Source organism: Carassius gibelio, chromosome B5, assembly GCF_023724105.1.
Source record: "Carassius gibelio isolate Cgi1373 ecotype wild population from Czech Republic chromosome B5, carGib1.2-hapl.c, whole genome shotgun sequence".
Lineage (NCBI taxonomy): Eukaryota > Metazoa > Chordata > Actinopteri > Cypriniformes > Cyprinidae > Carassius > Carassius gibelio.
The window spans coordinates 33869705-34013447 of NC_068400.1; the positions used below are offsets into that span (position 1 = coordinate 33869705).

General features: G+C 36.4%; 9 protein-coding genes, 2 long non-coding RNA genes and 2 other non-coding genes across 21 annotated transcripts; 4 read left to right on the top strand and 9 right to left on the bottom strand.

The window, feature by feature from the left end:
• Positions 1 to 1895: 1895 nt before the first annotated feature.
• On the bottom strand, positions 1896 to 15261 carry lmo4a (LIM domain only 4a). Of its 2 annotated transcripts, XM_052556875.1 has the most exons (5): positions 14869 to 15261; positions 8218 to 8463; positions 4897 to 4993; positions 3088 to 3246; positions 1896 to 2881 (listed from the first exon to the last, which is right to left on the bottom strand). In XM_052556875.1, exons 2-5 carry the CDS (start codon positions 8454 to 8456, stop codon positions 2873 to 2875), a joined length of 504 nt encoding a protein of 167 aa, XP_052412835.1. In that variant the 5' UTR covers positions 8457 to 8463; positions 14869 to 15261; the 3' UTR covers positions 1896 to 2872. The 2 variants fall into 2 exon arrangements, with proteins under 2 accessions (XP_052412835.1, XP_052412836.1); XM_052556876.1 differs by lacking the exon at positions 1896 to 2881 and having other exon boundaries at positions 3082 to 3246; positions 14869 to 15244.
• Positions 15262 to 17874: 2613 nt separating this feature from the next.
• On the bottom strand, positions 17875 to 22115 carry ccn1l1 (cellular communication network factor 1, like 1). Its single transcript, XM_052556871.1, has 5 exons — positions 21831 to 22115; positions 20838 to 21051; positions 19869 to 20210; positions 19455 to 19657; positions 17875 to 18691 (listed from the first exon to the last, which is right to left on the bottom strand). The coding sequence occupies exons 1-5, from the start codon at positions 21903 to 21905 to the stop codon at positions 18374 to 18376; spliced, it is 1152 nt and encodes a 383-aa protein (XP_052412831.1). The 5' UTR covers positions 21906 to 22115; the 3' UTR covers positions 17875 to 18373.
• Positions 22116 to 36371: 14256 nt separating this feature from the next.
• Positions 36372 to 37763, bottom strand: LOC127958089 (uncharacterized). Of its 2 annotated transcripts, none has more exons than XR_008153957.1 (3): positions 37718 to 37763; positions 37071 to 37103; positions 36372 to 36977 (listed from the first exon to the last, which is right to left on the bottom strand). It is a non-coding gene; the product is annotated as an uncharacterized LOC127958089 (long non-coding RNA). The 2 variants fall into 2 exon arrangements; XR_008153956.1 differs by lacking the exon at positions 37718 to 37763 and having other exon boundaries at positions 36372 to 36609; positions 36695 to 36977; positions 37071 to 37711.
• Positions 37764 to 39530: 1767 nt separating this feature from the next.
• On the top strand, positions 39531 to 41283 carry pole3 (polymerase (DNA directed), epsilon 3 (p17 subunit)). Its single transcript, XM_052556879.1, has 5 exons — positions 39531 to 39698; positions 39901 to 39981; positions 40159 to 40244; positions 40330 to 40448; positions 40551 to 41283. Exons 2-5 carry the CDS (start codon positions 39916 to 39918, stop codon positions 40721 to 40723), a joined length of 444 nt encoding a protein of 147 aa, XP_052412839.1. The 5' UTR covers positions 39531 to 39698; positions 39901 to 39915; the 3' UTR covers positions 40724 to 41283.
• Positions 41284 to 42468: 1185 nt separating this feature from the next.
• rpl12 (ribosomal protein L12) lies at positions 42469 to 45124 on the bottom strand. 2 transcript variants are annotated; one of them, XM_052556877.1, is made up of 7 exons: positions 44957 to 45124; positions 44143 to 44216; positions 43812 to 43910; positions 43641 to 43722; positions 42954 to 43040; positions 42606 to 42718; positions 42469 to 42513 (listed from the first exon to the last, which is right to left on the bottom strand). In XM_052556877.1, exons 1-7 carry the CDS (start codon positions 44991 to 44993, stop codon positions 42508 to 42510), a joined length of 498 nt encoding a protein of 165 aa, XP_052412837.1. In that variant the 5' UTR covers positions 44994 to 45124; the 3' UTR covers positions 42469 to 42507. The 2 variants fall into 2 exon arrangements, with proteins under 2 accessions (XP_052412837.1, XP_052412838.1); XM_052556878.1 differs by having other exon boundaries at positions 42474 to 42513; positions 44853 to 45111.
• Positions 42788 to 42914, bottom strand: LOC127958932 (small nucleolar RNA SNORA65). The gene has a single exon (XR_008154185.1). It is a non-coding gene; the product is annotated as a small nucleolar RNA SNORA65 (small nucleolar RNA).
• LOC127958931 (small nucleolar RNA SNORA65) lies at positions 43460 to 43586 on the bottom strand. Its single transcript, XR_008154184.1, has one exon. It is a non-coding gene; the product is annotated as a small nucleolar RNA SNORA65 (small nucleolar RNA).
• A 61-nt stretch (positions 45125 to 45185) lies between the features above and the next one.
• On the top strand, positions 45186 to 56135 carry lrsam1 (leucine rich repeat and sterile alpha motif containing 1). 2 transcript variants are annotated; one of them, XM_052556861.1, is made up of 25 exons: positions 45186 to 45254; positions 45585 to 45743; positions 45851 to 45907; positions 46030 to 46074; positions 46157 to 46234; positions 46327 to 46395; positions 46913 to 46997; positions 47083 to 47204; positions 47670 to 47760; positions 47948 to 48057; positions 48156 to 48185; positions 48272 to 48394; positions 48865 to 49004; positions 49146 to 49190; positions 49874 to 49944; positions 50245 to 50344; positions 50632 to 50719; positions 50909 to 50983; positions 51701 to 51781; positions 52059 to 52154; positions 53417 to 53515; positions 53603 to 53734; positions 53850 to 53919; positions 54024 to 54193; positions 54320 to 56135. In XM_052556861.1, exons 2-25 carry the CDS (start codon positions 45672 to 45674, stop codon positions 54440 to 54442), a joined length of 2172 nt encoding a protein of 723 aa, XP_052412821.1. In that variant the 5' UTR covers positions 45186 to 45254; positions 45585 to 45671; the 3' UTR covers positions 54443 to 56135. The 2 variants fall into 2 exon arrangements, with proteins under 2 accessions (XP_052412821.1, XP_052412820.1); XM_052556860.1 differs by having other exon boundaries at positions 45195 to 45363.
• Positions 54798 to 63780, bottom strand: fkbp15a (FKBP prolyl isomerase family member 15a). 2 transcript variants are annotated; one of them, XM_052556862.1, is made up of 22 exons: positions 63608 to 63780; positions 62226 to 62332; positions 62029 to 62107; positions 61866 to 61935; positions 61367 to 61441; positions 61182 to 61280; positions 60868 to 61017; positions 60379 to 60447; positions 60136 to 60279; positions 59924 to 60036; positions 59596 to 59638; positions 59383 to 59502; positions 59212 to 59296; positions 59038 to 59117; positions 58508 to 58595; positions 58240 to 58346; positions 58045 to 58143; positions 57861 to 57949; positions 57679 to 57733; positions 57344 to 57520; positions 57063 to 57170; positions 54798 to 56990 (listed from the first exon to the last, which is right to left on the bottom strand). In XM_052556862.1, the coding sequence occupies exons 1-22, from the start codon at positions 63670 to 63672 to the stop codon at positions 56940 to 56942; spliced, it is 2073 nt and encodes a 690-aa protein (XP_052412822.1). In that variant the 5' UTR covers positions 63673 to 63780; the 3' UTR covers positions 54798 to 56939. The 2 variants fall into 2 exon arrangements, with proteins under 2 accessions (XP_052412822.1, XP_052412823.1); XM_052556863.1 differs by lacking the exon at positions 63608 to 63780 and adding an exon at positions 62706 to 62812.
• Positions 63781 to 64351: 571 nt separating this feature from the next.
• On the bottom strand, positions 64352 to 70702 carry crata (carnitine O-acetyltransferase a). The gene is made up of 14 exons (XM_052557477.1): positions 70533 to 70702; positions 69717 to 69995; positions 69514 to 69632; positions 68359 to 68412; positions 68063 to 68228; positions 67662 to 67836; positions 67190 to 67368; positions 66992 to 67092; positions 66772 to 66891; positions 66537 to 66659; positions 66284 to 66419; positions 65564 to 65626; positions 65311 to 65448; positions 64352 to 65074 (listed from the first exon to the last, which is right to left on the bottom strand). Exons 1-14 carry the CDS (start codon positions 70557 to 70559, stop codon positions 64859 to 64861), a joined length of 1896 nt encoding a protein of 631 aa, XP_052413437.1. The 5' UTR covers positions 70560 to 70702; the 3' UTR covers positions 64352 to 64858.
• Positions 70703 to 71567: 865 nt separating this feature from the next.
• Positions 71568 to 83948, top strand: ptpa (protein phosphatase 2 phosphatase activator). 2 transcript variants are annotated; one of them, XM_052556940.1, is made up of 10 exons: positions 71568 to 71629; positions 72460 to 72569; positions 73524 to 73610; positions 73746 to 73871; positions 74164 to 74281; positions 78659 to 78758; positions 78915 to 79039; positions 79938 to 80038; positions 81445 to 81552; positions 83349 to 83948. In XM_052556940.1, exons 1-10 carry the CDS (start codon positions 71605 to 71607, stop codon positions 83421 to 83423), a joined length of 975 nt encoding a protein of 324 aa, XP_052412900.1. In that variant the 5' UTR covers positions 71568 to 71604; the 3' UTR covers positions 83424 to 83948. The 2 variants fall into 2 exon arrangements, with proteins under 2 accessions (XP_052412900.1, XP_052412901.1); XM_052556941.1 differs by lacking the exon at positions 73746 to 73871.
• A 3389-nt stretch (positions 83949 to 87337) lies between these two features.
• Positions 87338 to 89628, bottom strand: ier5l (immediate early response 5-like). The gene has a single exon (XM_052556942.1). It carries the CDS (start codon positions 89461 to 89463, stop codon positions 88555 to 88557), a length of 909 nt encoding a protein of 302 aa, XP_052412902.1. The 5' UTR covers positions 89464 to 89628; the 3' UTR covers positions 87338 to 88554.
• A 2747-nt stretch (positions 89629 to 92375) lies between these two features.
• Positions 92376 to 100992, top strand: LOC127957044 (uncharacterized). 3 transcript variants are annotated; one of them, XR_008153691.1, is made up of 4 exons: positions 92376 to 92593; positions 96367 to 98796; positions 99715 to 99803; positions 100500 to 100992. It is a non-coding gene; the product is annotated as an uncharacterized LOC127957044 (long non-coding RNA). The 3 variants fall into 3 exon arrangements; XR_008153689.1 differs by having other exon boundaries at positions 96367 to 99803; XR_008153690.1 differs by having other exon boundaries at positions 96367 to 99803; positions 100584 to 100992.
• Positions 100993 to 143743: the final 42751 nt, after the last annotated feature.

Genomic DNA, 143743 nt, shown 5'->3' on the forward strand with positions numbered 1-143743 from the left:
ATATTTTTAGAACAACATCACATAAACTTCACACAGAACAATACATAATCTATAATAGCGTTTGTTTAGGTTGTAGGTTATCACAGAGTGGTTGACCACTGACTTCTAGAAGCCATGCTGGCCTATTGCTGTGATTTGATACCTGATGTTCTTAAAGAGTAATCTAGAACTCTATGCTCTGTGCCTCCCTCAATGTCTGATAAAAAAATATCCCTTCTTCATCTGTTCTGCGTTTTCCCCATCTTCACACAACATGAGGTGAGGAAACAATGTAATTACACCAATTTGCATGTGTTAATTGGATTAATTAGTGAATTGAAGAAAGAAGGGGGGAAATCTATATGCCTCTGTCCTCACAGACAAGGGCTTCTGGAAATCAGTGCACTTAAAAATAAAGTTTCTCCTTTTACAAGTTGGCAAAACCTTGTGGTAAAGCTCTGATTTGAGAAACTGTTAATTGGCTTTTGAATATGTCAGACTAATTAGAAATGCACAGTTGAAGTATGATCCATTTGAATGCAAAGAGCTACTCGAATGGCCAAGGGAGTTTTTATTTTATTTTTGAGATTCGCTATCCCCTCCTCTCACTTATCAAGATTTGGAGATAATTGCAATTAGGATAATTTGCATAAGTTAATGAATTTCTTTTCTACTTTCTTTAATGATCTCAGGCCACAGAATATTTATGGAGCACCGAATACATGGACTCAAGATGTCAGGATGCATGGGACGCCAGATTGGCTTTATGAGAACCTCCAAATGATTTGAGTTGGTTAAATGGTAGATTTGACAATCTGAATGCAAATGCATAATACTGTAAATATTCACCATAATGTGACTGTGACACAGGAGTTTTCATTGCAAGCTTTTTTCCTGATTTATGTTTGCACTGACAGTGATACCTGAGATTTTTATTTATTTATTTCTTTATTGTTATTTTTTACCTTTTTGATGCCAAAACTTCCAAAATGTGATCCCTGGGAGAAGAAATTTTAATTATTTTAAGATAACATTTAACATTAAAAACAGATTTTAGCATAATTATTTTATTCTGTCAACAAAATGGGATAAAATAAAGTTTTGCACTGATGACTTAAAAAAAGCCATTTTCATAATATACAGGGAAACGTCATTTTTTTTTTTTAATTTAGGTTTTTTTTTTTTTCTCAGTGTGATTTAACTCCGCACGGTTAAGATTCCACAAACACACATGTAATTCTTCAATGTGAAAAGTCACAGCTGGCTTTTACACCTCCTTCCCAACACACACACACACACACCAACAGCCATAATGAGGGAAGTTTGGCTTCCATTTTTCTCATAAGAAACGCAAAGAAAAGGAACATTTTTTATTAATCGTAAAAGTAAATTGGAAAGGAACACCTTGTGATTGCAGGCCAAAGGTAGTTGAAAAAAAGAGAGATGGGTTTAATTAGCTAATTAAATAAACAAGATATGGGGGAGTTTAATGCCAAAAAGCAATTACCAGAAATGCCATAATGAGAAATCTTCTCGAACCTCAGCAAATCAGATCAGAAAAAGGCAGATTTTGAAGTAGTAAATGAAATCTTGAGAGGATAGCCGGAAGAAAGAAAAGGGCAGAAATATATCATTCCTTTCTGTAGCAACGTTCACAAAGACGCACAAGAACTCCCTTTAGCAAGACCCGCAGACTGAAGTCACTGCAAGAGGAATAAAAAGTGCCAGCTCAAATGCCTTTCATTACTCTCTATAACGATGTGGATGCAAGAGTGTGTGTTGAAATCTGGAGGTAATGAACCATGCTTTTGGCCAAGGACTATTGGAGAGCCATCTCGACTTCCAATGAGTGTCCAACACACCGAGCCAAAACCATTAAATGTTGATGTACACAGAGCAGAGATGTCAAGACTGTATTTGTAATGATTATAGTTTTTTAATTAAGTACTTTTTTCATTTACAGACATCTTATTTTGTTTTAACGCTCCTCCGTTTAAACAGAGGACACAAGGAAACAGGTCAACCATTGAACACGATACAACAGCACATGGGATATGTACAATTTTACTCTCCATCTCCCTCACGCTCCCAAAAGTCTTGGCAGACACTGAATAGCAGTCTCTATTAGAGAATATGCATACAGACATAATTTATTCTACCAAACCATGGAAAAAAAACATGCTGTTTCCTCTGGAGACTCTGACTCTTTCAAAAAGAGCACTTCATACATCATAAACGCGAGTAGACAAAACAATACATCTTCACGTGTCTGTACTGTGTATGTGTATAATTACTTGCTAAGAAGAAGTAAATGACAAAGGAGAAAAAACTGGACATGAAATTTTTTTTTTTTTTTTAGAAACCAAAGATGACAATGTTTTCAAAAAATATCAAATTACACTTAAAGTGAAAAGGGCTTGTAAGCTAAAGGCAGCCACCACTGAAACGAAACTGTGAGTTTTAACAGTCTTTTGATCTTTGAATGTCATTTTGTGGGCAAGAAGTGATAGCTTTCATAATCCATAGACCCATGCAGTCCAAAAAGTCAGGTAACGTCCACAACATTGCTTGAGAAACTTCTCAAAAGGGAACAAAATCACCCCAGCTTTAATTAGCTGCTCTTTAATAGAGTAAGGCTTCAGCCATCCCAGCCATAACCAGATGGACCACATATGAGGGATCATTCTCAGATTTCTCCAATTTGATTGTGTTTCCCTCATTAGGGGTGATTGTCTTGCAAGTGACCCACAGTACTTGCCTAGTTCTGGCTGGATGCACGAAAGAAAAGTGGACATCTTGGGTGTGGGTGGACATTCACAATGATGGATTGAAGGGAAGATGTGAGGAAAAATACGAAGAGAAGGCACGCTGCAAATTATACATCCTTGTTTTCTCAGCACACCTGAGTAAAAAGATCAAATAGCCAATCAGTTTAATTTTTTTAAATAATGCAGTATAGCAATCTCTATTCGTTTTTGTCATGTTTTTCTACCAACTGATACAAATTTACATTTGCAACCTTTGTTAAATTTACAGCTTTAAATGCAAGTTGAGGGATATCATTGACACTAAAAGGTTTCTTATCAATTCGGCGTGTTTTTATCATACCTTTTGGTCGGGTAGGAGGGTGTTGTTCTGCAGGGGGGTCAGGTGACTACTGAGCAAAGCTCCACCGGGTCGGTCATGTTCACAAAAGATGGTGCCGTTGATGTAGTGAAATCGGTCACCAGGCACCAAGCGATTTCGACATGTGGCACAGGTGAAACACTGGGAAGAGAAGAAAAACAAAGCAAAAGGTTATTTTACTGGACGTCTGGTGTGCCATTTAATGAATGTCTTCAACTAAACTAAAAAACAATTCAATTTGAGAGCAAATGGAAGTAGTGACATCTTGTGTATTTTTAGATATGAGAAAGAAAGTCCTATAGATATATAAAGTGTCCCATATGGAAAGTCATATAGATAAACAGTTTTTCCACTACTAGAAGAAATAGGTGAGGGATAAAAAGAGACCAGAAGAATAACACATATGGTACATTTGCATTGTTTGAAAAAATCTGTTACACTCCATGCTCACATTTCTTCAGATCCTCACAAATTAGAAATATTGTCAGGATGTAGTTACCCAATTTTGCAAACTTATGCAAACATGGACCACTGGGAAACCAAACTGATCCACTCAGCTTAATCATGGAATGGTTTCCTTTTCCAATCAAATATTATTAAGACAGGTAGACACCTAAACCACTATAATTAAGAAGGAATGTGTGGCGCAGTTGGGAAAACGGTTAGTTGATGAGTTTCGGTCGATATCTCTTGAGACTATCCTGCTATCAGTGTTCACTGAATGCAAGACTTCAGCTGACAATTCAAAGAGAAATGTATTTCCTCAAAAAAAGGCTACTTCAAGTCTTTGCAGATGTTTCCATTCCAACCAAATAATGTGAAGTATAAACACATATGTTAATATGAAAATCCTTTTATTCTCATTCTGGAGATATGAGATGATGGTCCAAGTCATTGTTTTGCAAGAATTATAAATCTCAGTCTTTCAACTTTTCCAGTCTTAAGGGAGTTGCAATACAATACTCAAAAATAATAAAATTTCATAAATCTAAATATGAATCATCAACTTATGTTGAGCAATTCCTGCTGGCTTACATGCCAGTGTCAAAGGGAATTAGGTAATTGCAATGTATAAATACAAATGCCTTCATGTTTTGGACTGGTTCATAAATTGCAACGGTACGATATTCGATGTTGAGTAATTCGATCTATAACCTGTCCTGTGACAGATAGGTTTGGCTCATCTTTTCTCAGATTCAACAGTGAAAATCCACATCAAATCATTTTTTTCAAGCTAGTCACATGCTACTGTGTTCTGCAAATGTAGGGCAGTACAACAATTTTGTGTCTATGCAGTCTGATCACAAAAGATTCATAAAGAGAATTTAGTCAACTGTAAATAATTGAGTCTATGACAAATTACTATCCATCTATACTGTACGTTATATGTAGTACAATAAAAAGTGTATCCCTGCTGTGTATAATGAAAAGTAATGACAGCTACATCTTTTCTATATTCTGGTCTTTATCCTGTTTGTTTCTACTAATTTGTTGTCAAAGTAGTAACATATATTTTCTTCTGACGTACATCTGTTTGAAAAAAAGAAAAAAAGCGTTGATAAGGGACTTGGTTCTATTCATCAGTACATGTGAGCTTGCAATCATTGTAAGAAAGAAGTAGGGTTTAGGTAGAGAAAATTATTGGATAAGTCTAGAATGAGTCTCCAGAGAAAAGTCTATAGTTCCACTGACTGAGCTCAAAATAAAAGGAACCTATGGACAGGTGTATCGTTCATTAATATTTTTTAAAACTGACAATGCATGAGTGTTTTCTAACAGGCTATGGCTCACCTTTAGATGGTAGACATTACCCTGGGCCCTCATCACCATCTCACTGGCAGGGATAGACTGTCCACATGCACTGCAGGCTCCACTGTGACCAAACAACCTGCACAGCCAGGGGAAAAACAATTATGAATTAAATATATAATAATATTTAAACAGTGACAAAATATCAGTTGAAAGTCAACACATTTAAACATCCAAAATACGTTTCCTTGAGTGATTTCTCATTTGAGGGATACAAAAAATATGTTTCCCATATTGCAGAATCACCCTGAAAATAAAAGACTTAAACTGATCCACTTCTTTTCCTTCCACAATTGGGGAAATTGATTTTTGCATCCGTAGCTTGAGTGCTTTTGCAATGTGTGTGTTTGTGAGTGTGTGGCTTGGATGGCAGGGCACCAAAGCCCCTCTAGTCCTAGACTGCAGCCTATCAGCTAATCTGGAGTGGCAGTGTAATTGGTGGCAATGGGTGGGGGGTGGCTGTAGGAGCCTCTGATCCATCCTTGGCTCCTAATTAGGGTGCACTTGATTACTCAGCTGCCTGAGCTTGAGGTTGTTATGGGCAATTTTAGGAGAACACTCAAATGAGTTCAAGTCGCGCTCTTGATGAGCTGAAAGAAAAAAAATGCATCTACACACACTCAGCCATATAGAGATAAAATCCAGATGCACACAAACAACACGCAACACACATGCATTCCACTCACACACATGCACACAAACAACTTGTTTTCATTCAGAACACCTGGAGCCACCACGACACAGTCATGTTTCAATAGGAAACATTTCTTCCCTCTCAGGGGTCTTTATAGTGACAGTAACCAGACCAGTTTGGCAGCTAATTCTCACCGCCTCACTTTCTCCTCTTCCCCCTGCCCTTTCTCTACCCCTCCTCCGCTATCACTGTCCCAGCTCTGACTGCTCGCAGTAATGAATTTTTGATCTTAATCCAAACAGTAATTTAATAATAAGCCCTGTTCTCCCTAATTAATGCACCCTACTTTTATCAGACCTCAGGCTCCACGCTGTGTCATTTTGTAATGAAGCTCTGCCCTTTTGATTAGCTGTATTATACATATTTAATACACTGCAGATTGAGTACACCTTACATGCACTCTTAAAGGAAATATCCATAAGAACACCCTTGACATGTAGGCCTATAACATGTTTGCTAAATTACAGTGTTGTAAGAGATATGTTCTTTACCAATGAGATTTTCTTTCTCAGTTGAGTTGTTATAGAACCCAATGTTGTCTTAAAACAACAACTTATCATAAGATGTCTGAACAGGTAAAAAGGGATAGATACAGTATATAATATTCAGAGAACAAATCTTGACCAGGGGTGCATCAGGTACTCGCAGACAAAACTATGGGTGCTTCAGAGAGGGAAAAAATTTCAAAAAAGAAAAATGGATCCTATTGCTAAATACAAAAAAATCCACATATAGGCACTCGCAATATGATCCACTTTTCTTTTTTTGACAGTATAATATAATGCATTACAAAAGTACCAACAAAAACAACAACAACAACAGTAATTTTATTTTAAAGTATTTTTTGGCAGGTGAGCCAGCCTTACATGCTAAACTATTTTTAAGATTATGTAGGTGTAATAATAAGAAGAGCATCTTTAATAAATAATGTAATAATAATAATAATTTTAAACAATTTTTAAATCATTTGTTTATTACAAATTGTATATACTTTTATATAAAGTAAATAATATTTCAATGTTTAATTTTATTCTAAAATATTTTAACAATGTATAGTTATATTAATATGAATAATAATATGAATAAACATATATTAATAAATAATTATTTAATAATTTAATTGACATTTAAATAGATTAATATAAATAAACAGATATAATAATTCTAATAATATATACAGTGTATAATCTTATATTTTATATTTATTTATATATATATTTATTTATATATATATATATATATATATATATATATATATATATATATATATTATACATTTGTATAATAACATGGGAATGATTGAAAACTGTACACTGTCTTACAATTAACGATAACAACTCTTCTGCGTCTTTCATTTTTATTTTAAATATGGCAGGGCTGCACAATTTCTTTTCAATTTGGGATCTATGAGATTGTTTGACTTTTCAGCAGGCATCTCTGGCACTTCTACAGCAATCACAGACAAAAAAAATATCTGTGTGGCAATGCCAAATAGTCAGACATCCCTGGTTGAGGTCCAAAACAGACCAGTGTGGGTCTAACAGGCAACAATGCCGTGCCGTCATGGCCCAATGCATCACTGCACACATCCAAACACACAGAGGTCAATTTCAAAGCCTCAGCAATTCTAAACAAATCTAATCTCCGCACCTCTGGAGCCTTCAGCTCAAAATATACAAGGGAATAGAGGCCAAATTCAATCAAAGGGCTATGTAATCATCATACAGACATACAAGCAATCATAGACCCCAGCGAAAACCACCAGAAAAATAAACGAATGATTTTTAGGATTTGCAAAACAAGGTTATGGTTGTTTTGTAGACTGGTCAAACTTTATAACAAAATTACAATTCTGAGTTGACTTCTAATTTGATCACCGAGCATGTGGTTAAACAGGACGGCTTGAGTCTAAAGTGGTGTATGGCACATGAAAAGCATGTGGGGAGTCTTTGAGGAATATGGCTGCTCCAGATGCCATGTTAAATGCACCCACACACTTCCTGTCATGATCGGTGAACTTCTCATGTCCTTTTCTTGTACAGTTTATGCAGTAACATGAGTTCTTAAGTGAGGCCTCAAAAAAGATTTTCAATATCAGTATGACAGACAAAGCTCTATAGTCATCCCAACAAAATCTGCTAATTTCAGATAAAGTTATTTTTCACAAATGGACAAATTAACATTTGGTTTATTCATTTAAATTTAAACTTAAAATGATAGTTTTGTTCAAAATAAATATGAAATAATAAATAGAAAAACCTTGCACAACTAAAAGTCATACAAGACAACATAATAAAAACGTAAGATCTGGTAGTGTGTGGGGTTTTATCTATTTTCTTCAGTTTAGGCCAAAATAAATATCAACACATTTCTAAATATCCTCTGTCTGGTAAATCAGAAAAGGAGATTTGCCAAATGATATGAAAGAACGATCAAGTTTACAAATTGAAGACATTTTATTGATTTGTCCCAGTAAAATCCGCAGATTTCCTATCCTTCTTGAGTAACATTACGACTCATGCTGTGACCAGAAACATTATTTATTTGCTCTTATTCAGCATTTCTACAGCAGTCCAACCAAATCCCCAACTGGCCGTTTCTTTTAGTACCTGATGTAATCGTTCTTGCAGAGGATCATTCCTCCTTTGCTGAAGCAGGTGCTGCCGATCTCTCCCAGCTGAGCCTGGCAGCAGGAGCACTTGAGGCAGCGCGTGTGCCAGTACCGATCCATGGAGAAGAGCAGGAAGCGATCCGAGATCCGACCTCCGCAGCCTGCACAGGAGCGCACTGCCCCGCCGCTGCCTCCTGTTACTGCAACGGCTGCGGTTTCCACACGGCTGTTCACCATCGCCTGCCTGCACACAAAAAAAGAGCGGAGAAACTCGTAAATCAGCAGATGTGGCCTGTGTTATCCAGAGGCATCGTTCTACCACTATCAGAAGATCAGCCATTAGAGATGTTCCTCCAAACCTCTTCAAACAAATCACCATAATACATTCTTATCATCCTGAGGAAATGTCATAGCAGAATGATGGGACAGATGTACTTCTCGCCCTGTTGTTGATTGCATTTTCAATGTCTCCATCCAGACAAGAGAAAAAAGGATCAAATTGACTGACCAATTGGGATTGGGGGGGGGGGGTGTAACAGTGACCAAGACTAGGAAAATTACTGTGGTACATAAATAACTGTAATAGGGATAAGTTTACAGTACTACCCTGAATTCACAGCAACTTGAACACATTATGTGGTTACATAATGTTGTTGTTTTCTCTTTGCCATTTTACTTCTTTCTATTGTGGCTGTGGTCACCTTTAGGTTCTTGTTCCGTAATGTTCAATGTTTTATTACAGCTAAAATTATGTCTGTTGTTTACCACCATTTATAGTATTACAAAAATTTATTTGTTGAATGTGGAATATTCAAGTTTTCAATTACACATAAAAGTCAGTTATAACATTTAACTTATTTTCTCAATGTAACATGGTGCAACCAATTGTACTCTATAACATTTTTATACTGGCTAAAAGGAAAAAAATGAAACTAAGGTTCCCACTCACAGGAAACAAAAATCAGCATAACAAAATATTTTTTATCCCACAATAGGTGCAGCAAGAAAAGAAAGCATTTGTGGTTTATATCATAAACGGTTAATGAAACTGAGAGCAAACTTCCCTGTATGTCATTGTCATCACCAGTGCAGAGGTACACAAGACCTGTCCAGAAAACCACCCTCTCTTAGCACGAGAACCTGTGGAGCTACTGAAATGAATGAATAACAGATAAAGTCATTTCTCGGTATGAAAATGTCTTATCACGATTATAGAGACCAAAATTATCATGGTTAAAATTTGTTGGAAATGTTAAAAAAATATTACTGACCTAAATCACTTCACCAAGTTTTGCATTTAAAAAAAATAAAATAAAATAAAAATAAAATTACTTTTTGTTTGCATTGTCACCAAAACAGTAACATCATCAATCATGTCTGGATTTTAAAAGACAACATGACTGACAACAACTTATCTAATAGCATGTTCAAATATTCAATGTAAATGTTAAAATAAAGCTTTGAAAACGTTTCATAAAAAATATAAAAACTTCACATTTAAGTCTCTAAATAAAGCAAAAGGTTGAGTAAGTCAAAATGATAATTGATTAATAAATGATTATATGTATTTTATCTGCTCCATAAATAATTCTAGGTAACTTATATGAATTATTTTAAATGTGTAGAATCCACATAAGCTTGTTTTTCATCAACCAGTCAAAATTTACAGCACGACATACAAATTTGGTCTTTTTTTTTTAGCCAGACAAAACCCACTGCACACAAGCTGAATATAAATATATCGAATAAGTCTCTGTGTATCCACTCTATGACAGTAGGTGGCGCTTATGGAAAAGCTGAATTACAGCTGTTTCCCCTTGACCTCTGTGGGCAAGACAGCACTGCGATTAAGGACACTTCTTTAGGTATTACAAAGAGCGAAGATGTTTTTTCTAATGACAGTAAGAACCCTTCAGAGGTACATTCATATAATTAATTCATTCATATACTTTTTTGTATTGTCTCTTTAAAAACCTCAAAGCTTTTCCACCATGTTCTCACTCAAAATGAAAGTATTCTGCGTGCAGTGCACACGTGAGACTGTTACTCAAAACTATACATTTTATACTGGATAGTATTTATTTATCCATTCTCGGTTGTTCAAATCGCGGTAATCGAATACGGTTATAATGATAATTAAATTATTTTAGTGGTAATACTAACCGTGAGGAATTTTATCATGATTTATTATCAAACTGGTTATCGTTACATCTCTAAATCTGTATTAATAACAAATGCATTTAAAATATGTTTGTACAAACATACTGGTGTTGAAGTACCTCTTGGAAAAAAAAAAGTCACATTTTAAAAGTTAAAAGAAAAAAACAAATCTTAAAGTGCAATGTTATTGCCACGGAACCACAATAAAACTCATGCTGCAGGCAATTCTATGGAAATGATGTAGTCCACAGATTTTTATATCTGCCTTAACATTATCAGTTTATATCTACAGCTCATTTCCAGAACTTTCATTGCAAATATGAGTGGAGATCAAGCCCAGCTGGAGGCAGTGCAGCTCTCAAATGGCAGTAACTGGAACCATAAGGACAAACTTAAGTCTGTTCCCTTTCAGAGTACGCAATCTCAGAGTCTGAATGCTGATCCAAGAACAAGGGTCATATCTATATGTTGTTTCTAAATAAGAATGCTAATCTAAATCAGAATTTTCACTTTTCCCTTTTTTCATGGTATGTCCAAGTTGTAGTAAGTATGCCTAGTGGTAAACAGCCTTCAACCAATATGAGAACTCAAACTATTCCCGCTTTCAATAAACAGCCTTATACAGTTCCAGAAGGATGAATTCAGACTAACCACCAACCATCTTCACCACACACACATACTAGTACAGTGTTAGTACCTCTAGCTTCAGACCAACATATTACCTTTTCTAACTTTATTTAAATAAGCACGAAGACTGTGGTTTGGAGACGGTTAGACTGTCTAAGCAAAAGACATTTAGGCTCAATACACCTAACACTTATAATACACTTGCTTGAACACATTTGGAAATGCTTGCACATTTTATTTCTAAAAATAACTTTGTATCTCTGCATTGTTTTCTGAACAGACACAAAGCGAGCTTCCCTGCTGCATTTGGAGAACTTCTGCGAAATCCAGTGAGGAACAGACGGTGCAGTCTGCTCTTTTTGGAAGGCAGCAGCAATGTGAGGAAGAGGTTTTGGACATCTGGCAGAGGCTATATCACTTGTTATTTCCTCCCTCTGTTGTTCTGAAGGAGAGGTCAGTCGGCAGCAGACTGGAGATAGAGGCCAGGTTAGAGGTCACAACTGAGCCCTGTTGATTGGTAGGGTTGACCAGGGGTCAAAAGAGGACAGGAAAGAAACAGGAAAGCTCTTTGTGCTTCACTCTAAAGGATTGGGAATGCTTTCCTCTGCTCCTATCTGTTTTCCTATCCTTGTGTCGGACATAAGATTTTGGCCGCCACGTGTTTTCCCAAAAAACAGAAGCATGAACATCAGGTATGGTAGAGTCAGCCCAAAAATGAAAATTCTGTCATCGTTTACTCACCCTCACGACACAAAAAATTTATATTTTGAATAGATTTTTTTGACTGTACTTTTAAAATATATTTTTTTGTGTTACACTGAAGAAAGTAAAGGCTGGATTACACTACACAGCTTTTGCCCAGATTTGTGCCCTAATTTATAGTCTGGATGAGCTGACGCCGGTTGCATAAAGTCAAAGAGTTGACAGATTTCACAGAAAATCAAATAGAGTATGATGGGCATGAGTCTTTTAGCATCAGACTATGATTCTGTCTATTCTGAGGATGTCAAAGTTGTTTGAGATTTTGAGCCGATTTGTCATGTGTCTCCTACTAATGAAGTGAGTGTTCTGTATAAATTAGTTTTGTTTGGAAAAACTTGAAAGTCTAGTAGTGTTTTAGTGATTTAATTTATTATCTCTAGTTTTTCCTCAGTAACCCTTTATGCAGCTGACAAGTTCATAATGCCTTGTGTTTTAAAATCATTTCAGATTTTAAAAGTCAGTGTATGACAGTGTAGGCAAAATGACAGAATATTGATTTTGAGGGGAACTATCCATTTAAATTTTTAATGATTCAGGGGTTTATAACACAGTTTATATAGTAAAAAAAATGGTGGAAATCCTAAAAGCCAAGCATTAGCAGTCTGCAGAAAAATAACCAGGAAAGAGAGACCTTGTGTGCACGTGGTGAACATTCCCTCACCTAACCTAGTAAAACTGACCGAGCAGGTCTAATACAAAGCTCAGAGAGCTGCGTAAGCATTTCCTCCACAAACACAAGTATCCTGAAACTGACATGAACCTACATGCCTGAATTCATATTGGAGAATTTGCCAAGCAATGGTTTAAACCAATTCCTGACACCCTCAGCTCTAATCTTTTCATTGTCATGTCAGAGTTGGGGATATTTGTAAGTCATACACGAACTATGAGCCTGATATCTTATTAAATGCATTGGGACCCGCTGTACAAGATTACAAACCTGAACCAAAAGTACATTTATTCAGCGCTTCTACACAAACAGATTTTGCCTCGGGACCTTTTCTCCATAACTGACACTGGTAACAAGCAAAATACATTGTCATTCCCACACACCTGCAGAAGTGCAAAGCAGGTTGCCAAATAACTTTGCAACAGCTAATTTCATGAAAATGCAAATCCCCCGTTTTTAATCATGCCTTTCCTGCAGACCTGAGAGCGAGAGAGACAATGCTGCCGAATGGGACCCTGGGGGAATATCACACGCTTTGAGGCTTGGCTGTTTCAATACAGAACAATTACATTATCCCTCTAATAACTTAGGTAAGTTAATCCTTCACTGGAAACGCTCGACGACAAGCTTTTTTAAGCTATGAGGCTTAATGTAGTGTGTTATCACAGAGTAGCAGGAGTTTGTGATGCTATAGGCCTACATCTTTGGCATTCTGCATTATGTTATGACCAATTCTTGACTTAAAAGGCAAGCCAAAATATGGCATACAGTACATACTGCTTAAGCAGAGTGCAAAGTTTGTTTAAAGGTCACTGCTAACTTAAAACAGGCAAATCTAGGCAAATAGGTAATATATGAGCACAGTTGTACATCAATGGGCAGATTTATAAAAGAGTTTGATATATGCCAACATTTTTGGCAAGAGTGGAGAATGTCATAAAAGCTCTACAGACTCACTTTAACTATTTTTTATACCTATTTTAAGAGTTTTTTAGTAATTTATATCCTATGTGAGTTTAATATACCAAATGTTTAAAGCATAAATATCAATTAAAAACGTAAATATCAAAAAACTGGCGTGTATGTCGAGAATGCATCCTGTTTTCCCAAACGTAACTGAAACGGTCAACCAAGTTCTGCTAGTTTCGAAGTGAGGAGCTAACGTTACTCTGGAAATAGACCAAACTCTTTCTTTCTCTCGTTATTTAAACGCTGTCATCAGAAAGGTCAGAGAGGGGGAGGCTCGTTCAGTTCCACTTGACTAACGGGCTGATTGATGAAATGAGAGGCAAAAACAGAAGCTAATGAAGAGAAACACAATACCGTCGCTGTCCGAGCGCAGACTGATGGATTGGTGTCGGCTTGACGGAGCAAATGATGGGTCTCCGCCACGAGACAAATCACATATCATCAATTACTAGCCTAATGGTGTAGTAGGAGACTTAAGAACACACTATTATGTTTTTATGGTTAAGCTTCAACTTTTCCTTTTGTTGGGCGGAACGTCTGTTGAGAACTAACCGCACGGTCACCATAGAAACTCGGCAACGCGAGAGAACGACCGTATAATCAAGTGACTTGTTTAATGCTGTATCTGTGAATGTTTAGTGTCATAACACGTCGCTTAAGACAGCATATAACTGCGCAAAAACCTAGTGTGAGTCCCTGATAATTAAAATAAATGAGCATAACACCACGGTTCGCAGCCTCTAAAAATAGTAAGTTAGCGAGTCCAACGAGCAAATGACCAAACCCTGGTTGGCACCGCCGCAGATTAGCAGTATATCCTTCTATTTTAATAATGCGCTCTGGGGCCATATAACTACACGCTTCGCCGTTTCATTAAAACAGGTCTCTTTTTAATTAACACTCCGCGCACAACTCCCCATTGTGCACAATTCTCCGCTTCAGTGACAGCATACATCAAGGCGCTGTCTCAAAAAATAGTGTGCTTCCTACCTAGACTGCACTTTAACCTAGACCCCAACTGAGCCCAGCCGTCTAGGTTGGCAGCTCACTACGATTTGAGATACAGCCTGCCAGTTACGGTACAGTGAAGTTGCAGCCAATGCGTAGCAATGTAAAGTTTGGTTAAACAAGGTTGGGGAATAAAATAAATTATAATCATAAAACTTACATTTTTGGTCCATAGTTCAAGTGTGGAACTTGCAGCCCAAAATGTATTGTCACCAATGGTCTCTATGATCTATTTGCGCAATTAGGACGTTTTTGAGAAACGAAACTCTGGTAAATGTGGTGCAAACAGCATTAGATGAAAGGTTCTAAATGACAAATAACTATGTTGAGGTGCGTGTTTGAGTGGAACCTGTTAAAACAGAAAGCCATCGAAACATCGGGACAGTAACGTTACTCCAACGATATTGGAATTATCTTTACCAGTTCACAATCTTTATTAATGTTTTTACTCACCGCTATTTGTAAGTTACGGAGTCTGGAAAGAAGCCAAAAGTTGGTGGGATCAATCTCAAAGTTATTGTGAGTTGATAAACAGTGAGAGAAAGTCTGTTTTTTGTATATGTATTTTGTTTTCGTCCAGCAAAAGAAAATCGTTGAAGAAAATGCGCTGTTGATAATCCGAGTGTCGCGTGTTCCAACAAACTTCAGAATCGTCCCCCTCTCAGAAGCGCTCTGCTGCCACCGTCAAACTCATATTAATGTAGAGCCTTTGCCTTTGCACGTGATCTTTCTGTCGCTTTCTTAAAACTAAAATGTATAACTTGCTTTCTTATGACTTCATGTCTAAAACCTCCTATGAGCTGCGAAATCAGTTTACACTGAAATTACACACGAACGAACAGGGAGAAATTTTTAAAGTCACTCCTCTGATGACGTGCCATAGGTGCAACCCCAACAGCCAATGAGCGGCAAGGGGGCGTGGCACTTGACAGGATGATGGATGGCTGTTTGGGCAACTTTAAACTATTTGAAAGTGAACTAATTTTAAATTGTCTATAATCACCACGGCTGAGTTATGCTGAAATGACTTAAAAGCCGTCTTTATCCACAACATTTAAGCCTGCTGACGACTGGCGCGGCCACGTTTATTAATTATTCACCTACGCGCTGACACAAACGGAGTTTTCTATAGCATCAATCTATAAATAAACCGACAATAGATGCAAAAACAGACAGTCCAAATAACAGATGTGCTCACGCAAGAGGAAAACAGGCAGCTGTTAAATTGAACACTACCACGTGTCTCAACTTATATTTGCTGCGTCTCTCGGCACGATCGAAGCTGCGAACATCTGTCCAAGATGGAAAGCCAATTACCTCTGGCGCCGTAAATCTTTATTTAACCAATGCAAAACCGTCCAATCTGCTTTGATTTACCATCACAGGCTAAAATGAACTAGCCTTGGCCTCTCATTTACAGACAGTGCTACTACAAAGAAATATTGTGGCTTATTATGTCAACTAAACACACCTGCGAGGCCAAATCACTACTTAACTGTTAATGCTCTTCTTTGTTCTAAGTGCTATGTTCATAGTGTAAGTTGCATGATAAGTTTATTTTTAACCTGTCCTATATGATGCAAAGGCATTGTATAATACTTAATGTACTACATTTTTATTTTCATGAAGGAGGGACAATATCACATTTAGCAGATTTGAAAAATAAATACATAAAATTCTAGTTGTATAAAACAACACTTGTTAGACTCCCTGTCTAAAACTAACAAGGAATCAAATTTCAGTAAGCTATACAACTATTATTCAGACAATAGTTTAAAAGTATGTATCAAGGTCCTTGTGTAAGGTTCACAAACATTATTTTTTTATCATAAATGAGGCACAGCCGCCATAACTTTGTCAAGATTTTCACACAGGAGATGTACATGTGCTTGGCCCCTATATACAGACACTGGGCCCATTGCATTTAAAAGTGTTATTATTCTTGCTCAGGAATTAAGGGGACTAGCGACATCTAGTGGAGGGTTCTATGATCTATTTCGTGTGCACTTGAGGCCAGAACTAGAGGCATAATTAAATAAAAACATAAATATTATTAGTGAAAAAAGTATAGAAAATTAGAGTGAAAATATATAATGGAATTATTTTGTCTACTTTTGAATTTGCTCATTTGCCAACAAAATTAGCAATCTAGTATCATTATCCTGTTAGTATCATGAGAACACAAATAAGTGAATATATAAGGGGTCAAAGATGGGTCATAGAAGGATCTACCAGTTCTATTCTGATGCAAGGCAATGACATTTGTTTATAAAAGGGGGGAATAGTGTGATTCTATTCAAATCCAGGCTCTGCATACAAAGACTTTAAAGCAAGCAGCTCTTAGATACACACACACTCTCTGCCTTGGGGATCACCTGAGCAGACTGGTCTTTGATGAGACACTGTGGAGTCCCCTGCCACTCTTACAAAGGTAAATGTATCCACCCCTCCTTTCCCCCAACCCCCTGGTACCAATCTCCCTGGTGGCCCCATTGTTTCATAGAAACTCTACCCTTTGCATGAGATAGAGAAAGGAAGTAGATGGAAAGAAGACCATGAGACATGAACAGGGCACATCAGTATGGGTGAGAAAATATCTAAGCCAGGGAGGGAAAGAGATAAAGAGGCTGACAGAAAGAAAGGGAAAAAAACGGAATACTTGAAAATCAGAGGACACTTAGATAAATTTTTATTGTGGAAATTGCTTTAATGCTTCTTATTAAGAATCTATTTTTAATATAAATGGATAACCTCTCTCTCTCTTATGAATGCTACAAACAAAAATTTGGGTTTTTTCGACATCTCAAAAGGGATTTTATGTTTTAATGTCGAAATTAGACATGAAGGGTAAATCGTTATGTCCTGCTCAGTTATGCTCATCCATAATTATTTCTAAATTCCATTGGAATGGTGAAGAATAAACTACACAGAACATTCCAATGAAAGACTGTGGCTGTGTGTCATAGTGACTGTGTTTTCATTGCCACAGTATATTTAATAAATTCTGTCATAAGCAGTGGTTGTGTTACCCGAGTCCTGACATACAGACAAAACATGTGCTGACTCATCAAAGAGTGACAAATGTTCACAGCATGTGTGGCTCGAATGTTCTGTGAAAGTATCTGTGGGATTGTACAGCCATCGTCACTTATTTACACCTGCCATCCTGCACATTCTCAACAATTTCAGGCATTTTCTGTTCCCCTTTCATGTCAGGGCTGAAAGTCTCAGATGTCTGTGAGAAAGTGAGAGACGGAGATAAAGCAGAGAGAAATATAACATTGGCAACACCAAAGTCATTTAGAAAAATTGACCTGGCCATGTTTGTGTGTTCTGATGGAGATATCAGTGAATGTGTTTTGTAACTCAAAAGAGTCTTTTTTATGATTAATGGCAATTCTATTCTGTTCTGATCACTTATTTGTCAATATCAGACACAAAGAACCCAAAGACAAAAGGTAAATTGTAATAAATTTAATTTACAAAATGAATCTATTGTAATTATACATATGCATGTATTTGCTCCATATTTGTTATTTGCCATTCACCTCAAAAAAAGTGAGGTTTGAATATGACACTTCACAAGAGTTGAAGTCTATTAAATATTATAATATAGAAATAAAACATCATATTTGTACAGTGGCATTAAAACATATTTATACTATATACAGTAAATCTGTTTTTATGAATACAACAAAAGGGCCTAAATATTGAATTATTAGTGTGTGTGTACGCTATATAATGGTATGGATTATACTATTGTATGTTTTTCCTCAAACAACTGCTTTACAGTCATTATTTTTCCCTTGTGTCACTACAGCATACTTGATAAAACAGCAATGATAAACCTGTTTCTAAGCTTTGTACATTTTGTTGAATTCTGGGCTAAAACATTTCCACAGAAAATCTGGTACAGTAGATAGGAAAGTGAGAAAATGCTTTTGAATGTGCTCCTGAGCTAACTCCAGTGTGTGTGTATGTGTATATCATTTGGCAGATTGAAGAACTCTGCTTGTGATGACAGGCCCTGTCTGCTGTCTCTTTGACTGCAGCTGCAGCGCTGTATCCACATGACGTTGCGGGTAAAGTCGTCTCGTTCTTGCTCAGGACAGTGAAAGTGTAGAGGGACTGTACGGGTCACAGAGGGAACACAGAAGCGACCATCTGAGCAGGATCCACAGGAACGAGGCCGGTAGCGGCGAGCAGTGAAGCATCCTGCAAATACGATCTGCACAGGTTTCGGTGATCGTGTGGTTCTCTGACACTTCTTTCCTTTCTAAGTGAATGAGAACAAGAGAGAGAAATCTACTTCAATACAGAACAAAAGCAATTGATCAAACATTAAAATGAAAATATCAAAATTATTAATACTTTTAAAATTATAAAAATCTAAGCAGATATTTGTTTTGATCATTTTATATTGTTCAAAAATTATACAGTTTAAATTTTATATTTATATTCTTTATGGTATTCACAGATAAAGTTTCGATTTTACACGTATATATAAATTTACAAGTTTACAAAGACAAATACTACATCTGTGTTATTTTATTGTATTTGTGTTATATTATTTATTAATAATTAGAATTCATTTTACAGTTTTAATTTTATTTTAGTTTTAATATTTAATATTAAGTTTTAATAAATGGGTAACAAGCAGTTTTAGACATTTTAGTTCATATTTAATTCAGTTTTTCATCTAATATAATGTCTATTTTTTCTGCTTTATTTAGCTTAAATAAATATTAAAAGTTTTAGTTTTTTTAATAAATAAAATTTATATATATTGTCATTTTATATTGTTTAAATATTATATTTAAATATTATATTTTATGATGCTTAAATATTATAGCCTATTACAAAGCTGAAAATATTTAGAAAATTACTACTACTAAATATATCTTTTTATTATTTTATAATGTTAAATAAATGAAAAAATCTTATCATATATATATATATATGTATATGTATGTAGTATATATATGTATATGTATGTATATATATATATATATATATATATGTCTACAGACAACACTTACCTTCAATGATGGTGCAGGGTTGACACCACATTCTCGTATCTGACAGAGCCTAGTTTCGCTGACGAGCCGACACTCAGGATTACTATTGGTTACACGGCTGGACACGCCCATTCCACAGGTGGCTGAGCACGGGGACCAATCAGTGACTTGCAGTAAGCAGGTGGTTGGAAGGATGGGGTGGGACTTAGAGGATGAAATCCACTCTTAAGAAAAAAAGAATATGATGAATACCTTGTAATTCCTAAACTATGATGAACATAGCAAATCCATATATATTCAGTATTTATTTAACCATGATACATTTTTTTCTGTGCGCAAAAGTTAGAAAACACTGCTGTAGATCAGTTTCAGTATCAGTATCAGTATCAGTTTTTTCTATACTTTATATATTTTAATGCGATGTTATGCATCTACCTTGATTAGGGGCTGTTGCACTGCTGTCCCAAGAAGAAGATACAAGTAAGTCATTGCCTGTTAGGTCTGTGTGTTCTTGTAGATGTGCATCAGGCAACGGCTCCACTTCAGCAATGCGGTTGTCATCATCGCACACCCACTCCTGGCAGCAGCTGCCGGGCAGTTTGGCGAGGCGGGGGCGGGAACAGCGCCAGTCGGGTAGAGAGATGTGGTGTGGGCACAGTGGGACGCAGCCGACTACTCCATCAACACACGTGCACTGATGCTCACAAGTTGGCTGAAAGTCCTCGCCATGCTGATAGACCCGTCCATCCAGCTCACATGGGCGACCCTGAGCCTCAGCTGGACCGAATTAAAAGTAATATTGCTTGATTAGCATTTAGACCAGATTAAGCAGGCTAAGTCCAGTAAATCACTTCAGACCTTTTTTAAATGTTTTTATCTAGTATTTATATATTTCAGTGAGCGAAAATTATTTTTAATAGTTTAGTTTTAACAGTGACAGCACTGTTTAATGTGACACTGGACCACAAAACCAGTCATAAGGGTCAATTGTTTAAAATTAAGATCATCTGAATAAACAAGCTTTCCACTGATGTAGTTTGTTAGGATAGGACAGTATTTGGCTGAGGTATCTCATTTTTCGAGGAAAATCTGGAATCTGCAAAAAAAAAAAAAAAAAAAAAGGGTGCAAAAAAAATCTAAAAAAATTTTATTGAGAAAATCACCTTTAAAGTTGTCCAAATGAAATTCTTAGCAATGCATATTAGTTACTAATCAAACATGAAGTGTTGATGTGTAGGAAATGTACAAAATATCTTCATGGAACATGATCTTTACTTAACATCCTAATGATTTATGAAAAAATCGATCATTTTGACCCATACATGTATTTTTGGCTTGAAATATACCCATGCTACTTATAACTGGTTTTGTGGTCCGAGGTCACGGTGTCTTTATTGCTCTTACCTCTACACAAGCCTCTGTTAGGGTCTCCACCGGCCTTTAGGTGGCAGCGCAGTCCTTTGATGTGGTCGCAGGGCTCGGCGGGGCTGCAGTCTTGGTTAAACTGCCTGGCACAGACCCGACAGCACCCACATGAATCCAGAACCGAACTGATACCAGGAGGACACGAGGGGGGCGAGGAAGGACAAGAGCATTTCACTGGACAGCCTCTCTGCGCCTGAGAAAGCACAGAAGGAAACGAGTAAGGACTGATGTTGAAATACACTAGCCTATGTGAGACATTTTTCTTTCTTCCATCCCATAAATCAAGAGATAATAAGTTGCTTTCACTTAAAAATGTAAAAAAAAAAAAAAAAAAAAAAAGTTTAAAATGCCACAGTTTTGCAATAAAGGAGATGATTTATTGTAGTAACCTCCTTAACCTCCTTATAAGGTCATTATACACAGTAAATTCATTCTGCCTCTATATTAGACCGCATTCAAGAATAGTACTTGCTCTGTGAGCCAAAAACCTGACACAAATAAGGTGGATTCAGTGCCCTATCACTCCCTGTACTAAAATGTTGCAATAAGGTGCTAAATATAAAGATTTTATCTGCAATCGAAAACTGACATTGTGATTAGAACATTTTTTTATGTGGAAAAAATATTTCCTTAAACACTATATGTTTATTAGGGTAATAAACAAACAGTGCTTAAGGAAGTGTGCAGTTTTTTATTATTTTTTTCTTTATTTAATCTACTCCTTTAACTTGCTCCTCAAAAGGTGTGCATTTGTTTTACTACTTTATTATACCTGTGCGTATTATAACACTATGACCTTATTCAAATTATTGATCAATAAAAGTCTCAGATCATCGTTTACAGAAGAGCAGTAAAACTATTTAATGTTTGCTTAATTGTTATGGTAGTTTGCTACATTTATTTTCAATTAAATTAGAGTCTACCTGAATGTACATTCAAGTTCAAACCATCAAACGGAGCACAAAAACTCACCTCCACAGCGGCCCATGACAGCAGCACTAGTGTGATCAAATGTCCTTGCTTCAGTAGGCTCCTCAGATGGGACATAGTTTCATTCAAGATGTTTCAGTTGGTGCTGTTTGGATGAGTTACAAGTAGTCTTTCAGATGTTCATAAAGTGCCTTCTGATTTAGTTGTCAGTTCAAAAAGAAATTGACCGGTTGGCAATCCACACTCGCCCCTTTCTCTTGAAGCCTGTTTGGGAATTGCTTAATGCATAAAACTGTAAAGCTCTGCTCACACTGGATTTCCTTAGAAACTGCCACTTTTATAGACAGCTGTGCACAACCCCCCTCTGACATCACACACTCGCACACACACACACACACACACACACACACACACACACACACACACAGATTTGACAGGTTACTTTAGACATAGAAAGAAAAAGGTAAACGTTTATTTTCCTTTTTCCTTGTCTCTTTTATTATGAATTAATGGTAAGATCAAAATCTTTAGATATATACTTCTAATACTAGTAGTGCATTAACCTTCTCTAACTATCATATTAGATAGACAGCAAATGAAAACTAGAGCTGGAGAAACTGCTAGAAATATTGAAAGGTGTTTGTATCTGATTTCACGAGATAGTGTGGGTTGTTGTGAAATACAGGAAAGGTAGTCTAGTCCATTTTGCTCAGAGTTAAGTCCAGGGACACACTGAGCAATCCCTCTCACCTCCCCTGCAGACAGCACAGACGGTTCATGAGCGACACTCGCTCTCACCGCAGCAGTGACGAGACATATCACACACATGGCACATAGCTGCCAGCCTGTTCAGTGGCGTACTGCATCCACTCACAAAATCTGAGTAAGAGAGAAGGAAAGAAAGAGAGGAAAATCATATGTATGACAGAGTAGGTGGTGTGGAAATGTCACTGTGTGGAGCTTTTCGTGCATTCCTGTGACCAACGTGTCAGAAGAGCAGCTGGAATGACGTTCCCCTGATGAAGCACTGATGTTACATCTACAGGGTCAGGGCTGAAGTCTGATGGAGATGAGTCAAAGCATATGCAGAAAATGGCTGTAATGACTGATGATAGAGTCATACAGCAGGAATTTGAACGAGTTCAAGGAGACACCAAACAAGTGAATCTTAGTTAGGACACACACTGTAAGGATGTATTTGTGGCACCATGACACAAATGCTTGTAATTCATCTGCAGTTCATAATGAGACCATCAATGGTTAGAAAGCCTTTAAGGAAGTTAGTGATTTCTGTGTGGATATTGAAATTTCTCTATAATAACAATAGTGGTATTAGTGTGTGTGTGTGTGTGTGTGTGTGTGTGTGTGTGTGTGCGTGTGTGTGTGTGTGTGTGTGTTAAAATCCAGGTCACTGCTCTTCTCTTAAAGAATTCATTCAGAAAACAAATTCTTGGCATCATTTACACACCTTCATGATACCCAAAAGAAGATATTCTCAAATAGTTTTGTCCATACAATGAAAGTCAGTTGTGGATTTCATTAGACATTAATGGTTCAAAATTCTTCAGAATAACTTCTTCTGTGTTCAACAGAAGAAGAAAAAAGGTCAGACAAGTTGGGAATAGCATGAGGATGAGTCAAAAAATGTTGCACTTTGATTTGTTTATTTAACTTTAATCTGTGCATAACATCACAAAAGTATTATTTCTCTGAACGTCATGAAAATTTCCACCACAGTGTCATCTTGTTTTGTGGTTAATAATTTTTCTCTGGGTCCAACGCAAGTCATAATAAAGCACTGGTCACACTTAATTTTAAGGTTCTTGCTGTTAACAAACCATTAACTACACATTTTGCCACAATAACCTATTAATTTGCTGCTTATAAATTAGTATGGTAGTTGTTATAAGTTTAGGTATTAGGTAAGATTAGGGATGTAGAATATGGTCATGCACATTATGTGCTTTATAAGTACTAATAAACATCCAATATGTTAATATAGGCATGCAAAGCAACTAGTTATATTTCTATATAAGACTGTTTCCAAAGTGCTTTACCAAGAGAATAAATAATATTCACATTCTACCATAAAATTATCAAATTATAGAGAAAAAATAATAGTAAATGCAATTTACTGTTTTTAAATTGTCAGTACGATACTTCAGACCAACGAATGAGACCACAATGACATGACAAAACAATTAGGAGCTAGAAATGTATTCATCAAATCTTGGGTGTCCAATATTACTCAATATCTTAGGTTACCTTAACTGACCCTTGTTCCTACACGTACTTCTAATTTTAAGTATGAGTTTGAGTATTTGTCAGACAAAACAGATGGCCATCCTGAATGCTAAAAGAAGGTAGAATAAAGATAAAAACATCTTTGTTGAATTCTGGAACATCTACAGTGCATTGCTATGAAAACAGTCAAGTGAGGGATCAGCAGCTTTGCATATTAGCAAGAGAAGCATGTCAAAACTGCACAGTGGGAAATCAGTGTGTATATATTCGTCTGTCTGCCTGGGGACAGAATAATAAAAGTCTTGCCTAAAAATAGAAGTAAAAAAGCAATAGAGATTGAACCACCTAATAAACTAATACCATGGCAACACTTAGACTTGCCGCACAGATTCTGCAAAGCAATGGAAACTACATCTGCTGAAACTAAAACAATCCCAAAACAGTATGAATCAAAATCACTGAAACATTTTTTTATCTAAAGACAAGCATTTATACTTGAGGAATACTGACCTAATTCCTTTTAATGTGGAAAAAGAACTAGGATCTCAAGAAATATCCAGGTCACATTTGACACAGAACCAAAAGAAAAACATACTGTACTCATATTTTACATGAAGCAAACAATAAACAGATTACAACCTTAGATTGGTTTTGCATTGTGCTGTCGGCTGCAATTGGCATTTTATTAAATTGATTCTATTTTTTACTCAGTTCTCATTTTTTCTAATGGATTTTTCATAAACATGACTGTACAAATACTGTAAATAATTGTTTTGCCATTTGTATTAATTCAACTCAATTCATTCATAAACAAAGACACATCAAATGTTACCATAATATATAAATACAATAAAATGTATAAGGTAATCAATAATTAAGAGAATTTGGAAGGGGGTAAATGAGTTAAACTGTTCTAAATATTTACAACACAAACTTTCAAAGTGTTCTAATAATAGACGTTTTCTTTTAAATATAAAATGTGACCTTGAGACCCTTTCGTGAGATTGTTGTTAGATCAAATATGAAACTTCCACTCAGAATATGACTAAGAGTTGCAGCTGGTAAGTGTGTGAGAGGGAAACTGCTGGGAACCGATTTGTACCCCTGGAGCTGTTTAGCTTTGCTGTTTAATGCAACAACATCTTTAAATGTTCCTGGAAATAATCCGCTAAACACACCAGCGATGGAAAAAATTAAGCCACATGTGCCAATATTAACTCCCCAAATATGTATCTTTCTCCTCTATACATCCGTTTTTCAACACAAACTCACCTTGTATCAACAACACCTCTTTTATGATATTGTTCAGAGGGCAGCTGAAGTATGCCACTTTCAGGCCAACATAATCAAACAGACAGTTCTCCCGTTGATGAGTCAAAAAAAACTGAAAGGGTTCAAAATGCTGGCATGAAATACCAGGCATGGTGTGAAACACATCTAGCAGATACCAAGGATACTTTAGTGTTTGCAGGATTTGACGATTCGCTTAAGAATGCTCAATGCTCGTAAATCACACAGATGTTGGGGGGGGGGGGCCTTAGAGAGTTGGATATAAATTATTTTTGCAGTTGAGTATTTTGCAAAGGTTACAGTAGCTATGTTAGGTCTAAGAAGAATAGACTCATCAGGAAGTCAAACAACCCTTTGTGTTTGCATACGTGTATATGTTTGTGTGTGCACGCAGATTAGACTTTTAGTTATTGAAATATGTTCTCAGGGCATTCTTGTCTGGATATACTTCAGTTTCCAGAGAGTGAAGTTCAGCTTATCGGGTGAATGTGCATACATGAGATTGAATGTGTATATGAGGGAAGCAGCTTGTGATGGAAAGAGAATTTCAGGTTCCATCGGACCCTACACTGCTGGTCTGTATTCAGTGCTGGGTGCTCTCTGACAGGCTCATGCATCATCACAGAGCCGCCTCTGTTTGTTTGCTTCTGATGAGCCCTGTGCCCAATGTGTACCGAGCATCTCAACTTTTTCCACTGCCAGTGCTGTGCAAAAAGACATTCCTCAAATGACGTCTGTTCAGAATGCTTCATTTCATTTCAAAACTGCCACATTGATCGGAATCATTTTTGAGCCAAGGTACACTTCTGGAGTCAAGCTGCTTTGACTAGTCTAAAGAAGTTGGATTTTGTCAATTGTTAATTTTCTCAAAATATTACAGTAGAATATATATATATATATATATATATATATATATATATATATATATATACATACATAGACATTTGGTTTGAAACTTACAATCCAAACATAAAAAAGAGGTTTTTGTAATGATATGTATGACATTCATATTGCATTTGTGCAATGTTGTAACTGTCACAGTTGTGTCACTTCAACTGCCATTCACAGTTTTTCACCTAGTAGTGTCTATTGAATTCTCCAGAATCTTGGTGGACTTTTTACTTTTTTGCCAGCTATTTTCAGACATTCTACTCTTTCAGAGTATTGTACTTCCATAATATAGTATGGAAGTAGGCATATTTAAATGCAGCATGTGACAAAAATGGCACCAGCTGCATTTGTATGAAATGTGAGAAAGCGAGTCTGAGGTGTGATATGAGAGACATGAAAGTAGCACCGCATGGTGGGGTATGATGGTGCTTTCAAGGAGTTGGAAGTTTTCATACACATGTATGACCAAGCAAAGTCGAATGGGAATTTGAATTTTAGATACAAGTTGCTGAGCTGTGCCGTTGGAAAGGGTGTCAATTTGAAACATTACAGAAACACTGATCTATATGACATATCAATATTTATAACAGTAAACAGCAAAAATTGCAATATCAAGCTGGAGAACAAGCTATTTTGTACAGCTAAAAGTGATGACACCAGAAGCCAGACACATTTAATATAAAAAATAAGATGGATGGAGTGATTAGTGAGAAGAAACCACATCTTTAGTAAATGGTAAAGAGTTCATAATTTTCAAGGTCTTCTTTAACAAAAATATTTAGATTTAAATTTTGTAAAAAAAAATACCACATACCATACCATAGACTCCGTAAGTGAGAGAAATGATTAATTGTCATAGTTTTAAATTCAGAGTTGTAGTTGTTTGGATGAAATGTTGAAAAAATGTTGGAAGCAGTTAATGCAACATTTGTGGTGATTTTAATGTCATAAATGTGTGTATCTGTGTGTGTGTGTGTGTTTAATTTACAATAACACTAGGCTAAGATATATGAAGTCTGTACAAATGTTGCCTGGGAAAAAAATCTACTGTAAAGTATATTTTTATCTGAACCTTCACTCCCCACTTTTTTTTTTTTTTTTTTTTGCAGACCATGTCAAAGTTTGCAGACAGAGACTGAACACTTCACCTCTTCCTTCAGATCTTTAGCTTTCTTTTGCTTTGGAATGCCAGTCACAACTCCTTACCTATGGTCTGTGTATAGTAAGTGTCCACTGGGTATGAACATCAGAATCTTGTTTGTTGAAAGATCTTTCCTCCATATTCATAAGTGCATAATGTGAATCAGCTGTCTTCGCTGGCTTGAGTAGGAGTTTTCAATGCACATTCCCTTGCATTGCAGTATGTGCCCCCTTAACCTCATAAATGGGTCAGAAGTTCAAACAGGTGAAGGTGGTGTTCTCCACAGGTGTGTTTCAATGAGGTTCATTCAGACATTCGCTTCTCATCACTCACGTGAGCCTGTTATTTATTCAGTTTGAGTTCCTTTACTCTTTCAAAATGGAGGTGTTGACAGCCGTAGGGAGAGCATGAACCACCCTCCTCCACTCCTCCACTGCCCAAACCTTCAACAAAATAACTGTCCTCTGTGAAAGACAAGATCTCCAGGTGTTCAGCAGATATGAGGTGTAATAGAGGCATGGGTGAAGATGAGGATTAGAGCCAAGGCAGAGGTAACTGTTGATGGTAACTTGCAGCCAATGTTTTGGTTCTGCACTTGGAAGCTAAAATATGTTATGACCGGGAGAAATTCAGACGGCATAAGTTTTATCTTGCAAAAACCTGGGTCAATCAATGTAATAATAATAAAAAAATGTAATCAGTCCTTCATAGAACACTCAGTAATTTTTTGTTAATTGTGTGCCGGCCACTATGGTAATCATTTTGGATTGACACATGCAGAGAAGATAGATTTGGTTATGCTGATCATACTGTATACTTTGATTTTAGCAGTCCCCTATAAGTGTTTTTATTTTTCATTTTTCAACTTTCATAAAGCAGTTGTCTCTTTTATGCTATTTCCAGTTTGTAGAAAAGTATAAAAAAAGGTCACATTAGATTCACAAAAAGACTGTTTTCACTTATGAAAATGCTTTTTCCCACATGGAAACAGTGACTCAGGATGCATAAAAGAAAGCAGATTTTCGTAATATAAAGAAAACACAAATGATATGTTTATGATCTTTTAAAAAGGCTCCATGGATAGAGTTGTCATGTATTTTGATTGATTGCAGACTCAATGAAAGCAATTGTGGTGATCAAGTTGAATGTTTTATGTAGTGTTCTTTGTCAACTAAAGAACTGAAAAAATAAAACGGAAACCACTGCAAGAGAAAAAAAAAGTACAAGCAAGTGGTATGTCAAGTATCTAAGTTATGTAATGCAATACAAATATTTAATACAAATTATTTTTTATTAATTATTTTTTCATTCAGTATTAGAGGTAAAAAGATTCATGATCTATGAGACGTTTGAATCCATTATAATGATTGTACCCTGTAAAGATGCAAAGTAAAGATAAAAGTAAAATGTTCAGCGTTGAAACCTTATAATCCTCAGCCAATTTACATAACATAAGACCACTGCAATCTCTTCACTTAGATAATTATTGTAAATCTAAGATATATTCCAATGCAAATTTCCATCAACATACAGTAAGCCTTTGGGTAACTTCTTGAGAGGGAGGCCTGTCTGTCTTGAAGCAGAAGCAGACAAATGTCCAGACAATGACGGCAGTATTTATGTATTCTTTTGGTTGTGCCCTTTCCTGAGAACATCTATTGTAGAGGGCTGGTCGTTGGACTTGTTTCCTGTTTCTGTTAAGACTTTCTTGGTTGAACCTTAAAGGAAATGAATGAGACTGGGGAACTCTGACTTCCTATCCTTCCTTAGGAACTGTGGCCTGTGGAAGCACGTGACTAGGAGTAATAGACGTAATAAGTGATGGCCTTTATTGTGGAAGGTGAAAATTCTTACAAATATTGGTTGTTACATTGATTGGACTGTGACAAACACATTCTCTGAACTCATGGAAATGCACTTTTTAAGAAAATGTTTGAGGAGTGTGATTGGCCAATAAATATTATTGATCTTTTAGTTCAGCTCAACTAAAAATTTTGGAAATTTCCATTTAATTAACACTAGAGTTTTGCTGTCTGGAATCTTGATAAAAAATCTGACCAAGCCTACACATGTCCCTATTTTTGCCACTTGTATTAGTCATCTGAATTTGTGGAACAATGGATTTTATTGTGGAATCCAGATACTAAACTGGATTTAATTTAGTATTTAATTTCAGGAAACTCCTAAAGACTCTTAAATGAAGTCATGATTAACTGGTTAAAAGCAACAGCAACAATTACACATCACCTTTTATAAAAACAATGATTTAGTCTCTGTTCCATTTAACTTTACCTCACTACAAAAATAATAATAATAATAAATCAATAAAAAAAAAACACTCTACATTTAAGTTACTGCTGAATGGGTGAAAAGCATAAATAAATTAATTTTACTAATTAATTAAAAATTATTTCTACAATAGAGATGGTCTTAATTAAACAAGAGAGAAATATTATCGGTATTATTAGTGACACCTGGTGTTAAGATTGTTAAATGTGATGTCCTTCCTTAGATTGAATTAGATCCCTGTTATTAAATCTGATTTAGCCTAATTAGGCTAATCCAAACTCCAAACCTACTCTTAGTTCACAAGCTAATGTAAACTGCAGCCATACTAAGTCATACATTCAGATCTAAAGATGTCATTTAAAACGTGACCATTTGAATGACATCATTTGCCAGAGGGTGAAAAAGAATGAAACATTACCAGTCTCTTTAAAAAGACAACATGGTGTTAAATGTTAATTGGTTTATGAGCTAATATGTAAAGCTAACTTCAACACATTTGATGAGCATCAAAGAAAGCGGGGGGAAATATCATCGAAAGTCTTTACAATTTACCACAGCTGAGGTTGACACGATTGTATGGCAAATTGGCAATCATTAAAGCTTGATAAAGATGTAAAAAAAAAGCCACGCCCACCAGCAGTTCACTTTTATGGGTCTGTTCATTATGGAAAAATCTACATGCAATACTTTATATATCCTTAACTACCATTTCAGGGGGACCACACATGGAGACCAGAATGTTTTATAAACATTAATTATTTATTTAATCAATAATTAATTAATTAATCAATTTTTTTTCATAAAGCCTCACCATGTAGCCAAATAGTTTTATATAAATAAATATATAGATCAGATACATAATTTAGGTAAATCAGGGAAATGTGATGCAATGGAAAAAACGAGTTAAGGAAAAATATATATATACTGTCTCAAATGTTTTTCCATTGCATCACATTTATATATATATTCTTCTTCGTTTGCTTCTGCAGCAAAGCAGTGTTTCACGTTTCACATTCATTCTCACGCAAGCAATAGCCTCTCAAATATTTGAAACATATGCTATAATTGGTGATCTGAGAACATTAACAAACGCACTTGCAAGACCATGAAATTACTACAATATACATTCCGTGTAAATTGAGCATTTGCACTGTATTGCTACGTGACCACTGCTTCAGAAAGTCCCGCTATAATAGGAAAATAAACACATTATTCAATGTGGACTTGTTTTAAGATGAAATGAGCAAGAGGGAGAATTGTAAAGAAAAACAAAACGTTCAGTTTGTACAGAGGTCCATTCTGACATTCTGAGTTTACTTCACACGATCTGAGATGCAGATAAATAGAATTGCCATCTGAATGTTGCCAAGTGGCCCAAAAACAACAGCCCATAAGCCAACTGAAATCAACCACTGAAACCGCAAACTTGATATATGATATAGATGTTTGGGATCCTTGGGAATTTGCTATGATTTTTTGGAAGATTAGTGTTCAATATATTACTAAAATAAAAGCCTAAACCGCATTGACTTTTTCCCCAAAACGTATGCTAAATAAGGACTGACAGGACTACAACTACCAGGATGTGAACTGTCGTAGTGATTTACTGGTAACGTTAGCGACTTAAGAAAACAAAAACAAAACAAAGCGACCACCCAGCTAACACAGTTACGTTGTGACGACGTAACTGGACCAGACCATATTCGTTGCAGCGACGTCCCAAATAACGTTCCAGCGACGTAACTTTGTGATTCCCATATCCGTCGTGGCGACGTTATAGTGGAACGTCGCTGGAACGTGAGGAGTACGTCCCAGCGACCGAACTGGCACGTTATGAGAACGTTACTATAAAGTACCATATTGGTCGCAGCGACGTACCATATAACGTTCCAGTGACGTAACTTTGTGATTCCCATATCCGTCGTGGCGACGTTATACTGGAACGTCGCTGGAACGTGATGAGTATGTCCCAGCGACCAAACTGACACGTTATGAGGACGTTCCTATAAAATACCATATTGGTCTCAGCGACGTACCACATAACGTTCCAGTGACGTAACTTTGTGATTCCCATATCCGTCGTGGCGACGTTATACTGGAACGTCACTGGCACGTTATGAGGACGTGACATTACAGGATCATATTGGTAATTCATATTTTCACCTCACCATTACCTTGAAATACATAAAGAACTAATAAACTCAATCCATCTCTGGTGCAAAAAATAAACCTTATGAAATCTAATTGTAATCTAATTATAGGGGATTCATAGTTAATACATTAATTACATACATGCAATGCAAACAAATACAAAAACATTACATTCTAATATAAAATAGACAAAAACACACTGCATTCATTCACAAATCAATATTTATTCAGCACTACATTGTATAAAAACATTTTGAACATCGCACCTGTTCTTTAACCATGCAAAATGTTACTAAGTTATGAGCACAGAAAACTAAACACATCAATTCATAGATTACACAATATAAACAATAGAGAATTTTTGTCTTAAAGATGGGGAGATGGTTAATGACGTTATTAGTGAAAATTAAAAATAATTATCAGTAAACTTATTGATACAACATAATTTAGTGCAACGAAAAATACATGATAAATAGATATGAAACAATTCAGCAGATACTGCACAAAGTAAAACTGTGAGCGTCGTATATGAGGCTCCTGGTATAAATGTCTGGTGGTGATGTGCTTTAATTACACGACATGCAGGAAAACATTTAGGCTAATTCATGCGCACGATTTTATATTTCATTCCCTCGATTTGCTAAAACGTGTACACTATTTATACATCAAGAGAACGAATTAGTAAATTGTGCATACGATTTAGCAAATCAATGAAATGTAAAAGTAATCGTGCACGTTTTAGTACATAGAGGGAATGAATTAGTAAATCATGGACATGATTTCTTTCTTTTTCTTGCATGTCATGATCAGGGCTCTGTGCTCACTATCAGAGGATAAACCTAAACAATAAAGCAATTACCAAAGAACCATAATTTTTGAGCTTCTCAGAAGAAAAACATTCATAAAGCGTAAAGATATGAAAAATGAACAATATAGAGATTTCTAGCATCTCTCCTGTATTATTTGTCCCACCCGAAAAAACAAAGTTTTTTAAGAAAATGAACATATCGACTTTCTCAGAAGAATCTGTGATTACTGACTGTGGAGATGACTCTTTCAGACAGTGCTGAGGAGGCAGAGTTAGGTGCAGGACAGCTGATAGAGAAGAGGAAGAGTGTGTTTCTAACCCCAGCAGCAGAAGACAGGCTCTTCTGAGGGAAGGACAGGAGGTTTGATGCAGTGTTTTGCTGTAGAACAAGGCTTCTTCTCAGCACCTGATCTTCTTCAGAAAAGAGTTCCTCTAGTGTAGAGTCAGACACTCAGACTTCTTGCAAACTGGAATCTTTTAATAACATTTAGCATATTATTGTAGTCATGTTCATTGTTTTTATTATAACACATGGCAAGCTTATAGAAAATTGTTAAACGTGTTCTTCCTCCTCCTCTTCATCCTGGAATCTTTTCTTTATGGTTTTCAAGAGAAGTCTCTTCTACTCACCAAGGCTAGATTAATTTGATTAAAAAAAAAAAAATGTAAAAAAAAAAAAAAAAGAAAACAGAAAGAAAGAAGTAACAGTTTTCATACTCTTTTTTTGAATATACTTAAACATATTTATTGAAATAATTATGAGGCAAAGCTGAATTTTTCAGTAACTTTACTCCAGTCTTCAGTGTCACATGATCTTTTTCATATACTGATTTGCTGATCAGGAAACATTGCTGATTATCACAAATCAGTGCATTTACATGCACCTAATCGCATTATTGGCGCTATGATCAAAGTGTACATCTGCTCATGACATACATGATGTAAATCACATCTGCAGTTAGCTTACTACGGTTGTTAGTTCCACTGAACTCTATTGGTAAAGAAGGAACTTGTGACCAAAGTTGGTTTTAGGGAAACGCACCGCATATTAGAAATGATGGGGAAGAAAACTTAGCATTTCTGGAAAGTTGAATTTTTTCTTCATTATTATTTTATAAAACACCAAGTTCAAAACATTGAAAAAAAGGTAATCTTTTGTAAAATTACAAAAGTCTTCTCTACCACTGGTTTTCAATTTTATGCATTCCTGCTATTAGCCACCCCCCCCCCCCCCAAATAAAATAAATAAATAAAATAAATAATAAATAAATATAACTGTAGTGTAGACAAAATGTTTGGGCAGCACAACTGTTTCCAACACTGATAATAATCAGAAAAATTTATTGAGCAGTAAATCATCATATTAGAATGATTTCTGAAGATCATGTGACACTGAAGACTGGAGTGATTAATGCTGAAAATATAGCTGTGCATTATAGAAATAAATTAAACTTTTAAAATATATTTAAAACTTTTGACCAGCTGTGCACATTGCCACATTTAAATGAAAACTCAACTTGTAATAATGCACACATTCTCAAAGAACTTACATTCTGGTGATAACTTCCTTCCCTCACTGCTGTCAGATCCCTTCAGTCATTCCCAGACCTCCTTGTTTTTAATCTTTCCCTCAAATCTACAGAAACAAACATCATTTTACAGACAATTTGGATAAGTCACGAATTACAATAGTTATATAACTATAATCACAATGCTAAATTATATATATATATATATATATATAATTATAAATATATATTGAATCGGCACACAAGTATCGGGATAGTATTGAATTGGCAGATTAGCGTATCATCCTATCATAGTTACTACAGTCAAAACAATGAAACTCTCTTCAAGAGCGCACAATAACTGATATTTAAAACTGTTAAAAGAAAAGGCTCAAAATATTGCACACATATAATACACAACAATATCTCTTCCTTTGGTGTTTTGAACATTTCTGTGAGTAATGCTACACGCTGTGACTCTGTGTTGCTTCAAGTGCATCATTCTGCACTGGTTGTGTTTACGCGCTGCACGCTGTATAGGAGCCATACCCTTTCGTATTATAATACATTAGCACAATGATAGATTCTTGTTCTGTCCCATCTACCACATGTTGCTGCCTTCATTACTGTGCTATGAATTTAAAAGAAATGTATTTTACACACACTTACATTATACACACACACACACACACACATACATATATATATATATAGACGGTTTCAACGGCAACAACATAAACAAACGTTACTGCGCATGCGCGCTTTTGTGGACCTAACCTAACCGGTAGACTTCCAAATAGAATCAATAACAACAGCCAAGTCCCTCTAGAGTAGATATTTTTTGATAACAAACAAAAAATGTTTGCTGCGTGGATCAGGCGGACTTGATGAAAATGCAAATTCATTCTTTGCCAGCAGGAGATGTTTTAAAGCATAGACATAAAGTTGAGGTTTCCCCAGTAACAGCTGTAAACAAAGCAGAGCTGGTACGCTCACACGCTGCTTTATCAGGCATATAACATGCAAGTCTTCCTTCAGAAATACAGCGATATAAAAACACCTGTGCCTCGTTTTGATATTTAAACATATAAATGTTAGGAATTATTAAACGTGCAGTACGTAACGTTACTCATGTTTATTTAACGAAGCCTTTTTGAAAATCGATCAGTTTTAAAATTGTGGCGAGTCTCCAAAAATAAATAAATGTATGGGAAACATCCCGCAGCACAACCACCTGAGCCCAACTTCAGTTTACTCATCACCTTGCCTTTAACTGTGTTTGTAGAAGGCACTGCAGCCAGACCGATATACACAACACAGACCGGAAGTTAACTTAGGTCCAGGCGCGTGCATCCGATGAAACCGTCTAATATATATATATATATATATATATATATATATATATATATATATATATATATATATCAGTTTGAGACCAAAGGTTTGGACACACCTTCTCATTTAAAGAGTTTTCTTTATTTTCATGACTATGAAAATTGTAGATTCACACTGAAGGCATCACAACTATGAATTAACACATGTGGAATTATATATGGAATTATATACATAACAAAAAAAGTGTGAAACAACCGAAAATATGTCATATTGTAGGTTCTTCTTTTGCTTTGATTACTGCTTTGCACACTCTTGGCTTTCTCTTGATGAGCTTCAAGAGGTAGTCACCTGAAATGGTCTTCCAACAGTCTTGAAGGAGTTCCCCGAGAGATGCTTAGCACTTGTTGGCCCTTTGTCCTTCTGTCTGCGGTCCAGCTCACCCCTAAACCATCTCGATTGGGTTCAGGTCCGGTGACTGTGGAGGCCAGGTCATCATCACTCTCCTTCTTGGCCAAATAGCCCTTGATGCCTTCAGTGTGACTCTACAATTTTCATAGTCATGAAAATAAAGAAAACTCTTTGAATGAGAAGGTGTGTCCAAACTTTTGGTCTTTACTGTAAAATATATATATTTACAGTTTTATATATATATATATATATTATATTATATATAAGGTTAACGATTAATCGATTATTTGTTCATTAATTTAAACAACGATCGATCATGGAAATGATTGAAAATTGACATCCCTACACAGAAGTATAGAAAATTCTACATTGATTTAAATTTTTTTTTGCAAAAAACGACACTGATATCCGATCAGAATTACTGTCTCTTCTCATAGTGACAGCCAATCACATTAGTTTTCTGGTATTGCATGCACTCGATTGGCTTGCGTCTGCGCTAGGGTATTTGCACAGGATGTTCTGACTGGAGGACGGCTGCATTGGCGCTTGAGAAGTCTTCAACTTCTATTTAGAATTAATTTCTAGAATTAATTTCACCATCCTTGACGTCACTTCATTTAAAAGTAAACGAGAGGCGTTGACGCCCCGTGTGATGGGGCGTTATATGTCTGGATACCGCTCCACAAATCTTTCAACCACGAGAAATGTAGTTGCAGCACGGCCTTACATCCAGAACAGCAGAATGGTCAGGATGACCTGAAACACATAACCAACTGAAATCAATTTAAAAGTATTAAGTCTTGCCTGAGTGATGCAGAAACAACCAGGTTTAGTTTTTCACCCAGGAGAAACTGCTTCCTGTGGAACAGTCTCCATGATGAATGATCTCTTGATCCTGGATCCTTGCTGCCATCCACGCAGAGATGATTTGGAGGATATGTGGTTGTGTCTAAAGGGTAATGAATCAATGTTACAAGAATACTGATAGCAGCACTATTGATCCTGTACCTTATGTAAATGTTTTCAGTACTGAACAAGTCAGGAACCAAATTAGTACCAGTTCTTGAAACCCATCTCTACTTGTAATAGTTGTCTTGTTGCTGCTGCCCAGACTGTCTCTTCCCCTGATGATAAATATATGTGTTCATTTTAAAGCAATAAATAATACATTTAAATTACTAGGTGGTAACAAATATATTTCCTTATAAGGAACTCACTGAATCATGGACTCAACTGGTGGTTGTCAGGCCCTAAGAAAGTGAAAAATGTGTTTACTTTTTGTGGAACGAAAGTATCAGATCAATTTGAGAATTAAACTAGCATTAAAAAGCATGCATGTGAAAAACACCATCAACACCAATAATGAACAGATGACAGAATTTACAAGCCTGCCACTTGAGGGAGAAAAGGGGAAATTATTAATCCCACATAACGTTACACTGAACATGATTTCGGCAGCCTCGGTCTAATTAACGTTAAACTTTATATTTAACGTTCTATCGGTTTATATTCAAGTTCACAGCATGGATAGCATGAGCATCATCAAGCTCGAGCAGCAGGTATTCAAACAAACTAATTAACGTTACTACGGTTAAAAATTAAATTATTAGAAAGTTAACACTGTATAGTTTATAGTGATAAATTTCAAATAATTTAAACTAGGTAAGGTTATATTCGATTTTAACAGTTACCGTTACCTTAGACCACCTCTGAGACTGCTTTTGAGCTAATTAACCAAACAGAGCATTTATTTATTAAATTGAAAGAGAAAACCTACAAAAATACAAAACACTACTCCTCTTTGATGGCATTTAACGTTATATCAGTTAAAATCTATGAATAAAAGTAGATTTATAGGACTTACCTTTCCTCCGTGTCCGTCCGCTGGAAGTTGACCGTTACAAAATGACGGGCACTCATTCAGAAAGTGACGTGCGCTGCTAGTTTAAGGTTTAAATGTTAATTTGTCCCGTACTCTCTTTCATTAACAAACATTATCACCATTTGCTAAGTAAATTGTTTATTTTATTGTTCTTAAACTGATGGCATATATATATATATATATATATATATATATATATATATATATATATATATAATTATTTTAACATGCTTGATTAATTTTTTTTGTATATTTCCCAAAGAATATGCTGTTCAAATGGTATCTTAATAATAATAATACATCTAGTGCAATAATATTAAAAGTTATCTGAAGACCAGCTGACCACGTCGCTACAATGTCCCCAATGGGACTAACTAGCGACGTCTTTTGAGTACGTGCCCATGACGTTTCTGGGAAGTTAGCCAAGATTTTAAAAAATGGAACTTTACCACGACGTCCTCACAACGTTGCCATAAAGTAATGTCGCGCTGACCAAATGACGACTAACTGGCGACGTCCTCACAACGTTCTGTGTTTGCTGGGCATAAGATTCACATTTGAGGTATTCCGTGTAATTATAGATAAAACGTAAAAGTGTCACTTATGCAACCACGCACACAAGCATGGCCGCGGGAAGTGGGGGTGCTGGGGGTGCTGCAGCACCCCCTAGTGACGAGAGGGAGATAAAAAAAATGTAGGCCTATTAAAATATTTTGCACAATTTATAAATTCCTTATGAATATTTTAGAAAATGATTTTGAAACACGTAGGCTATTACGTATATTTTGGATTTTAATTTAATATTTTGAGGCCTAATCAACACAGGTTCGGAAGTTACGTTGTCAACGTCAGGCAGGCAGGTTTGGTCGCCGAGTAACGAGGTTTCCCGCTCGTTCCATGCAGAATACATCCATCTTTATATAATACAGCGCACCTCGACATTTGGACACCTGTAACCAGGGCACCCCGCCTGCATGTAACTCAGCAACAAATGGGATCAGCTTTGACTAGCCAACCAATTGTAAGTAGTACAATATTTTTGTAAGGTGGTGGGGATGGAGATGGAGAGTATTATTTCGTTCGTGTGTTATTTGCGTAATGGTTGTGGAGAACTGTTAAATAACGTTTAAATATTCAGAGATTATTTCCTTGTGGTTTGTGTAAAAAGGTTGGAGATGGAGACAGAAAGCTTTATACTTTGCGTGTGTTTTTTGCGTAATGGATGTGGAGAACTGTTCAATAAACAAATTGCTTAAATAGTCAGTGATTATTTCCTTGTGGTGTGCGTAAAAAAGATTTTGGAGTTAATAGAGTCGCGTGTGACAAACGTGACATAAACATGCAGTGACTCAAGCCAGCTGACCAAATCGATTGCATTGTTTTAGCGTTATTGTGAAGTTTGATTAATATTATATTTTGTTGTAATATTATTTGTTGTATCTAAATATGTTGCATGTATGTATAGGCTATCTGAAATTGTAATGAAAGTTATTATTTCGTTTTCTTTCGATTATTAAACTATTATTTCTGATTCTGCTTCTGCTTCAGATTTATAGCGCATTGCGCATATCTGAGAACTGATGTCTGTGTGTTTCAGACCCTGGCTGGCTGTGCACTGAAGTGTATATGACAATAAAGTAGTAAATCTCAATGTATTTATTTTTAAAATGTATTTTAAATAGGCCTATAGGCTCATAGGTTTTTTGTCAAAAAAATAAAATAAAATTCACAGCACCCCCTGTTCAAAATTACTTCCCGCGGCCCTGCACACAAGTGTATATTCCATGTTTAAGACTGAGCCGTTCATTGGTTGGAGGAGCAGCAGTGTGAGAGGTGAAAGGTTAACGCATGGGTTTGGATGATCGAGCGGGCTGCAGAGCAGTGAAGCACACTAGCTTTTGTACATATTCGCTTGTTTTGTAGGGAACTGATTCGCGGATATTTCATCTAACGCATATTTAAGGTAACGAAATTCGTTATTTAACGCACTTCAATCGTTTTAGATTGTAACTGGTGTCAATTCACCCTCGGATAAATTAGACGGCTAAGCTAACACAAAGTTTTCGCGGTTGTTCAGTGTGACGTCTGATCACGCATCTTAAACAGCACAAATCGGTTAAAATAAACCAAAATACATTACATTGTCGTGTTGCATCTCTTTTAAGTGTGTATTCAGTGTAATGGCCGAGAGACCAGAGGACCTCAATCTCCCCAATGCTGTCATCACGCGGATTATAAAGGAGGCAGTAAGTGTCATCACACAGCTAACGTTAGTTATTATATAGCACGCGTTTAATAGCTGAAAAGCAGCTTTAGAGAAAACCATAGAAATGAAAGTGCTAAGTAAATTGTCTCTTTCAGTCACTGCAGGCAGTTTTTATTGTTTATTAGTATACAGTCAACCTGTCCTCTTTCGTGTTTAGTTGCCAGATGGCGTTAACGTCTCCAAGGAGGCTAGACGAGCGATATCTCAAGCTGCCAGTGTTTTCGTTCTCTATGCAACATCTTGGTAAGTCAGACGTTTAGTTTCTTTATGAGAAGCTGTGCTCTGGCAACCTAACCAAATGCAACCTCCATTTTTTTGTTGACACCAGTGCAAACAATTTTGCTATGAAAGCAAAAAGGAAGACACTCAACGCTGGAGATGTGATGTCAGCTATGGAGGAGATGGAGTTTGAGCGTTTCTTGCAACCCTTGCGGGAAGCACTTGAAGGTAAATGCTATATGAAACTGAAGAGTTCAGGTCCAGAGAGCTATGAATTATTTAAAAGCATCTGACATATGTGTATAACTGGTTTATGTGGTGTTCTTTCAGCTTACAAAAAAGGTCAGAAAGGCAAGAAGGAGGCATCTGAGCAAAAACGTAAGGACAAGGAGAAGAAGAGCAGCACAGATGAGAACAAGAGTAGAGATGAAGAGGAAGAAGAGCACATGGATGATGAGCAGGAGGGAGAGAATGAAGGAGAGGAAGAAGATGTGGAGAACTGAGAGCAAGCAGGATTTTTGTATTTGTTCAGTCCGTCCTGGTTTTTGTTAACCATGGCAAATAAAAGTTTCCACATTAATGGTGGGACAAGGACAAGCCTATGGTACTGAATACAAGTGTTTCACTTTATGAAATTGAGCAACTGTACAAAAACGATTGTGGCAACTTTCCTGCGGGGTGCTCCTTTGAATACAGTGAGGTATAGTTCAAGAGAAACTGCACATTGTCTCCTCATATTCACTTTAATCAGTTGTACGTAACGCAGTAGTCCCCACACAGTTACTGATAAATTTACAGTTACTGGAGTCAAGAAATGGAAAAACCTTATGTGTGTTAATGATTTATGAGGAATGAGATGTGAGCGGCTTGAAGTACTTAAACATTTTGTTTCTGCAGTTGTGAAACATTCTATGCCATTCCCATTTTAAAAGTCAGGCTTTTGTTCTAGGGCAACACATACCCAAGCTTACATTCTTTTGTACTGAGTCTTTGTATAACTTGGGAATTTGAGTACATGTTAGCTTTTTTATTTTCCCTTAAATAAAGAGTTGTAATTTTAAAATGTTCTCTTTTATTTCGTCAATCTATCTGCTTAATGTAATATCGTACTTCTAAATACATTTATTCCACTCATAGCCAATGAAGTACTTTTTGAGGTCCCCCATATACAGGTGCTGGTCATATAATTAGAATATCATCAAAAAGTTGATTTATTTCACTAATTCCATTCAAAAAGTGAAACTTGTATATTCATTCATTCATTCCACTCAGACTGATATATTTCAAATGTTTGATTTGACCAGCTATACAATCATGGGGAAGACTGACTTGACAGTTGTTCAAAAGACAACCATTGACACATTGCACAAAGAGGGAAAGACACAAAAGGGAGAGGCACACAATCCACGTTGCTTGAGGTCCAGTGTAGCGTTTCCACAGTCAGTGATGGTTTGCTGTGTTTTCTGAGGTCCAAGGTCAACACAGCCATATACCAGTAAATTTTAGAGCACTTCATGCTTCCTGCTGCTGACAAACTTTGAGATGCAGATTTCACCAGCACACAGTGCCAAAGCTTCCAGTACCTGGTTTAAGGACCATGGTTTCTCTGTTCTTAATTGGCCAGCAAACTCACCTGACCCTAACCCCATAGAAAATCTATGGGGTATTGGGAATAGGAAGATGCGATACGTCAGACCCAGCAATGCAGAAGAGCTGAAGGCCACTATCAGAGCAACCATGCCACACCACATTGCAGTAATTTAAACAAAAGGAGCCTCAACTAAGTACTGTAAATGCTCACACTTTTCATTCTTTTTAGTTGGCCAAGATTTCTAAAAATCCTCTTTGTATTGGTCTTAAGCTATATTCTAGTTTTCCGAGATACAGAATATGGGATTGTCCTTAATTGTCAGTTATAATTAAAAAAATTAAACTGAAACATTTGAAATATGTCGGTGTAACTAAAGTATGTAATATAAAAGTTTCTTTATTTGAATGGAATTAGTGAAATAAAATCAACTTTTTGATGATATTCTAATTACAGGACCAGCACCTATAGTCCTGTGTTCTGGTAATGCATTATGACAGTGTTACTCAGTTACAAGCTTAAAGAAAAATTGAGAGGAGTTAAAGTTAAAGTATGACTATGAGAAAAAATATTACATCTTGGTTTGGTTTTCTAGCATCCTAATTCCTGTTTGACAACCACCGAGAAAGACAAAAAAAGAAATAAAACGCCAACACCGACTTGTAATTAAAAATGGTTTTATTGTCTTTGATCCTCTTTTTACTCCTGCAAGAAAGAAAATGTACAGTTAAAACCAGCAAGTAAAAGGCAAATAAAGAAGATACACATATCCAATGCATGATGACATTAATACTTACAGCTGGGCATTCAATTTTACCACTGTTGATGTCATCAATGACATCATGGGGAGGGCGACCATCAATGGTGCAGCCCACAGACTGAGCTGTGCCAAGAATCTCTTTAATGGTACCTGATAAACAGAACAAGCTCAGTTTGTAAGGTCATCCAAATCAAGCTCTCATTCATACATGGTTAGAATGCATGTTCCAGTCTTTTTGGCACAGGGTTAACCACAGAGTTGATTAGTCCTGCTTCCTAGAGCTGGGTTGTTATTAGCCTCCTCTGGACAGTACACAGTCCCTTTTACAGACTAGCACAGTTGCGGGAGGCTGATCGATAAATATTGCTCACATATAAATACATACCACTAAGTTCCCTGGCAATAGATCGTGGCCTCATGACACGGGCGACGTTGATGATCTCATCAAAAGAAACACTTCCAGAGTGCTTAACTACAAAAGAAAAATGCAAACATCAGGCACATATAGAATGCTTATAACAAACTAATACCATCTACATTAACTTTAAGTTTTAGGTTAGTGAAACTTCTAGACATTTTAAGACAAGTCTCTCATGCTTAAAACTTGTGTACTTTTGGAAAAACTTGAATGCATCCTAGCTGAATTCAATTGTACGGAAACATCAAGGAGCTTGTGTCATAATTCAGCAGTCATTTGCCTATTTGTCTCTTCGCATAAGGCATGTCCATTTTTTGTACTTAATTGTGTTACTTTGTAAAATAAGTTGTTTTTACTGACAATTTATTTAGTTTAATGTATCCTGGCTGAATTAAGAGTTCATCCTTTCGGAACAAACTTCTGAACGGCAGTGTGCGTCAAACAACATTCTGGCCAGCAAGAACTGGAATAGAACTTGTTCCAGACCTTTCGGCACAGAGTCACCCATTAAGTTGGGTAGCCCTGTTTCCTAGAGCTGGGTCACTATTAGCCTTCCTTTGGCAGTACAAAGTCACTTTTACAGACCTGCACAGTGGCGGGAGGCTTACACAATTACCACAAAAGGTCATTGAGGTGGGGTGAAAAGCTACTTACTGTTCTTGACCTTCTTCCTGTCACGGGGAGGTTCCTTCAGTGCCTTGATGATGAGGGCTGAGGCTGATGGCACCACCTCAATCTGAAACAACAACAAAACCTGGTTAAGTATCTAGAGGCTAGATGACTGCAAGAGCCAAATGTAGAGACTGAAACGCTTCGAGGGCTTACCGCTGCTTGCCTGTTCTGAATGGTCAGTTTCACAGTGATTCGGAGGCCCTTCCAGTCACCGGTGGCCTTTGCAATGTCATCACCCACCTTTTTAGGGGACTGAGAAAAATAGTGAAAGATGAGCATACAGCATGGAAGTGCGTCAATGTGATGCAACAACTTGTTTGTTCCAAGCCTTTCGGCACGGAATTGCGTGCCCTGCTTCCATTGGCAGTGTCACTAGGAGCCTTAACTGGATTGTTCAATTTCACTTTTAAAGACCAAGACAGTGGCAAAGACTTATGATAAACAATAGGATCAAACATTACAGACTGAACCAAGCTATACTTACAAGACCTAAAGGTCCAATTTTGGGGGCCAGAGAGGAAGTGGCACCAACCTCTCCACCGGTGCATCTCATGTACACTAGAAGGAAAAAAAATAAAGTTGTGTACTTTTACTACACTTTCATTGAAGAACTACCAGATTAATTTGTGCAATACATTACAAAACAATCTTATTCCTAAACTTTGCAGTGGGAAAGAGCCTTTAGGGAATCTTTTTCCAGCACCGAGCGTCGTGGTTGCAGTGCCGTCTATGGAGGGTCTCATATCTTATCAAAAAAAATTAATTTGCGTTCAGATGATGAGTCACTTCCGGGTCGACGTGAGGGTGAGTAATCAATACATCGGTATAGTTTTAGGGTGACTTAACCCTTTACGGAATCTAAACATTTAGCTTCAAGTAGTTGTTTTACAGCAGCAGCACGTGAAAACGCACCATCTTTCTATCCTGAGTGCGCTGAAAATACAGCAAGAAACTGGGACTTTATCAAAGACCACAGAATTGATAAAGTCAGGGACTTTGCGTTTTAAATTCACAATCTCAGATCGATTAGTTCACAACGTCACATGCACGGAGAGTTACAGCTAGCAAAGAATAGATAGCATTTAAAATACACGCCCCTAGGATAAACTACAAATATCTCATGTTGAACATTAACCTCCTTATCTTAAAATCATTTAACGAAACTATACCGTTAGGTCCTTTTTGTAGTTTTACCTTTCTACTCATTTCGGTCCCAGCACGCGAGAGGCCAAGCCGCAGACATGGCCGCTCAGACCCAATCAAAAATCCGTCAAACGGTTACCGTATTCCACACATACCAACTTTAATCTCGTTGGGGTCGAATTTAGGAGGCATGGTGTATCAGATGAAGCTGAGCTCAGTTCGACTTGAATTGGTGAGGGTGTCGGATGAACCCGGACTCGGGACGACCGAAAAGCGTTGCACCTTCACCACAAAAGAGAAACTGGAAAAGGCCGATAAACCATGATGCCACCTATATATAGGCCACGAAGTATCGCGAGAACTAGACAACCTTTCACACTGCGTCGAAGCATTACGTCATTCACAACATTCGGTTCCTGGTGTATGTGTACAGCCAGTGAGGGAGTAAACTAGGTAACAATGACTAGAAATTAAAACTGAAACATTTGAAGAAGCCCATGTTTTAATGAAATTATTTAGTTAATTAAGCGGTTAATCGAGTATATTCGCCTTTTCGCATAAGGTATGTACATTTTTTTTATCGCGAGCTATTTGTCTTCGAGACCAGGTTTCAGCAACAATCAAAGTCTAGTCAAAAAGTCACATTTTAAAGTCCTATGAATATCGAGGGACTATAATTTATAATATAACAAGTGTTTATTTGTGTGTTTCTTGTCATACTTAACTTTGTTCACACTGTTCTACTCTTTCTGTTTTTTGTTTTTTTGGAAATGTCAACACCAGCCAGTCAAGTGTCACACTAACATCCAGTGGCTTTTTGTGGATGTTGTGGGGGTTTGACTAGGCAAAAAAAATCTAACTTGCCTCAGGATGTTTCTGTTCTCCAAAAAGAAGAAACCCAGTGAGGATTCCATAAAACGCCTAGAATACCAGCTATGCTTGGTGAGCGTTTTTTTTTTTTTTTTTTTTTTTTTGGAGGGGGGGCAACATCCTACTTTTTCTCACAGTGCACTGCTTCAAATCATAACACACATGCCTGTTTTGTGCAGGCCAAAGAAGCAGGTGCGGATGATATTCTGGACATTTCTGCCTGTGAGCTTGCAGAGGTGATTTAATATCATTATTTACATATTGGTGAAATTTTCATCTAAGACAGAAGATTAATCATTACTGGATATCTGAGCTTCTATCCATATTGCAGCAGTTCTTACACAATGCTTGTCTGCAGGTTCCCTCCAGTGCCTTTTCCATATGTAAAGTCCTCCAGAAGAAAGTGAGTCTATTTATTGCAGGGTTTTTCTCTGAACCTTTGGTGGGAATCAGATCTTTCACAGCAGTTTCCACTTTAATTGCAGGTGTTAATTCTTCATGGAAACGACCTGAGGTCACTTGTTCCTAAAGGTTGCTTCATTGGTGCCTTAGCAACTTTAAAGGTGAGAGAAATTGATTGATGATAACAGTCCCAAGCAAATAACCATCTTGCACTTCTGTCCAGTGACAACATCTCTGTGTGTCAATTCTTAAGGTGTTGGACCTGCATGAAAATAAGCTCATATCACTTCCTGATGACATCGGGCAGCTTTTGTCCTTGCAGGTATTTTTATTGTATATGAACAAAGCTGATGTGAATTGTTGTTACTTAGGTGGCATTTAAAAACAGAATACTGTTTTTAATGCTGATTTGTAAAAGACTCATTGGCATAATTGCTATATATATCACTGTGTAGCACTAGATAGGTTAGTTGTTTCAAAAAGTTTGGGGTCACTTTGGGGGATTTTTATTTAGCAGGAATGCATTACATTTGATCAAATGTGAGTGTAAAGACCTGTATTAAAAAACAGTAAAAAAAAAACATGTATGTTTTTTTTCTAATAGTATTTCACAAAACTGTTTTACTGTGTTATTAAATTAGACTGCATTATTGTTAAATGCAGCCTTGGTGAGTATAAGAGACATCTATCAAAAACAATAAAACAGTCTTAGCAGTACAAAAGTGAAGTGAGAATCTTCTAGAGCAAGGATCAATTTTCTTTAAATATATATGTTCTTAATTGATAATTAGTGTCCTTCACATTTATTGCTTACACACTACCTTGATTTCTTCTCTAAGGTGCTGAATGTAGAAAAGAACCACATTAAACAGCTGCCAGACTCTATTGGGGATTTACGGCATCTACAGACACTTAATGTGAAAGGTATGTTATGTGCTTTTTAGAAAATAATAATAGTCATATGAAAGCGTAAACCATTTAAATTAACAAAATGTTTTGATGGATACAGGGAACAGCCTTACTGTCATTCCTGTGTCTGTGGGACGCATGGGGAGCCTGCGTACACTAGACATAAGTGAGAACAGCATTCAAGAATTACCTACAGAACTGGCCAATGTTCGCACTTTGGAAGTGAGTATTTTAAATCAAAAGCCTATTTTTAAGATGGAGGAATATATTTGTACAAGCTCAAATGGAAGTCGTGGCCTAATGGTTAGAGGGTTGGACTCCCAATCGAAGGGTTGTGAGTTCTAGTCTCGGGCCGGACGGAATTGTGGGTGGCGGTAGTGCATGAACAGCTCTCTCTCCACCTTCAAAACCACGACTTAGGTGCCCTTGAGCAAGGCATCGAACCCCCAACTGCTCCCCGGGCGCCGCAGCATAAATGGCTGCCCACTGCTCCGGGTGTGTGCTCACAGTGTGTGTGTGTGTGTGTGTTCACTGCTCTGTGTGTGTGCATTTCGGATGGGTTAAATGCAGAGCACAAATTCTGAGTATGGGTCACCATACTTGGCTGAATGTCACTTTCACTTTCACTTTCAATTTGATATCTGCAAAGACATCCTCATGACTTTATGTGTATATGTGGTGTGGCAGAGCCTGATTCTGGATGCACAGGTTATGAGATATCCACCTGCATCAGTGTGCACGGCTGGCACAGAGGAAGTCCAGCGCTACCTCTGTTCAGGTATGGTTCTGTTTTAAAACAATACTTAACACAATATGCTATTATTACTGTCTGATTAGATATAGACTGATATATACAGGCTGTGCACAATACAGATTATGCACAAGATTTGATTTAATATTAAAATGTAACCCCATGTGATGGTACAAGGCCATTCTGTGTAGCTGTTTTGTTTAATTGGATTTAGAGATTGGTCTGAAGTATTGCCCTCCATCCCAGTATCTGCTGCCTGTGCTGGAGGATGATGGAGGGAAGCTGGAGGTGGATTGTGTTGATGGTGAAGAGATGGCCTGGCAGGTCAGTCATCACTATTTATCAGCCATTTCAAACAGTGCCTAAAATATATGGTGTGCCATTTGATCTGTTAATGTAATATATTCTGTCTGACACTGCAGAGTAAATTCATGGACTATGAGAAAAGAAAGGTATGTTTGATTTGGTTTCTTTTTGTTATTGTTGGATCCTCCAGTGACGTAGTATTTACATCTCATTCTCTCTGTTTCTCCACTAGGTGCAGAAACATCTGGAAAAGTTGAACTTTGAGAAAGATCTTGAAGAGAAACAAAGAGAGCACACTCAGCTCCTCCTCCTCAACAATTCCCACAAAGAGGATGTCCTGCTGTCTGTCAAACTGGTAACAATTTCTATTGTAGAGTTGAATGTGTTTTACAAATATATGACACATTTGAGTGAATTACACTACCACTGAAAAGTTTAGGGTGTATTTATTTGATTTTAATATACTTAAATATAGTAAGTCAGTAGTATTGTAAAATATTATTCAAACATAAAATAACTTTTTTCTATTTTAATGGAACATCTTCAGTATTACAAGATCCTATAATTCTAAAATGTTGTAAATGTTGAAAACAATTGTGTTTTTTAATATTTTTGTGGAAATATGAGACTTTTTTCAGGAACTTTTGTTACATTATAAATGTCTTTACTGCCACATTTTATCAATTTAATGAACTCTTGCTGAAGAAAAGTATGAATGTAACAGGTTGTACTATCATTACACTTAGCTAGCTAATAAAAATACGTTTTCATTTGCAATTACCTTATTATCAGAAAGACTCGTCTCTGTGCTTTTCTGTCTCTCAGGAGCAGCAGCGGTTGGAGTTAGGTGTGTCTCAGCAGCAAAAGGCACAGGAAACAGAGAGGCAGAAAATACTGGATAAAGCACGTCTGGCAGAGATCAATATCATGAGTCGCATCTCTGACCTCCTACTTGATAACAAACGGTGAGGGTACCGTGTGAACCATTTTTGAAATATCTCGCTTTTTCTTTGGCTATCATTATCATTTTAGTCATGTTAAGTCCATTAGTATTCTGTAGTTGAAGGGTGGTTATTTATTGTGCATTTGTGCTTATTTGATTATAGCCAGGCAAAGAGCGCCGAATTTCTGCAAGCTCTGGAGGAAGACCGGTGAGTGGAAATTACATGTGGTCGAACTCTGTAATGGAGTATGGGCTCCTGCCATCATTGCAGCTCATGCTAAGTGAATTTCTTACTGCCTAATCGTGCCACTTAAGAAAACCTCAATTCAGATTTAGTGCAAGTACTGAACTGTTTAGACAGTGCCACAGATTGAAGTTCGACATTTACCGTTACATTCAGCTATTTTTGGAGATGTCAGAAAGATCTGGAGTGCTACGTTAAGTCGTGGTTTCACAGACACTGCAGTGGGGTGTTAGTTGTGTATCAGAATCTGTTGTTTGTAATGTATACACTACCGTTCAAAAGTTTGGGGTTGAAACATTAAAAAAAAGAAGACATCTATGCTCACCAGAGCCACACTTATTTAATCAAAAATACAGTAATATTGTGAAATTATTTTAAATAGATTTTTTTTTTACTGATAAATGCATTTACTGCCACTTTCGATCTATATAATGCATCCTAGTTTAATAATAATAATAGTAATAATAATAAAATAAAACAGTTATAAAAAGTAAAAGTAATAAAAAAGTCCTTAACAAATATTACTGACCCTAAACTTTTGAACTGTAGTGTATGTAGATGTTCATCACGCACATGGTGAAATTACTTTGATGTTTTTTGTTTTTATTTTAGAACAGAGATACAGTTATGTATTTGTTGTTTTTTAGTATACGAATGGAACACCTTACTGCCATCACACAGGATGAAGCCAACTCTCTAAGGAAGAAGGAAGTGGCAGGTGAGTTTAGAAATTACATAATCATCAAAACTGTCTTATTTTACAGTTATTCGGTTTTAGATTTATTAGGCAATTTATTAGAAGCTCTGACCAAACAAGCTGCTTCAGAAAAGGTAGTTCTTTGGTACTCATAGTTTGAATTAGACCTGTATCATGTTCCAGTCTCACTTTTCCTCTGGTTCCCCATATTTTCTGTCATATCTACTGCCTCTATCAGTAAAAAAAAAAGTCTCATAAAAAGTGAATAACATTTAAATGAAACTTAGCTATTGTGGTTCTGAAAAGTCTACATGTTTGCAGGTGCCATGCAGAGGATGCTGTCAGAGAGCTACTCTTTAAGGTTACTTCAGGAGGCCAGGGAAGCCAAGACACAGGTTCTGGTGTCAGAGACCTGCAGGAGGTGCTTCAGTTCCCACCAATACATATGGTTTTGAACTCTATCCAGCAATTGATCAATCTGTTTACACCTGATATTAACATCCGTCTCTGTGATCTGACCATATATGGTCAGGCGAGACTGTTTTCTCTTGGAAACACTAATTTCAAATCCATATTCTATGACCACTCGGATTTCAGAGTGACATTCTGATTTTGAAATCACTTTCTATGTTACAATGCTAATTGTTAATAAAAAAAACTCCCTTTTTTCTTGTGTCTTAATTTTTTCTTTTTTGCCCCTTTATTTAGTTTGGACTGTATGGATAGGAAATTTGAACAAGTGTTGTCCCTGCAGCAGCTTGACAAAAACAAAGCCATTAGTCAGATCCTTCAAGAGGTAACTATTTAAATCAATAACCTACTATGTATGTGAATTGAAAACTGTTATCAAAACTAGTTTGCTCTCCATCCACCCATTCTCTCCACAGGCAAAATATATGAATGTACTAGTGTAGATATTACAGGTGGTGCATTGTTAGTTTAGTAAGGCTTGAATGATTAACACTAATTGGCTTTTTGTTTGCAGGAGGAAATGCAGAAGGCTGCCTTTGAAGCACTCCAACTCCAGAAAGACAGTGTGCATGCTTATATCCGTAATCAGGTATGCTGATTAAATTTCCTTTAGGATAGAAGAGCCAATAATACCCCACAGACACAGGGATTTATATCATACTACTGGTTGATTGAAGGAGTTTTAACTTAAGTCATTTCTTAACATATACATCACCATTCAGAAGTTTGGGGTTGATTTTTTTTTTTTTTTTTTTAAGAATTCGCTTATGCATACAAAGGCTAAATCTATTTGAGCAAAAATACAGTAAAAACCGTAATACAGTAATCAATGTTTCCTATTTAGAAATTTCATTTATTTCATTCTGTTATGTTGATTTGGTGCCCAAGAAACTTTTCTTATAAATGCTGAAAATAATGCTGCGTCTAATTTTTGTTAAAAACATTTATTTGAAAAAGAAATATTTGTAATTTCTAAATGTATTTACTGTGGATTTTGATACTTTTAATTTGTTCTTGCTGAATAATTGATTAATTTCCTAGTAAAAATGACTGACCTCAAACCTTTGAATGGTAGTGTAATTATTAACAAAGTCATTTGGGGGATATTTCATAGTCAGCTTATATAATGTTAAAGCAAGTCATGTTTCGGATAGTCTGGTGTAGTCATTAAAAGCTTTTTTTGGTTTCAGTCAGCCCATGCTTCTCACATCCCACTTCTCATTGAATGCAGAACCCAAAGGTGGCTGTTTTATCATGTCTTCATCATGGGGCCATTCACACCCCCACTGTATGCTTGTATCCATAGATTAAACTCATAGAGGGAGAGTTAATGCAGTTGACAAAGCTGGAGGTTAAGAGGAAAAATTTGGACACGGAGAACCTGCAGGTACGTAGCAGCAGTAGATGATGTGGTGTTTTCCTGTCAGTGCTTCATCATGCTGTAGAGTGTAGAGAGGAGTAATAATGACTCTGTCTTTGCACATCACTTTTCTTCCTTGGTTATACATTTCTCTTTTACTCTCAGATTTCTTGGTCATTTTGTCCCATTTTTTTGACCCGTTTAAATATCATGCTCACACCACCTCTATGAGTTCTCACAGTATTCTGGGGTTATGAATCCTTTGTGTGTTTTTTGGTGAGTGTATTTACTGTGTGTGTGTCAGGAGGTGCTAGCTGACCAGAGGACTGCTCTGACCGACCTCCTGCAGCAGTTACTCAAACAGAAGGACCAAAGGGAGGAGGAGCTCAGGATGGTTTTGGTAAGTGATCATGGACCAACTTTCTTGATTTCTCAAAAGAGACATTTGAAATTAGATCAGTTAACTGAAACATTTCACATACCTCCGTCACTGATGCAGAAATCACATTTTTAGCTCATATCAATATTGTCAAAAAACAGCATTTTAAATTTGGTGTAAATGTGTGTGGAGAAAAAAAAAACTTTAGTATCTGAAGAATACATTATCTTTGGCAGGCTTTTATTTTTTTTAGAAAAGCTGTTAAATAGTACAACTGTTTATTTGTTTTTTTAATGCTCTGCTCTAATTTTATTTTATTGCAGTGCCTTATGTCAGGGTTAGGCAAGGGAGGAACTCAAGTGCAGACCGTGATCTCACAACAAAGGGTTTATTAAATACAAAAAGGGGAAAACAAAACCCACGAGGGGGAAAACAGGACTAGGGCAGATACAACAATAACTAAACAGGACTGATTAATCAAGATAAACAAAGACTCAAAACAGGAGAACACTAACTACAAATAACACTCACGGTTATACAGGATACAATATCTCAATCACAGGTGAGGAACACACAATGAACCGACGCAAGACAGAGCACACTAGGAGATCTAAATAGGGGGAACAATCAAGACACGACAGGTGGCACAGATGGGACAATCAAGACACGACTAGGTTAACAAGGGGGGCGGGGCAAGGGAACGAGACAACACAAGCACATGGCCCAAAGACAAGGCCATGTGCTTGAACACAAAACACGGGTCTGCCATGATCCTGCCTCAAGACTAGGAAAAATCAAGGACACGAGGGCAGGATCATGACACCTTATATTTTACTGCTTATTTTATGTAATTTGTTGGATATTTTATTATCAGATAAATACACATTAACTTTGACAGCCTTCAAAACAACAGTAAAATCCTTTTATTTTTGGTCAAAACTTTACCTCTTTATTATTTCATTATTTTAGACATTATTCGGTTCTAATTTTATTTTATTTCAATGGATCAATTATATTTAAGTGCTTAATATATGTCATTTGTTGAGGCTTTGATATTTAACATTTGTTATTCAGTGTAGAAAAATAAAGAAATACAGGCCAATTAAAAAAAAAACTATAATGTTTAGCTACCTAGCTTGGTAGTCACCACTGGGTTAGAAAAAATATACAACCTCATAGTGTTGGATTTGTGTAGGACTTTGAAGAAAGCAACAGATATATATGTATGTTGCTTGTAATTTGTAAGCTATGGTGCTGAGTTTGTTGTTGTTGTTTTTGTTCAGGTGGCGATGGAGCAGAAAAGCGAATCCAATCAGCAGAACTACTGGATGATCCAGTATCAGAGGCTCCTGGATGCCAAACCTCTGTCTCTGAGGATGCAGGTCAGAACAGCTCTCCAACAGGTTCAAAGTCCCTGTGTATAAATCACAAAATCATGGACGCTCTGCTGACCTCTCCTTTCTCCTCAGGAGGCAGCTGTAGATGCGGATCTGGGTAATCTGCTGTGTAACCTCTCTGCTCAACACTACCTGCCAATCATAGCTCACCACCGAATCACTGCTGAGGCCTTGCGACACATGACCACAAAAGACCTTCAAAAGGTCTGCCCAAGTTTCCTTCTCTGGTTTAGCACACAGAAGCTTTAAGTAGTGTGTGTCTCTAGGAATTTGTCATCAGATGTTTACGTCCATTAAAATCTTTTCTGTTTTACTACAGTTGGGGATCAATGAGGTTGGGGTGCAGAAAGCTCTTCTCCACTGGGCCAGAGAACGAACTCTGTCTGATCGTAAGAACATACATTTTCTTTTAAGGACGTGTTATTTTTAATTAGGTGACATTTGTGGATGCTTCTCAGTGATTGTTGGTATCATAACATGTTTGCCCCACTAGCATTGCCTAAAACAGCAAAAGAGATGCAGGAAGCTGGTCCATCCACTCCAAGCGCCCCACTCCAACAGCAGCTCACTCCCCCACTGACCCCCAGCACCCCCCTCACCCCCACTGCCCCAAGTCCTGATAGATGGAGCGGTTCTGAGTGTGTGGTGTGCATGGAGCACGTGGTAAGCTCTCAGTTCTATTTCAGTATATTTTTTAAAAGAACAATGTTTGTTTGAAATATAAACAATGCAGAAGATATGCTTTGAAAGAAACCGTAATTTGCTCTCCTGTTCTGCTTTGTGTCACAGTCACAGGTGATCTTCCTGCCGTGTGGGCATGTATGCTGTTGCCAGACTTGCAGCGCTGCCCTGCAGTCCTGCCCTCTGTGCCGTGGCTCTGTGTCTCAGCGGGTCCGTCTTTACCACGGCTAAAGCCGGCGAGTGTCCTTCCGTGGTCAGGATCATACCTCATGTGTCATTGTTGTTCGTTCCTCCTATCATTTGCTGCATGAAATTGTAGTCTGTGAACCTTCAGGCACTTTAGGGTGTATACTCACACTAGGCTTTTTGAACCGTGCCCGAGCGTGTTTGACTAGTGTGGTGCGGTCAGTTTAGCCGTCCCTGATAATCGTTACTGGATTTTTCCTTCCACTCCAATTACAACTAGCCAGTCAAAGAGGCACTTACACAGCAAGACATTTGTCTAATAGGATAAGGTTTTATTGTTCATCATAAGCTAGTCACATTCCAATAAATTAACATCAAGAAAGTATTGGATAATGGCTCATTTAACTGAAACCTAATAGGAATAGATAATAATAAGACTGTTGAGCTTTAGTATCACCATTGATGTACCCGCTCTAAGCACTTGTGCCTCTTCTGTAATTGAACTCACCCCCACCCCCCAACTAAATTTTAAATATCTGTAGGTTTGCTATATTAAAGGTAAATCTTCATGCCCTGCCCTCAATGTTATTCTATCAACATTGTAGTACAGTAAGACCAAATTGATCACCATTCAGGGATTTTCATACCAAGGGCAATATCTGTAATATTTTTTAAGTTTTAATCATAATTCAAATTTTATCAGAATTGGGGCATCACACCACAGCTATAATGACAAGACAGAGGAACTATATCATTGGAATCATCACAACAAAATTCTACCGGCTGATAAATGATAAAAAATATTTACAGGCCAATCAAAATCTGCAGAGATTGAGCATTTAAAGTGGCAGCTGACATAACTACAGTATGCGCTTATAATAAATAGATTGTCTATTGGTTTGGATGCTAATACATTTATTGTTAAAGCTGTCTTTATACTTTTCTTGGTGTGAAAGGGGCTATACCCTGCAGTACCAGAGTATTTGAATACTTCAACCAGTTAAGTTAAAGTACTTTTTAATTTTCATTTTTAATGTAAGATTTTAATTTTAGTTTAAATGTGACTCTTTACACTTAAATTTAAACATTTAAATGTTTTGAACTGACTTGGCAACACAGCAGAATAGACAAATATAGGTTGAAGGCGAAACCTTTCTTAAGGCACTGCACTTAAACACTCCAGACACTCATCCTAACAAATGCACTGTTAGTCCTTTTTACATCGTCAACTATCTAAGTATTGCACACACACAATAATGTTTCCTAAATCTGTGTACTTCTGTGAACCTCTCTTCGTCCAAGTGCTCTTATGTGGAAGTCTGCTTCTCACTGAACATGTACAGAATTTAAAAAAGAACTTAATCACATATTCATTTGATTTCCTATCTCAGCATGATACAAAATGTTAACCTGTGTGCTTTGTGTGGTGCAGTTATGCTGTATGGATCAGACTGGACAAATATGTCTTTTGTTTGCTGTGCATCTACCATTTAAGAAAAAAAAAACATGAAATCCTCAGAATGTTTAGTAGAAGTTACTGTAGTATAAACTACCCTCTGGTGGCAGGTTATTATTAATTTATGTACACACTAGTCTTCCTGCTCTTATTTTATTTCATAAGAACTGATGCAGTTTGTGGTCATTTTATAAACACAAATGGCACCTTATCTGTGATATTATCAGTGAGATTAAATATCTGTGTTACATTCATTTACAATAAATGTTCTGCCTTTATGCATTTTCTGTTGTTGTCTACATATTCATAATGTATTTTCATTTTATTTAGGTTTTATAATTGTACCTAACCAACCACATTCATTGAAATGCTTCCTATTCATTTTGAAGTGTTATCACACCTGTCAGACCTCTGCTAAATAAAACTCCTAGACAATATGTTCTAGTTTTTTCACAATTTAGAGGTTTATTTTTTGAAACCGCATACTGCGATTAAGATGCATTTGTTTACATACAAAATATCATAAGTGTTAGTTTGCAATTATGTTAGATTTTCTATTTACTTCTTACATTTTGCCTAGTGTCATTCTTATTTTCCTGTTCAATAAACCAATATTAGTCCAGAATTCCTGAAATGTCAAGTTGATCAGATAAGTATTTTGCAATCTTATAAATAAAACCTAAATACTATATTAAATAATGTTCTCATGATGAAACAAACTCAAGTAAAGATTACATTTGCGTGTATCTAGTTAACCTGACTTAAAACCTTGTAGTTATATCCAATTGTATCATAGTCAGGACACTGTTGTTATTGTTCAGGGTTTTTCCAGTTCAATGACTGAAGAACTGCCTGCCTTGAAACACTGAGAAAGTATCAGCTGTCCACGGATTGGACATTAATTAGCTTTCTTAACTGTGATTGGACAGTACCATTTGCCCTTTCTCAGTACGTGAAATTATGGCCAAACAGACTGCAATATGGAGGTGTTCTGATCTACAGATGTTCTGTTAGCATAAATGCTTCATTTTAATGTTGACCTTTTCCCACTATTTCACTGCTTTCCTTCCTCTGCTTTATCTTCATCTATGCCTGATTAAGCTCCTGCGGTTCTGAGAGAAGTTCCACGGTGATACTCTGCAATGGAAAAGCAGGCGTCAGCAAAACCTGAAATCACTGTATAACTCAACCTGGTTGGTTGAACAGTACCTTGATGGTGTTTTGGAGAATCTCGAGCACGGTGTGTCCACTGTAAGACTCGTGGCAATCAAACTCAGTCCTGAGAGACTGAAACACTTCATTCAGCAATCGCTTCACCTGCACCAAATACACCAGCTCAGTTTAGGTGCACTTTACTAAATGCAAAATAAAAGTTTTAACCCCTCATCTGAACAGCTAACTGTGTCTCAAACGTTTTTTAACTAAAATATTTCAGATGAATGTAAATAAAGACAGGTTAAAACTTTTGTATAGACTCGAATCATACACACCTGATCCAGATTCGCCTTTTCAGCCCTCAGATCTTGCATCTCCTTCTCCATGTTTTGTCTGATGTCCCTCATCTGTGTGCACTTCTGCTTCTCTGCCCTCTGCTGGAGACTGAGCACCTCCTGCTCCAGCCGATGTGCTTGTGCGGTGGAGGAATCACATTCTCCTGATATAGGAACCTGAAAGAGAGATGATTTATGGCATTTTCCTGATCACACCATTCTCCAGCACACACCTACAATCAGATCAAAATGGAAACATAGCAAGTTTAACATACATAAAAATTATAATATACTAAGCTAATAAACCCAAAAAGCATTTAGCAAGTTCACTTTACCTTTTCCTGCTCAGCCTGAAGAAGGCAAGTCTGGCTGTGTTTCTGCTCCATATACCTGCACTCAAGGAGTAAACCAAATATGTCAATATATAGAATCCTGTTTATAGAAGTTTTTTTTTTTTTTGCCTTCGATCTGACTGGAAAGCAGGAAATTGGAGTGTGAAGAAAAGGGGATGACACACCTCACACTTTTCTCTGTTTTGTGGTTCTGTTCCTCCACTACACTGTTCCTACTCTTCTCCAGAACCTCCTTTTTCAGACACATACTCTCCTAAAACACAGATGGCATTTAAAAGGCTATTTATTTGCATCTAAACATTACAACACAAACATTATCATTAATAAAAGTATCCTTTGTATTCAAACCTGAATAATTCTCTGAATGTTGTGTAGGATCATGTTTGTCTCTAAGGACACAGATGAGTGTCTGAAAGAGTAGTGAGCCTCTTTTCGCAGCTCATCCACCTGAGAACAATGAATCAAATCAGGTTTTTTTAACCTAAATAACTAAGAATTAATTAAATAATAATAATAATAATAATCCATATTGCACCAATATACCTTGCAGCTAAGCTGGTCTACCCTGTGTGCCAGCTTTTCAATAGCCAGTAGAATTTCTGTGTTGTGTTGGCGAGCATCAGACATCAAGAATGATGTAATATCAGGTGCTATTTGAAACATAATGTTTGCATTTAGTGAAAAAATGGCAGTGACAGCATGCAGTAATTACATGCTAAAAATGATAAGTGAATATAAGTATAATAAGTAAAATAAAGAGACACATTTCAGCAAGAATTGCGTGTACAAAAGTAATAGGCTCAGATCTTACTCTGGTATGGAATGTGCTGGGATGGGAAGACTGAGGCAAATGAATCTAGCTGTGATGGAAAATAAGGATTTTGTCTGAAAGAATTTGGCTGTTGAAAAAAATAATAATTAATTATTATTTTTATTGTTATTGCAATCCTGTTTTTGTATTATTATTTTAATGTATTTAAAAATGTCATAAATTTTTTTATCCAATGCTGAATTTTCAGCTGGCAGACATCATTTTAATATTCTAATAATTTGATTCTCAATAATAAAAAAAAATATAATCTATGTTGAAAATAGTGGTGCATAATAATTTTCTGCAAACATGCATTTTTTCCATGTTGAAATGTTCATAAATTACATTTTTCATTTTTTTGATAAGTAGAGAGTAAAAGTAGCTTTTTTGTTACAATGTACAAGTCTTTACTGTCACTTTTAATCAAGTTCATGCATCGTCTTAAAGTATACATTTCTTTAAGAATTAGTCCTGCTCATGCTAATCAATAAAATGAAATCATACTTGTAAAAAACAAGATTGGATCTCACCTGAAAGCCTTGTGTAGCGTTTAAGTCTGCTTCTGGCACCACTGCTTCCTGTTTCTGAGCATCATAAGGCCAATACGACACTACAGTACATGAAAGCAAAGATCCTGTCAGCTCCTAGAGTTAACTAATAGGTGATGTTTTGTGTTTTTTTTTTATATATATATATACACATACAAGATGGAGATCTACAGGGCATTTGTGCAGGTTTTGGTGAGTGCGAATGTGAAGGAGAGGGATCACAAGTCAATTCACTTGTATCCTACACAGAGAGACATAATAAATTTAAATAGCATTACATTCACATACAGTATGTGTAATGTAAACAAGCTCTCCATTCCTCCTGACCTCTGTTTCTGAGTCACTGGGGTCAGGCTGAGCTGGAATGGCCCCAGTGAGAAAGGGAAGCATGGGTTGACCCATCTTGGCTATACGGGAGATTAGCTTGGATTTGGAAGCACCTGAACTCTACAAGAAAAAGAAAATACATTTGGAGCTTCAGCATTTTAGCCACTCCTGGCACATGGCATCTGTCTGAATGTTAAGGTTGATGTTACTCACTGTCGGGGATACAGATTCCACTTTCCCCTTAGGTGCTTGGACTCTGAATACAAATGATCAATAACTTGCATGAATTCATAACAATCTGCTTACTGATGTATGTCATAAAGTCACCTAATTAAAACACCTAACAAAAAAAATTATATTTAACCTTTGAATATGAATAATGCTTTAAAAAAAATCTTTGTTTTTGTTTGTTTAAAATAAACATCATGTTTTGAGGTCTCTCTCTCGCTCTATATATACATACAGATAGATAGATAGATAGATAGATAGATAGATAGATAGATAGATAGATAGATAGATAGATTATTCTATCTGTACACACTTTGACTCATCTGTGTCAGTGACCGATTGGCTGGTGTTCTCTCCTAGTGTACTTGGAGATGCACTGAAGGTGTCAACTGATCCCCGACTTTGTCGGTCTTTGGAAAATTTAACCTACGTGTAGATAAATATACAAACAAAAAAGCAGTTAGAGAGAGAGATTAAAGATGTTTGCTGGTATATTAAATTATATTCACACTGTCAGTGCCTTACTCTGTGAATCTCAACATCAAACACCAGAGTGCTGTTTGCTGGCACATGCTGAAGGACGCCCTTCGAACCATGACCCATACTAGGAGGGACGATAAGGAGCCGTCGACCTCCTTTCTGCATGCCAAGCATCCCTTCCTCCCATCCCTGTGAGAAAGAGCAATGGCACAACAGCTCCACCATTTTTCTGTTTGAAATGTCTTTCATTCTCATTTTAAAACATTGTTTTGTTCAAGAGCTGCTCACCCTCTGAGCTTTGCCTGCTCCGAGCTTTACTCGCTGCAGCTTTTCTTTGCCCAGATTGGAATCAAATACCTGAAAAAACAGACAGAGACACTGGACTTTCACATTTATAGATCTCCAGCTGCACAGGAAACATGCCAGACAGACTCATTTAAATTGCCAGTGAACTGATTAGTTCACTGAGTGCATGACTTATATTGAGCTGTGACTAATCAACAAGAATGTGCACAATGAGCTGCTGTGTTGTGCTCAACTACTATTTAAGAAGGTTAAGCAAAAAAAAAAAAAAGTGTCCATTTAGAAAAAAATAGTGATTCCTCTAAGCATTATTTACTAAGAATAAAAAACTTCTCTAGAAATGCTATAAACTTTTTAACATTCATTTATTATTTCTTTTTTGATACAATGTCATTCAGCTGTACAAAACTACCATAATGCATTTAAAAAGTGCTCTTTGAATATGATAACAATTACAAAATTGAGAGTAAGCACCTGTCCTAAAGAATGGTTTTGTAAAAGCCTTCCAGAATAGGCCACCTCCACTGTGTCCCCGACATCAACAGCTTGACCTTCTCCTTGGACCAGGTCCTGAGTGACCAGAGAGTCTGACGAAGCCTCACTGTTCCACCGGGCCACGCACACCTGAGAGAAACATGCTCAGAGGTCATCTCACCAAATACATTTTACAATGCATCTGTATAAATGTAAAGATGGAGAACCCTGAAGCTTTGAAGTGAATAAGATACAGAATAATTTATTCCAAAACCAGAATCTTTATTAAACAAACAATTCAGTTTAAGTATTACCTCCTTACAGAACTCAGGCCTGGACTTTGCTGAGTCAAACATTAAAGACCAGTTTTGTTGCTGGTCGTCATAGAAAGTGACATAGTTACAGGGCTGAACCTGTGGACAGGTATAAAGAGCTGATGAGTGCAGTATCTAACAACGAAGAATAGATTAGAATAGAATAGAATACTATCAACACTCACTGTGAGGGCAAATCCGCGATGGATTCGAGCCGTACTCATCTGTTTTTGTTTACTGTTGTACAACAGAATCTTGTACTTTAAATGCAGATAGAAAAAAATGAATACAATTTTTAAAAAAGATAAAAAATACTTAAATATATTTGAAATTCATTTATGTCATAGTAAGGACACTTCAAATACATTTACATTTTTAATTACTTAAAAATACCCTAAAGTTTTACTTTTAGTATGCTAAATTATTATAATTAATAAAGTGGAACAACTTATTTTGTACTACCTGCACTTTAATTGTGCGGAAGTAGTGCTGCAGTCTAACTAAGGATATAATGTATAGTTGATTTTATTAAAGTGGAAATATTGCACGTAATTATATATATATATATATATATATATATATATATATATATATATATATATATATATATATATATATATATATATATTATATATATTTCTTTTCTTTACTGTAGATAAGCTTCTGTTAATTAGCTTCTCGTACCTCTTTGGTGACATGGTTTCCTAAAACAGCAGCTCCTATCTTGCCTTGCTTCTCATATTGTCCATTCACACTAGCGGAAAATCAAAGCTCATTTAAGAAATGTGTGAACTAATGTTAATTCAAAGTCTCATAAACATCCTTTAATTGCCATATTTATACTAACAAGCTGAATGCATGCACAGCTGTAGCAAACAGCACAGCTGGAGCACATGGAGGAGGGATGGACTTCTGAGGAGGTGGGCCTTAAGAAAAACACTGATTAAACCATGAGCAATTATGTGCACATATTTAGATTTAAAATGAACAAAACATAAAACTGTGCCAAAAAAAGGCTATGTAACTATTTGCTGTACCACCTACCTAAGATGGCGCAGGACTTTTTTGGCTGTTTAGGGGCGGTGAATTGGAAGGACTCGTTTCCCTGACTCTGTGCTCGGTCCAGACCAAAGAGAGAGGCCAACTTTGCCCTTAGAAATGCAAACACACACACACACACACACACATTATAGCTTTACGTCATTTTTAATTTAATGTATACAGATGTAAAAATCTCACAATATGAATTTGTCACATGCAGCTTATTTTAAACTTGATCACAATTACCCATTTATTGTTTTACATCTTTCAAACTGCCTTCCAAATTTTTCTAATCTGTTGTGATTTTAAATTCTCTAAAATATTAATTACTTTAAAAATGACAGTAAGTTACTACATTGATGGCATGCACACAAGAAGCACCAGACCAACATGGATCAGAAATACAGCTACAGAACAGCAAGATCCTGGCATCTATGATTAAATCCACATGAAAGAAGACACATTAGACCTGTTTGCACTGACCCTTGGACCTCTCTCCACAGATAGTCAGTGTCCCATACAGCTGACATGGCCGCCAGCTTTCTGTCACTGAGGAACAGGCTAAGAAGCCTCAAAAAGTATATATATATATAAATCTTCTCCTTTTTTCTTCCTGTTCTGGTATTTAAGTTGGGATCAGCAACAGTGGGTTCAGATTTGAAGCAGCCCAAATAAAATGCACTGTAATCACTAACATGTGAATTAAATTATTGAAGGAGGAGCCTCACCTCATCATCATGGTTACAAGCAGAAAATGAAATGGCAAAAAAAGAAAAAGAAAAAACATCTTCTTTTTTGCTCTATGTCTGTGAAATTAAATCAGAACATATAACAAATTCCAGTGACCTTAAGAAAAAAAGAAGAAAGGGAGGGAACAGAAAAAAAGAAAGAAAAAAGAAAGCATAAAGAAAGACAGAAAGAAAGAAAGAAACTGATTGAGGTTAAATGTGAGGTTAAATTCATTTTATAGTGTTATCAGGAAATGAAAAAAAAATGTAAATAAAAAATTCTGTGGAGTAATTACACGGAGTAATCTAAGAAAATTAAGAGAAAATGCTATAGTTAAAGAATTTGAGGAAAAGGACACCTTAAACGTCTGTCTTAAACTCAAGTTACTGTGTTTGCTATATTCAAATTTAACAACTAATAAAAACACTATTTTCACATTCAGTAAAGTTTGTACAAAATCAAAGATTAGGCTTAATGAGACACAATCAGACTATAATACGATAAACACTCACTTCAGTAGATCGTTTGAAAAACAATAATTCTATAAAATTATTTATTTTTATTTATTAAAATATTATTTAACACGTGCTAATTCAAAGATTAGGATATGAGTGTGACAACAACATGATATATATATTTTTTTTCACAACACTTACCCACTTTTAGGACACAGAAAGTCTCCATCGTAATAATCAGGAATGATGTCTTTAACTTTTTCCATACTATAATTTTTGAGTATTGTACAACTGAGTCAATAGCGCAGGCTTGTGTGAGGGGCTTGATGTGCACAAATATTCTGTACTTGTGCGATATGATGAGCACAGGTATGCGCGAGGACACCGCTGCTCACTGATAACCATAACACACACACACATACACACACAAACACACACACACACACACACACACACACACACACACACACACACACACACACACACAGGAGCATGTGACTAGTGTGACAGATAATAGAGGATCATTTGGAGACTCCAGTGGGTCAGTGATTGAACTGCAGCTTTCAAAGAAATGTCGTATTTATATATATATATATATATATATATATATATTAAAGCGATTGTTTATCTAATCCATTAAGCATATAACAATATGTAATGTTGTAAAATTGATGTTTAACAAAAGGTAAACCATAAAATAAATAGTAATTGTTACTCATCAATTCATATATTTATTACAAGGCACAGAGTCCATAGTTGAGTATGTATATTTGTTTTCTGATGAATTTTTATCTTGTGTGTGTCCATTTATAAAAACCATTGCAGTGATATTTTATATAATTATATATCTAACTTTACATAGACCCAAAGAGGACAGCTATGCACAGTAACATTATGTACAATAACAAATTTTGATGAATAATCACCAAATCTAAACATTTAAAATGTTATTGAAGACTTGATATTTATTAAAAAATTGTTGATGTGCAAATTTACAACATTGTACAAAGAACTAATAAACATAGGAACTAAGAAAATGCTTTGCAGATGTCATTATTTACATTATGGCAATAAAAGAAAATCTGATTTAATTACATTTAATATCTAATATACAGTATAGAATCACATGAGTTTTTTTAACCACAGGTTCAGTATAATGCACATATTCTCAGAAAAAATAAATCAGCAAAACCTGTTGACAAACCTAATTGATCTGTTTGTTTGAACAAATAAAAGCCAGAGCACATAAACATAGAAAAGTTAAGGATCATTATTTCGTGTTAAGGCTTATATAATACCACAGACCAATGGAGTCCAGGCATCTCTGGTCTGGACTGGTCAAATGCTAAATAAAAATCTCTTTTTAAAATTCCTGTTCCTTTTGAATGCTGTTGTGAACTCAACTTCTTGACTGAACTGGTCAAAGATCAAGTCTAATTTACATAATCATCTTTAAAGCTTGGCTTTGGGCGTCTGCTCCAGCAGGGTCTTCATGTCTAACAGTGCGTCCTCTAGTGCTTGGGCCAGACGTGCTGCGTTAGTGTCCTGGCAGCTGTTGAAAGCAGAGACTGCAAAGTTAATGTGGGCATCCATGGGATTGTAGCACACACCGTAACCGTCTGGTACCACCGGGCCAAAGCACATCACACAGTCAGTTTTTGCTGGCACCTAGAAGAGCGGCAAAATTAAAAAGCACAATTCAAACCTTTGTAAAATCATGAATTTCACCGGTTTACAGCAATATGACTTTAGCAGATTTGAACAGTCATTGTTGTCAGTTGATTAGCCCCAAAAATGAAGAATTAATGGCACAGTACATTCATTACTTAACAGGGTTTGTTCTGCAAATAAGTGTATGTTAACATGCACATAACTCTGGACCAGAGAGCTTTGTTTGACAGTACCTGGCTGGTGGAGAGGTTGAAGTGCAGTGCCACAGCATATGAGGTATCCATGAATATCTCTGGCAGGGCGGCCAGGTCCTCAATAGCCTGCAATTTCAGTCCGAGCAAATGTCTGTCGATCGCTTGACCTCGGATGGCCTGCGCATCCACACATAGGATGGAGAATGAGGGATTTATTTAGTGCAGACCAATAATGACTGATACACATACTTACTGGAGATCAGTTGAACATCACCAGCATGCATTTACTCACCATGTCTGTGTAAGCTCTGTGCGCTTTAACTGCTTTGTCTAGAAGAGCCACTTTCTCTGTGTTCTGTCAATCGAAATGAGATTGTTACATTTTCTTTCATGCTGGATCAAATGCAATTGGAAAATAATAAGATGGTTTTGAAATTGATAATCTCCATAGCAAAATATTTATAAAGCAGCCTAATTACAGTCATGATGTATGATGTTGCATCATGATGCAAACTACTGTTTTTTTGTAATGTTTTGGAAAGAAGTTCCTTATGCCCACCAAGACTGCATTAATTTAATAAAATTAATTTTCTATTTCTATTAATTTTCGATTTTCTATTTCAATATATTTTCGTTTTTAATTTACTCCTATAATGGCAAAACTTAACTGTCAGCAGCCATTACTCCCGTCTTTTGTGTCACATGATCCTTCAGAAATCATTCTAACATGCTGATTTGGTGCTCAAGATACATTTCATCTTATTACTATTATCAGTGTTGAGAACAGTTTTGCTGCTTAATATCTTTGTGGAAACACTGATACAGTTTTTTAGTATTCATTTATGAACAGAAAGTTCAAAAGTAAAGTATTTATTTGAAAAAAAAATGTGCGAGCCTTTGCGATCATATTAATTTCTTTCCAAAAACATTATTTTACTGACCCACAAACTTGGGAACTGTAGTGTAATGCAAATGTGGATTCAACCAAAATGTCTACTAGAGGTGACCATACATGTTTGGCTGGGTCATCCATGGCCTTGACAAATTTAGCAGAGTCAATGGACGTTGAGCGTATAGTGTCGGTTCGGCCCAGTCTGAACATGCGGAGGGAAGCGCTCTCATAGGTAGGACAACAGCGCTTGTAAATCCTGAAACAGTGAGCCCGTGAATGAACTGAATAAGCTAAACTAATCATTAACTTCCTATTAATAACAGAATTAATAAATAGAGCAAGCATCATCGTTAGCATGGCTGGTGAAGTTTACCTGTAGTACGCCAGCTGGAGAGCAACCTGAATAAAGGCATCAGGGCTCATCTTCTGCGACTTTGGGAAATCTTTGCCAAAATGGGAAAACACACTGACTTTCATGTCCAGCTCATGTACCATTCTGCAGAGAAGGAGAAGAGAAACCGGCAAACTTTCAACATTTAACATACTGCAAATGTTGCTTGTCCAATAAAGCAATCAATCAATCAGGGTGGAATGTCTGGATTTCTTACATGTTCATGTTTTGTTTGGCCTCCTCAATGTCCTTTTTGATTTCTGGTGTGATGTTAAATCGAAGCTTCTGTGGCATACGCAGCGGGACCATTGGGGTACGGACCATCTCTGACGACTTCCTGTACAAATATGCAGTAAATCTTATCTGCGTTAGCCATACTTACAATCTAGCCATGATGAGAAAACAGCTTTTCCACATTTAATCACTGTTAATCTTACATGTATTCCACCACATGGTCGATCAGTGACACGATGGGAGGGCCCTCAGCGGGGGCGTGTTCATAGATCAGCCCACATGTCCCGTCCTCTCCAATAATAAACTAGAAACCATATTAATCATCATGACAGCATCAGGATCTTGATTTAGGCTTCATTTCTCAGTGAGAGCTCACACACATCAACTGATGGGTCTCTAACCTGCAATGTTTTGTCAAACCAACGGTTTCCGCTGTTCCACCTGCTTCCCCCTCCATGCAGCATCTGAACTCCAGCACGGGTGCGGTACATGTCATCAGACGCACGCGGCATGGGAGCATCCAGACAGACTGTAAAGATACTCTTCTGAATGGCTCTCACAGACTCCTTGTTTGTTTTATCTGAAAGTGACACAAAAGGAGTTAAGAATCAACCTAAATTTAACCCTAGCCCTACATTTATTTTCTTTTAATGAGCTGAAAGCCTTTAACATTATGCCTGCAAAAGCATAAATGTCAGATCAATGTGTCCTTGCTGAATTTATGTATACATTTCTTTCAAAAATAGTATAGTATAGTTTTGTGATCCCAAACTTTTAAACTGCAGTGTATATTATACTGTATACAGGTATCAAAAATTTAGTTCCCAGCATTGAAGACACTAATTTGTCTAGCTAAGTGTTGGCAGTGCCCACCCTTAATGAGGTTGTTGTAAGCTTTGCCCCAGCTGTTGCGGTGGTGGGAGGTGAGGATGCCAATAGGCTCTTTGTTGCTCTGTAAAGAGGAGTTCCAGATCTTCTCCAGCTGTATGTAGATCTGGTCTACAGTCAGTGGCGTGCCGTCACTGTTATATACATCTAGCACAAAGAACTGCATGATGAGAAAGAAAAAAAAATGATAAAACAGTAAATTGTTTGATTCTAACCTGGTATTAACAGAGCCTAGTCCTGGATGCAAGAAAATGCATTCAATGTATTTTTTAATAAAAGAAATGCAAAACACATATTTTATTTTGTAAACCCCCCCCCCTCTAACTTTAAACCATTGGAAGTTATATTTGGAACAGGGACTGTTATATTTTCTAGCATGGACGGACCTGAAAGTTGTGCACTACAGTGATATGTGTGGGGGGTCTCTTGTCCAAGGCATAGTTGACCACGCTGTCCCTCTTTGTTCCAGGGATCCGGCAAGACGAGAGCACTTGATAGTACTGGTTCATACAGAGTGGCTTTCCACCCAGATACTCCACTGGCAATGTTTCACTAATCAAAAAGGAAAGACGTTACATCTGACTGGACCATCTGAACTTTCCGCATGGTGAATTTAATCAATAGTAACAGTCAAGGATATCTAAACACAGGACTGGATGACTTATGACTGCACAGGACTCACTTGTCAATCATGCTCTTGAAATCTAAAACTCCAGCGATTAATTTTGCTGCGTATCTGTGAGGAAAAAATACTTTTACTTTCTTACAGACATTTGAAACACTTTTGACCTCAACATACTGCAAATTAATGCTTCTACTATAAATACAGGGAGCCTGCTGTGCTGTATGACTTATGATATTGACAAAACACACCTTACTGCTGATCTGTGAGCAGTTTTAGCAGTCATATGTGAGAGCTGTCATTATAGTTAACGTGGGAAGACTGGCTTTAGGCCAGCACTTTACGGAGACCAACAGTTTGTACTCTGAATTGCAAAGCTCAACTTTGAGAGAGGGTTAGTCTGTGCAAAGGTCACCACAGAGGTAACTGAAAACAACTGCCTCACTCCGCAGTAATGCCACTCTGGGTCATTGCGTGTGGATTTAATTCATGTGAATGACCGTTGACTAATATTTAGAATGTGTTAAAGTTCCTGTAACAGGCACTAGCAACACCAAGGTCATGGTTTTGATTCCCAGGGAGCACAAATACTAAATATAAAATGAACATGCAAAAAATAATCAGTATTTTTTACCCCACTGGTAAACTTTTTTTTAAACAATCTAGGTTGTAAGGTTTATACTTTAAACAATTTAAAAAAATGTATTATTTATTATCTCAAGATTGCTTGATGATTTTTAGATAATACACTGGATAATACATATTAAACAGATTTATATGTTCTAATATAACATTTTTATATTTTTAAGTAATATATCTTAATAAATGAAATACAAAACACAAAAATAATGTGTAGGAATATTTATAAATATATTCATGTTAAAATACAAGTACATTTCATATTTTCAAGTAAAATATATCAATACAAAAAATAAGAAAAGTGCATGACTTTAATCAGTTTCGTAATGTTCTATGCATAAACATACATTTCTATGTTAAAATATAATTATGTTAGATTTTAAATAAAATATATTTATGCATAAATATATATAAAAAAAACATTTATACAATTCATAGTATGCCTTTAATAAGTTTCTATTAAAAACTTTGTAAGCACATAACAACACACTTTTAGTTCTAAAGAACAATTACAGACCTATTAAATGACCTATGTTAAATTTCATTGACTATTCGAATATGAATCTCTGGTCTGACCTCATTTGGCCTTGACGGTCACTGAACTCCGTACGGGGGAGGACGACCCCAGGACTGGAATGGACGACAACAGGCATCCGGTAGTCTAGGTAGGCTGTTTGTAACCACCAGTCTGAGAGCTAGCAGTGGAAATGATAGAGAGACAAGAAGACTTAAGAAGAAGCCCTTAAAAAACCACTAAGCGTTACCTAACCGGTTTTTACCCAGTTCTCCATCTTCTTGGATCGTTGTTCCAGGCCCTTCTGTAGTCTCTCTCCAACACCACCCGGCTTCTGAAACTCCTCCAGCAGCTGCCGGGTGTGATTCAGCTCCTCCGGCTCCACGATGGGCGTCAGGGCAGTCAGATAGCGTTCGCATGTTTGTTGCAGTGGTGGCACTGGAAGCTTAGGCAGACCCTTCTGGTGGGCCAAGTAGCGCCCTGCGATCCGTGTCACTGACACTGGCTTTACCAGGCCGGAGGGCTTCACCATGCCAGCCTTGACCTAAACACATCCCAGAAGACATAGAACCAGCTTTATTATATCATAGATCATAAAGATACATAGATATTATAGAACAGTAATATCAGTTTCTGATCAGATATTATTATACTGGTATCCAGTAGTGCAGTTAGTCCTAATAATTTACACAAGTGCACATTAACAAGCTAATACAGTCCAACATTCATAAATAACTGGAAATGTTATATGTAGTAATACTCACATATAAAACACATGAGTAAGCACATGACTGGCAGTGATGTATGTAACTTAATAAGATTCTTACGCTGTCATTAAAACACTAAAGGCCATACACATTAACACGATATGCTTAAGTATTTAAGCAACTGTCAGTGAACATTGTTTCTTTCTATCATTGCCATGAACTGTATCAGCACTTCCTACTGTTCTTAGCACTACCGCTATCTAAACCATACACATCATGAATGTCAGGCAGCTAGCGTTACCCTTGTTTATGTCAAATAAAAAAAAAAATCGACCATGTTTAAAAACCCGGCCATATATGTATTGGATACTCACCATCGTCCTGGCTAGAATGCCCAACATTACTGAAGTTCACTAATACGCCCCCAAAACAAGGCCTGAGAGGAGGGACAGAAACAACCAGCACGATCAGAGTCCACCGAGAGAGAGGTGCAGGGAACCTACGAGCGCCATCGCTACTGCACTGCTCCACTTCACCGCTAGACGGCGCTCGAGACCAAGCCCCTCTTGCCTTTTTCCGTCATCATTCTGGATCTCAATGGTAATCTGAAAGACATTTTCTTGATGAAAAATAAAGAAGATAAAGCCTTTAATCTATTTATTAGCTAAATGTATTACCTAAATTCCACATTTATAAACCAAATTACAATCCAAGGTCCGGAATTTAATATCCCAATACCGTTTTCCCTCCCAAATGAATATTCTCCCATTACTGCTTTTTACTTTTCTGTAATTGTATGATACAACGCAGAACGCATGTACTTACTAAATAATAATACATCACAAATAACAAAACATAATAATTATTTCTAAATAAATAAAAATCACTGATAATAATTAAGTTTATATAATTAAGAATACGTAATTTGATTCCTAAAATTAAAATTGTGAAAGACTACATTTACATATTGCAATAGAGTAACATTGCAGTAAAACTTTCTCACGTTCCCAAATGTATGTTCTCCTACAAAATAAATAAAACATTTTTAAAGAAATTAAGAATTATATTCATATTGCACGATTTTCTATATATATATATATATATATATATATATATATATATATATATATATATATATATATATATATATATATATATATATATATATTGTGTGTGTGTGTGTGTATATAAATAAATGTAAATTGTTCTTGTTAGTAAAAAAGTAAAATTTTCTCGCGTCAAGTTACATTCGCGGATAAAGGTATATATATATATATATATATATATATATATATATATATATATATATATATATATATATATATATATATATATATATATATATATATATATATATATATATATATATATATATAGGGTGCGATTTTTTACGCGAAACTGCGGGTGAGAGTTGAAGGGTCGTATTTTCATGTTCACACAGTAAACATGGCGGAGACTGAGCAGCCGTCAGGTAACTCACAACAATCAAACTTTCATTTATACACGTATAATACAAAAGCGTGATATCTGCAGATTATACATGCTTTTGTTCAACACCTTAAAGAGGGTGAAAGAGATGTGCAGGAAAACCGCTTAATTATGGCCTCCGCGTGCTTCATGTAATGAATCGATGATGAGAGTCTGACAGAACTGCGCCGTGGCGAATAACGCCTTTTCTGCGAAGAAATGACACAAATTAATGTTTATTTGCAATGTTAATGTACTTACAATGCAATTTTATAACTTAAAAAAAAACTTTTTTTAAACTCTTAATAAACGCACACTGAAGTTTTGTGTTCATTGCCTCACAAAGTCACGAAGTGCACTTACTAATCCACAAGAAATACAAATTCTGCCACTGTGTAATTAACATGAATAATTAATATGTTAGGTGAGATGTGTGAGACTACTATTACTTCTTCAATCCTTTCCGCAAATTACCGTATAAATGCTAGGAATTATAGCCTTTTGTGTGATTATAACCTAATGTTTTGATGATAATTGGTATTTGTTTTTTTTTTTGTGGTGTTTGACACGTCCTCAAAAGTTATAATCAGTTTATGTAATCTCTGTTACATGAAATTAATATATACATATATATATATACATATATATATATATATATATATATATATATATATATATATATATATATATATATATATATATATATATAAATTGCCGAAACCACTTTTAACTAGTTTCAATCAGTTCTTAATAGTTAAATTATTAGTATTAATAGAATTTAATTTTGACACTACATTTGGATGTGTCCATCATATTTTTCTGTATTTTGCATAGGTTCCTCCCATGAGGATGACAAGCCTCCCAATCCTGTCAGTTTTAACTTCATGCTGCCAAAGAAGGAGATCAGCATGGTGCCTGATATGGGCAAATGGAAAAGATCACAGGTATGTTGTTAAACCTCACTTAAGAGCAGTTTATCTGCTACTTTGAGAGATGAAAAAATAGCTCATTATCAGTCTCTTTTCTCAGTATCTCTGGAGTTTAAAGATAATAATAGCAGGGCTCTAGACTGCAACCTTTTTTTGAGAATGTGTGTAAAACAAAAGCTTGCTATCTTTGCTGTTTACCTCATGTTACGCTATGGAGGTTTTCTTGAATTTGAGTTTTTTTTATTTAGGTTATTTGATTCCTCAGTGTTTGCTAAACATTCTGTAATTTATTAGTCGGTATATAATGCATCATGTTGTGTATGCCATGCCTCATCTTATTTGTTTTTATGTTAATAAACGTTTTGTAAGCGAATTTGTCATTATAGCCTACTGTTTTATTGTTGTTGTGCTTTTTAATTAAGAATAAAAATTAATCAGTCTTTTCTTTTATCCATGACACCAAGACTGCAAATTCCAAAGTCCGGCTTATAACACAGCAAAAGAGGAATTCCCATTCACAAAATTTAAATCACAAATAATATTGAAGAAAAAGAACGGATTGACACATTTTTTGTTATGTGGCTAGTTAAAGCAGCAGAAGCAGCACCATTACATTTTAAAGGGGCAGTCCTAAAAAAAAATATAATGAGAACCTCATATATTAAAGGTGCACTCAGTGTTTTTCCTCATTAGAAATGTGTAAATACAGAAATGAACATTTCTGGTCTGTACAGAGTCGTTTTATTGTAGATTAACAGCAGCCTTGTTGAAATCACACAACCAAATTACTTAAAATTTCAGTAAAACATATGACAACTTTTATTGCAAAGGCATAGTAATAATAATTAATGAAATCAATAATAATAATTTTTGTGGTAATTTTTAAATAAGACATATATTGCTTGCTAACATCTCTCTTAAAAGTCATTAAAGCTTGTCTTTGGGCATGTTTCTGTTTTGTGTAAGTAGGCATATGCAGACTACATGGGATTCATTCTGACCCTGAATGAGGGTGTGAAGGGAAAGAAACTTACATGTGAATACCATGTGTCTGAGGTGGGTCACTGTCCGGCTTTTTTCTACACTGCTGTATGTTGGTCTGTATTTGACAGATGAAGTAATTGGTACATATTTTGTTCACAAAAATGCCTGTTCATGGAAATATGCTTGCATGCTTTTCATTGCTATTAGACAGTGGAGAAGTTGCTTGCTATGCTGGCAACATTAGATCGCTGGATCGATGAGACACCCCCGGTCGACCAGCCTTCTCGCTTCGGCAATAAAGCTTACCGCACATGGTTTGCTAAACTGGACCAGGTGAGTGCCTGTATGTGTATATGACCATTGTTTACCTTTATACTTGTTTAATTTGCTTTGGCATCAATTCTTGGCCAAGCATTGCTAATAACTTTACACACAGTGCCGTCAGAAAATATTCACCATCCATTTGATTACTTCTTCTTCAGTTGTGTTTCTTCAAATTAAAACAGATTTTTTTGTGTGTGTTGTAGTTAAATGAGAGAATTAGTTAAGGTGAATATTTTTTGATAGCAATTTCTGTGCTGTCCATATGAGGTGAAATACTGTAACCTTTTTTTTGTGTGTGCAGGAAGCAGAGGCTCTTGTCACAGCCGTTCTTCCATCACAGCTTTGTGATGCTGCTCCAGAGGTTGCCGTCTACCTGAAAGAGGCTGTGGGCAACTCCACCAGGATCGACTACGGCACAGGTCTGTGTGGGGAAACACAAATAGAAGTGTTCATTGTATTTTTTTATATGTTGGTGACTGTGTTTTACCATAGTAGTAGGGCTGCACGTTTTCAAGTTTTTCATTAACCGTTAACCGAGGCCCTTAGCGGTTAATAATCGGTTAACCATAGTGTGCGCCAGGGTTTCCGTTGTCCGGTAATTTCCAGACTTTGGCCAAAAAAAAAAAAGAAAGAAATGTCCGACAAAATTTAATCTCTCCGGTCAAATTGTCCTATTAAAACTACCTAATAATCCCGCCCACTAACACAATCTGTATTTGAGAATAAGCCTAAAATGTATAAAGCAAATATACACCGTCCTTTGGCTATGTTATATAGGAACAGGCTCTAGTAATGGTTATGTAACTTTCCGTGTTTAGGCGAAGGTAACAAGCAGGCTCCGCGGCCGCCTCGCTAAGGCTATGACTATGATATGTTTGACAGGTACAATATTTGAAAATCGATAATTATTTTTTTTTATTACATTTATATCTGAATTTATATCAACCTATAGACTTTCAAATATCAAAATGTCATGAATTAATATGTATTTGTGTACAAAATGACATATAAACATATTTTCCTATTATATTTTGCCTGGAAACACTTCCAACAAGGCGTCAGTTCTATTTCTAGCATGCACGCGCCGAGCCGCGCCTGAGCCGTGCGTCTCACGCAGGCAGTCGGCAAGCTCTAACCTGTTAACATGGGAGCCGAATTAAAAACAGACACGCCATGCAGCTGAGATGCTTTCGCTCATCGCCACGCATCCAGTGAGTCCTGACCGGCCTAATGATGCCCGGGTGTTGGCTGTTGAGATTACAACAACGAGGTTGTACTTGAAGTATATCTAAGCACTGTATTGCAATACTTGCATTTTGCCCCGTCACTCTTAATTTTAAAGTGCTCCAACGCTGTACTTTTTTTTGCCCGCTTCATATTAGAAAAATGACTTCTTCTTGTGGACATTACAAATGTCTGGGAGCGCTCTGGCGGTCTCTGGTGGTGCAAAAATGTATTACAACTAAATTCAATGCACGCCATTGACGTCACTTAACCGAGCAAAATGTTTCACTCGGTTACGCAATTTTTAACGGTTAATCGGTTAACCGGTTAACCATGGACACCCCTACATAGTAGTCTTTGAAGAGAAATGATAACGTTTCACACTTTTATCTGTCACTCATTAATAAATTCAGCTGTCACATCAGAGAGAATAATAAAGACAAAAATGAACTAGTCTTTTCAGGGCCGCGGGAAGTAATTTTGAACAGGGGATAATTTTGCTGTGATTTTTTTTTTTTTTTTTTTTTTTTAAATATATACATTGAGATTTACTAGGTACTTTATTGTCATATACACTTCAGTGCACAGCCAGCCAGGGTCTGAAACACACAGACATCAGTTCTCAGATATGCGCAATGCGCTATTAATCTGAAGCAGAAGCAGAATCAGAAATAATAGTTTAAATAATAGTTTAATAATCGAAAAAAACGAAATAATTACTTTCATTACAATTTCAGATAGCCTATACATACATGCAACTCATTTAGATACAACAAATAATATTACAACAAAATATAATATTAATCAAACTTCACAATAACGCTAAAACAATGCAATCGATTTGGTCAGCTGGCTTGAGTCACTGCACGTTTATGTCACACGCAACTCTATTAACTCCAAAATCTTTTTACGCACACCACAAGGAAATAATCTCTGACTATTTAAGCAATTTGTTTATTGAACAGTTCTCCACATCCATTACGCAAAGAACACACGCACAGTATAAAGCTTTCTGTCTCCATCTCCAACCTTTTTACACAAACCACAAGGAATCTCCGACTATTTAATAGGGCTGGGTAAAAAATAAATTTTTCGATTAATCGTTTTTTAAAATGTGGTCGATTCAAAATCGATTCTCAAAGGCCATGAATCGATTTTTTTCCGTATTTATTTCCGCATATATTGAACGTAAGATTAGCGTTAATCTAATTACAAATCTTCTCCACTATATGTCACCCTCTTATGTGCCTTGTGCGATGTTACCAACGAACCTATCATTCATTCATTCAGTTTAAAGCAGTGGTTCCATTTTCTGCAATGTGCGTCAGGTCATGCTCCCGTTCGCGTCTTACAGACTGCATCTTAAAGCCTCTTATACTTTCTGCGTCCTCGAGTCCGCTATGGACCGCTATGCAGGCTTGATGTAAACATCGCCATCGGAGAGTGTGTATCGAGTCTGAGCAGACAACCGCGCGGACAGGTGCGTGTGGTCAGTTGTCTTCAAAAGCACAATTGCACATGTTCAGGCAGTGTGAAGAATCCCATTGCCAATCGAACCAATCGGGCCGGGCTCGGGCTTGTGCGGTAAATGAGCGGTCATGTAAAGAGTAGTTGAAACGGAGGCTTGCTTCTGACGATTACGTTTTGGTAGCACCAGCAACTAAAGCAAAGTCTGAGGTTTGGAAAAGTTTTGACCTTGTTTATAATGAGAATAATGAGTGAATAATGAAGCACCATCAGAGAGCGCAGGAACGCGCTGAAGACATCTACAGTGGATTCAATCATTTTCCTCCACAATTAGGCTACAGGTAGGCCTTACCTAATCTTGGTGAGTAAATGTTTTTCAAATAATAACTAAATATTACTTGAGTCTTAAATGCATAATGTAGACAGAGTAGGCTATATAAGCTAATGTTGGCATTATTATTTTATTATGTCAGCTGCTATGGCGAAGCAAATCCGGCAGAGCCTTTATCTTAATTCATTTCGTTATTGCCAAATACCCATCTTAATTTATAATTTATCTTAATTAAATTTTTTAAGAAAGACTTGTTTTTATTGGTGCGTTGGCCTATTTATATGCTAAATGAGCCTATACCTTAGGGCTATTTATAGAGTGCTGAGATGTTACGATGTTACAGAGGACTTATTTTATTTCTTTGTTCAAACTTCCAAGTGGCCTATTACGTTAGTCATGTATAAATTATGTTAAACTATGTATAAATTACTCATTCCTGACAAAAGGCAAAAGAGCTGTGTGCTGCGTACATTTGAATAATGTCGGGTTGTAAATGGGTTCAGGCTTTTAAAAAGCTGTCAATCAAAATGTACGTGTCGGCTCGGGACATGTCGGGCTTAACTTTTAAGGCCCGATTACAGCTCTAATAGAAAATCGGATCGAAAATCGAAATCGAATCGAGAATCGAAATAGAATCGATTTGAGAGCTTGTGAATCGAAATCGAATCGATCTGGAACATCTGAATCGATACCCAGCCCTACTATTTAAACGTTATTTAACAGTTCTCCACAACCATTACACAAAGAACACACGAACGAAATAATACTCTCCATCTCCATCCCCACCACCTTAAAAAATACTATAGTGTACTACTTACAATTGCTTGGCTAGTCAAAGCTGATCCCACACTTGTTGCCAAAAAAAAATAAATGTTACAAGCGCGTTACAAATATTTCAATAGGCCTACATTTTCTTTTATCTCCCTCTCGTCACTAGGGGGTGCTGCAGCACCCCCAGCACCCCCACTTCCTGCGGCCATGAGTCTTTTAGATTTTTACTTTCGAAACATCAGCTATATTGGACTCTTTTTACAGACTGTGGTGATGCATTTTCACAGTTAAGTTTTTTGTATTTTCATTTTTATTTATTTTATTTCTAATACTATACTATTTAACATAGTTTTTAATACAGCGGCTGAGGGAGTGATGGCAAATTTGACATCTTTCCCTCTTCTGACCAATGTAATCGATCTCTCGATATGTTTTTACTCTCTTTTTTTTTTTAAGTCATAGAGGCATGAATTTCATTTAAAAACTTATATTAGCTGTAGTTTCTGTTTAACACTGTTAACGTTAACGTTCAGAGAACTCTGGAAATGTAAAAAGGGTCCATTTATGTACAAACATCAATGTATTTAATGTTGTTCTTTTGGATAATCACTAGAGGGTGCTGTTGAAACATTAAACATGTGGATGCTTTTGAGAGCTTAACTTGATCTAGCTACAGATTTTAAGGGTTACAAATCTTAAGTACACTAAACAGTACTTGTTTGATATAAAGTCTGACATGATTCACACTGATTACAATGAAAGCTTTCATGAGAATAAATTATTTGTAATTAAATTACACTGGTTATGTTTGTTTTTGAGTGTTACCAGCATTGACGATGCAAACAGAAATAGAATTGCCTTGCCATTATTTTGCTGTAGAGTGCCATTTGGTATCATCACATCCAAATTCAGACTATAAGCTCACCAATCAGGTAAAATGCTAGTTAGAACTGCTTCAGCTGTGCATTGTTTAGCAGAAGAAATAACATGTCTCTGTGGGCAGGTCATGAGGCGGCATTTGCTGCGTTCCTCTGCTGTCTTTGTAAGGTGGGAGCTCTGCGCATTGAGGACCAGCTGGCCATCGTATTTAAAGTTTTTGACAAGTTAGTGCATCTTATTGCTCTACTTTTTATTTTGAATCCTTTAAATCTGTAACTTCCAGCAAGTCTGCACTTTACTGCACACTAATGCATGGCCGTTGATGGTCTAAAACTGTGAAGAACTAATTTGCATTAAGCATTATGATCTTATTGGTGTAGGTATCTGCGAGTGATGCGCAAGCTGCAGAAGACGTATAGGATGGAGCCGGCAGGGAGTCAGGGTGTGTGGGGTCTTGACGACTTTCAGTTCCTTCCCTTCATATGGGGGAGCTCACAACTTTTAGGTAACGACTCCTTCTTTGTTGCCCATTTTATTGATAATGTGTTCTGGCCTGGAGATGCCTTTTTTTTGTCTTTAACAAAAGCAATTTCAACTTTTTGTTAGATCTAGACTGTGACATTTTCATATTATTTAGATATTCTATGTTCATTTGTTTTTTTTACATAGACTTCAGTTTCTTTACATTTCGAATTTCATTTGTTTCTGTCTAATATTTACATTTAATTTCAGTTTTATTGCAGTTTTTTTTTTTTTATAGTTTTAGTATGCATTAAAGGTGCTGTAGGGAACTTTTGTAAAAAAATATTTTTTACATATTTATTAAACCTGTCATTATGTCCTGACAGTAGAATATGAGACAGATAATCTGTGAAAAAAATCAAGCTCCTCTGGCTCCTCCCAGTGGTCCTATTGCCATTTGCAGAAAGTCATGCGCTCCCGGTAAAAAACAACCAATCAGAGCTGCGGTCCGTAACTTTGTTTGTGTTCAAAATGTAGAAAAATGAACATAATAAGCGAGTACACCATGAATCTATTTTCCAAACCGTGTTTTTAGCTTGTCCTGAATCACTAGGGTGCACCTATAATAAGTGTTTATATTCAGACTATTTTAGATTGCTTTGGGGGTACCGCGGCGGAGTAACCCAGTACCTTTGTGATTCTTCATAGACTTAAACATAGAGAAGTAGCTCCGGCTACGATGTTCTTCCGCAAGACGCAAGCAGTTCTGTTTATTAACCGCTAGAGCGTCAAAAGTTCCCTACTGCAGCTTTTAAACACTGTAAAAACACTACCTAGAGCTGGCTAAATTCAGGTCCACTGTTGTTTGCAGTGACTACCATGCAGACATCTAGTGGTCACACTGTGTTACTGAAGTGTGTTTGTTCTTGTGTTGTGTGTAGACCACCCAACCCTGGAGCCCAGACACTTTGTGGAGGAGAAGGTTGTAAACGAGTACCACCAAGACTACATGTTTCTCGAGAGCATTAAATTCATCAATGAGGTGTGTGTGTCATCTGATGGCGTCTGCTCGTGGAAAGACCAATTTTCCCTTCATTGTCATTTTTTGTAAGAAATTTAGATCACACGCAAGCAAAAACTCAGAAGTTCCATTCATGTAAATACTTACAATATACAGTTTAAACTCTCTCTCTCTCAGGGAGGTTGTGTTTGGACTCCACTCACATGAGTCATTTCCTTCCTTCCCTGCATGTTGTTGTGAATCACTCCTAAAGCCCCTAGGGCCCACCCCCTCCTTTCTCTTTCTCTTTCCTCTGTCTCTCTCTCTCTTTCTCTCCTCCCTTTCCTTCCCTCCATTCCTCTTTGTGGGGCTAGTAGGTCTCTGGAAAGTCTGGCTTGATGAGAGCAGTGTGTGTGTGTGTGTGTGTGTGTGTGTAGACTAAAGCCACACAGCACTGCCATTCATAAAGTGCTCTTTCCCAAGGGCAGCCCACATGCCTCTCTCTCGTAAACTCTCATGAATAGACTTCATAGTACAGTGAATTAATGATGACTTTCAAATTACCAATACTACAGAAGAGTTAATAATCTTTTGATAATATTATCGTAATGTTATTATGTTTATTTACGTCACACACACATATACTACCAATTTAAAAGTTTAGAGTCAGTAATGTATATTTTTTTGCATCTATTTTGCAATAGATGCAAAACTGTCGGTTAAGACATTTATAAAGTTAATGTTATTTTAAATGAATTCTGTTCTTTTGAAATTACTATTCATCAAAGAATCCTGAAGAAAACATAAATGTATCACAGTTTTAGCATGCTAAAATGATTTCTGAAGGGTCATGTGACTCTAAACACTGGAGTAATGACTACTGAAAATTCAGCTTTGCAATCACAGGACTAGCTTTTATTTTAAAATATATTAAGTTAGAAAACGGCTTTTTTACTTTTCAATAATATTGATCACATAAATGCAGCTTGGGTGAACATAAGAGATTTCTTTCAACAATATGAAAAAAATCGTATCCACCGCAAACTTTTGAACAGCAGTGCATTTTGATTTCCTCCGCAATCAAAACATTATTTATTGTATAAACTCTATGAACTTTGATTTTCAGTAACTTCATAATTTTTGTTTTAGTTTAGTACTATTTGTACTACTTTGGTAATAGTAGTGCTAAATCTTGTTTATCTGTTTTCTTGTAATCTTTATGTTTCTACAGCTAATTTGACTAAATAAGAATTTATTCTTTTCTCCTCTGCATAAAATCAATTTTTATCTTAGCAACTTTCCACCACAATTAAAAGTGAAATATATTTTTCAAAGTAGAATTTTTATGTTTCAAATTGCTCCATTAAATCCAGCTTTAATGCTGATGGCACTGTATATCTTAAGTTTACTATCATCTTCTTAATCACTATGTATTTTTCCTCTTTTAGATGAAAACGGGCCCTTTTGCTGAACACTCGAATCAGCTTTGGAACATCAGCGCTGTTCCTTCTTGGTCCAAAGTCAATCAAGGTCTCATACGAATGTATAAAGCAGAAGTAAGTAGCATGATATTGTAAGCACTTTTGAATGTCAGGAGTAAACTTGATATGATAGTGACTCCTTATATAGAGTGTGTAAATGGTACACGTTTATATCACAACTTAAAAGAAATACACAAATAAACCTTCCATTCAGAAAGCAGAATGGCAGGCTACCAACTCACACAGTCTACATGTGACATTTATATATGCTTCATTACAAATGCCAAGCGGTGAATTCACAGTTTATGAAGTTTTAAGACCAGGGCTGAAAGGGTTAATTGAGCAAGCATGTGTGTTCGAGGGGAAGAACCGAGTGCCCCACCCCCTCCTCCAAAGCCCACATCCTGTGTTGTTGAGAAGACGGCTGTGCTCCCTCCCCCTTCTCTCCACTCTGCACTAAGGGGCCAGACTGTCTGCAAATTCCCCTCCTCCTTCCCTCTCTCTCTTTCTCTCTCTCTCTCTCTCTCACCCTGTCTGTCTTTCCCCACCCCCGTATATATCACACTCTCGTTCTCTCTTTGACTCCATCAGCCAGGGACTCATGACTGTTACTGATGTCTTTCAAGATAAATACAAGTTAAAGAGATGTTTTTTTTCTGAGTAAGAAAGCTATTCATGTGGACGTTTTATATATATATATATATATAAAGGCCCTTGCTTCTTGTCTCCATTGGCCTTATGTGTAGTTTGAGGATCCTCTACACTTCAAGAGCATGGATGCATTAAATTGATCAAAAGCGACAGTGGAGACATTTAAAGTGTTACAAAAGATTTCTATTTCAAATAAAAGCTGTTCTTTTGTATGTTCCGTTTATCAAAAAAAACTGATAGTTTTCCATTAAAATATTAAGAAGCACAACCGTTTTCAGCATTGATAATAATAAGAAATCTTCTTAAACACCAGTGTATTACACTGTGTCCTAACTACACACGCCGCGATACGCGCTAAAAGGTATCTTTTCCAAGTTTATTAGCGTTTTAGTCCTAATCAGCCATGAGATGTGCCATTTCTATTTTAGAAACGGTTTCTATTTCTGCGATGTCACAGCTGGAGCAACACCATACAAACTATGACATTGATCATCTTAGGTACTCATTATGTGCTTTATTTAGTGTTAAAAGTGTCTAATGTGAGTTTGAATATCATTCTGCGTGACATTTAAAGCCACACTGAAACCAACAATAGATAGCTCACCTCAGATCTTGAAAATAAATTAAAGCAAAGATGTAGGCTACGGTAAACTGTGAACTCAATGCAAATGAACAAGCACATTCTATAACAAAGAGGGTACCAGTCACTCAGTATGCACTTTTAATAATGTTACAAAGGTTTATGAATTAGATTGTAAACATTTTACAATCTTTTGTTTAGAGTAAACCGCGTAAATTTCATTGCGAGTGCAGTGCACTTCCAGAGAAAGCCCGCCCACACACGCTTTTGATTGGCTGTGACAATCACTCAAATTGTTTGACGCTGAAATTTTGTCGCGTCTAGTCAGGGCACAGTGTTAGAATAATTTCTGAAGGATCATGTGACACTGAAGACTGGAGTAATGGCTGCTTAAAAAATCAGCTTTGCTATCACACGATTAAGCTACATTTTATAATAATTTAAAATAAAAAAAATTGTTTTAAATTGTAATAATATTTCACAATAATACTATTTTATTATTAGTATAAGAGACTTCTTTTAACAGATATATATCCTCTGTATATAGTCTTAATCTGTTTGGAGAACATAGAGTTAGACTTTGTCTTGCTGTAAAGTTGACTGATACTTAAAAAAGTCTTTCTCTGTCATCCTCTCACAGTGTCTAGAAAAATTCCCCGTCATCCAGCATTTCAAGTTTGGCAGCCTGCTCTCCATCCAGCCAGTCAAACCATGAGAGACAAGAGAAAGAATTTGCACCTCAGCAGAGAACACACCCAGACTTCAACTTCGATGAATCTGCTTCAGTCGCAGTTAACAAACCTAAATATGCATTCTCATCACCAGAGGTGCTTGGTCCTACTGCTGAAGATCTACTTTCCTGGAGACTTCAGTCCCAAACCTGCTCTTATACATTCAACCCTAAAAGATTTCAGTGAATCTGAAGACCGAGATTATCAGGTTCAGGAGTATTTGAGTAGAGTTGAACTAAACTCTGCAGAAAGGTAGATCTAAACAGCCCTGCTCTTCACAATCTACTAGTTCTGCAAATGAAATCCCACCTCTGATATTCCTCTTTAAGTGACGCAGTTTGTCTGTATGGTTTTATTTATCTATTCCCTGAAAGCAGGAAGTTGATCTGCTACTTAGACACCTGCAGTGAGCACTCTCAATGCAGTTATGCACATACATTTTCATCTGGATTGACATTTATATTTATTTGTGTGTATATAAAAAAAGCTTGTCATGATGAACGGTTGAAGGCTTGGTTTTGGTTTAATGGATTCTATTTCCTGTCTGCAAAGATCTGAAGCCAATGAACAGCAGTGTGTGTGTGTGTGTGGGTGGGTGTGTGTGTGTGTGTGTGGGTGGGTGTTTGTGAGTTCATGGAGCATCAGTGTCTCAAAAGGCACTTCTAGTGAACTTCTTGCTGTTCATTTATCAAAGATTGCTGTGGCATGTGGTGTTGTGAATGGTTTTGATGGGTGTCATTTTTACCTATGTAAGACATTAATAAGTTGTCTACCACTTTAGTTTTACATTTTTGGCTGAGCTTGTTTCTTTCCCATTCACTTGACTGAAAATGTGAGTGAAAAAGATTAGTAAAATGCTAAAAAGACCCCTTTAGTTTCTAAACAGCAACATGAAGCTAATACATTAGTCTTCTGTTTGCTAATATAAAGCTACGAATTTGGATCCAGCAGTTTAGCATGATGCAACATTAGTAAAGTGTATATATAATTTCTTCATAAAAACTTTATTCTGTGTTAATAAATGATTTTGGTTTGCTTCAGAACCAACACAAGAAGGCACATCAAGGCAATTAGTCTGTGAACACTTTAATGTCATATTTATCCTTCACAGAATAAGTTTTCATAGATCTGCATAATTTGTGAGCATATTAGATTGATGAACCTTATTTTCAAGAATCCAGCCCTTTTGTTTTACATGGGTTAATATGGAACTAACAGACCTTTCCTAAATGCTTTGTAAGCCTAAGTATACTGTTACACCATTGGCAACAGTGATCTCTATGATATACTTAGGACTAAAATGCTTTTGGGAATCACAGCGGTTGGTGTTAAGTGCTATAAGATCATTCCTATAGCTGGATGCCAGCAGCCAGCTGCAAACATCGCTTTAAATTAAGATGTACAAGTTAAAATTACATTATCAATTATTATGACTAAGGATTTGTTTAAAACATTTGTTGCAACCAGATCCATATTAGTCTCAGTTGGAAATGTTTCATAACCATTCAAACCAGTCAAAATCATTAGTGTTTTACAGTTAGCTTTCTGAGTGTCTATTGAGAGTATTTAATAAGAATATTTTTGAGATTGAACGGATCAATGGAATGGAATAATGGGACACATAACACATACTGTTTATCTGCTTCCCAACCAACGCCACTAAGTTTCAAGTTAATTAATCACTAACACTGTGACACTTATACTTGTACAGAGTACATTTTTAAAGCATTTTCAAGTTCACACAAATGTATTTATTTCAGCAGTGTCCTGTTATGTGACATGCTATAATTTATCTAAATCTGTATATAATTCAAATAAATGGTTTCACATACCTCAAAGGGAAAGATATGAAGGACAAATGTCCATTTATTTCCCTTTTTTTAAGCTTATAATATCAGGTAAAATTGTCATATGTCTATATATGCACATTCAAACCTGAAATCGTGATGCTAAAAAATATTTTGAGTTTCGTTATAAAAAGAAACGACATTCCTCACGCAAATTTGGTTCTATGTTTTTATTATTATTATTATTATTGTTGTTGTTATTTTTTATTTACTTATTTTTAGGACAAAACTTACATGCAGGCCAGGCCAATTCACATTCTGTAGTTTCAGTCAAGTCATTTTCGGTGGTTACCAAATTCAGCATCTGCCCAGTCACTGTAGTCCAGCCTCCCCCCCGTGAAACTCCGCACAGCTTGCTGAGTAATTGACATGAGCACACGTCGATTTTACCCCCAGCACCCATCCGCCTCCCCCGTTTCTATTCAGCTGTATTAAGACGCAGGCTCCACTGCTGGGTTCAACAGGCGCAGCTGAGATAAGATAAGATTAAAGTCTTGCCTTTTGTCTTCATTAACATTTGATGTTACCAATGAGCCCGTTTCACAAGGCTGCTCTTTTTGGAAGGTGTAAACAGAAGTGTATTTAGTACATATATCACGTCCATCTACTAATGAAACGCGCTATCTATGTTGAATGTTCTGTGTGTGTGTGTGTGTAATTGAAGGCGCACGGATCCTTCCATCATGTAAAATGAGAAAATCTGCATTCGCTCTCCACGGTAGCGTTTCTCGCCTTGGCCACGCGGAGGAGCTCGCCACACACCACTAACCTGGTTGTGCATCGCCCCGTCAAAAATTAAACGAATATACAAACAAACGGTATTTTTATATATATAAAAAAATTGGTAACGCTATCATAGACACCATTCCCCAAAGATCAGTCCATTTGTGGGTAAAAACGCCCAAAAAATTATCAAACATAGCGTTTTACGCTTATTATATAGCCGACATTAATTTAACCTTGTTGAATCATTCAGTAATCTCACAGACGTGTCGTCCATGCAAACCAAACTCGATGCAACCGTACAACAAATGTGCCCGATTTTAAACGCCTCGTTATAATGTAGCTACTACATAACATACCGCGCAACCGAATTACCTGCGTTTTAGCTAGATTTAAACGCGCGCGAAGCAGCTCGTCGAAAATAGACATGACAACGACATGATAACAGCCTATGCATGTTGGACATTGATGTGTCGGGTGTAGTGAAGTATCTCAGATTGAGAGGAGTCGGGAGGTTTCGGCTGGAGATGAGAGAGAGAGACCAGAGAGAGGACAGGGAGGGGAGGGTGGAGGGGGTTACAGGGAGCAGCGGATTCGAGGTCAGCCCGAGGTGCCGCTACATAGGCGCTCTGATACCTTCATTCATTGATTTTGAAGAACACCACCATGTGGCATACAGCAGAGATAACACAGTCTGCAAGTTTAGCGAAAGTTTCTGGCTAAAAAAAAAAAGTGAACACTGTGCCCGCCAATAGGACGTGACGCGTGTGTCAGGAGAAAGTTTGCTTTAAGGGGTCTGATCCTTGCTTCAAAACCCCAGTTTTGAATGTTGGCTTTACTGAATGATATGCTGATGTTTTATTTTCTTTATGGTGTATGTAGTATACTTTCCTTTTAATTAGATGTTCTATTCTTGGCCTGCATATGACAGTTTAATATCCCACAGGTAAAGGCATAGGCCTATATCTAAAATTTAAATTCAGGTGATCCAAACAATACTGAGAACATTCATTTTGGAGCTTAAATACACAGTATTGTGCATTTTGGAGCCACTGAGTTCTAGAAACCTTTGCCATTTAGTTCTGTAGGCTAATACTTGATCTGTTAAAGTGAGGTGTGGAAAATATGGCAAATATATAATGCATATGACCTCGATTATTGTAGATATGGCAGATGAGAACTGCCAAGGATGTTGGATTTTGCATGTAACCTTTCTGTTGTGTTGGCTAACTGAGCCAAGCTCAAGATCATCAGGCCTTCATTTTAAGGCACCTATAATGAACACTTGGTTTATCCAAAAAAAAAAAAAAAAAAAAGGCAATGCAAAGTAGGTTTCATTTTTTATTAAGGTTATAAATTTTAAACAAATACTTTCTAAAACAGTTTTACCCGGTGATATACAATTTAATATGCACAAAAATACAAGAATACCAACAAAATATGGAGAATACGTCTGAAAACGTCTTTAATTCAGTACACATAGTGCTTATATAATGTGAGGACTTATGGCTAATTTATGAGATTGCCTTTTTAGAACAAAAGGTCTAAGTTTGTAGAAAATAAAATCAAACCCACAAAACCAAGCAAATGCTGGCATCATGAATTACTGTGAAGGCTTACACTTTTTCTGAGAGTAGGGGGGCGGGAAATGGTTAACGCTGGAGACTGGACTAGTCAACAAAAATACCTGGCAGATTAAATCACGGCGTGCATTATGGGAGTTGTAGTGTTAATTAATGGCCCCAACGTTCAGTGTTGATGAGGTGACTGGCATTGGCGAACTACAAACACACTCGGAGGAACTGGAGCTGTAGGTCAGTGCAGTCAACAAAACGCTCCAGTCCTCGCCACGTTCAACAGCACATTTCAGAATACAGAAAACAACAAACTGCGACAGGGAGAGGGAGAGGGTTCAAATATTGCACCTTCATTAGCCTACTTGATTGCCTTGTGTGATACTACAGAATGTAGTCTTTGTAAGCCAGTTCTCTTCCTGTAGCACGAGCTCAGATAGTCTTGTTGTAGCCTGTTCTACTGGTAAACTGGTAGTCGTTGAGACGTTAGAAAATGTGACACGGCTGCTTAAAGTGTTATATTCTGTGTGAAAAATAAGCGTGCAGTGGGTATAGGCTTCTCCGTTTGCAGCCTGTTATTCCCAGCATTACATTGGCTGTAATGTTATTTTACAATACATCTTTGTGAAAGTTCCTGGGTAGGGAGAGAGAAAAAAGAAACAATCCACGAGCGAAACATTCAGATACTTTCCATGTTTGTGGCCATAGCTAGCAGTCTGCGTTGGGTTTAAGGCAACGAAATTCAACTTGGTTTTAAAACGCTTGTTGTAGGCTATCGACATTTGTTTTAAAGGATACATCACAAGTGGTAGGCTACAACCACTGCCGCCTCCCCCACTGAAACGAAACTAAAAACAAACTCAAACAAAAAGGCTTAAATAACTTTGCTGATAAAAATAAAAGTCAATTTGTCGTAGACTTTGTACATTTTTTTTTTTCATAGAGTATCTGTATTCGCGTTAACCACAGAGTCAAAAGGCTACAATAGCTCTCGTCCAAGCCCCTAAACTTGCCAGGGCTTGTTTGCTACAAAACTGTCCGTTTAAGGCTTGCTCAAAGTCCGCCTGTCTGCTCACCAGTCCCGAAAACCCCGAGCCGAAGATCGAGATGAGGTTGGAAATGTTCGAAGTGTCCAAGGGCTCCGTGCTCGCGTATGAAGAGTCCTCAAATTTAGCTCTTTTGCACGGCGTAAAATCCGGTACCTCTTCGATCTCGGACACGTAGTACCCAAAGTCAAGCTTGCGTTTCTTGGCCGGGCTCTGCGCGCCCTGGCAGCACTGTTGGAGCGAAGCGCAGCAGTCCTGATGCAAATACCCGTTTTCTACTGTGGTAACGACATGTGTGTCCAAATCGAGCACTGTAGTTTTGTTGCAGTGCATGCTGTTTACCGGCGAAAAGTCACAGTTGGACACGGGGTAGGCTTCCGCGCAGCAGCTACGGTAAAACGAGGGCTCCGGCGCTTTGCAGACCTCCTCGCTTTGGAGAGCTAGGGGTACCGAGCAGGCACCGCTAGGCTGGATGTGCTGCGCCGAAGGAGCCTGGTGACTGACGGGCAGGAGCGCACCGCAGAGGCTCGCCGACTCGCTCGCGCTGCCGCAGCAGTCCCCCGTCTGCTCCTCGCAGTCCTCCGCCAGTTCCAGAGGGTTCAGCTCCTGGATCTCGTTGCAGACGGTCATCACCTCCTCGTACTGCTGCATTCTGTAGATTTCGGCGTACTTCTCGTTCATGTAGACTTGCCTGGCGTTCCTCAGTACATAGGAGACCAGCAGGTTTTTGTGCAGCTTGATTCCTCCTCTCTGCGTACGGGAGTTGTGAATTTTCCTTAATGATATCGAAATGAGACTTTGTGCATCCACTGCACACTCCATGGTGTTGATCATGGTCGGGGGTCGTGATGTTCTCCCACCACTCCGACGAAGGACACAGACTTTATTTTAGTCAGAATCACGATATTTCGTGCGGGGACGAAGGCTTAAGTCAGCTCTGTGGAGTAACATTGAACGTGGTCGTTTCTGCCTCAGCGTGTGAGCGTAGGCAATCATTAGCCTGCGCTTGCTGCCATAGTATATATATGGCGAAGAACTTTCCGCCCACTTCGCCTCCATCCAATCAGAAGCCGACAATACCGTTGAGTGACAAGCAAATTCCACCCAGAGGTTTTGATCTCGTCCAATCACAAAGAGGCGGTTCTTCTGTGCTATTCAAATTCCAAACTGACTTTACCAAACTGGAATGTTCTCATGAGGCGAATTGTGCATCGGAGTGCGTGCTCTTGTCATGTGGGCTGGAGAGACTGCTTGAAGGATCTGACACAAATTCACTAAAATCTTTTCTTTCGTAAGTTAACAAGTACTAAGCGCTGTAAGTTTAATACAACTGAAAAAACACGCTGTATGAGTCATTACAACCTGGCACTTTAAAAGGTCATTAAAACTAAACTTGCTCTGTTTTGGCTAATCGATATTTTAAAAACCTTATACTCATTTACACCATACATACAGACCGTACCAGCATATGAAATGTTACATTATTGATCATAAATATGTAAATACAGATTTTTGTTGTTGTTGTTGTGAAAAACAAGAATATAATGGATGATTCAGATGGAAAGACAGCAAATGAAATTGACATATGTAATATAAACTTTATTATATATGTATTAAATATTAGTCTTAAAATTATTGCATTATGTTTCTCTAAGATCGATTCTTTATAGTTTAACTCTTTGTGCAAGAAAATTTTATGTCTCATTTATTTATCTAATTGCTGTTCATTCTTCCCTGCACTATAGTAACCGATCACAGTAGTTTTTTAGAGAATAATTTCGATATTACTCTCATCCCCCCCCCCCCCCCCGTCTCTCTCTCTCACACACACACACACACACACACACACACACACACACACACACACACACACACACGCACAAACTCAGATCTCCAGTGAATGCTAAAGCTAATATCAGGTATACCCAAAATGTATTAAACGTATAAATAATCAATAAACAATAACCAACACACACTACCAAACATAAATGATGAAAAGAGTAGCGACATTACAATCATGCATTAAAAAAAAATAATAGAATGTGAAAAATATGTAAAAACACTTACAATAAACCTGTTAAAGTAAAGATTATGCCTTAATACCTCATAAGAAGGGTAAAAAATGTTTTGCAATAAGAAGAGATATTGTTTAACATATAGAGTTTGGCAGTGAGTTCTGTCATGGAACATTACTTTCAGGGAAGCTGTCCATGAAGTACAGTAACAATATGTAGGGGTCTTCTGAAGAGATTTAGAAAATTAGCTAATTTAATAATAAACAGCTGTAAATCAGCACTAAATGGAAAGATATAACTTGATATAACTAAAGAAATAGTTGCTTCGGACCAGAATGCAGACATTCAGATTTTGAGTTTCAAAACCTTTATACTGACTGACAAATAAATCTGCCATGTAGTTCATAACATTAAGTATGTGATTTTAAAGTTAAAAATGATCAAATAAGCAGGCTTTCTACCTTTAAGAGAACAGCTGCATTATATACCGTCACTTTACAGCTATGCCACAAGAGGTTTGAGACACATCAGAATTCTACACAGATATTTAGTGACTGCAGACTATTAGTCCTAATGCAGGCTAATTTTGTCTAATGGGCCTCTAAACATAGAGCTGAATTAACTTGCTTCACCTCTCATTTAGTGTCATACCATTCTATTATATATTCCCTATTACCATAAAAGTATCTTCAGAATATGTCTATCTATCTATCTGTCTGTCCATCTATCTATAATATATATGATATAAAAATCTATAAAATCTAAATGTATATATATCTATATCTAAAAAATTACATAAAATTAAGCAGCTACCTACTGTACGAATAATAACATATATAAAGGCTGTGAGAACAATCCTTAAATTTGTATTACAGCTTAAAAAAAACACGTATGGAAACACTTTCTAATTTCTCACCTAAATCTGAAAGACTTCAGATAAAGATTTGCTTGCATCTTCCTCTAGAACACCAGAATGTAGAATATAATATTTGAACTGTTTTTGTTAGTTTTTTTTACAGTCACATAAAAACGTTTATTTACAACACATTCTGTCATGTCCTATAGTCTCATATATAACCTATCAGTAAACAGAAAAAGCATAAACACTACTCCGTCGACAGTGAATCATCAGTCAATGGTATCTTATTGTCTTCCATGAGAGTTATGATTGCTCCAGTGACATACTTCAGTGGAATCAGAACAAAGATGATAAAAGCATGCAACAACGATGCAAGTGTCCGAAAGTAATATTTACTGATTTAGAAAAACTAAGGTTACTATGAATGTCATGGATCACTAAAATCACTAATCCCAGTTTTTTTATTTATTCATTGGTCCTTTACCATGAAGGTTTGTGTTTGTATGACTAATGTAGTGATTGAAAGAACGTTTAAAATTCTTATTGATGACTTTAAAAAACGATGTAATACATGGATTGCAGAAATACACTTTAATATTGACATAAAACATTCACTTTTCAGTACATTTATAATCATTGTACAGGCTCACCTAAGGCAGTTTTCTGTTCTTTGCTGCGTTGTCAAATAAGAAAAACTCAGATATAATCAGAATTCAAAAATAGCATTTTTATTTTTAATGAGCGTAATACTAAATTAATGTGAGAAAAACTACATTCCCCGGTCTTCTGGCGTCACTGAAGCTCTTTTATCAAAGGAGGAGCATTGTGGGATTTGAAGTGTGATTTGCGTTGCACAGGACACTCGCGGGCATTCCGGTGGCAGGAGGACCAGTGGGTGAAATATCAGGGCGGAGCTTTCCATGCTTGGCAGATGGATGCCTTGTGAACTTAAAGGCAAAGTAATCAACTTAACATAAATCGCAAGAGGCAATTTCACAGGGTCGGACGCCACCATACGCTCTAGCATGTAGTTGCTACACATTTGTTGACGACAGTAGCCTACTATAGCGTGACTGACAATGCTGCTGAGGTAAAAAAGAAATCTTGTCACATCTCAAAAGACGTAAATGAATTACCCACGAGACAAGTGCATTGATCTGTAACATATTTATCTTAATCGAAGTAGATCAAACTTACCGGTATGACGCGATGTTGTTTTATACGGTAAGATGTTTCTGTGTCTGTGGATACTTTTGAACATTCGAAAGTGGTTAAAGTGTGTCGGTGCTTTGTTACATTTGATCACGTTGCGCTTTTAAAAAATAGTAACGTTCTTGACAAATAGCCTCAATAAAATGAAAATGTATGTATCTCGTATTGCAAGTTAGATTATTAGTCTACAGATCTTTTTAATAATAATAATAATAATAATAATAAAGTTATCTGTGCATTCTTGTGTGTAGAGGGTTTACAAGTCAAACATTTATTCTTTGAGTTTTGCAATAGCTGCAGAATTGTATCCCCCATAAACACAACAGCTCTCAGGTCCCTTCTGCGTTTGTCTGCTGCGCAGTTCTCTTTATTTTTTGTAACGTAGAGCAGAAGGACCGGTCACAGACATTTTACCAAATAAGTCTGCTTAGTCTATATTCGTGTAGCATTTTGACTTATCATTTGCTTAAGTATTTTTAGCCCCGGTTCACAAATCGTGTTTTATTTCCCCTTTAAGAGCACGAACTGTGTTGGGAGGGAGGTGTCAAGCCCAGAGGCTGAATTTCGGCCAATTAAAGTCGTCGACCCCCTTTGCAATACGTCAGCCCGCTAAGGGAGGGCTCTGAGCGTGAGCGATGTGTGCGGTTTCCAAGGCAACCACTTGTCCTGACCTCCCCATCCCCATCCTCCTCAGGCAAGATTGGTTTCCATGGTAATGATTGTATCTCCCCGCATGTTTCTATTCCCGTAAAGCAAGCTGAGCGAACGGTCGGAAAGTCGCCTGCTTTCCTCCAAAGTCTGTTGGACAATTTCACATTAGTTCTGCAGGAAAATGCCATGATATTATACTATGCTATAGCTTATAGGGCAGGGTAAAAACATATGTGATTATTTTCCCTAACAAAGATAAAGTATAGCCTATTTTTATTTATTTATATGTGAATAAATACAAAGCTGCAAACATTTAATAACTGCAAAATGCATGGTTTTAAATTGCCCTCTATTTGGGCTGGCTACTCTTGTTCTCGTCTGGCAACAAACAGCCTAAGCAGAACACCTTTAATGATCTAATTAATTAAAAATAAAGAGCCCTGCTTAAGATGCAGCCTAGTTTTTTAGTAGAATCAATGACTTTCTTAAGAAATCTTTGAGAGTTGATGTCATATGTGACAAATGAGCCTCTCCTGTCTGAGCCTTTCTAGCTCTTCTGGAATTTCAGCTTCCTGTAACCTGTTGAGACTCATCTGCATGCCACGGACTGAGGGTGTGTTCACCAAAGGGATGGGGGCGGATGGGGTGGGGGGTGGTGGGGACTGGAGAGATACAGAGAATGAAAGAAAGAGGGAGCTGTATCTTTCCCTCACACAGGTACACACACACACACACACACACAATCTCTTTTTATAGCTCTTTTTTATCTCCAATACAAGCACACACACACATGCATATGCTTATATTTTCGATAAAGAACACAGGCTGCCTTTAAATAATATTATTTTCAGTTCATTTGATTTAGTTTTTATTCAAACTATGCTCAAAGTTAAGTAGTATTGTATTTTATTAGGTTAACTCAGCTATGAAATGTGCTATAATGGTTTCTTCTAACATAAGGTGTTTGCTTTTTAGGTGTTATCTTCAGTTACATTTATAAAGTTACTCTTGATATTTTGTTGCTATGCCTTTATGATTGTGTAGCAGATTACATGTATCAAACGTCTGTCAAAAACATACCAAATTAAGACAAATTAAAATCTGTTAATACATTCCATTAAGAATATCTACAAACTGTAAATTTTCTCTATAATGCATATTTACAAATGTTTATATGTGTACATCTCATAAAATCTGTAGCTATCCTTTATTTCAGAGTTTTAGTAAAAAAAACTTTTTGTTTTTAACAGCTAGAAGAGGGTTTTTCTTTGGCTCTGTCCTTGATCTGGTAATCAATTTAATTGATTTCCACATGAATGACAGCCTTGGTTCAGACCAAAGTACAAATAATGACCCTAAGGATTTTAAAGATGCACCAAGACTTTCTAGTAGTTTACCCTAGTTAAAAAATCATCTGGTTAATTATGTAGTGTCACAGTGCCAGAATTTATTCTCCTCAATACCCTCTTCAGTCGAAGGGGGGTGCATTTTTGATGACTTCTAGGTGGATATGGACATTGAGGTGCGCGCGCAAGGACGCACGCACGCCACCGTAAACCTTTTCACACGTGGAAAACAAAATAACCGTACAAAGTAAGCAAGCAAGCAAACAAAACAAAAACATACTGTATGTATATACAATTGTAATATTAACGTCAAATGTTTACGTTACAGTTATCTTTTGCTATTTTATGTAAAAAAATTAAATATTTCTTCGAAAACAACCAAAGAGCAAACAAATAATTGATAATATAGATCCTTAATAAAATACGTTCTATAATGCAGTAGCGACACACAAGTGAAATAATGCTCATGTCAGGATGCATCCAGCTCTACAGAGCGTGCGCGGGCTCGCCTACGTGCGCGCGCTGCAGGGTGACAGCGGAAGATAAAGGTTGCGCGTGCAGCATGCACCACTTTAGAAGCGAAGGAATGAGTGAATTCGCAGGAAATGCTGTTTTATCTCCAAACTGTACTTCATAACATATATTTTGCACCGAGATTTGAGCGCCCGTGGAAGTGTCATCTATACAGCCATTCTCAAGAGTGTAGCCGGTGCCCTATTTTTATTCTCCAGCTTGTGTGCGTCACGAATCCGATGGCTGTGGTGACACTTTGGGTTGATTTCGAGGTTCGCCTACTAATGCTCTCCTGCAGAGGGCCCATTTCTCCTTGAAGTGCTTAGACCGCTGTGTGTATGTGCGAGTGAAATATTTAGAAGTAACAATTTCCTCGGAAAATGCGAACATCAAATCAGCTAACGCAGGAAAAAAAGCACATCTAAAAGATACTAAAAGCATGCCCCAATTTGTCTAGAGTTCTTTTCTAGTAGTATATTGATCCACATATTTTGGCAGATTATTTAGGCTAGTAAACACAAAAAGTAGTATTAAAATTGATAACATATGTGACCCTGGACCACAAAACCACATTTTTTTTAAACCTTATACATATACATATACAGATTTATACATTATCTGAATAAATAAGCTTTCCGTTGATGTATGGTTTGTTAGGATATAACAATATTTGGCTGAGATACAATTATTTGAAAATCTGGAATCTGAGGGTGCAAAAAAAAAAAATATTATATATATATATATATATATATATATATTTGTTATATATATATATATATATATTATTATTAATTTTTTTTTGTTTTTTTTTGACCCATACAATGTATTGTTGGCTATTGCTACAAATATACCTGTGCTACTTATGACTGTTTTTTCTGGTCCAGGGTCACAGATAAACAAATGGTCATATAATTTAAGACAAAATAGTTCTGTTAGAAATTGCATCTCAAAAATCTTTCACTTAATGTTAATGTTTTCGAAACATTTGCATTTGTGTCATAAATGTTTATGAGTATAAATGCTGTTATGAGCAATATTATATTTTAAGTTTAAACAGAAACTGCATGCCTTTAACATGTTATTCAAGGTGTAGCATTCTTCTTTATTTCTCATATGCTCTTGTTTCTTCGCATTCATATAGGCTATGCACACAAGCTCGGACGTACAGGACTATGTTTGGAACGCTAAACAAACATGGCCTTCTCTCCTTCAGAAGCTTGCTGTGTTGGTTGCTGCTGGATGCGTTGTGTGCCCCTGTAGGGAGTGTCTCTGTACTGAGGAAATTCTTCTCAGGAAGTGGCGTATAGGTTGGTTACATGTGCAGTCCACTCTTCATACGCTCCCTCTACTGGTGTCCACTCTGTCACCCTCCCGGTCAGTATTAAATGGTTTTACCCTACAGAACATGAGGGAGGGGGGATTGAGAGAGTGTTTGTATAGCCAACAATTGGTTGAATGTGAAATTCTAATCTAATTTTAGACACCTTGACCTGTTTATTTGACCTTCTTAAATTGAAATGTATTTATTTCAGTTAAACTGACTTCTCACAGCTGTTTTGAAATACTATTTTGCACTGTATTCATTTCTTGTTCCTCATGCCAGTATTTTAGACAACACTGAAATGCTTAATTTGTCCAATGCAAAAGAAGCATTTCCTGTTCATAGTTTTGTAAGCCAAAAGGATTAACAAGACATGTTTGTCTGCTGAGAGTAGCAGAGAGAGGAAGACGGAAAGAAAGAGAGGGGAGGGGGGTCGAAAGCAGACACAGTTGTGTTTCAGACATTTTTTTGTCCTATAAAAAGTTGAGAAAATTTGAGTTTTCCCTTTGCTAACAGAAATAAATGCTGAATTTAATTTATTTAGCATTGAAATTATAAAGCTACACGTGTGTTTAAAAACTCTGCAGTTTTGGATAAAAAAAAAAAAAGTGAGACGTGGTCTTAGAGTTGGTGGAATCAGGTCAAAGAATTCCTGAACCATGTTCGGGAAATATGGAACACCCGGAATTCCAGGGGTGGGGCCATAGCGAGCGAGAGAGCACTCCATAAACAAGAACTCCGGCAAATGTTAATCGAACACACATGCTCTCTCTCACGAAGAAGAGGGGAAGAAAAGGGAGGGAGCGGGTACTTTCCAAGTCTCCTAGAGAAAGTTTGCAAAGTTCTTGTTAATAATGTGCGCCTCGTTCTGTTCTGCAAAGAGTGCAAAACTCTGCGATACTTGAAATGCATTTCATTTATGCTTTATCCTTTTTATCAACCACCCCTTTAGGCCTCTGACTGATCCACATCTAAATAAAGCTTCATTTAAGAGAGAAAAAATTGGTGTTGTAAACATATTTGACAAACTGTGAACTGAAGCCCAGAACTCATCGGAAATAGACAGAGTTGTTTGCACATTGTTGCCTCGGTATAAAGTCACTAATGCTCATAAAGGTGAAGCACTGTTTTAATCCTAAATGACTGCTAAAAATTAAATGTCATTCACCTTTTTCTTCAGATTCAGTATTGGAAACAATTTGCTCAGAGCTTGTGACTGTATATAGTGCTCTAGTGTGGGTTGCCTGAATCTAGGGCAGAGAGTAAGTACTCCACTGAAGTCAGCACTTAATGTAGCACTAGTAAGCGCTCTTATTCTCATATGAGGGCCGACAATCAAAATTGTGCTATATTAGAGCCCCTGTCTATCTCTCTCTCTCTCTCTCTCTCTCTCTCTCTCTCTCTCTCTCTCTTTTTTAAATAAATGCCTGTAAAGCCTATTTGAATATTTGAAACATGAAATGTTTCACCACAAATAATAAAGTCAGTATGTTATTTATATAAAATATATGCCACATAGCATAGTTGACATATTTTAGAAGTATTTCCTTACCTATTAAAAATGTTAAGGACACCTTTTTAAAATTGTATTTGTTAATACTTACAGGGATAATTAAAACTGAGATTAAAATTCTATCATCATTTACACGTCCTCATCACTTACATTTGGGTTTTAAAAAAGCAAGTGAAGTCACTCTGTTTTTTGCAACTTGTTTTTTGACCACTTGACCTTCAATGTGTAGACAAAACGGTTAAATAAATGTTCAAACATCTTCTGCAGAAGAAACTCATGAGGTTGAGTAAAGGAGTAAAAGGTGATAATTAAAATTTTTGCATTAAATATTCCTATAAGTGTCGTCCTTTGACTGAAAATATAGTTCTTGGCATAATGTTGCTATGCAACAAATTCAAGTCCAGTACAATGATTTGGCAAACTGTTTTTTTTTTTTTTTTTTTATGTAATGTTACTATACTGTGAATTTCAGCATTAAAGCTGATGAAAAAATGTCTCAATCAGTCAGAAGCAATGTCCTTGACTAATTGTTTTATATAATTGTTCTGTACACGTTTCACCTTTTCCAATAGCGGTTTCGAAAATTAGGTCAGCAGAGTCCATCCGTCTTCGATATTGTGAAGAATTGAAATTACTACTATGAAGTTTTCCAGAGCCATTTCAGGAGAAAGTTCTGAAAGGCTGCATTCAGAAATGTGTCAGAACATTAGAATGGAGCTCTGTGCAAGTGTGTACATGTAAGTTTGTGTGTTTGCACCTTTTGTGTACATGTATGTGCTTGTGTTTGCGCTGTCTGTCTCCGTGCTGTGTGCAGCTCCTCCAGTCCTCCGCTCACAGGGTGTGGGTGAGCTGTTTGAACTCGGTGGTTAAGCTGGTAGACTGAGATGAATGCAAGAAGAGCTCAGTCTCCTCTTTGAAGTTTGACACGGGGGGTTACCCCTCCCACCAGGAGGGGCTTCAGCAGAGAAAGAGAGAATGGGGGGGGGGGGGGGAGAAAAACTTTACTCTTGTTTTTTGTGAGAAACACTAGAGGTCCAGCTTGACTCTCAAATTGTCAGAAGGCTTCTTCTTGTTTTAATTATCTACTCTGAGAACAGCTACGCTATTACGCTATGCTTTCACCTAGTATCTTAGAATAGGAAAACTTTCCCAAGACAGATGTTGGAAAGCTGAGTTTTTTAAATATTGTATTACAAACAGTTGTAAGTGTTCAAAGTTGTTGTCTGTCAAATAAGACACAAGTAATCTAGCGGGAAAGTCCCTTTTAAAGAAATGAGTACATTACTTGAAGACCTCCCGCTCTCGCTGTCTCTCACAAACACACACACATATGCATGCTGTGTCGTGTCTGGGAGACACCTAAAAGAGAGGCCTGGCCAGGTGTGCAGCAGAGACTGAGGATGATACAGGTATGAGCAAGTTCCTTGACAGATCCAGCAACAGGCTCAAGGACTCTGCTCTGGCTTGTTATCCCTCATCTGTTTCTCCTTCTTCTTTACTGGGTTTTTAAACATGCTGCTATATCTTTTATATTTTTACATATCTAAAAAATCTTTAAAATAACAATATACCATTCCACGCCAGTAGAAAAAAAACAAATTTGTAATTGTTAGTGTTTTCCCCAACCATATCATTTATAGGTATTTTTGTTTTAGGACCTATTTTTTATAAGAAGACAGTGGGGAAAGGACCGGAAATATTTCAAGCCAAATTCGAACTTGTGTTGTCCATATGATCACCACAGGTCAGTGTTTGAAGGCATGTACCACAAAGTCATAGCTCTAGATATAATGGAAGTTTTTCGATCATAAATGATTTAAATTTACACTACCATTAAAAAATGTGGAATTAATAAAACAGTATTTAAATTTTACAAAGTCTCCTTCACCAATGCTGCATTTAAAAGTAAAAACTAATATTGTGGAATATTATCACAATTTAAAGTTTTCTTTTCACATTTCTTTTTAATGTAATCTATTTCTATGGCAGCAGCCATTACTCCAGTCTTCAGTGTCACACGATCCTTCATTCTAATCATTCTAATAAGCTGATTAGAGCTAAACATAAATCTTCCTATTATCAGTTTTGAAAACAGTATCAGGATTCTTCAAAGAGTGGAATGTTAGGAATAATTTAATTCAAGTTCATTTGTAAAGCGCTTTTTACGATACAAATCAAGTTTCTACAATATTTAGTAGAAGAGTGAAATGTTAAAAAGAACAGCATTTATTTGAAATACTGAAGAAATCTTTTGTAACATTATAAATGTTTTTATTGTCACTATTATTTATCAAATTAATACATAATAACTGAATGAAAATATAAATACAACAACTACAAAAATGTATTTATTTATTTCTAAAATAATTTTAAAGTCATAATATCTTGTATTTATACCTTCCCACCACTTGAACTAATAAAATCTATTCCTCGAACACAGTGTCTGCTGCTTTTTGGATAAAAGCACTTACATTAGCACATTGGACCTTTGCTCAGAAAGATCCAACTCTGTTTTGGGTTGCAGTACCTGACCAACAACTACCATCATTGTTTCTGAAGCTCTGCCACACCCTCACGTTGCCCGGGGCTCTATGGGTCACCCTATCCCACTGTCCTCATCGAAGACAATGACTTCCTCAGAATCCCCCATTGTAAGACACATGGTATAGGTCTCAGTTTTCTTGTTAGATTTGGGAGGCGTGGCCTTTGAGGATGTTTTTGCCAAGAGGCAGCATCAGCACATCTAAAAAAAAATGACTAACAGCCGTTGTCATATGTGTGTGTACAAATGTCAGAGTTTGTCTGTTCAAAGATGCCTTCAAATAGCCACTTACTGAGCATTTACCTTCTAAAGTGTGAGACTGTCTGAAGCCAAGCAAGTCACAGTCATCTCTTTGTGTGCTATAAGGGTCTTAATAAATGAAGTAAAACAATCGTTTAAGCATCTCTACAATTTTTTTTTTGTTGATGGGCAAATAAGTTTGCTGTGTTTTCCCATGACAGTCATCTGTATGTACATGTTCCTCTGTGTGTGTGTGCGCGTGTGTGTTCGGGACATGTCAGGTGTCTACACACACTGTAGATGCAGTGACTGTGGTGCCTCCAGTGGCAGATTTACGACAGTGTCTTAAACCATGATTGCAGACATACACACACTGATATACTGCTTTGTAGGAGGTTAGATTAATTTTGCCTCCCGCTGTTAAAATGATATTCAAACAATCTTAAAATAGTCTTCTATAGTGAGGGAATAACAAAAAACATAATCTCTTGATCACTTATCTATACACTATAAAGTGTATGTTGCTGCTGAAGTGTTAGTAATCTGCATATATGTGGGGTCGTAGTGTTTCAAACAGTCCAGCAGTCAAATATGTTCAATTGTGTATCTTGTCTCACTGAAAGCAGGGCAGGCTGAATATGTAGAATGACTGGGCTTCTGGTTTGTTTATGATATGACTGATATTCAAACTGTAAGCACAGAAGAGTAACACACACTTAATCCAATCAGAAAGTGACATATGAACACTCGTAATTTTATGAACAAATGTACTCTATGCAATAATTAATAATTAAAAGTTTCGATTTTTGATTTCATAACTATATGTACAAATGTTCAATATGGTTTATGGTTAGTGAAAGATGAGTATAAGAAATATTGTTTAAGATAATCATATTTATGCTAGCAACGTGGGGGAAAATATTCAAAAACAGCAGGCCAATTCCAGGAAAGTAGTCATTTCAAGAATGAGCTTTTTTGGTTCTATAATGAGAAACGTGCTGAAAATAATATGCGGTAAAACAGTGTGCATGTTCAAGTATGTTCAAAATACATTTTTTTAATTTTATATATATATATATATATATATATATATATATAATTTTTGTTTTTTATTTATTTTTTTTATTTTTTTTTTACTTTTAAACACTTTGAAATACAGCCTATTACAGTCATGGCCAAAAGTCTTGGCAGTGACATAAATTTTGTGTTTTGCAAAGTTTGCTGCTTAAGCTGTTGTGGTATTCATTCACATTGTTTCTAGATTATTGTGTAGTGATCAGATGCATTTTAAATAATTGCTAAAAGTTTCATAGGCCCAAAAAATGTACTTTTCACACACACTGTTTTTTTATCCTGACACAAAATGACCAGCTACGATTAATTGACTAATCATATCAGCAGCACATCTGAAAGTGTAACTGAGTTCTAGTCAGGTCAAATGACTACTAATTAGATTGTAAGAGCAGACTGATTGCTATAAAAGGAAGGAAGAAATGCTTACAATCATTGTATTCTTGTTAACAAATGTTACCTCCAAAGAAACAAATGGAGCCATCATTGCTTTGCATCAAAAGGGCCTCACATGCAAGGAAATTGCTACAAAGATATTGCACCTGATAGCACCATTTACCGGCTCATCGAGAACTTTAAGGAGAGTTTCGACTGCAGTGAAGATGTCTTCAGGATGTCCCAGAGTGTCTAGCAAGAGCCAGGATCGTCTCCTCCTGAGGATTCAGCTACAGAATCCTGTCTCCAGCAGTGCAGGGCTTGCTCAGGTTCACCAACTGTTTGGGACATATGGAAAATCAATTGTTTGGAGAAGAAAAGGTAAATGCTATGAGTCCTGGGACCTGCCAACAATGAGGCATCCTGAGACCATCTATGTGTGGGTTTGATTTTCACCCAAGGGAGTGGGCTCTCTCACATTCAAAAAAATGACTCTTTGGCTGAACATGATTCTTTCATGGACAGTGGTTCCACATGTTTGTACCATGTTATTTGGACATGAATAAATCAAGTTATAAGGACTTGTCTACCTTTAGTTGAGTTTACTCAGTTTGCTTTAGTTCATCCTACATGAAATATCTGAGTAGAGATAATATGTTTACATCATGTAGAACCACTGTCCATGCAAGTTTAGCCAAAGTGTTATAAAACATTAGCAAGTAAGATATAACTTTTCTTTACATATGATGTAGGTTGATTGCAGTTTAAGGATGTTACTATGTGTACATCATACACTAGCACTCACATTAAAGTTGCTTTTTTTTAAATTAAGTATTTTAGACGTTCTTTCAACCAGGTCCTCAACCCAACCACAAGCTCCACACTTCACCACAATGGTAACTCGCACAAAATACACCAATATAAAGTCTTTTAAAATGCCCACATAATAGAGCATTATACATGAAAAAGTCTCCTTATTATCACATTTTATTAAAAACTGCATAAAATAACACTTTATTTCAACATTTTCTCTCCCCATATCCAGTCCTGTGCAAAGCATGATGGGAAGTGTAAAACTTATTTTGAGGGACTTGATTGAAACATGTTCTTTCAAAATGAAAACTTTATGTTAAACCAACGAGAGACAGGTTTAAGTCAGTTTAACATGACACAATCATGTTGAAATGAAAAATAGCCAAAATGGCATTAATTCAACATGAATTGTTCAGGTAAAGTGAACAAAACTAAAAATTCATTTTTTTGAGTGCATAATTCTACCCAGAAACGCTGCCATGAATAAACAATGGTGTCAAAACGTCCTGCAAGAGTGTCGTCTTCCAAAAATCCATGTCCAATTTAGTGATGATACATGCATTTTGCAGCATGATGGAGCCCTATGTCACAAAGCAAGTATGATGAAGAATTGGTTTGAAGATCATTACATTGACATCATTACATTGAAACTCCCCAGATCTCACTCACCACCTCAGCTGATGTTGCAAGTGAACTGTACCACTACCAAAATGTGACGTGTAAACTCGTGATCATGGAGAGTATTTCCACAACCTGCGTCACTGAACTTGCAATACAAGACACAAAATACCTGCTAGATTTAAATCTAAAAGCAGTGAATCGAATGCAACTGTTTTGAATGAGCGCACCTTTTTTAACCACCAAAAACATCTCTCTCTCTATCTCTCTATCTATCTATCTATCTATCTATCTATCTATCTATCTATCTATCTATCTATCTATCTATCTATCTATCTATCTATCTATCTATCTATCTATCTATCCATCTATCCATCTATCTATCTATCTATCTATCTATCTTATTTTAGCAGCTTAAGCAACCATGGGCAAAATATTGTCTTCATTTAAATGTTAGTTTATTGCACAGCTGTCTGTTGTGGTTACTTGGATGGAGAAATGTTATTTTAACATTTGTTACCTTTAGCAATGCTTCAGCAAAGCGTAATTACATACATTTGCATCTTAACATTTACCTGCTAACAACAATTGACAAAAGCCAGAAGCAATTATAAAATGATGATTTACTGAGAGGAACAAATTATAGAGGAAATGGGCTTGTCTGTTTCACACAAGCTATATGTAAGTGTGTGTGTGTGTGTGTGTGTGTGGCACTCATAAGAAGGGGCAGGTCTCATTAATCCATTTTACAAGCCAGAGATGAGGAGCGATACGGCACAGATCCTGATTTACAGTCTGTGAGCTTCAGTGAGTGATAAAATATGTTTACTATCCTTCTACATGTAAACCTCAGCACGCCACCCCTCCAACTGTGCCCACACAAAACACCAGTTACACTGACAAATGCAGAAAGATTCATGATCAAATGGTTGTATATAAAAAGGACAAAATTTGAGTTAATACAAATGCATTGCACAAATGCACACTAAACCCTAGTCTTATAGACTAAATTCAATTTAATTCATTCGGTCCACTCTTGTTCTCTGCCTTTAATCTCAGGCCTAATCACCAGTTGCTGGAGAACACCAATGTAGTATAATTTCCACTAAGAAACTTCCATCCTGGCCAACCTTTTTCTCATTTTGGATGGATAATTATAAGAGAAATTGAACACTCATGCAGCAGAATCTGTTGAGAACTAAGACTTCAGGTGATTGTCTTGATTAAAAATGTATTATTAGCTTGTGAAATGAGGTATGGATGAGCTGCTGATCTAAATACACTTCTGGTCTTTCTTCTGTTATGTCATTATAGGATGTGGTAGTGTTCGGTCTTTGTCTTTTGATGAAAATATACTTTAGTCACTGTTTCGTCACTAAGAAGTTTGGGGTCAGTAAGATTTTTAAAACATTTTTGAAAACAGTTTCTTATGCTCACAAGGCTGCATTTATTTGATCAGAAGTAAAAAAAAAAGAACAATATTGTAAAATATGATTGCAGTTTAAAATAACTTTTTTATTGAAATATATATTTCAAATATAATTTATTCTAGCAAAGCTGAATTTTCATTATCATTACTCCAGTCTTTAGTGTCCAGCGATTCTTCTGAAATCATGAAATTAATCTAATGTGCTGATTTGGTGATTAAGAGACATTTCTTATTAACAATGTCGAAGATAGTTGTGCTGCTTAATATTTTTTGTGGAAACCTTGCTACTAATTTTCAGACTTTTTTGATGAATACAAAGTTTTTTTTAGTAGAAATATTTTTTAATGAAAGTCTTCACTTTCACTTTAGGCCAATTTAATGCATCCTTGATGAATAAAATTAATTGCTTAAAAATATATTTTTGACTCCAAACTTTTCAACATGAACTTGTAAAAACTGTCTTGAAAGCCTCAAATAATTTATTATTTAGTTTTGTCACATTTTTCTCGATTTTGTCTTTTCCAGAAACATTGCATTATTAATATCTTATGTAGCTATGTTTTATCATCCTTATCATCATGATGCATATTTTGGATATGGTCTCTGTTTTCACTGATGAAATAAAAAATGCTTTGTTAGTTTCATCAGTAATTTTGTTGACAAAATTAACACTTGTGACTAATGCTATACGTATCCTGTTTACCAGTTCTGCCGTATAATGATTTCTTTTTTTCTTTGCTCTTTTCCTCTGTGTTTGGCTGAAGGGACAACTCGTCCAGCTGGGCACGAATCACCCGTGAATCTCCAGCGGTATAGCGAGGGAGCAGGAAATAGAACGGGAGGCTTTAACCCGATAAGACTGCTGTTGCAGAGCGGGGACACTCTGTCTCTGTGTCTCTCTCTCTTCCTCCCTCCCTCATTCTCTCTCTGTCACCCTCTATCTCTCCATTCTTCTCCCTCCTTACAGTTGCTACAGGCTCTTACATAAGCCAGTTGGATATTTTCAGCTTCTCAGCACAGATGCAGTCAAGTTGAAGAGAACACATTAAATATTTCATTTTGCCTCCTCCCAGACCTGTCTAGTTGGGGTGAATCAACATTATAATACTACGCTGTTTTTATCTGAGTCTCCGTGACTGGTTTCAGAATGCCAATCAATCTGATGCTTTTTCTATTCAAATGTAGGTTAGTCTAATCAGAGAAGGAAAGAAAATGAACAGCGAATGGGCAGAAGTAGGTGGGAAACACCCTTAGAGATTTCCTCTATACCATCTTTAGTAAACTGACCTACATTTGAATAATAAAAAAACACACTAAATGTTGTGTTAAAAGCTTTACCTCACAAGGATCTCAAAGAGACTCACTATTAGCAAGGTGATCTCTGTATATGGTGACTGAAGATTGGTTAGGTCAAGAGGAACATATATACATATTATTGTAGCCATGCTAAATGGCTTCCATTGGGAATTCAATAGGGGTGAGTGGAATATAACTTGCTGTGTGTGTAGTGCTGAAAGTCACAGATGGCACAGAGTTACGTAATACAAGAATAGGCCATTTTTCACAGAATGGGAGAGGTTCTGGACCTCTGGAGTGAGGATAGCGACAATATGTGTGTAGCTAGTAGTTTATAGTATTTTGAGGATGTTTTGTAAATTCCCTCATTCTCACCTCTGGACCTCATTTATGTAAACCACATCGCTGGACTCAGTTTTCCAGCATGCACCGTAACATGACTGCAAATCACTACACATTTTTATTGTTTCCTGCATTTTCAGTGATGTTGTCATGTTCTTTGTTCTGTTTCCACATGTTGTCTCTAAAGAACATGGTTTTAAATGTCACAGTCATTGTGTTTTATGTGTGGAATGCAAAGGATAATGTGTGCCAGGTTGAAGTTATATTGTTTTGTTTCATAATTTGAATCATGTTAAAATACATGGTCATAGTGATATCAGTTATATACAACAATGGTTCTTTTTGAATAATTTCTTGTAACAAAAAGCATCAAAATGCATTGTTTAACCTAATAGATGATGCTGTCCAGTGAGGCATACAAATCATTTGTCCACGCCTTCCAAATACTGCTCATAACTAATTAAAACAAGGTTATTACTGTGAGGAGGGACTGTAATGGGTCATTTGACATGTGTATGTGAATCTAAAAATAATTGACTAATAAAATAAATATTTCTAAATTAATATTAACCCCTCTTGTTCTTATTGTTCATATGTGCTTAAGGTTGTGGACCACATTAATTCTACTTCATGTATGCATGTATTTTTTCTTTCTGTGCAAGCTTTGTTATTGTCGGATTCAGGTTGCATCCTGATTCACCAGCAATAGCAAAAGACAAAAAAACTGCTTCAAATGATGTGTTCCTATTCTGAAAGGATGTGATGACTTGGACTGAATTCACATCCTTTACTCAAAGGATGAGTAACATAAAATTATGAATGTTTTATGAAACATTCAAAAGTGATAATTAACGTTAATGTGTTATATGAAGTTTGCTGCTAATTAGGTCAAAGATGTAGAAAAACAGATAGGTTAGATGAATTTCTTATAGATAAAAGTTAGTATATTTTCTTACTTCAAATTCTCTATTCTTCACTGCTTCAAAAATCAGTCTAAATAATCTATCAAAGCATGCATGTACTTTATGGGCTTGTGTCTTAAAAAGCATTTCTGTAGAGATCCTGTTTTTGAAATACTGTCTACTTATTTGGTCTGGTGGAGGAAATATCATAGAATTTGATCATACATTATGGAGACCCCCATCAGTATTTTGTATTAACCAGGTTTATGTTCCACTGCAAGTTGTGTAACTGTGCTTGAAATCTGAAATTGTTACAAAGAGGGAACAGCTTACAAACTATGTATTTTATAAATATAAACAGTACCGATTATAAATTCTTGATTCTCAGTTTTCCAAATAACAACAAGAACTACTTGGTGACCTGAGGAGAGCTGTGTAGTATGACAGTCACATGAATCACTGTTCATTTTTAAACCGCTTATCCAAACAAAACATGAATTTTGACAAGGGTACGTTTGATCTGTCTATGCAACAAGGTAGCAATTTCTTCAAAAGATGAACACTAAACAATATAGAACATTTACATCAGAGTTTTCAAGCTTTTAGGAGACAGCTAGACCCTTTGAATGAAACATCATCAGAACAGCAAACAATCTTTCCTTTGGTGCACTTGAATGCAACACAGATATGAATGTGTGATAAGGATTTCAAGAACAAGGCACGCTCAATCTGTGCTCCTCTTCTGCTGTGTGTTTCACACATCATGGCTGGTCTGGCTTTCCTTGTCTCTTTGCAATTTTCATATTCTTCAAAGAGAGATGGTTCACACTGTGGGCAATTGTAATTAGGTCATCTTCTCTCACTCTCTTTTTTATACCATCTATCACTCTTATTTCTCTCATCCTTGCACCTTCCACCCTCTCCCTTCATATTTTCTTGGATCGGTTTACAATGCAAGCGAGTGGTGAAGAAGAAAGCAGATTAGATGCCCCCTTTGCAAGACAGCTGAGGGGGAGGATGCGCGTTAGAGCTGGGGAGCTGGAAATAGGCGGCTATATTTGTGTTGCAGAATGTGTTAGGCAGGAGATGGAAAGAAAATGCAATTCTGTTTACAGGGCATGGAGGCTGGGTACCAATGTGGCGTCTAAGGAGCTTTGGGTCTGGAGGCCTCTCTGCCAGTCTCTCTTTCTGGCTGCTTGCAACACTGCCTTCGACACTGGAAACAGAAGCGGAGAGCGCTGGGCAACCTGCAAGAAAAGTGTGGAAGTGACAATATCATACTTTAGCTTTAGATAATGTCTATCCAAAAGAAATAGTATAGTCCTTTACTTGAGGGACAATGGTAATTATGGCCACAGTAATTTGGCTATTTCGGAGTGAACACACAACCTTTGTGACAGTTACTCATCTGCTTAGCCTGCCACTATAACCTGAAAAACAATGAGGATCTTGAGAATCCTAATTAGCATTTTAATGTCAATCTGTGATGAAGATGGAGCTTTAGAGATTAGAGAATCATATTGCTTACTGCTTACACAATCTAATGTTTTCACTGAGAAGATAATTTCCCACATACTTCATAAGGCAATTGTTGTGTCACTTAATAATGTGATGTACACTCAAAAAAATGAAATGTTGGGTTTAATTAAAAATATTATGTCAACAGGTTCCACACAATTGTTTAAGTAATCTCAACAAACAATAATTTAGTTCATTTTACAAAAGAAGTTTAAGTAAACGTAACTTAACAAACCTTAGTAGAGTCAACAAACAACAATTGAGTTAATTGTACATGAAAATTTTAATTTATGATAGCAAATTTTTTATAATAATGCCACTTCAGAAACACCACGCCCTTTAATTAGGATTTAATAAGTCCATAACACTGAATCAATAAATAAGAGTGCAGCTGCTCAATACAACTCAATATATAAACCACCTCTTAATTACAGCTCATCAAACAGATCACAAACATGTTCGAAATGCAATGTTGCATTTCCAACCATTTGTTTGTATGTTTTGTTCTTAAATAAATCAGAACAAGTTAATCAAACATGATTTTTTTTTTATTACTCACGTACCTATCTAATGGTGCTACACTTCTGCAAGAGGGTGACAGAACAACAATTACCCATAATACACTGCAAAATCCTCAGCCAATGAGATTCAAGTCTGTAAAGATTTTATTAATCTGTTACTTTAAAGCAACAGTTATGTTGGCTGAACAAATCATTTTTAAGTAAAGCTGACAATACACACTTTTTTGTTGAATGAACTAAACTAAATTAAGTTCACATTGTTAAATTAATTTTTTAAAGTAATTACAACATGAACGGATTAAGTAAAATTGGCAAAAGTGAAAGTACATTTTTTTGAGTGTAGCTGAGGAAACCTGTATGGACACCTCCAATGTGTCCAAAATAATATTATTATTTCAAACTGAATGGACAGACTGTCTGTGGAGACTAACATATCTTTGTGCCTCTTTAAGCAGTTTTTAATGTTTCTGCTATAACTTTATGTTCTCTATGGATTCTGACTTATAAAAACTATTTAAAATAGTTTTCATGTCTATGTAAATACAAGTGAAAGGTAATATATCCTTTCTGTCTGTTTATTTTGTTTCATAGCTTTTAAAACAAATATTTTTTTTTATTTGTCAAGGATGTCTTAAATTGATAAAAAAAAATGCCATTTAAAGACATTTATATTACAAAAAGCTTTAAATCCTGAAAAAAGTATCATGTTGTCCACATTATTATTAATAATAATATTAAGAAATGTTTCTTGTGTGCCAAATTAGCATATTAGAATAATTTCTAAAGGATTGTGTAGTGCCATGCACTTTTTTGATTATTGTCAGTGTAAGTGTTGCCAGGTATTGCTACGTTAACAAACAAAAGAATACATTAAACTGAAATCAAATAAAATCTTTTGCTTTGGAAGTAAAAAATTAAATAAAATAAAATAAATAGAGGTATTGTTAACCTATTGTTAACCCTAAACCACAACTTCTCACTTTATAAACTTTATTGAAGTTAATAAAAATAATTAACACAGAAAAAATATATACTAAAACTAATATTAAAATATCAGTATGTATTAAAATAAAATCTAATTTCAAATATTAACAAAAGTTATAATAGTATCTTATTCTAAAAAACATTACACCATTTACCCTTTCAGAGGGATTGGCCAACAAAACGTTAATTTATAGTTCTCTATTTTAAGTTATTATTTTAACTCTGAAAACATGGCAAATTTAACTCATGACCATCTGTTCATATACCTTGTTGCTAAAGTTTGTTACTGCAGACTGTAGTCTGTTGAAAAATGAAAATATAGCACTAGATATTTCAGAGGCTGCAAGAAGCGCCCTAGATCCTAGGTGGAAATGATCCAAGATTAATAGGCTTTCATATATATGCCATAAAGTCTACCAATACAGATGTACCACATGTGCATAGTGCATCTATAAAGAATTGAAATTCAATCATTCTTGTCATTTAAAAAAAAAAAAAAATACTGTAATATTTCAAGAGGAGTTTTAATGTTCATTTAATGACAGTCAAAATCTTAACGCGTCTTTCTGAAATTCTTGAGAACTGTGTATTTAAGAGAAAGAGAATGAGTGAAGTGTGACAAGCATGTTAGCATCACAGTGTTTTTGTGAATATGTCAGTGAACGAGACTGAACGAGTGAGAGCATTGACAATGTTGATGTGTATGCTTGTAAATATCTACCCAACTCATTTGAATCATGCTGTGTGTATTTGTGCCTGGCTGTGCATTTGAGAAAAAGTTGGAAGGAGGGCTCCGAGCCATTCCTGGCCTCCCTGCATTTCCTAGGCTCTGGATTGGGTGGCATTTCCATGGCTACGGCGGGTGGAGGTGGGGGTAGCTCTGTGCCTTTTGTGAAGAAGCAGTTTGACTGCTCTGCTTGTCTCATGCTCCAGTCTTCACTCTTATATATATATATATATATATATATATATATATATATATATATATATATATATATATATATATATATATATATATATATAAATAGAGAGAGAGAGAGAGAGAGAGAGAGAGAGAGAGTATCATGTGAAGTTTTAAATATGCATTTGTAAAAAATTATCAATGTCAATGTATTTTTACATTCTTCAGTCAAATGCATTTGCTAAAAGTCAATTACATTTTTTATTGAATGAATATAAAAGAATGTCTGTGTAATCCAAACGTATATGTAAATATTTAGTATGAATCACTTGCTTATATTTTGCCTATTTTATATAGCAGGCTACTTTTTATGCTACTCAATATAACACTTGCAAACTGTATCCATAGCTTGAGGCATTATGTCCATGTGCTAATACAGTATAAACAATTGATTCATACTAATATTCAGTAAAACATATTAACATTAACTAATCTATATAAAATTATTTAGCTAATACATAAAGACATGTATTTTTTATTGAACTTTTAAAATTACAAAATTCAACAGCAAGTTCTTCACATAGGCCTATGTCTCATATTTACACAATTTGTAAGTACAAAATAATAATTCATTATTATATAATAATTAATTAATAATTACAAAATAATAATGATGCTAATAATAATAATACAAATAATAAAAAAATAAAAGGGCATCACAAGCATATATATTTTTTAAATTAATTTAACAGAGACACCAGTGCAATTAATGTCAGCCCATTTTCTATTCTCGAAATAGGCGCGAAAGTCACCGGCGGTAACCATAGTGACAGTGTCAGCGCTGGAGTATATCAAAGATGGCAACCTCAAGAACGGCGGCGCGAATTCACCTGCCAAATCTTGATTAAAGGAAAGCAGGAGTTTGGGGTGCAGCAAATGGACCACGAAACGGACGAGAACGATTCCAGTGGAAGATTGGACCCGAAACCTTCAGATGAAACACCGTTAATAATGTATATACGATACTAGTGTCTCTGTACGTTTCCGAACCAAAAACACGCATCATACGAGTGTGCTCACAGTATGAACAAGCTGATATAATACACATACGCTTGAATGAAAATATGGTTGTGATTCCTGAAAACTTAGAGGTGTCACACTTGTTTATTACTGAACTATCTGTGACCGCAACTGTGTTTAGCACTCATGGGCCGCTTCACATAGATACTGTAGCAGCAGACGCTGGTTAGCTCTTCTTCTAACATCTCGTGCATTAAGATGCTATTAAGTTAGTTGTTATAAAATCTTTTCCATCCTGTTTTTATTATGCAAGTACACGTTGTTTGTGAACGGTTTTTAAAAGAGTACTAGCCGTATTCTGCTGCTGTATCTGCCTGGGCCTCGTGATGACAGACGTATTCATACTTTGTTACTCTTGGAAAGTTCGTTAGTTTGAAGTTATGATTAACAGTTATGATTATGTGGTCTTTCAGAAGTGTGGCGCTGCTCGCACGTGTGACTTCAGATGTGAAAGAGACAGGTCTCCACAGGTGAGTACTGTTACTACCTAACACACACACCCTTTTCCAGATCTAGTTTCAGCATGTCATTGCAGCCAGTTAATATCACTCTAATTTTTCTCAAGCATATTAACCCTTTTGTATTGGCTTCACGATGTGTAAACAAAAGATGACACTATAATATAACTCTGAATAAAATATGCAATTGAGTACACTTCAATCTAAATACATTGAATGTATTCTGAGTGGAGCCAGTTCCTGTGGCTCAGTGGTAGAGCATTGCTAGCAGGGCAAAAGGTTTTGAGTTCGATTCCCAGAGAACACGTTAGGTAAAAAATGTTAGCCTGAATGCATTGTAAGTTGCTTTGGATAAAAGCGTCTGATAAATGTAAATGTAGTTGCATGTACTGCGTAAACTGACTTGCAGTATTTAGTAAATTATTTACTGTTGTAAATCTTTTTAAAATATATAAGTAATCTGGATCTTATCAGTGAAATACTTCCCTTTATGTCTTCTTTGTTTTAGATTTCAGTTAATTTTTGTGCTTTACTTCACTTTGGCAACATCCAACAATCCAGTCATCGTTTGACAGACAATTCTGTCTTATTACTAATTTTGAAGTCGCTGATTTAGATGAGCAAAGCCGATGATTTGCCAGAACTATTTGTATGTTTATTTAGTTTAAAATTTAGCTGCTGGTTTGTTTATATACAGATGAAGATGCTGCTTTTTTGGTGATGGGTGATGTTTGGTCACCAGTTTTTAAAGATTATTGCAGCTCTTGTCTCACTTGTCTGTCTTAGTTTGATATCTTGAGGAATTTCACGACAGGGGTATTCCAAAGGGATGCACAGAGACATCTTGTTTTCTCAAACCTGACGCTGTTCTGCAGATTTTAAAAGTGAGGATTTTTTTTTTTTTGGTTGGAAGTGGGTGAGGAATTGCGGCGATTCTCCTCAAGGAATTTTTAAATAGTCCGTCTGGTTTTTCAAAGAACTCCAAAACTAGGTGTAATAACAATTGTGAAATTGACCTATATAAGAGCGTGTTTGATTAAAGACAGTTTATTTATGTTCCAGTTTTGGAAACTTAATTTCAACCCCTTTAATTGAAGTATGTAATAATATCTTATAAAATCAAGTTCAGTCTGCAGCTTTATAGTAAACAAGATCTGTGTTACAATCTTTATACACGTGTATAGACATTCATATGCACACACACACACACACACGTCTAGCCTTCCTTTTAATGCGACCCAGTTTCTAGAGCCCAGTAGCATTGCATGCTTCACCTCACTGGTTCCCAGTTTCACAGCTATGTCACAATTTCTCATCTCAAAGCTGTAGAAGTGGACAGGTTATGGGACCTGAGAGAGAAAAAGGACGAATAAAAATGTCAAGGCATACCATGAGGGAAGGTGAAGAGAAGAGAAAGACTGAATATAGTGGAGTGTGTGTGTGTGTATGTGAGAGAGAGAGAAGATGAAGTGGAAGAATTGAAGGGGAGGGCATAACGGAAAACAAACAAATCTAGACATGTTTCCCCCTCCCCTCCCAGTCCACCACAGACAGACTGATTTGCATAAAGGGCCGCAGGGCTTTTGACTGACAGGGCTCCAGACGGCACTGCGCTGCTGCTTCCACTTTAAGTGGGCTGGTGTGGGGCACTGGGGGGAGGAGTCAACCTGGACACAAGCCCTCCCCCTCGCCAACTCCAACCCCTGCTCCATAATTGAGATATATACTAACTCCGTCCTATATGGCGCGCTGGAGAGGGGAAAAAGAAAGAGAGAGGAAGAAAAAGAGATTTTAGGGGAGGGGGCGGGAAGAGCCACTCAGAAGGAATTGATTTGTGGTCGTGATGACACCTTGTGTGTCGCTGGTGCCTGTACATTGCTGCAGCACTAAAAATGCTCCACAGCAGTGCTGCATGGTCATATTGGGATGAGGAGAAAGAAGAATATTTGTTTTTGTTTTTTTTAACAAGTTGTGGCTGTCTGTGTTTGTGTGTTCTCTGGAAATGAATCCTTTCTGAACATACATTTATCTGTATATTTGGAAGCATGCAGATTAGTTAAGTTAAGTTTCCCACCACAATAAAGAGGATGATATCATGTTAAAGTGAGCATGGTGCCACACTGCTGCAAAATTTCCTTACAACTGGCTATAATGTTTGAAAGTTTTCAAGTTTTTTTGATGTTTATGTAGTGACATGCCATTTATATGCACAATAATCATTAAAAATGTAAAGATGTTAACTTATTTTAAAATTAACATTTGGTTTCAGAAGTAAAATGCACTGTGAGAAAAAGGAAAGAAAGAACCAGATACCTCAGATGAAGATCTAATAAGGTAAAATTATTCAAAATCTAGAGTTTCATGAAAGCTGTACCTATAAGGTCTAGAAATTGATGCAGTCCTACTCATATTCAATGAGGGGTGGCAGGTACGTTCAAGCCAGCTGATTTTCAGTATGTGTTTCGCATTTTATTTGTGTTGCATGCTGAGGTTGTGAACATATTAGGGTCATAAATGTTTTTAAGGCCCACAAGTCACTGGTGATATTTGAACCTTATTTTGGAAATCACTGTGATATAAATGGCTCTGTAATGAATAACCAGCTTGTCAATCAAGCTAATGTAATGCTATTAGAAGTCTCGGGTGTTGGGCCATTCAAATATGAATTAAGAATGCTTTTTAAATTCCATCTTGGTTTGTAACTTTGAATTAAATTTGAATTGTTGTAGCAAACAGAATGCAGCATTGAAATTAAAATGAGGAATTCATTACTGCAATGGCTGTAATTTTAAAGTGTGATATTTATAAGCTTTACAGACAGACAGATATGTTTAAAAAGTCCAAAAGAAATTGTACTTGACTTATATTTCATACATTTATTTTCATTTTATAAACCAATGTGGAAGAACACTTAATTAACAAGAATACCATTAGAATGTGCAAATTCCACTTTCTGTCATTCCAGTTTATATTTCAATTCCATCTTAAACAGGGAGCCAATTCTTTTAAGGTTTTTTTTTTTTTTTTTAATAACAGGAGTCTTGCATTATTGCATTTACATTGGATTGTGATTATGATTTTACACCCAAAGTTTTAGGCACATCTGGATACAGTTGTTTAAGGCATCTGTGTAGTTAAGCAGTCATATATCAAGTACTAAGCGGTATTTCATTAACAATGTCTGATACTCTGATAACCCTACTAGCTAGTTAAGCACCACTGTTGCCCTCACAACATGTGTAACTTGTCCAAATCATTTTCTGCAAATTAGAGTTACAATGTGCACTTCCTCTGGGATGTCTACACATTATAATCACATTTGGACTACAGCCAACACCATATTCGATTTTATTCCTAAATGTTTCTATCAGTCTCTGTGAAGCAATGTCAAACAGATGGCATTACTTGTATACTGAAAGTGATTCTGTATGCTGTATATAAATAATGCTGTGCAAGTTAGAATAGTGAGCTATTCTCTGCGAAATGACCCGATAAATAGTCTAGAATTGCTGCAACTAGCAAGCCGTTAGCCGTTATAATTATTCCATGTGACGTCCTCTCCTTTAATCACCACAAAGCTTTGTTTTTAGCCTCAATGCTATTTTTCTTTGCTATTTCTATAAACTCTATGTGCAGTGTTCCAAATATGAACTTGACTGTTTCAGAGACACACTAGTCTTTAAGCCTTGCAGAAAATAATAAATAGAGCCAGTATCACTTTGTGACAGTCTGCTGATAACTTTGTTCAAGTTTGTTCATGTTCAGAAGATACAGAAGGAGTTATAAATTGAAAGAGGTTGGAACAGGAGAGATTATCAGAAAATGTCTTAAAGCATCTTCAGCCATGACAGTGCACTGGGACATGAAGTGATTCCCAAACAGAAAGTGGTCCTGTCACTTTTTTTCCCAGGGAAGATAATAGAAAAGGAGCAGAAAATTAAGAGTGCTCTCGTGAGTAAATTATATATTTCTTTGTCACAACCAAGCTTGAAATGTCCAGGGTAGCATGTAAACTCTTATATAAAAATGCCTGTTAATCTGTTATCTTATTAAGTAACATATTTGATACCTTTTAGTTAAGTGAGTTTTGGTTTGGTAAGTTACCAAAATATTCTAATGTGTCTTTCATATCATATCCATCCCTATAATCAGATGAATTCTTCTGAATACAGTCATATTCAACAATAGGCTGTGTTCAATTGACAAATAAATTTGAAAACAATAATTATGTAAAGAAACATTACAGCATATCTTCTGTTGTCATGGAAGTTGACATTGTTTGTGCCACAGCTAAAACTGTCGCAAACAGCATTGAAGGAACAGAAAATTGCAGCATTGTTGATCTGTTACAGTCATTATCCACTGAATCAAATTCAGCAATTGCTGAATGCGTTCATGCACTGACAGTTAAAGACTGAATATATGCCAATAAAGAAATAAATGGCTTACAATTTCGAGAAAGCTTGTGAGAAGCACCAAGGATTTGCATCCTGATTTGATGTGCCATAAGCAAAGTTAGCTCCGTGTTATGCTATAATTTCCATCAAGGGACCACATTACTCTCAGAAGTAATGACATTTAAACAACCTTCTTAACCAACGGAATTATTGAATTATTCCAAAAGACAACTGCAAGCAGGTTGATCTAATTAATAACCCCATAAAAGCCATATGTGAATGCATACATATTGTATTAACATTCATAGTACTTTATAATTTTAGGTTAACCTCTTAAGGCAAAGCTGCACACTAATGTAGAATTCTAATGGTGCAAGTTTTATCAATTCATAAATTAAAGACAATTAAGTTCCAGAGGCTCTACCCCTTTATTGACTTACAATATAAAACTATTTAAATGGTTAATAGTAAATAGTTTATTAATATTATTATTAATAAATACATTTGTGTGTCATAAATCAAGAAAAATGTATTTCTTGCCAGTATACTTAAACTAAATGTTTATTCACTGGCATTATGGCACTTGCAGAGATTATTTTTGCAGTTTTTAAGCAATTGTTCATCCAATACCCTCATGTTGTTGCAAACTTTTGTAATATTATTGTATCTTTTAAGGTTTTAATTATTAGTTGATCTGGGTCAGAAATCTTGACAGAACGAATTATTCACTAATTGGGTAAGAATTTTAGCTAATAACAATATATAATTTCGACTATTTCTCTTACAAAGCTATGTGGCTTATATTAATATAAAGTGCCTGAGTCAGACCTTTATGATTCTTTTTGGTGTTTTATCCCACTCTCTATTCAACATAATTGTGAGGAAAAGAGCGACCTGCACAGTCTTCAGAATTTCTCCCTTTGTGTTCTGCAGAAAAATGAAAGTTGTACAGGTTTGGAGCAGAATGATGAAAGTTTTAATACTCAAGTGAATTAGTCCTTAAAAATCACTTTATGAAGTCCTTAAAAAAAGATGTTCATCAAAACAAACAAAGGCAAACTCTTAAGTCATGGAAGAACACAGATAGATGCATTAATAATATCGCACTGTGGGGAAAGAGAGCAAGAGATTTCTAGTTTCTAATCGCCATATTGCAGACCACCACCACATAATAATTCCTGTGCATCTGGAGGGGGAGGCACAGAGCTAAAAAAAAAACCTTAAAAAAACACTGTGTGTTTGTGTGAGGGAGAGAGAGAGAGAGAGAGAGAGAGAGAGGATGAGAGGTAGACGAGACAATCTATGCAATCTGTCAGTCGATTGGCCAGTTAAAAATGCATACAATTACTTCCACCGGCTCAGAGGCAGAGCCATTTACATATGCATACGTGAGGGTACTGCCAGGGTGTTTGAAACGAAGAAAGAATGCGAGGACGGAGAGAGAGAGGGTGGGAAGGAGAGATGCAGAGAGAGAGAGAAACATTAATCTTTAAACACTCAACATGCAGATTTATTGCCGACAGCAGAAGGACAGAATAAAAAAATCACTCGAAATGAAAGGATAAAAACTGAATTGTTAAGGAAATGTTTCATTTACATTCCATAGGTGTTAATGGAATAGTTCATTCCAAAAAAAAAAAAAAGCCTAAATATATATATGTGTGTGTGTGTGTGTATGTCATTGTTAAGTCATCCTCATGTCAAAACTGTATGGCAAACATGAGACATCTAGAAGAATATCCAAGCTGCTCTTTTCCATGAAAGTGAAATAAAAGTAAATGACATTGAAAGCCGTCCCTGCCATTTTTAATAAATGGGAAAAAGAAAGTCAGACATGAAAAATAACAGAATTTACATTTTTTTTATGAACTATATACATTTAACCTGCTCATGTTTTTTGTTAAACAGACAATAATAGAGGCTCACTCAGAAATATTAACGGTGTTATATTTATAATAATTGTATAGTTTTATCAATAGTACAGGATCTTATTCATTTTAATTTGACAGATATATTTCCAAATATTTTTTTCTTGTGGAACTTTTTGTGTGAAGCAACTTAGGAAAGCATGCTAGATCATTGGATTGCAATTCAAACCTTCACAATATGCTAATATGTCTATTAAAATGTATTGTGTCTTGATTTATTACTAACCGATGCAAAAAAATAAAAATCTAAATTGACAATTGGCAGTTGCTTTTAGATAAAAAAAACAAAAAACAAAGATTGTGGTGATCTTTTCTTTCCTAATTCATGTCTAACAAAACTATTTGTCATAATAGACCCTTTGCAAACACGTGACTACAAACACGTGACGATGCCATGACGGATGGCAGAATCACCAGAAGCACAAGCTAAATAGTAGTAGATGAGCGGGAAGTTTCAATCAGTTTAAAATAAATAACATTTAAATAACATTTTATGGCTTCTTCCATTGAACAAGCTGTCGTACCGTTATCGGTCGAGGTAGGGCATCTGGTACACAAAGAACAGTATTTGGAGAAGTTGGAGATTGCAGGATTGGATACCAATCCTTATTCCTCCATTTTCACGGACCTCATTAAATCGCAGAGTCTACCCGACTTCATTTCACACGATTTCTACCACTATGGGGTATCCCCATACACTGGTGCTGATCTCAAAGCTTTTAAAAGTCTGGATGCTTACCAGTTCTTTGTAGCTGGCTGGGTTACAGGTATGTGCTGCTACGCTCACGGCGGGGGGAGGTACCTCATAATGGCAAAGGTAAGACATCAATCTAGGGTTTATTTCGTATTAATATCAATTCTTTACTTAAGTAAAGATTTATATAACACGTAGCCTATGTTTTTAGGGGACATGGTCGTTCGTGGCTACTCACTTAAGTTACCGTTGTTCACTGGGTGTGCCAATGCAACTTTTTAATTCAGTTGATCTATAACTTTTTATACCAAGTACCAACTTTAGTTTAAGTATAACGAACACAAACTCGTACTTGTTTGGCTTGCCGTCCATCCTACAGCATAGCTCTTCTGCTGTCCATCATGGTGTTCAGAATTTGCGCAAGTAGAGCGTGACGTCACGTGCAAAAGGTCTATACTTTTGCATAACCAGACCTTAGGCTGTAAAGTGTTTAAGAATAAGCTAAAATGTTTATTCTTTGCAGGTATTAGCATATATGTCATTGCAATGTTCTGATCAGTATTTTTTTTATTTTATTATTATTATTTTTTTAGTTAAATTGTTCTTGGTTTGAATTGAAGATTGACTGTATGGCAAAGAGCCGTGTTTGTTGTGGTCCTGGATGTGTTCATACCCCCAGCACACTAAGTGCATATGTTTAACTTGACATATGGAGAGAGAAAGAGCAGAAAATGAATAGCTCAGGTTGATGAAGAATGTTTTTGGAAAGGCTTTTTTAAAATCCTTTGCTTTAGAACATTTGTCCCCTTTCTTAACCATCATCCTACAAATATGTATTAATTTATTTAGTTTTTAAAAGACAGATCTAAAAATTAAGTTTAAGCATTATTATTGTTGCATTAGTGGTATGTGAGTAAGTAGTATTGTTGTGGTAATGTTGTAATTTATCTTCCATGAAGAAGCATGGAGAAGCTTTTAATAAGTTTTGATGCCACTTTATAAACCTCTGCATAGGCTCTTGACTCTTCATTTAATTTCTACATTATTCTTCCTTAATTTTAAAGCTGTATATCTCTTTTTAGTAATGAGAAAAATGTGTTGCTCTTTTCCACATGCTGCTTCCATTTCCATTTTTCCATTTCCTTCTGTTTTTTCCCCCGATGGAAACAAAGAAGGATGTTGAGGGTCCCTTGGTTCTTCAGCTCCAGCTCCAGTTAAAGTGGGGGAAAAGAAGAGGCCTCCTGCTTTCTTTGACATAGGCTGTAGAACCTATTATGGGATGAAGCAGGAGATACAAATGGTTCATTCTGAAGTACATAGATACATGAAGATGAACATGATAGCCATGATCAGCCATTTAAACATGTCCACTGTAGTATAAAATGAATTCAGACAAGATTGTAGGAATAACCCACACATGATAAGCTTCAGCTTCAGGATAAGTGGAACTGATTTGTTTTAGAAAAGAGACTGGTCTATGCCTCTAGAAATTGGTAGCATATTTAGTACAGTAGAGAAAAAATAATTAGTCACTTGATTGCACTATTAAAGACCACAAAAAGTTTTTGTTTTTTATTTTTTTAATAAAGAATTTATAAAAACAATCAGAATCTGAAAAACTGCTATTTTTTTTCTCTTTTGGCCTCCCTGTCTTTTTGGCCTGTGGTGACCCTTGACCTTTCACATAAGACACAAACAAGGTTGCCTTCTGTCTGCTTCCTTGAGTGACGCAGGTCTCACAAAGCTCCTCTGTATCTGACTAGAATGAAAGAGAGTGAGCGATTGCAGCTGAGGTCTGATTCTCTCTCTCTTACATCTTGCATCACATATGCTTTTCTTTTATTGTTCCCACAAATCTTAGAAACATTTGGTTGGTCCGATGACATGTTTAAAGGGATAGTTCACCCAAAAATGCTTTTTTGTCAACATTTACTCGCCCATGTTGTTCTAAACCTGCACAACTTTTTTTTCATCTCTGGAGTACAGACCAGTCCAGACAGCGGATATCCATAATGGTTTGGTAACAAACGTTCTTCAAAATATCATCTTTTATGTTTCCACACAAGAAAGATGACATGAGGGAGAGTAAATAAAGACAGAATAATTCCTGAAAGATCCCTTTAATTTGGGTTTAGATTTGATTGATGAAAGTGTTTCCTCATTGTTTGCATAACAGTTTAAAAGACCAAACCACTCAAGACTGTGAACACTTTCTATCCAACATTATTCTGTATGTTTTATCTGTTTTTTCTTTTGCATCAGCTTAGCTATGAAACATTGTGCCATTGAACTGTTCGTTGCACAGAAATGTAAATATAATGTATATAATTTCTGACTAGTGGCATCAAATGCAATAGCTTGTTTTCAGACAGGTTTCTTAAACATGCCCCCTTCCTCTCGGGGTCAGAAAAACAGATAACCCTGTTTCAAAGTCTTGCCATTAGCTGAGCAAGCTGTTACTCTGTCAGGTGACCTACATTAATAGATATTGTATTTAAATGGATTGAGTTGAGTAGTGCACAGTTGTTTTGTGTGAAGATGTCATGTAACTATTTTTTTCTTCCTAAAATGATACAGTGGTAATAAATACTGTTGCTTCAAACCATCATTTTATATTTTTGAGAAGGTTTAAAATTTTCAAGCATTGGATGGTTTGGTGAAACCCGTGGAGAGAAATGAGGTGTTAGAATCCATTCAATGCTGCAATCATGTACCATGATACTAATATGCAAGCTGGAGGCAACAGGCTCGTTCCAAGGATTTCAAGGCGTACAGAAATGTTAAAGTTTAGTGAATAGCACCAGCAGTGTTCAGAGTCTAGTGAAATTTTTGCACTCTTAATTCTCATGCAGCCTATAGCTAAGTGGAATCTGCTGTAAAGTAGATGAACTCCTGAGTTCTAATATGATAAACTTGTGTTACAATTGGAGGTAAGTTATGGATCAATAAAATATTAGATAGGTTTATGTTAATAACATGTTATGGATTGAAGTGTTGCGAGCCCATCCACACACACACACACACACACACAAACACACATTTATATATATATATATATATATATTTTTTTTTTCCTCTTGGGTAGGGAAATGTAAGTGTTCTAGTCCTCATTCAGTAATGCCTGTTGAAGAAGCTAGTGAAATCTTGTCCAAGTACATCTTTCATCAGTACATTATCATAAAAATAAAAAAAACTTATTGAAGGTGTAAGATGTAAAAAAAAAAAAAAAAATAGAAAAATTACTAATACGATGTTTGTTTGGACAGGATTGTGATTACATTGTTTCATTTGAAGCATCTTGGATTCGTGTGCCATTTTTCACCATGACCTATGATGTCATTTAAAAGGCTGCATTTATTTGATCAAAAATACAAAAATAATACATTTTGTGAAATATTATTAGTTTAAAATAACTGGATACTATTGTGATTTATTTTAAAATATATTTTATTCTTGTGATCAAAGCTTTTCAGCAGCCATTACTATAGTTTTCAGTGTCTTCAGAAATCACTAATATGCTGATTTGGTGCTCGAGAAAACATTTCTTCTTATTATCAGTGTTAAAATACCAGCTTGGTATTAAAAATATATATATTGTTGTAGCAATAATATGAAGTATTGCATTTGTTCAATAGAATACATCTGTGCTGAATAGAAAAATCACTTATATAAAAAAAAAATTCTTACCCCCAACATTTGAACAGTAATGTGTTAATATGGCAATAATACAATACCATGGTGTTACTGATACTGTCATTGTGCCATGGAAAAGCACTTTTAATAGTGTAACAAATGGAGGAACCTCAGTGGACAGATTCTCAGTGGATTCTTCATACTTCGTTTGACCTCTGCTGCAGTGCTTTTGGGCTAAGCACAGCCCAATCTGCCTGATGCTTATGTTTGTCCTTGTGCTCTGGACCCGGCCACTGTCTGGGTCAGATTAGTGTCAGTAGAGCAAAGCCAAGTAAAGAAACCTCATGCTAATTTGGAATGATTGAGAGTATATAACAAAATACAATATATATATATATATATATATATTATTATTTTTTTTCCATTTCTTGCTGTTCCAAAATTCTAGCAAACCTGTGAAAGCTCATGTTTAATAAGCGTAAATCCTAACGGATACAGCTACGGAACTACATCCCAACGTATGAATGTGTTTGGAAATGGGGAGAGGAAACAGGAGACCACAGCTGAAGGAGCTCTAGTTTCAAATCCTGTGGCAGGAAACTCTGCCGGAGACTCACCCCTCCCTCTCACCCTGTGTGCGTGTGTGTGTATTTTTAAGTATATAAAAGTATAAAGCATCTTGTTTCAACTATCTATTGCCAATTTAGTTAATGTTTTCATTTTACATTTTATTTACAAGTCTACATGTGTAAAATTGCTCTCTTTTGAGTCTCTCCGTGTGTCTTGTGTATATGGTCACGTCTGTATATTTGCTGTTTAGAAGCTTCCTCGTTCTCGTGTCCCTGACTATTGCTGCGACTCTATTTTTACAGTGTTTACATAGTTAGTCATTGCTCGTTTGCGTCAGTCTTCCTCAATGCCCGGCTCAGTTTAGTGCTGGAAATACACGCACTTTAACAGATGCACGACACACACACACAAGCTCTGAAATCTGAGTATGAACAGTTAAAACCGAGCTTCATCCTCATCCTGTTTTGTCTACAGTTGCTCTTGTTCTGTATCCCTCTGCGATCGAATGGGACACACCCTGATGTTGCTCTATCTGCTCTGGATTTCTCTAGAGCACACGTATTCACGCAAAAAGTGTGCACAACCATGCTAAGCTACTCAAACGCTCACACAGGCGCACATGCTCACGGCCTCTGAGGTTAGGCTGGAATGTGTGTGATGTGTGATTGTGAAGGTTGGAGGTGGTGGAGCAAGTTCAGCTTGACAGAGCGGAGCAGGGCCTCTTTTATTACAATCTAAACCAGCTCCCACTGCATTTTTTCTGTTGCTCTCTCTTGCTTGCTTTCCCTCTCTGCTCACTCTATCTGCAGTTCTCTTTTGCTTGCTATTTCTAACCCTATTTTTTCAGACTTCTTTCGCTCTTTCTCCTCTATCCTCCCTCCCTTGGTATATCTCTCACAGCTCTCTTTAAACATCGCTCGTTCTCCCTCCCTCTCTCACCAGCTCTCCCCTTATGCTATTTTTCTCACTCTGTCGATCCCACATTCTGTCTCTCTTTCTCTTTCTCTCTCTCTCGCTCTTCATGGGCTGCAGAGTGCATTGCAGCGACAGCTGCTGTTATAACCATCAACTGCAGCCTCCACAGCAACCGTTACTGTGGAGGAGAGATCACAGCAACAGCACCTTCATACCACAGACCCCACCTTTGTTACATGGTTCAAGACAATTACAAAGTGATTATGGTTTTCTCTCTTGCTTTGCAGAAATTGTGCCAAAAGTTTCATGGCACTGTACTGTCAGAAAAAATGTGCAAATTAGAACCTTTAGGGGAACAAAAGCTTGTATCCTCAAAAGGACACTTCTGCTTTATCTACCCCTGGATGGTCAGTTTTGGTACCTAAAAGTTGTCACAAAGAAAGACTTCACCATATCTATATTCTAAATGCATGTTATAGATCTTATTGTAAATCACTCATGTATACACTTAATTGTAAAAAATGGAAATGTTTAATAAAAATGCCATAACTTTCAATTTTGTTTAACATGACAGGCTTCTCTCTGGTAACATTTGCAAGACTTCTCTAATAATTTAGTGCATTTAAACCTCCTCCTGCAAGCTCATGGTCATATACCTCCATTTTTGATGTCCAATCAACCAATCCAATCAACACCCAATGCAAATTTTATTTTTGATGTTATGTCACTATTTATCTGTTTCACACATAAACAATAATTGATAACACACACGTGGAGTGGTACATCAAATATGTATATCAAACACAGAATCTCAAACGTGTGCGTGATGCTCTTCCATGTTTACCATATTTGATGCATTCTATAAATATGCTTTGATCATATGAAATCAAATAAACCTTCATATTAAGTCTGTTCATCAAAAAATGTGATCTTAGCTCCACACAAGACTTGGATTAGACCACCCAATTCATATGGATTAGTTTCATGACACATTTATGACGTTTTAAAATCTTTTTAGATTTTGTTGCATGTGCTTTTATTGGATGGAAAGAAAATATTTGGGTTTTATTTCATCCTTAGTTTCAAAGATGAACAAAAATCGTATGGGTTTTGAATGACATGAGAATGAGTAAATAATGAAGAAACTTTACATTTTGGGTTAACTATCCCTTTAAGGGTCGATATTTGTATCTAAAAATAATTTTATTTTAGGGGTAAATAAGGAGGTTTTCTTTTGAGGGTTCTATCATATTAACAAGCTATATTTTTTTCTGATAGCATAAAATGAAGAGAGTTTTATGATAAACATACTGGAAAAACATATTTTTATTTAATGAAAACAACCTTTAGTAACCTAAGAAAGCTCTTTGCTGAAACTTTAGAAATTCCGTATTTCACATGCGTATGTCTACACGTATATCCACAATACATATCTGGACATGTGGTTTGTGGCCAGAGTGGACAGCTATGTTTGACCTTTACTCGGGGAAAAGACTAGTTTCATTTTAGAGCTGACAATCTTCTGCTCATAATTTGTTCCTGAGTGCTTCATCTGTGATTTCATTTCTACCAGAAAACAATTGTAAGTCTTCCATCATGCAGTAAAACTTAATAACACACGTCTACCCACTGAAAACCATTATTATAAGAGAAAATGATGAAATTAAAAGCAACTTATTGTTTTATTTGCTCCCAGTGGATTTTTTTAGGGTAGTGTTTTTTTATTTTTTTATTCAACACTTCTGTCCCATCTTATCCAAATGTTCTAGATATAAACTCAAATCTTATTAATACCAGTGAAACACTTTAACCCTAAAGCTGGGGGCACACTACACAACTAGCTGGAATATTCTAAGACTTAACCCAATTCTAGTCTTTGACAGTCAAAGAGGAGGACAAACATAATGACCAAGTCAATCCATTGCACAACACACTAAACAAGTGGCGAGTCACAAACTGTCAGACATTATACTGTGCTTGTAGCACATGCTCTTCCATTGCATGCACAAATGCAGCAGCGCATGCTGTATATAATTTCATATTAAATCGCAAAAAACGAACAAAGAACCAAGCATGCAATGTCATAGTTACAGTACAGACCAAAAGTTTGGACACACCTTCTCATTCAAAGAGTTTTCTTTATTTTCATGACTATGAAAATTGTAGATTCACACTGAATGCATCAAAACTATGCATTTACACATGTGGAATTATATATGGAATCATATACATAACAAAAAAGTGTAAAACAACTGAAAATGTGTCATATTTTAGGTTCTTCAAAGTAGCCACCTTTTGCTTTGATTACTGCTTTGCACACTCTTGGCATTCTCTTGATGAGCTTCAAGAGGTAGTCACCTGAAATGGTCTTCCAACAGTCTTGAAGGAGTTCTCCGAGAGATGCTTAGCACTTGTTGGCCCTTTTGCCTTCTGTCTGCGGTCCAGCTCACCCCTAAACCATCTCGATCGTGTTCAGGTCTGGTGACTGTGGAGGCCAGGTCATCTGGCACAGCAGCCCATCACTCTCCTTCTTGGTCAAATAGCCCTTGATGCCTTCAGTGTGACTCTACAATTTTCATAAAAATAAAAAACTTTTTTTTTTTCTGAAACCATTTTTGCACTGTTAATTTATGAAATAAAAGAAATGTCACAACGAGATGTGTAATCAAAAAATAAAATAAAAAATACATGACAAAATTACAATAAATGCTAAATGTTTGAAAGTGAATGCAACTCCACTGCATAGCCACATACAATCGCTAACGTCAGCCGCAAAAATTATTGTTTAAAACAAATCTTTGCAAAAATGACTGGCAATGACTTGTTCTTGAGTTGTGAGATTAAAATGCTTAGATTCCACACACTATACGACTTTTTCTGCCGACTGCAAACAGTGACCGGGCCAGACTGAAAGAGACTGAGTGTGACTGGGCATGATCCATCGTCTAGACCAAATTACATTCATAATCGGCCAGACAGTCGTGAAATATGTCAGCTCAGCGGGCACTTTCTGCATTACGTCACTGGTGTCAGAATTGGGCTAATGTAGAATTATGAAATGGTGCAGCAATTTGAATTCTGTCCAGAAAGGCTATACCATATATATATATATATATATATATATATATATATATATATATATAATTATATTTTTTTTTTTAAGTAATTCTTTTGAGTATTCTGTGATCATCAGACGTGATTTTTCTTGATTTTGTTTTGCATGTTATTGCTGATCTCTAATGTAGCTCCCCAGTACCATCTCTACACTTATCTATATTCTTGCTATTATTGTGGCAGACCTTCCTTCCTTACTCTGCTGCCCAGACTGAGAGGACCAGAAAGCCTCCTGTTAAAGAGATGCAGATTTATGCGCAAGCAAAGGCGGGGCCCTGTGTGTTTTGATGAAAGAGATCTATGAGAAAGGCTCGCTCATATGCTTCTAGTCACTCCCTCTCTCTTTCTCTCTCTCCTTCTCTCTATCGCTACACCCCCCCCCCCCCAATCTTTCGCCTTTTCCCTCTTTTCTCTTCTATAACGGTCTCACTTTAATATGTATGCAAATGTGCCCGTCCTCCATCCCCTTAATTGTCTGGCTTCCAGCAGTCAGTGTGTATGTGTGTGTGTGTGTGTGTTTGTGTTTTACATTGCCTCAGTTCTCCTCACTAGCCTCTGCTGGCAGAATCACCAAACCTGCACCTGAGCTCAGGAAGCGACGCCGGGGTTATGCCATTCTGTCACTTTGATAAGTGTACACAGTTGAAGCCAAAAATGGCACGGAAAGTACGTTTACCCTTTTGCTAACATATATAAATGCCCATATCAAAGCCCTGTTTTGAATAAATTGCATTGCATTCAGAAAAGAAAGATGTGTGATCAAATCATGTTTACATACGGTTGGGGTTCAGTTGGGTAACTGTGATAGAATATTATAGAAAAATGAGACGTGAAGTGAAAGTATTAAACAATACAATTGCCCTTTAATTTATTTTCCTAATATGTAGCTGGAAATTCGATAATAAATTGGCACAATTGCGGCACTAATTAAGCTATTTTCAACTACTTATAGACCTGCCATGCAACTTTTCTTGTGGTGGTGATGCCATTTCTATTCGATCCACCTGAAAACTGCAGGTGTACCGACACCATGTGCACTGCTGTTCTCACATGACCTGCTGCTGCAACATGCAAGCACTTCAAAGATATAACCTTGAGAGGATATTAAAGGGGATTTTTCTACAATATTAGGTACTTGCCACCTGCTTGATAATGCGGTGATGATTTCAACAGCAAGATTTACAACAAATCTATCAGTCAGCAAGCATTTTTCCTAGAGGAGGAGGATGTGGTGGGAGGAAACTGTAACTGTGTTTTCATAATGACTGAAGATAATAATAAAAGTAACAGTGAGTTTTGACATCTGTAAGTATTTATTTAGGTTGTTGCGTTGATAATCACTAAAAATAACAACTAAATGTAATCTGTCTGCAGAAGCTGTGTTAGTTCTTGTTTAAACTATAACAAGTACATATGATGCTTAAATAATAGTGCGCAGTGTGGCAGATATGTATTTATTATTAAATTTGTTTGTGCTACTGAACGCCCCTTTATAACAAGTTGTTTCTTGAAGATGATGGTGTTTTGGCATATTCCTTATTATATTCGATTTTTTATAAACATTTTTGATTGCAATTGTCCTATCATGCTGATGCAGCACCGATTCCCTTTGTTAAAGTACCGCATACTTTTTTTTTCTTTTTTTTTACTTTGTCCCAGAGGTTCATTCAAAACATCTGTGCACACTTTTTACAGAAATTAATATTTAAGTTTATTTGTTTAGCCAATTCGATATTCAGTATCTCATGCTCAATAACTGACGGAAGGTAGAGAAGCTGTTGAATAAAATGGTGTCATAGTATGTAGAAATAGGAAGAGTAGGGTAAAGAGAAGAACTGGTTAAACATTTTAGTCAATCATATTTATTACGTAATCGTATAAACCATAATTCTCTGTCTATTTTAATATTATATTTTTAATATGTCAAATGTCAACAATTCAAAGACTTTACAAGGTTGTGGTAGATGAGTAAAGCATTGGACAAACATCCTAAAAGTTTTTTGTAATGTTCTATTGATATCAGTGAGCATAAAGCATTAAACATATACGTTTGTTATGATTGGTTACACACACACACACACACACACACACACACACACACACATAGATACTGTATATATTTTTTTAAATGGCACTGCTTTTTAAAAATCTGAAAGTACACTCTTAACATCAGTCAGTGGAGCATTATAATATGATAATCAAGTATTATTTAATGATAGAGCTTTAGTAATTAGACTTAAAACTTGATTACCATGTTCGAATGCATAAATATTTTAACTGAAAATTTTAACTGGGCATTCAGGAAATACGTTTTTTACCAGTATGTGTGTTATAAAATAGCTACCAAAATAAATATGGTAACTACAGTTTGGCAAAAACTATTGACTAAAAGTAGTGACTAAAAGTTGACAAAAATGCAATTACTTTTCGTTAACTAAAACTAGACTAAAACTATGAAAGACTCAAATGACTAAAATTTGTCTGAGACTATTAAGCATTTTCGTCTCAAGACTAAATCATGCCAAAATTAACACTAAAACAGTTTAATGCCTTAATCTGCATGGTCATATTTTAGATCCCTTAATTCAACCCCATCTCTAAACTTAATAACTAATTTACTTACTATTTAACTATTTGTTCAGGAAAACTCTTAGTTAATGGTAAATATATTTTCCCTATTATAAACTGTTACTATTATAGGGTGGCTTTTTTATTCTAAGCTAGTAGACTGCTTTTTTTTGTGATGGGTTTTTTATTATTATAATTTTTTTTATAAATGGTCAAATTTATTGTGTATTTCTCTCTCTTTTTTTTTAAATACCAGTAAATAGTGTTAAAGTTTTAGGTGACATTTTGTTAAATTCTGTTAGCTATGCACAAGAACCACACACATCAAATGTAAATTTAGCTATTGTATTGCATTTCACTGTATGAAAAGGCAATAATGTTTGAGGATGAGAGGATGTGTCCTATTCAGACAGACGTGTGCAGAGAAACAACATTGAACATCAACAAAAACAAACTAGCATAACGTCGGACAGGACTCATTCCTTCACTCTTATCAGATCAATCAATCTTTTTGAATGATCTGCACACCATTTGGTTGTTTAGTTTAGAGGAAAAGATCATTTGAAGCTTTCTCACTTATGAAAATACCCACTTTCCCACCAGTGCCTAAAAACAAAGCTTTAAATTTAACAATTCTTTTGGCAAAAATATCTTAACTTCTGTTTTGTATATAAAAATGAACATCAAACTTAAATTGTGATGAAACCCCCATTTTCAAGGTGAGTTCATCCTTTTGAAAAGTACTACACACAAGTAGGTGTGAAAAGCAGCAAAGAAGATGAGAGCATAGCCCAACAATCTGCAGTAAAATCAGTTTTATTTGACGTTTATTGGTTTAATGGAACCAATACCTTTTGCAAATGTGCAGTTGCGCTAAACAAAATGCGCAAATACATTATACACAGTTTTAAAAGCTCATAATGCAATCCACAAGCATACACCAGACATTTTTAATGCATGTAATTTAATGCACATATAAACTGTTTGCCACAGTAGGCATATATTGATGCATGCTATCAGTCTTTCATCATGTTCACTAAGTACCAAACACATATTTTAGTGTTTCATGACCCTTTAAACTACATTTGCTTTCTATTGATAATTGTTTAATTTCACAGGACATTTGAAATGCTTTCAGTCAGGTCAGTGACAATATGATCATGGTAGAGTGGATTTGCTCTAAAGAACTAGATTATTCTTTCTCGATTCGATAATTGCTTCTGGGTCACCTTAATATGATTTCCTACTGGCAAATGCAATCAACAGCGAGTGTTGCAACACCACGGGACACAGTGACTTTACATGCATTTGACATGCTTTTCCATTTTAAGTGGCACCTGGAACATATAGTCTGTTCACATAGCTCATTTAAGAACATTGGGCTTCAAATGTTAAAAACCAGCGTTCTATTCTGCCTTCGCTCTACCCAACTGCTGTATTCTGGGAATGAGAGGGAACATCAAGAAAGAGAGAAATCTATGAAAAGCCTCCCAAGGGTAGAGGTTGTTTCCTAGGCAACGTTTCATTGATTGGTTGCGCTGGAAAAGAGGCACTAGGTTCGATGTGTGTGCGTGGTTATGAACAACATTGATGTGCTCTAAGAAATATGTTGTTGAGCGCGCAATGCCGTCGCTAAGTCTTCGTTACCATTTCTCACTCCATTAAGAGCTGGCGATAGTTTTGAAAAGCAGTGCACAGTGTGTCAGTTTCGAACTTGAATGCAGAATCCTTTTGAATCTTATGCTAACAGTGCATTTGAACATTTTTGTGACTTTCAGTCAAGTAGCCTTCCGTGATAAGCCAGTGCTAATCATCCGTCTTTTTTTCTGTGGTCATTAAACTGCTAGCTGACATATGATCGCTGCAGCTTAAATAAGAAATATGAATCGTTACTTGTGATCTTTTGAAGACTTTATAGTTGAGAATTTATGTAAAATCCACATTTAGCAGCCAGCTTCAGTACACTTATTACAGAAGATATCAGTTCCTTGCTCAAGGGCACAATGATGATGGCTCAAAAAACAGGGTTCAAATCTACAACCTTTTGGTTACCAGTCCAGAGTTACATTGTCACACGATCCCCATTTTTATTTGTGACTATGTCCTTTTTTTTGGCACACTAAGATTACATTTAACAAAATTTAAAGGGGGGGTGAAATGCTCGTTTTCACTCAATATCCTGTTAATCTTGAGTACCTATAGAGTAGTACTGCATCCTTCATAACTCCAAAAAGTCTTTAGTTTTATTATATTCATAAGAGAAAGATAGTCTGTACCGATTTTTCCCGGAAAAACACGACCGGCTGGAGGCGTGACGTGTGGGCGGAGCTAAAGAATCTCGAGCGCCAGTAGGCTTTTGCGTTGAGAGCATGTGGAAGCTGTGACATTACCGTGAGGGAAAAACCATCATCCAAAACAAACCATAGCTTACATTCAGATTCAGCCGTTTATTTATGATCCAGAATCAGATCCCGAGGCTGAAACTGAACGAGAGCAGCAGCAGCAACGACTCGCTCCGAGCGGGGCTCGAACCCGGGTCTCCGGCATGGGAGGAGACGCACTAACAAGGAGGCAGAGATATTTTAAGCAGTTTTACTCACTGCCTGCAGTTCCAACACACGATCGTGACCCTTTTTCGTTGGGATTGCATCATCCTTAAGAAATAAACAATACGCAAATCCGGCGTCAAACTGGGCCTTGTTTGTAAAAAAAGCATCTTCGAAATGCAGGGAACAAACAAAAACACTTGCACAACTCCGTTGATGCTCTGTAAAAATAAACTCCATCCACTGGTCCCTTAATGCTGTTTTTTTTTTGGTAATCTGTGCAGGGTTGTCTTGCCCTGGCAACCAAAAACACACTTCTCTTTGGGACTTTTCGCTACGCTCTCGCTCTGATCAGTGAAATGTCTGTGCTCAGCCTCGCTATACGGGAGTGCGAGCTCTTCCGGCAGAAGTGCCCTTAGAACCCATATAAGGAAATTCCGCTCCATCTAACGTCACACAGAGCCATACTCGAAAAAAACTTTCCGAAACTTGTGACAAACCGGAAGGAGTATTTTGGGAACAAAAATACTCCTTCAAACGTACAACTTAATTTTTGAAACTTTGTCCATGTTTAGCATGGGAATCCAACTCTTTAACAGTCTAATAAACTCAGTATGCATGAAATAGCATTTCATCCCCCCTTTAACAAAGAAAACAACGTTAGTCCCAGGAAGTTAAGAAAAAGCACCTAAAACAAAATACTTTCCCTTACCTTATTTCGTATAGCCTTATACAAAATCTTACACAAAGTACTATCCCACAAATCAAATGTAAATTGAATAATTAAATTATTAATGTACTAGTTTTTCAATAGAGTTGTCAACTACAAGTTGTTATTTGGGGAAAATAATAATCCTTTAAATGGTTTCTTAAATTTGTGCTTTATTTTAATTTAGGTTTGATTGTTCAGTATTTTACCTCATTGTTAGGTTTAAACTAGTTAATATATTTAGTGATGTTTTTTAAAATAGAAGATTAATTTAGTCCTTTTATTTCTCTATTGAGCATCAGTGTAATAGAAAAACACCATATAGAATGTGCTACATGCATATAGTGTTTTTAATATTTATAAGCTTTGTTTACTAGTTTCTGGTGTCTGTTGCCATGTCTGTTCCAACTTAATGAGTTTCTTAATAACAAAAGGCTTTGTTTCAGGAGTTTGTTGTAATTTGTACTGTACTGAACTTGTGATAAGAGTAGATGCTTCCCTGAAGGTGGGAGGAGTGATGGGACCATAATGTAATAGAAATATCATGTCCAGTGTATTTCAGTGGGCTTTGTCATGATCTTTTATCAAAATGTTATTAGTTGTAGTAGTCTCTAAAATAATTTTCCTTTTTTTAGCTGACATTTTGAATCCCTCTTACTTTTCCACTCCTCTCCTCTTTGCCCCTTTCTGGTGTGCAACAATTAAGATATTTTTTTTGTGGAAAGGGTTAAAAACAAAGTGACATTTATTTTAAAAAGTGCACAACTGCACTTCTTAAACAAAGCATTCATAATTTCATAAATTGAGGTATATGTTCTAACTTTGAAGAAAATCGTATTTGTTTTCCGTATTTTATTCAAGCAGTAGGCATGCTTTATTTGTTTGTTCACTGGCCATACTGAACAAGTTATGCAAGTGAAAAGGTTTTGTTTTACCAATGTAAATCTGGTCATAGACTGGACGTCATTATACTGTAAATCATTCATTTTAAAGCTTCTTAATACCTTTATTTTAAAATATACAAAACAGTGTCTTTCAATCATTTTCAATCATTTGCTTGATCGTAAAGTCAAATAAATATATATTCAGAGCTACATTTATGTATATAAAATATATAACGTTATGTTAAAAGATGTAACTATGCTAAATATGTAAGGAGTTACAAGTTCAAATGTATAATTATCCAGTCAATTTTGATATGTAACATTCAGAATTTATATAATTACTGTCGTATGCGTATATAAACCATTTCATTAGAAATGTATCAGTCTAACACAGCCTGTACATTGCCAACACAAGTCATCTCCCTGATTAACTTTACCGCCAACCTGTGAGTGCTTTCATTGCATTCAAATGAATTCCTCCACACATTGAAAGTGCAAGTCTCCCCACAAGCCTCACAGATCTCTACTCATCTTTCCTCCTGAAGCTAAAGCTACTGGCTCCACCAAGTGCCTTGTGAAGATTTCACTGTCTCTCTAGAATCACTAATTGGAAAACGCTGCATGTCAGTTTAGATCGGCAAACTGTCGTCACATGACCGGAGGGTTTGACTGACAAACAAAAAGAAAAATCAACCAATAACACAGCAGCATACCTTGTTACATTTACAACAGTCTCTGTGTGTTTGTTAATTAGCAGGGGTGAAAAAATTAGCGAAATACATCAGCCTGCTTGGTTGTCTCAGGAGACACAAGGATCTGGTGCTGTCATAAAAAAGGGACAGATATGGCATCAAGTCAGGAATCTGTTGTGTAGCGGTCTGGTGATGTCTGGCTAGTTTCGTTTATAAGGCACCTCAGTCTCTGTTTGTGTGCCTGTGCATGTGTGTGTACGTAACAGAGTGTGGAAGGAGAAAAGGCAGACATCGATTTGTGTCCACTTGACTGCAGATCCCTGCCATCATAAAAAACGGTTATGGAGCACCACCTGCACACATTAAAGCAGAAAAACCAATAGCTGCGCTGTGCAGTTTAGTGGAATGGAACATTGTAATAACAGAGCCATTTTGGGGATCATCACTGGTGGTCGAGAAACCTTAAAACTCTTAATAGTTTGGTCTGTATCTTAGAGCAAAGCTGAGGTTAAATTGTTCCAAATTTTTATGTACATGCTCTGTTTCTTTAACAGACATTGCTGAAAAATTACAAATTCATCCTGTATCGTCATGTCAAACCTGTATCACTTTCTTTATTTTGTGAAACATACTGTAGAAGATATTTGGAGAGAAGCTTTTTTTGTGCATTCAGAGGTAGTCAGTGGTTGTTTGTTTACTCTTCAAAAAAGTCTTGTTTGTCCCACAGATGAAAATAAGTCACACAGGCTTTGAAAGACATGAGGGTTAATGTTTGACAGTAAAAAATTCATGATGACAGAATTTTCATTGTGGATGAATTACTCCTTGATAAACACAGTTTCATCTTTGTATTGCCTGCGCTGTTTTTCTCCAGAAGTTATGACCAGTTATGAGCTTGTGTGAGCTGAATGTCAAAAGTCTGCAGCATTATAAAAATCAGCGTACTACATGCATACTATTGCAGTACATGCACCCTACAAATACTCTGCCTAGAGTATGCACAAAAACCAAAGTACTCTTGTACCTTTAGTTTCTAGATAAAGTGGTTTCACATAATAACTACAGCTGAAGGTGCATTTGTAGAAATCTTTAGCACGACAGGGACACCATAAGAATTTAAATCATGTAAAATTCTCCTAATGGCAACATTTTCTAAAACCATTCTTGGAGTGAGGTTAATTAAGCCACTATTATATGTAAAATAAAATCAAACACTTGTGGTCACTTGTAGCAGTTTTAAATAGAATTGAAATTTGCTACATGCAATGGGCTGATGGTGAAGACATAATTCATGACAAAATTTGGGAGTACTTAAAGGGATATAGTAGTTCAATCAGAAATGACAATTCAGTCATCTTTTAATGAATCTCATGTCACACCCAACCCATGTGACTTTCTTTATTGCATTATTGTAAAAACTACTGACTTTCATTGTACAGACAAACACTTTTCTATATTCTTTTGTAAATAATGACAATATTTAACTATGAACTATGGCTTTAATGTGTTAAACGCTCATGTTACTTGTCATTGACTGAAGGTTGGCCGTACATATCATTACAGCTTTCTTAGGCCACACCTCACTGGCTCTCTCAGAAACTCCAAGTAAGAATCTGCAGGTTTCAGTGAACCCACTGAAAACCCTTTAAAACCAGTAAGCATTACTGTAAACTGTCAAAATGCTGTATTGAGATCAGTTTCTTTAATATATGGTATTCATATGTGTATCAGGGTATCAGTCTGAGGCAAACATTGTTTTAGGTGGTGTGTTACTTAAAAAGGTTCCAGTCACAATTTCAAAACCTTGAGGCAGCCATTCAAATCCATTAGAGAAAATATAACGTAAGTGTTAAGACGCTAAAATCAGCATAGGTAAACACATATGGATAGTTTAAGTGAGATTATTTGAGATTTTTGTGTTCATCAACAAAGGTAAATTAGAACAATTGCTAATTAGAAGGTAATTTAGCCATGCAAACTTGCCCAGAAAATTATCCAACTATGAATCAAGGTAGTTCCTACTGGTGATAAGTGTGTTTTTTTTTAAGAAGGATAATTATTTATTCTTTTTTGTTGCATGAAAATATTTGGAAGCTCATATGAGCTGTTTATGCTGACGAAAGGATAAAAACGAGACATAATCAATTTAGATATAATTTAAGTATTTTAAATTATAATTCAAGTAACTTTGCATCCACCCAGATAACTTAATTTGATTGTAAGAAGTTTTGATGTTACACCATTTTGTTGAAATTAATTAGATAAATTGCTGTGCCACGTTGTACTGTTTCACATAAGTAAATCAACCCTATTATGCTGGGATTTTGAGAAAGCCTCCATATAGTTCAGTAGAAGATTGGTTCTTACTAAACAGTTTATGCTTGGTTTCCTGTTCTGAAGAGGAAAAAAGAAAGAAGGCAAAGATGGAAAAGTTTTCACTCTCTTCTGTAGCTCTGCACATTAGACAGAAGGAAAAAAACACAAGTGAAGAAACGAGGGAGAGAGAGAGCGAGCAGAGGGAAGTGGAGCGAGTGTGTGTGTGTGTGCGCGCGTGTATGCGTGATGAGAGAGGCATTTTGTGGCATCTGCTTTTGTCCAGTTCTCTCACTAGATGCTGCTAGCTTGCCCCTTTTGCTCTGCTTGCTGAGCTGAATTATTTTTAAACCATAGCCGTGTGGTGGACAGCCAGACACACTAGAAACTGCTGCGTTTTAACTCATTCCGCACAAACTTCTTACCTCTGGAATATTTAGCATTTATCTCTTCTGTATCACATTGTGAATGAGTTGGGAAAAACAGAAGTTAAACCTTTGTAAGTCTCAATCCATCCTAGTTGTTTTAGATCTGTATGTTTTGGCAACCGATCTTTGCATCAGAGAAGAAGAGAAGCTCAAGAGTAAATGTATTTTTAACGGATCGACTATGAAGTGTCTGTATAGCACTCCCCTAATGGTCTCGGAGTGCATTACCTGGTGCTGTGAAATATTGGCAGAAGAGAGATGGAGGGAGAGATTGTGTAGGGCAATCTCTGTCAGTAGTCTTTCTCTCCACCTTTTGGTGTAAAGGGGGAATGGTGCTGAGAATGAGTGACTAGAATAATGAGCTTTGTACCCACCCACACACATTTCGCCCTCTCTCTCACTCAGTGGCAAAGAAAAAAAATCATATGCATATGGTAATTTTAGGTTATTTAGCTCAACATATTTACTCACACATATTGATCTAAAAAATTATTTTCATTTGGGGGTGAATTAACCCTTTAAGACTTAATTTTTTTTGACAGAATCTTGCTTAAATTAAGACATCATTGTCTTTCTTGTTTTTTTTTTTAAGAAATAAATGTTTATTTAGATATTTCTCAGTTTGATATTTTTACTAGAAAATACGATGATAATATTGATTAGGTGTACAAGTTACTTTCTCATTTCTCAGTTAGTTTATATCTCAAATATTCCTCTGTACTTTCCCACTTTTTATTCTGAGAATTTATCTTTCGGTGAGAATTTATTCAGAGTTTTTATTAGTCAGCTTTGAGAGGAAAGTACATCATCATTGTTTAAGAGCATTACAGCTAAAGAACGTGTGATATACGCCAGTGGTTCCCAACCCTGGTCCTGGAGGCACGCCAACACTGCACGTTTTGCATGTCTCCTTAATCAAACACACCTGATTCAAGTTATCAGCTCATTAGTAGAGATTTCAAGAGCTGAAATTGGTGTGTCAGAGAAAGGAGACATGCAAAATGTGTAGTGTTGGGATGCCTCCAGGACCAGGGTTGGGAACCACTGATATATGGTACATATGGTACCATATGGTACATTCTTCTGGTAAATTCTTACACCAGTATATGACATTCAAATTGCAGTTGAATGACATTGTTATCAGTATAAAAACTTAAAGTTGGATCTTTTTATCTAGTTGTTAAATTATGTAGTATAGTTCTTTAAAACAATATTGCAAAATCTCTATTGATAGACACTTTATACCAGGGGTGCCCAAGTGCCTTAGTATCAAGGGAGGCATGACAATAATAATTGTTTATACACAAGTTTCATACGCCCCAAGAGGCCTTGCGTCAAATGTGGGAGTGTCTTCCTATTCGAAGGAAACAAGTGGGACGTTTCTTCTGTCAGAGTTTCTCCACAGTGGGAAAGCGCAAACAGACTGTTGGCTAAATGTCTGATGCATATGGGACACAAAAGTGAAAACACTTCAGGAGTGTTGAAGTCATCATCGGATTGGTTGAATTCTGCAGGATTTCCGGGAGATGTGTGTGGCGCATTCTTTAACATTCCGCCTGGAAACAAAAATGCTGTGGCGCCAAACCACCTCACGAAAGAAGAAAGCCGTCAAGTTTACAACTGTGATGATGAGCGTTTATCAGGATCCAGTAAACGCTGGATATTCAAAAGTATGTCAAATATTTAAAGTTAGGGACAGAATCTTACATCCGGGAGTTTTACACTGTTATTTACACCGAGAGTCTGTTATTATGGCAACATTTCCACGTCCCGAAAAATGACACTGAACGAAACCATCTGTGATTGGTTGTTTGACATGTCGGTCAAATGGCCTCATAGGTGGGCCTTGGTCAATGAAAGCTGCCATAGATTCCAGACCTTCAGTTGTCAGTCTGGAGGTCTGGCTATGATTGACTACTTACCAGCTAACAAACATTAAAGACTTGTAAAATAATTTTAGCTCAAAACTCACTTTCAGACATCAGCGAGTGTTTGAAATAACTTGTTTGAGATCTGATGTTGATCACCATACAAGGCAGAAATATGTGAGGCAAACGACTATGCCCACTTACTATAGTACACATGCTAAATATGACCGTCCGACAAATTATGTATTTATTTATTTACATATTTTATCTGTCAAAAAGCCTCCTCTATTTATACCTTTATAACTTTTTCGTACGAGAGCTCCATCTGTTTTTCTGACTGAAAAAGCAACAATGTTTTTGGGACTGGAGAGAGTACTAAAGCTACTCACGGTCATAATTTGGATGGAAAAAAATGTATAGACTGAATGCACTGTAAGTCGCTTTGGATAAAAGCGATTGCTAAATGCATACATTTATTTAAATGTATTTAATTTTATATCGTTAGTTCCAGTTATTTATTCTTGATTCGTTTCAGATATCCTTTCTTTATTGGTAAAATGATGGAGTTGCGTGACATTGTTCCAGAGAGGTGTTCAAAGGCAGGTTTTATTGAAGCACCGCGGAGCTTCAGGTCTGACAGGGGAAACGCAGTGTGATGGCTAAGTGCTATGGGTCTGAGGCTATTATCCCCATCTGGCCTGTTGTAAACACAGTGGCTCGCACTGGCCCAACAGTGGAAAAAATTTACACACAAATGTATTTGACTAACGAGAGATAAGAGCCTTTCGCACTGGAGGAACCTTTCATAGTTCCTAGAACTACTGGTGGAAATACCCGTTTTTGAGGTGTTCGCACCGCAGGAACAAGGAATGGTTTTAGTTCTAGGAACTCCGTTTGGAGGAAATAAATGACCTTCTTCAGAGTAAGGTCTAAAACAGAACAACCAGTGTCATAAGTGTATGCTGATTGGCCAAACGCATACAAAAAAACAGGTACACAGCATTTTTAAAAACTTACTTTACAAACATGGAAAACAGCGATAACGGCATGCCATCATGGCGTTCTCTATTCACCAGTTGTTGACGTATGTAAATGCCGCGAATAAACACACCGCTGTTGGCCGCTTCAAAGTTCCTGCTAGGTGCGAATACAACCAGGAAAACGGCCCTGAGGGAGAAATTGATTCTCTTGGAACCACCCAGCCAGCTAGTTCCTAGAACTAAGTTCCTAGTACTACATGATGTGAAAGCCCCTACAATGTGCGGTGTTTGAGGAACCACTGCTCTGGCCTGTTTGGTCTGTCTTTATTACTATTCAGTTTAATTAGATTTTATTGCAGTAACTGCTGTTCTTAACCTGGAGAAAAGAACTTGCTAAGAGCTAAAATGGTTTCACAGAGAAACAGAAGTGGTCAGGCTAATCCACAAGTAAAGGAAAACAAGGAGAGTTATTCCATCCCACGTTAATCTGGTAGATTGAGTAAATCTTACAGCCATCTGTACCTCTAACTGCAATCACGATAGTCTCTCTCACACTCTGATAAACTGAGCGCACATCACTTCCTCTTTTGCAGCTGTTCTCACAACCGCAATTCTTTAACACTAATGAAGAGATTATAATGTTCACTGCTTTTGATCTTCCAGTTGAGGATCCATGGCTCAACATTGTTTTGACGATCATGTCTCCATTACGGTCCTGCTGTATGCAATATGACCAAATCTATTCAAAAGGCGTAGGAACTGGTTGCAATAAATAAACTTAAATACAAGGGCCAATTCAAATCTAACTCCAAAGTCCATCTTTGAAGTGTCCAACTGTTTTATTATTATGATGATGATGCTAGGAATAAGTCACAGTAAGATTTAAATATGAAAAGATAAAGTGAGACATATGTCTAGCACAATGCTAAAAGCATTGCTTGTTGTATGCATGCGTACAGAGTCTGGTTAAGTAAAATATCAGCAAATGCAACATTATCGTTGTCCTAAGACAAGACTATTTTAAATTAAATATAATAAATTATTTTAAGTGATTTCAGACAATTTTTCTCCAATTTGATGAAGATGAATGGGGATAATGGGGAAATTGGCTGCTATTCCAATTAAAAATCATAATTTGAATATTGTTACTTAGTTCTGTATCTGCAATTTGTTTGTGTAAATTATATCAGTTGAAAGTGGTAAGAGAAGTGGCAAAATTTCTTGAGAATGTGTGTTGGTGTGTGTTTTTGCATTCGACAATGTGTTTGTATATACATAATTCATAATTCACATAATTATACTTAATTCAGTTTATTTAATGTAAAATTTATAAATTAATATAATTAACAGTACTTACAATGTAATTAGAGTAAATTTTTTTTATAAAAATAGTAGAATATTCTGATTAATTGACCTACTTAAGTAAAAGCCTATCAAACAGTGAAGGTTATGTCTGTCAGGATAACAGTGAGAAGTGGAGACTTAATAATTTATGATTTGGGATGTGCATGTCTTTTCTCTTCTCTGTTGGTGGGATGGTGATGGGGAGAGGGGGGGGGGGGTCCAAGTAAATATCTGAGTTATCAATGTTTCATGAGCTCTCTATTGCTCCACTTCAGCTTCTATGAGGAGAAGACTTACTACAAGCTCCATCTACTACGACGCCTAAACAAAACAACTGAAGCTTGACAGATTTCTTTCTTTTTTTTCTGCTGTTTTTCTCTTCGTCTTACATTTTATGCTACTTCTTCATTTGTTTTTTTTATATATATATATATTTTGCTTCCTTTTCTGCCTTCCTTTGTGGTATTTCCCTTTTGAACCTTACTCTGGTTCATGACACCCCTCTTGCAGAAGTAACGGTAAAGTACAAAATAGTTTCAGTCCTTATCAGAAGAGTAGCTGCTGCATATGAGCAGCTCTATTCCACTGCTGAACAGAAAGATGACACACTGGTTGATGGGAATAAGGCTGTGCAGCAGTGATGAGGTCATTCTCACATGCTTTCTCGGTGATGATGAGCAAACGTGATCATCACACTGCTAGTTGAGCTCATACAGCAGGTTCTTTAGCCTGTGTCAGGAACAGTGTCAGATACTTTCCTTTCTGGAATTCCACATATACATTTGAGAAGTATGAGAATTGGAAATTTACAGATTTATACAAAATCACTTATAGTCATTTAGTGTAAATAGTAATTAAATAAATACCACCATTTTTTTTCATTGTATCTTGTACTTGAAACATAAGATTATGGTATTAAAAATTTTAATTAATAAGGTTCCTTAGACAGTTTAAGTCATGCACCTCTTAGTTTTATGTGTGAAACAGCAAGGTGCCATTTTCTGTGGTGAA

Coding starts and splice junctions, on each gene's coding strand:
- lmo4a (XM_052556875.1), bottom strand. CDS start 8,456: ATGGTGAACAGCCGTGTGGAAACCGCAGCCGTTGCAGTAACAGGAGGC. Junction 4,994..8,217: donor TGCAAGAACGATTACATCAG/GTACTAAAAGAA, acceptor CTGGCTGTGCAG/GTTGTTTGGTCACAGTGGAG. Junction 3,247..4,896: donor GTAATGTCTACCATCTAAAG/GTGAGCCATAGC, acceptor TTCTCTTCCCAG/TGTTTCACCTGTGCCACATG.
- ccn1l1 (XM_052556871.1), bottom strand. CDS start 21,905: ATGTCCCATCTGAGGAGCCTACTGAAGCAAGGACATTTGATCACACTA. Junction 21,052..21,830: donor TGTCATGGGCCGCTGTGGAG/GTGAGTTTTTGT, acceptor GTGCTTTCTCAG/GCGCAGAGAGGCTGTCCAGT. Junction 20,211..20,837: donor TAACAGAGGCTTGTGTAGAG/GTAAGAGCAATA, acceptor AATTCGGTCCAG/CTGAGGCTCAGGGTCGCCCA.
- pole3 (XM_052556879.1), top strand. CDS start 39,916: ATGGCCGAGAGACCAGAGGACCTCAATCTCCCCAATGCTGTCATCACG. Junction 39,982..40,158: donor CGCGGATTATAAAGGAGGCA/GTAAGTGTCATC, acceptor TTTCGTGTTTAG/TTGCCAGATGGCGTTAACGT. Junction 40,245..40,329: donor GTTCTCTATGCAACATCTTG/GTAAGTCAGACG, acceptor TGTTGACACCAG/TGCAAACAATTTTGCTATGA.
- rpl12 (XM_052556877.1), bottom strand. CDS start 44,993: ATGCCTCCTAAATTCGACCCCAACGAGATTAAAGTTG. Junction 44,217..44,956: donor CCCCAACGAGATTAAAGTTG/GTATGTGTGGAA, acceptor TTTTCCTTCTAG/TGTACATGAGATGCACCGGT. Junction 43,041..43,640: donor CAGGAAGAAGGTCAAGAACA/GTAAGTAGCTTT, acceptor TTTCTTTTGTAG/TTAAGCACTCTGGAAGTGTT.
- lrsam1 (XM_052556861.1), top strand. CDS start 45,672: ATGTTTCTGTTCTCCAAAAAGAAGAAACCCAGTGAGGATTCCATAAAA. Junction 46,235..46,326: donor GTGCCTTAGCAACTTTAAAG/GTGAGAGAAATT, acceptor TCAATTCTTAAG/GTGTTGGACCTGCATGAAAA. Junction 49,191..49,873: donor CAAGCTCTGGAGGAAGACCG/GTGAGTGGAAAT, acceptor GTTGTTTTTTAG/TATACGAATGGAACACCTTA.
- fkbp15a (XM_052556862.1), bottom strand. CDS start 63,672: ATGGAAAAAGTTAAAGACATCATTCCTGATTATTACGATGGAGACTTT. Junction 61,936..62,028: donor GCTGTGCATGCATTCAGCTT/GTTAGTATAAAT, acceptor ATTTTCCGCTAG/TGTGAATGGACAATATGAGA. Junction 61,018..61,181: donor GGCCTGAGTTCTGTAAGGAG/GTAATACTTAAA, acceptor TGTTTCTCTCAG/GTGTGCGTGGCCCGGTGGAA.
- crata (XM_052557477.1), bottom strand. CDS start 70,559: ATGTTGGGCATTCTAGCCAGGACGATG. Junction 66,892..66,991: donor GACCATGTGGTGGAATACAT/GTAAGATTAACA, acceptor ATATTTGTACAG/GAAGTCGTCAGAGATGGTCC. Junction 66,420..66,536: donor CTCCAGCTGGCGTACTACAG/GTAAACTTCACC, acceptor TCACTGTTTCAG/GATTTACAAGCGCTGTTGTC.
- ptpa (XM_052556940.1), top strand. CDS start 71,605: ATGGCGGAGACTGAGCAGCCGTCAG. Junction 79,040..79,937: donor GGGGAGCTCACAACTTTTAG/GTAACGACTCCT, acceptor TGTTGTGTGTAG/ACCACCCAACCCTGGAGCCC. Junction 81,553..83,348: donor TACGAATGTATAAAGCAGAA/GTAAGTAGCATG, acceptor ATCCTCTCACAG/TGTCTAGAAAAATTCCCCGT.
- ier5l (XM_052556942.1), bottom strand. CDS start 89,463: ATGATCAACACCATGGAGTGTGCAGTGGATGCACAAAGTCTCATTTCG.